This window comes from Pinus tabuliformis, chromosome 6 (genome assembly GCF_031772625.1).
Source record: "Pinus tabuliformis cultivar Carrire ecotype Pingquan chromosome 6, CPIR1, whole genome shotgun sequence".
Taxonomy (NCBI): Eukaryota; Viridiplantae; Streptophyta; class Pinopsida; order Pinales; family Pinaceae; genus Pinus; species Pinus tabuliformis.
This window is the reverse complement of record NC_142292.1, coordinates 1,909,364,285-1,909,508,463: the sequence shown is the minus strand read 5'-3', so window position 1 is coordinate 1,909,508,463 and position 144,179 is coordinate 1,909,364,285.

Below are 144,179 nucleotides of genomic sequence, written 5' to 3'. Positions count from 1 at the left end.
ATATATGGACAAAGCTATTACAGTGATTTGGGTTATCATAGTTGATTTATTATGTAGGTAAGGTCTGCAAAGATCGCTCAAAACCCTTGTTTGATTTTTACATTTTTTACGGAAACCTCCTTGCTAAACTCTGCTCCTTTCCTCACTTTCTAGGTGTGTTGGAAACTATATTTTTTATGCCTTGGTTCTGTGAACCAATTTCTGTGACAGAGGGTTTCGTGATTTATAATACATTGTATTTGAGGCTATGGCCACAATGGTTTTGTTGATTAGAAAATGTTGTAATTTTGATGTTTTGGATATTGTCAGCCTATATAAGCCATCTAAAGTTTTACACCACTTAGGTATTTTCGTATATTTTCTCTTTGGATACTTCGTAGAACTCTTTATGAATTTTGTAAGATGTTTCATATCTGGACTATTTTTAACAAGATACAGCTGTATTTCAACTCTTAATGAATTTTGGGCTTATATATTTGAGTTCGCTTTGGAAATCAGTTAAATAGTTTGAAATGGTTTGAATGTAATTATCCTAAGCGTATTTATTTTTATGATTCTCTCACATGATTTGATGAACTATGCCATAGTAACATACCTCTTTGGCCTATCCTAGAATAATACCGTATTAGGCTCCCAATTTAAAAAATTTATTGTTTTTGCAGCTAAGATCTAACTATTATCTTACGTAACATATTTGTCGTGATAGGAGCCAATAATATTCCTGTTACTATACTCATTTCTTAATAGTCTAAACGACCTCATAAGATAGCATTATTATTTTATGATTTATCAGGTCCATAATGGGAACCCTCAGATTCATATAAACAACTTATATATAGCAGAATCTTCATTGAGTATCAAGGAAAATGCATGCCATGAAACCTATATAATCTTCCGTTTAATACACATCGGCATTAATGGAGTATTATCTTACGTTTACTATCGCCTACATTGATCATTCATTACTAATATAATTAAGCATAATCAAGGTAATTTGATCAACCCTTGATTGAACATGCATAACTAAATAGTTAAACTATGCTTATCTGAAGCCAGCCCTCTACTTATGCAATTAGAAGCATGATCCTTAAAGTGTCCCACATGCACGAGAGTTACCACTTGATGTTAAGTGTAACAACTATCTTAACACTATCTATGAACATTTCAGAATGATATCTTTAAGGATAGATTACAAAAATTATTAACATCTCACACTATAGTTATGATTTTTTGATTCCTTAAGTATGGTCAAAGGATTACTCATATGCACCTCGAGACCATAATATCTATAGTTATTACATAAGAATCATTACCATAGGTAATTTAGTTATGTGCAATATTCTACCCTACATGGGTATTCAAATTGTCAATTCATTTAATGTACTTCTACTAATAACTTCACACTAGGAAGCTACATGCAAGTCGATCGTGAGAAATCTAAAAAAGGTGACACCAGAATCAACAACTAATTTCCTTGATACCACCATTTCTCATACACCTTAAAGGTCACATATCTGAGCTAATACTTTAACTTCATAATAAGTAAGGATTAATATATAACCCATACCATGCAAATGAATCTCATGAGAGTAGAGGAAAACACCATTAAGTCTATTAATACATAAATGTATTTAATTCACACGACCTTCTCATGGTAAGGAAACTTTGGCAATCATCTCGTAGAAAAACTAGAACAATAAAAGAAACTTATGAAAATATTCTCATAAACAAACTCAAAACTATAAACGAGAGGGAGAGTAAGATTCAACATACAAGCATTTCATGCAAATGACAACAACTAAATATCACTTGGAGGGAGGAGCACCACCACCAAGCCATTAGTCACCTCTCATTCCCCCTAAGCCGAAAATCTTGCCAAGGATCAACTACCTCAATTGATCGATGCATTGGGTATTTAATACCCTGTTTCATGATTTAGTTACCATTAGCAGGATCCTCCTTTATGGATTTTTCCATTTTCTTAGGTCTTATCTAGAAAATATCATCTTTATCTCCCACGACGCTTTTCCAAATAAAATCTTGCCTTTATCTCGCACAAATATTTTATTTCTGATGCATTTTTATCTCCCATCCATCGAGTGGATATCCAATCCATCCAATCTTATCTAGAATCACATCTATAAGCTTATCATGAAATATTCATCTCTATCCCATTCCTCATGGGATTTGGAAAGAATCTCCTCTCTCTTGGTGCTCCACCCTTCAAGTGATTTATTTTATTAATTTATTTAATAATACATTTTCTTTTCATATTATATATCACCTAGATTTCCTCACCTTAAGTGTAGAATAGTTTAACGCACAAAGGAGGGTATTGAACCTAGCTTTCTTGAGATTAGGTTTACAAAATTTAACACATAATGGAGGATATCGCATGTAGCTGTAACTTAGCTTAGGTTTACAATAATGTAGTACACACGGGAGGGTTGTTACATACTACCGACCTTAAATTTTACATCATCCTCGATGTACCACTGCATCATGTTCTTGCTCACAAGTAGCTGGTTTTTGAATCAGCAGCTCTCTTGGCTCTACCACGTGATGCAATATTCTACCTCCGATGTACCTCAGTCACAAGGAGTGCTCCTCACATCTCTCCTTCCATAGCGACATCGGTCTCAAGGCGTGCTCCAAGCATCTCTCCTTCCATAGCTACCTCTTACACATTTTTCAAACCATTTGTGAGAATTTCTTGATGCAAAGTTTAACTATGGTAAATATCATAATATATTAATTAATATTATTAAATAAACTTATTGGCTAATTATTTTATCTAAAGAATGCATGTTCTCTCCTTGCATTCTTTCAAGGCTTTGTGTTGTTATCAAACAGTTGGCTCTTGAAGTCTCTCTGCATACAATATATCAATTAGAATATTTTCCACATTAATATGCCAGAAAGGTCATAACAGATTATTTATCATCAAAATATATATTCATATGCATATATTCATTGGAATCAAACTACGATTAACCATAGTTACTTATACCAGCTTACAATCCTTCTTCTGGGTAACCTCCAGGTTTGTTTACCTGGCTAGAAATCCATTAAATGACTACTACATACATACACACAAGGTATGTTATACACACCAATACACATTCCATTTTTCAACCTTGTGGCATATGTAGTCATGTGGTCCCATATGTATTGTTGTACATAGTCTACCTATGGTAAAACCTATAATACCGTCCTCATGGTATCACCTGCATGACATAAACTTTATCCACATATTTTTCCACTAAGTTAGTATCATACCAACATTCATTTTTCATTGGTCATCTATGTAATTAAGAGAGTTTTTATGTCATGTGTAAATCAATTCCATGTTTCATGTGGTTACAATTTCAATCGCATATTATTGGATTCATGCATACCTTCTGCTTAGTGTTCTATTTCAATCGAATATTTTGGATTCATGCATACCTTTAATATTTATGAGATCATTAATTCACCTTGTATGTTTTGTTGTTTCCCTGTTTATGCTTCAACAACCTGTTGACCACTCATAATTTTGTGTAGTTATATATGAACTTTTTTACTACTTACAATCCTACACTCCTACTTTTCGTAAGTGTTTATGATCTCATGGTATTTACATGTTAGCTCATTATTAACATTAAATCAAACTTCACCAAAATCTAAGTTATTTGTTTATGAATTCTTGTTTGAATCACACAACATTTCTTTATGTTGTTCGGACTCCTCATCAATGCAATCTGACAAGAAATCCTCTCGAATTTTCTTGGTGCAAATTATGATATCAGTCTATTTTCAATAGATTGTTAAATATCATTTAATTGACTCACAGGTCCATACATTTGTGCTACTTCACTAATTACTATGGTTTGCACTCAAGGATAATTCTATGTTCTATTATGCATATCCTTCAAAAGATGCATGTGCCCTAGAAATCAGTTTAAGTTAAATGTCCCCTTTAACCATAATGTCTTCCAACCGAAGAACGAGTCACATTATAAGTAGATGCATTAATCAAAGGTTTAATTTGACCACAATTTGTACAGTTATATAGTCCTTATACTATAGCATGCTCTCACCATCCTTTACTTTGGTGTTATACTTTTATAGCAATTATACCATTTATATGTTGTTTTTATAGTTCAACCTCACTTTTAACATAGCCATGCACACTTTTCCTTTTCACTATTGGCATATAACATCATATCCATATACAGCTTGATTTAGACTCAGGAATCTTTCTTATATGGATGCATATCATCAAGACCATACCACCATATACGTTCAAAATATGAGTATTTATGCTTACACATCATCATCCATGAAGATGTTATCATAAGTAGGATAGCCGTAATGAGTCTAATAACAATTACCCACTATGCCACTTACCACTAACTCTACTATTTGATGCATTTGAGGCACATGCTCTTTATATTCTTAACATTGTTCATGAAAACCTCTTTCATTGCTTAACACCTTACTAGGGTTTGACACTTCTTCTTTTATACAATTATCTTTCTAGTTAATTCACTTTATAGCACTTGTAGAGGTATCAATTTGCTTGCATCATAGTTTTGAATTCATCCATGCTATTAACCACTTAGAATAATTTATCTCATACCCAGATTTAATTCTCCGCAAGGAAAACCATATTTGAGTTGACTTCAATGAAATTATCATGGATTTGCACGTAGTCCCAACCGTTTTTGTGAATATTAATAAAGATAAACATGCACATAACCACAACCATATCCTTAATGAATATTTAACAAGTAAGAGCATTTCCCAATGAGGAATTGAACAGTTGCTCATGTCCACATTGCCTTTTACTTTCCATATTATCTTACTTTTAATGGATGATGTAATATTATATTCTTATCCATTCTGGAGGCAAATAGCATACTAGCTCCAAGGCTTCTTAAATATTAATATTTCTTTGTGGTTATGACAAGAATGTAAGTACAATGACTCTTTACTTGAGCACAAACTCCCGTCTTGGAGAAAGGCATGCATCATTGTATGTGCCCCATAAATTTCTTCGAGGTCCCTTCTTTTAAGCATCATTCATGATTACTTAACTAGTATCTGTTGGGTCCCTATAATACTAGTGATTACCCCATTACTATTGTAGTTATACCCCCTATTTATATTGTTGTGCCCCTATTACCCCCATATTTTTATTTCTGTGCCCCATAGAATCCCTCTATTGTTATTTTTGTGGCTTTATATTATTATTGTTAGGTCGGCTGGATTATATTGTGACTCCTTAGACTCCTATATATAGAAAGGAGGTTTTGTCATTTGTATCATCCAATTGTTCATTTATGTAATCTAAAGGAGGTTTCCCCCTCGAAGAGGCTGAATTCTAAGGCGTGGATCTCTCTTTTCTATCTTTTTGTGAGCTGGTTTCATAACATTTGGTATCAGAGCTTTGGATTCTAGGGTTTTGCTGCTCCAAACAGGTCATCGTGGAATTTTCGCTATAACTTTTTTCTGTGACGTTTCAGAAGTCGCAAAAAAAACCCATTTGAGAATAATTGGCGCTAAACCTTGGGTCCAAATTTCAGAGCTTTTCGCGTGATATTGTCGGAGAAATGATCTGAGGAAGTTGGCCTTTTTGCAGACTCTTGAATTACATTTAAAACAGGTGACCTGGGGAAAATCGTCATAACTCTCTATCTGAGGATCGGATTGAAATTTCATAAAAAGGTACAGAAAGAGGACGGACTGTAGTTTCTTGTGTGTGTGTTTCAGATTCAAAGGTTGAAACAGTGACTCGTGGCACGTCATACAAGTTCGCTCTACTGAACCGGTTTGAAAGCAAGTCACCGTGGGAGATTTCACATAACTCTTCCTTGGAGAATCAAATTTGGCTCAGACTTGTGGCATTGGAAAGAGGACACGGAAGGCTACTACAGGTAGCAATTTCGGAACTGGATGATTTGAAATTACAGAGATACATCAGATTCAATATCAGGCTTCTATAAAGTGAAAAAAGGTGTGTAGTTTTTTTAAATTTTTGTGTAAGCTTGGTTTAACGGAATTCAAAGGGCATAGTAAAGCATTATTATCGGTAACTGATGCCCCGAGGAAAGAAAATGAAAACACCTGGTAAGGAACCTGAAAGCTTTAGCATGACTCATGAAGAAGAAGAAGAAATGCTACATGATATATCAAAATTACATGAACAAGTGCAACAAATGTCACGCTCACAAAAGATAACAGAAGCTAAAGTAAATGGTGTGGAATCTAAGATAAAGGGCATGGAAGCTAAGATGGAGGATTCGATGGCAAATTTGAAGATAGATTTGAAGACAGACATGGAAGAATTGAAGAAGTTGCTACAAGAAAGGGTCACTAATGGTGAAAAGGTAGTAAAGGAAACTCATGATGAGAACAAAAGAAATGTTAATCATGATCCCATAGACTCTAATGTTGGATCGAAGACTCACCATGTTCCAAAAATCGATATGAGGAAGTTTTATGGCAAGGATCCCGCCACATGGATATTACAGATGGAGCAATTCTTCGATCTCAATAATGTGCAAAACACACAAAAGGTACGTATGGCAACTTTATATTTGGAACCAAATCAGTTTGTATGGTATCAATGGCTTTGTTCTCGTAAACAATTTATCACTTGGGCAATTTTTAAGGAAGAATTGATAGCACATTATGAGGATACAAAAAGCAACACTTTTTTTAGCCAATTGATAAGTCTCAAACAAAAGGGTTCAATAATGGAGCACATTGAGGATTTCCAAAAATTGAACATAAGGGTAAAAGATATTCCAGAAGAGCATAGGATTGATGTGTTCATAGGGTCTCTAAAGGATAATATCCAACATGATGTGCACCTTTGGGAACTTGATTCATTAGAGAAGGCATTCAGGTTAGCAAGAAAAATGGAAAGCAAAATTATGGCAACTAGGAAGCATACCATTCACAACTATAAAGACGGAAGTGTTGTTGCCCATAGTCTTCCACAACCTACAAGGTTGACACCACAACAATTGGAAGAAAAAAGAGCAAAAGGGCTTTGTTACAATTGTGATAGCAAATACACGAAAGGTCATAAGTGTGTTGAGAAGAAATTATTCTACATAGATTGTGAAGAGGAAGAAGAAAAGGAGCAAGAAAGGTCAAAATAAGAGGATATATTCCATGAACAAAGCCTAAATGAAGAACAAATAAATCCGACCATATCTTGTAATCCATTGGCGGGAATTACCACTCCTCAAACCATCAAGATAGAAGGACAAATCAAGAAGAAAAAGGTAATAGTGTTGATTGATTCAGGAAGCACCCACAATTTTATTCATTGTAGGGTAGCAAAAGAATTGAATTGCTTCCTATATCCAGCACTAGAGTGTCAAGTGATGATTGCAAATGGAGGAACAATAAATTGTTCTGGAAAGTGCCATAATATCAAGCTATCCATGGGAGAATATGTATTGACTAGCCCAATGCTTTCCACTCCAATGGGAGGTGTTGATGTTGTACTAGGAGTCCAATGGCTACAATCCTTGGGTACAATAGCTTTTAATTTTCAAGAACTTTTCATGAAATTTTCTGTGGAAGGAAAGGAAGTTGAATTAAGGGGTATTGCAGGGAAACCAGGAAAGATAATCAGCTCTAATGGCATGACAAAGCTTCTAAAAAAGGAGCAAAGAGGTGTAATTGCACAATTATGTTCGCTAGATGTTTCCACATTGGAATCATCTATTTCTCCAGATCTCCAAAAAGTCCTGGACAATCATTCCAAGGTATTTGAGACTCCCAAAGGTCTCCCACCTATGCGTGATCATGATCATGCTATTCATCTGATTCCAGGAAGTGTTCCTCCAAACATCAGGCCGTACAGATATCCATATGTCCAAAAAAGTGAAATTGAACATATGGTTGCAGAAATGCTAGAGGCTGGTATAATTCAACCGAGTCAAAGTTCTTTCTCAGCTCCAGTTGTATTGGTGCACAAGAAGGATGGATCATGGCGCATGTGTCCAGATTATAGGGAGCTCAACAAGATCACTATTAAAGATAAGTTCCCCATTCCTGTTATTGATGAATTACTAGATGAATTGTATGGATCAATTTACTTCACCAAGTTGGATCTTCGTTCGGGATATCATCAAATTAGAATGAAGATTGAAGACATTCCGAAAACGGCATTTAGAACTCATGAGGGTCATTATGAATTTTTGGTCATGCCTTTTGGCCTTACCAATGCACCTTCAACATTTCAAGGTTTGATGAATTCAATTTTCAAACCATTCCTTAGAAAATTTGTGTTAGTATTTTTTGATGATATACTAATCTACAACAAGTCTTGGAAGGATCATGTTGAACATGTTGACAGGGTGTTACAACTATTGGAGGAGAAACAATTATAAGCAAAAATATCCAAATGTTTCTTTGGAGTCCAGGAGGTGGAATATTTGGGTCATATTGTATCTCATGAAGGAGTTAAGGTAGACCCTAGCAAAATTAAAGCCATTAAGGAATGGAAAATCCCCACATCCATAAAGCATCTGTGAGGATTTCTTGGGTTGACAGGGTATTATCGCAAGTTTGTTAAGAATTATGGGAGAATAACAGCACCTCTAACAACATTATTGAAGAAAGATTCATTTTCATGGACTTCGGAAGCAACAAAGGCCTTTGAACATCTTAAAGAGGAAATGTGCCAAGCACCGGTCTTAGCTACGCCGGACTTCACAAAAACCTTTATTGTGGAATGTGATGCTTCAGGAAATGGAATTGGTGTTGTTCTAATGCAAGATGAAAGACCCATTGCTTTTGAAAGTCGTCCAATCAAGGGAAAGTTTTTAAGCAAAGCTATTTATGAGAAGGAAATGTTGGCAATACTCCATGCACTTAAGAAATGGCGACCCTACCTAATGGGAAGACACTTCAAGGTAAAAATGGATCATGATAGCCTTAAATACTTTTTAGAACAAAGATTATCCTCTGAAGAGCAACAAAAGTGGGTCACAAAGATGTTGGGTTATGACTTTGAAATCATCTACAAAAAAGGGAAGCAAAATGTGGTGGCAGATGCACTCTCAAGAAAGGATGAGGATGTGGAAGCATTGTTGTGTGCCATTTCTATTATCCAACCAGATTGGATAAACGAAGCAAGGGAGGAATGGAAGAACGACGAAGAAGTGTGGGAACTTATTCAAAAGCTACAACAAGATTCCAGTACTTCTGATACATTTAGCTGGAAAAATGATTCGTTATGGTACAAAGATCGCTTATATCTCTGTAAGAATTCCCAGCTAAAACAAAAGATTCTTATGGAATTGCACACTTCTCCCTTAGGAGGGCACTCAGGATTTTTAAAAACTTACCACAGGGTTAAGAAGGAATTTTTTTGGGATGGCCTTAAATCAGATATTCAAAAGTTTGTGGCAGAATGTTTGGTTTGCCAGCAAAATAAAGTTGAAACAATTAAGACACCAGGTCTATTACAACCTTTATCCATTCCAAGCCAACGTTGGGAGGAGGTTTCAATGGATTTTATCACAGGTTTACCCAAGTCTGAGGGAAAGAGTGTGATCATGGTGGTAGTTGATAGACTTACCAAATATGCACACTTGTGTGCATTATCACATCCATTTAAAGCCAGTACAGTTTCTACTGCATTTATGGAAACAGTTCAAAAGCTACATGGAAACCCAAAGATTATTGTAAGTGATAGAGATCCCATTTTCACTGGAAATTTTTGGACAGAATTATTTTCTTGTCTTAGTACTCAGTTAGCTCATAGCTCATCTTATCATCCTCAATCTGATGGGCAAACTGAGATAGTAAACAAATGTTTGGAAGGATATCTTCACTGCTTCGTATCTGATAAACAGACACAATGGGTCAAATGGTTGCCTCTGGCTGAATGGTGGTATAACACTTCCTTCCATACATTGACAAAAATGACCCCATTTATGGCACTTTATGGGTATCAACCACCATCCATCACATCATATTTAAGAGAAAATTCTAAGGTTCAGGCAGTGGAACATCACATCGAACATCAGCAACAAGTCCTCCAACTCTTAAAGGATAACCTCATGTTGGCACAAAATAGAATGAAACAACAGGCAAATCAACATCGCAGTGAAAGAAGTTTTGATGTAGGTGATTGGGTATTCCTACGGCTACAACCATATAAGAAAATGTCCCTAAAGCAAGCTAAGAAGGATAATAAATTATCACCAAAGTATTATGGTCCGTACAAGGTGTTGGAAAAGATTGGTACTATGGCATACAAATTGGAGCTTCCTGCAGCTTCTCGATTGCACCCAGTTTTCCATGTTTCATGTTTAAAGAAGGTTATAGGTGACAAGCTCCCAATTCAAACAATATTGCTAGAAGTTGATGAGGAAGGAAAAATTATATTGGAACCGGAAGCAATCACAGAAACAAGAACTCGACAGCTACGAAATCGATCAATTTCAGAGTATCTTATCAAGTGGAAGAACTTATCCGCTGAGGATTCCACATGGGAGGATGAGAATTTTATGCAAAAGTATCCAGAACTGCTCAAGCGTTGAGGACAAGACTTTTTTGAAGGAGAGGGGCATGTTGGGTCCCTATAATACTAGTGATTACCCCATTACTATTGTAGTTATACCCCCTATTTATATTGTTGTGCCCCTATTACCCCCATATTGTTATTTCTGTGCCCCATAGAATCCCTATATTGTTATTTTTGTGGCTTTATATTATTATTGTTAGGTCGGCTGGATTATATTGTGACTCCTTAGACTCCTGTATATAGAAAGGAGGTTTTGTCATTTGTATCATTCAATTGTTCATTTATGTAATGTAAAGGAGGTTGCCCCCTCGAAGAGGCTGAATTCTAAGGCGTGGATCTCTCTTTTCTATCTTTTTGTGAGCTGGTTTCATAACAGTATCAATGTATAGCATATATAGCTTAAACTGTAGATTATACCATACTGATTTCTCATGTACCCTGTTTTTAGCATGAATGTTTTTCCAGTTAACCATAGGCATCATTTGTTTTGTAATGATGATTACATTTAGATTTACTAGATGTCTCATATAGCAATATATGTACATCCCACAACAAAGTTATTTTAAGTTGTTCCACTTGAGTATATTGGTCCCATGGAGTTTTCATAATAAGTAAGATGGATCCATAGCCCCAGACCACATCAACTACCTACTATGCAACTATCCTTTAAGTAATGAGAGTTAGAAGCATCAGAATGAAATCATTCATCATACATATTGCTACTGCCTCAATTTATAACTATAAATAAAACATAAACATGTATGCAAAAATAATAAATTTTTGTGGTTAGAAAGTTTCCCCATAAATCATTATCCATATTGATTTAGAACTTATTCACAATTCGAAATGAGCAGTTATTAATCCATGGAAACTACATTTTCCATGCAGAATCTCCAAGTTTTTCCAAAAGAGTTTTCAACTCTATGTTGCACTTATCTCAACAATTTGCAATATTCATTTATCATGCGTTAGGCATAATTTTTCCCTACCCGCAAACAAACATTTTCTCATTTTTATTTACTAAAAATAACAAAGAGAATGAGGAATACTTTTTCTTTTCATGTATAACTGAATCTTATTAAAATCGGCATAATATCATGTTAAGTATCATCTTGATTAAAAAGTCGCTTTTATAACTCATGGTAAGTAGTTATACGTCTAATGTGTACATGATAATCTATGTGTTCGTGATATTCTTATTCAAAATGCACGCATCTATTTTGCTAATAATACATTAACAATGAGACGAGTTGCGTAGTGAGGCATGAAATATGTTGACCCTCTCTACTCTCTATTTCACATATTCATTAACACACAGAAAAGTGCAGTTGAAGGCATTGATAGCCTTTTTTTGCATAGGAGGCATCGATGGATTGTGCACTGCGATATCACTCTCCCACTAGAATTTTCTTCCTAATTAAATAGAAATTTTCTTCTTAATAAAATAACAAACGCTTAAGATAGACATGCCAAAGAATTGGCTTGACAATTATGTGGTCACAGTGCAATGTGTATGGGTTTGTTTTATCATGTGGTGCTACAGTGCTGTTAGAAAATTTTATATTACACAATAATGCAAGACATAAAATATTGCAGAAATATAAACATAAAAAACGCATAAAATAAGAGAGACATAGATATACGTGGTTCACCTAGTTTGGGTTACGTCCACGAAGAAACAACCAGTCCTTCCTTTTATATTATCCAAAAAACTAAAGAGATACAATCTACAATAGATCTACTATAATTCACTCTTCGCTCTCAATCTCCTCTCTCTTCCTCACTAAAAATACATATCTACTATAATTCACTCTTCACTCTCAATCTCCTCTCTCTTCCTCACTAAAAATATAGATCTACATAGACACAATACAATCTACTCATATATAGCAATGGGTTGCCTTCTAGGGCCGCCCCCCTAGACACCCCATGCAATGCAAATATTATGGGTGGCGTTGCTGCCCCATTATGAACTCAGGTCAAATGCGGTGATACCTTTGAATACAAAACATAATTAGGCTCCCCAACCAAAAATCTCCCACTTGGAGAGTGATTATGGAAACTCCATCATTGCTTCATTTGTTGGATAATTACTCCAGTTTGGACATGATTGTTTCTCATCTTCTTCATCATACTTGAAGACCAATTGAAATTGAGCAGATTCTTAGTTTCCCCTAGGTTACAACTTTTGTTAACATATTTGTACGACTCTTGCTAGTGTGTATCTTTTCCAGCTTCAACTTTCCATCTTCCAATGTTGACCGTATGAAATGGTACTTGAGTTGTATATGTTTAGACTTGGAATGAAATGCAAAGTTCTTTGCAAGATGTACGGCACTGTGGCTGTCACTGTATAACCTGCCCAACTCCTGCTTCTTACACAATTCATCCAGAAACCTTTGTAACCAAATCATTTCTTTACTAGCCTCTGTAGCAGCAACATACTCTGCTTTTGTTGTTGAGAGTGCAACAACAATTTGCAGTCTTGAGACCTGTTGAGGGCCCTGAAATCGGGTCAACAACAAGGGGGATACCCACCCGGTCCGGAACCTGGTTGGCGGCTCCTTTCCCGTTTGGAGTAGCGGGTCCGACTGGGGATAACGGGACCAGTTTCCCAATGCAAGGGGTGTGTGTGTGTGTAGGGTTTGATTATGTTGTTTCTAGAGAACATTTGAGAGCTAATTTAAATCTAATTCATAATTTGACTATAAACTGCTGGAATCTAATGAAAACAACATATAAAATCTATGCTAACCCAGGGTATATCTTTTCCATCATGCGATCTAAAAAGATTTCATATAATAACTGGTAATGAAGATTATTCAGCTACTATAAGAATATAAACCATTTAAGATGAACCATTCTGCATAAGAAGTTAAACAGAATAGTTGTGAACTGCATATCACATAATAAATCATTCATATGTCAAGCATGAATAAATGACTCCACCGTACAAAAGTGCCAAATGGTAACCACACATTTATACATTAACATATAAATAACATCAGCTGTATATCACTCTAAGCAAATAAGTAGAAATTCATCGAGAGATAAAAGTACCATTTATGACTAATTTTTACTCACGAACTTCAAGCAATAATGATTTACTTCTGCTCACTTCTAACGCCAACTAAGAGTACAGAAATGCAACATCAGTAGCAGACATTAAGATGCAAACATAAATAAATCCGATCCTTCCATTCATCAAAACCTCCTCTGAGGTGCAGAAATGCATGTTCTGAGGACAAGTTTTTGACAAATTTCTGGACCCTTCTCCAATGCAATGAGAAGGGTTAAAATATTGTCCTAATTCTAATAATAGTATTATTACAAAATTAAGGATTCGGTTTTCAAACGACCGTCCTTTTTCTAATCTAACTAAAACAAAAAAAACAACATTCTAAATGAAACTACTTGTGGACTTGGTCTTTGAAGTTGCAAGTGTCCAACATAGGCTTGAGAAGAGTCGGCTGGCTAATTTCTGTTCTGAGCTGGGCTGCGAAAACGGCATCTATGAGAGCTAGCGCTACCTTCTCGGTTGCGTTCATGATACACTTTACTGTCATCCATTGGCTGTGTGGTTTAACCAGGTACATCCAATAACTTTACCAATTCAGCCTAGCCAGTGCTTGAATAGCTTTCCATTTTTCTTGTGCCTTCTGCCTCCATTCCATCTCCAGTTGCAACTTGTTTGGTAGGTATCCCGGGGTGGTCTCTGAGATCAAATTGGCCCTGTGTAAATTTTCATTTACACAGTCGATGAGAATACTTGCCTATGTCGCCGCTGTCTCTACTGCTTGCTCTGCCTGCGTGATTTGCTCGTCCCATTTATTAAAGAGCAGTTCTTTATGAATCTCATTAATTCTGGGTGCTCCTGCTCTTTTTCCCTCCTCATTGTCTTGCCATGTCAGATATCCTGTCACCCTCTTGTCGTTCTGATCATATTCGCTTCATAATTCCACCACCTGACTGGTGATTTTGTCGCTTAGCTCACAGAAATGCCTCCACTGTGATATTTTACGCCCCAACTCCTCCTGTTGCTGCAGTAGTTGCTCGTTCAAGCCGATGGACTCTGAAATAAACTCTTCCAGATTAGGTTCATCTTTGTGCATTTCTTGCTCCGTCTGCAGTTGTTTTTCTTTTTCTTCAAGACTCTTTTGGTAGCCTATTTGCATCTGTTGAAAGTCTTCTTGAAGCTTTTCGAGCTATCTGGAAACTTCATTGTTTGCGTTGGCTTGCTGCAATTGTTGTTGTAGCAGTTGTATGTGATTCTCTTGTTCCTTTAAGAGTTGCTGAACTTCAGAGGCCTTGTCGATAGTTGCAGAAGCATACGCTCCTGCAATTTGAGACAGCTTCGTAAGATTTTCTGTCAGATTATTATTTGGGTCTTTCCACAAGACGTCCAAATGTTCAGCGTCTTGAGACAGGGCATTTTCGAGCTTTCTTTTCTTTCTCTGTCTTCTCACAACTGCTTTGTGCTGGGGACTGTAGAACACATCTAGTGGGGGAATTTCTTCCACGTTAAGTAGAAGTTCTGAGGATGGAGCGATGGAGAGGTTTTCTGCTTCTGTGGCAACGTTGACTATGGTCGAAGAAACTTCTTGCACCACCTGTGTATTGCTCACAGGCGTCTTTGGGACTTGCCCTTCGAGGTTGATTAATTCGTTGAAGGACTCCCAGTCTTTATCTAGCTCTGTTGTGACAAGAGGGGCTTCGATAACCGGAGAGGGAACATCTCTTGGTGGTGAGGTGATAACTTGCTGCTGAGACATTACACTTGACTGAGCTGTATCTTTGACTGTTTCTTCGTTATTTCCTTTGTCATGCACAAACTCTTCAGGATGTTTGGGTACTTCTTGCGCGGCGTTGGACTTATCTGGAAGTTCTGGAGTTCTCACTGAGGCTGATGCTCGGAGTTGGATCTCTAGTAGGTATTCGCAGCCTTTCTAGTGGAATGCTATCCAGCCTTCTATCTCTGTATGACGTGAATTTCTGGAGGTCACCTGGAGATAACCACAACTGAGCTTCTCGCAAAATTTCTCTGAGTGAGCTCTTACTCTGAAAGAGATCATCAAACAAATCTTTGTGTCCAAAGAACACTCTTATCTTGATGTTCGTAGTGAACTCTTGGGCAACATTATTTGGGTCGAATGGCCTCGCCGGGAAATTATATAATTGAAGGCACGTCACGTTTTCCACTTCACCAAAACCGTGTCCTACATCGAACAAAGAGAAGGCCCCACAATTGACGGGAAATTGAGGCCAAATGGCCTTTTTCTTATCTTTTAAGTTCTTGGTTACACCGCCATCAGAACATGTTTGATAAGCGATTTCTCGAGCCAAAAGCTTATCAGAGACATACAAGGGTAGGACATGTGGAGGTATAGTGCTTCCAAAAACTCGAATGTAAGTAAACCATTCTTCCCCAAACCATCTTGCGATGGTGATGATGTCCAATTGGACCTCAGGAGAGCACCTTGGGGGGTCCTTATCATGTATCATTCTATATATGGGCAATATAAGCACATGGCAAATCTAGTAAAAATGAGGGGCAAATTGGGAATCCCACAAGACTTTGTGATAGACGTGAATGGGCAACGGGTCTTGGGTAGTCCATTTCCATCCCATAGTGGGGAAATTAGATACAAGGCAAACAGAATCCATAACATAGGCAGCCAAATAGAAAGGAGGATAGACCCTTTGAGAAAAGGATCTTTTGGACCTCTAACTAACCACAACCATGTATAGAGTATCGGAAAGAATTTTGGCCCAATCTACTATATCGGCGTTTGTGGCAGTGTCAATTAATGGCAGCCATTCATATGAAAACTTGTTGATATCGGGCATACCAAACAACCTACATAGCATGGCTGCAGCAAAACAATATGGAGAAGTAAGGGAACCAGTGTTGTACATACCGTTCTTATCCTTTTTTAATGGCTCATCTCTTCTAGACCATTCTTTAGTGGTGTCCGATAGATCTGGATTCTCCACTGCGAACTTCTTGACAAATTGTGCATTATAGGTCGCTTGCGGTTCGGGAAGATGGTACATCAGCTTCAGATCTTAGGCGACGAAAGATCCCACGAGCCCATGTCCCTGAATCTTGAATTGTCTGTTGTTTAATTCCGCATCATTCATAATCCACTTGATCATATCTGTGTATGGTAGAATCTTAGGCCTTGCCGCTATTCTGTAAAGGAATGAACATGCTAGGTCCTATAGGGATGCCTCCAAGGAGCGTGGTGCACCCGCAACAGCAGTCCCCTTCATTATTCTCGGCTTCTCCTCTTCTAATAGCTTGTACATGCCTTCCCATGTTGAGATTCCTGCATCTCGGTTGCAGGCTGTATCAGTGTATAGGGGCGCCATCTCCTTGGTCTTCTCTCTTGCTTCGGAGCTTTGAGCTTTGTTCTTCTTTCCCATTTTTTCTTTGCGTTTCATTCTGAGTCGTCTTGGCACTTTATGTCTGTAGATTACAAGAAAAATAGAAATGACTGATCAGAAAGGTGATGGGAGAGTTTTAAATGCAAGAGATACATCAAATATGCCACCTTACGTGAAGCAAATATCCAGCAAGGCACGCGTCTTTAATCCATTTAATAACTGACAACTAATTCATTAACTATCATTAAAAAAGCATGATTTTAGGTCAGGTTATAGTAAGTGGCTTTTCCCTTTGAATGGCGTGCCCGAAGGATTCGTACTAAGGTGATTCGTGATTTGCTGACGTACCCTTGCATGTCGCATAATCGCAAAATCGCAAATCCTATGAATGCAAAATCGCAAAGATGTGGCATCACAACGATCGCAATATCGCAGATCGCAAAACTTAGTGTTTGTCAAACCTTGCTTGGCTTGCTTCTGCGGTATGCGATCTAGCGATCGAAATATCGGAGATCGGCGAATTTATTAGCTTTTCGCTATGGACATTAGTATGGTGCGATGCGATGCCATTATTAATCATGAGGGTGGCACGCATATTGATTTTTAGAAGGGTAATGGAGATGTTTCCTATCTTTTTTGCAAACGCGACCTTAAAGACTTATCCTCTACCATAGACTTAGGCTTTTTAAAATATCTAAGACGCCTTTTCTAAATTATGATTTGTAACTTCAAAAAAGAAAGTCTAGCTTTTCCTAAAAATTTATCTAAGGGTCCCCATTCATTCAGTATCACGGCTTGATACTAAATCAAAAAATGGGGGGGGGGGGTTGTTGCTGGCCACAACAATTGGCGATTCACTTGGGAGAACCAGTTATCTCTGTATTTCTATTGACGCTTTTAAAAACTCTTGAAAAAATAAAAAAAAATTGAACTTTATTATAAAAAGATAAGACAAATGAGACTTCAAACTGCCTATGATGTTTCGTTTCAACCTCTTTCCGTTTTAATTACTTGCACACCCAGTTCGTCTTTGCATCTAAATCAGCTATTACTTGGTCTTTGTAAAACATAAAATAAAGTCTTCTCTGTTTATCAGTCCTTTTTTTTTTTTTTTTTAAATATGCTCCTTAGTCGCAGGTAGAGCCTCTGCTGCCAGCAGGCGTCCATAGCCTCGACAGGGTTACCTATTAACCAGAAATGATCCTTTATCCTGCTTAAGGCTGTTAACAAATTTGTCAGAGGAAATCCCTTTTTCGACACTTTTTTCTTTTTATTCTCTTAAAGAACAATGTCCTGGTTTTGTGGCCAAATTATGACACAGTCGTTCACTTAATTTACATTTTGTTGAACAAGCTGGCTCGTGGTGAGACCCCTTGTCTTTTGATTGCAACAGTCTCGAGTCATTGCCCTGTTTTGGTAGACAGTTTTGGCAAAGTCAGCAATCTATAATATCTGTGATCATGATAAGTCGGCTCGTGATGAGACCTCTTATTCTTTGAGATAAAGTGTCTTTTTAGGTTATTCCTCTGAATGCTGCGTTTTACTTTAGCAGGGAGGAAGTCAAAATTTCTTTCCTTAAGAAAGTTCTGGACGACAATGATGGGGCCCTTTTTTGATAAAGGCTGTTTTGACAGAGAATATTTATCTTAAAATTGATACTTTTCATTGTACTGATTTAAAACAAATCCTATACTGAGATAGCTTTCTTTCAATTTTTTGGAGTTTGAAACTATCATCATATCTGCGTTAAAGTTCTAATGATAATAAACATCAAAATTTTTAAAAGATTCGCTGTTCATAGTAGCAGAAGTTCAAAATTTTGAACAGAGACAACGTATCTTTAGTAAATGTCAAATGTCATTGAACCAGAAGAAACATTATTATGGAGGAAATTAAAAGGAATGATAGGCAAATATTTTCTGAGGTTATGAAGAGAATATGTATAGCTTCGCCTATCAGTTATTAAAAACAAAAACCTAACTAAATTACTCCTACTCCTACTCCTACTCGAACTATATACAGGAAATAACTATGTGAAATGATATTTCCAATGGAACCATCTATTCATTTTTATTCCTAGCCGTATGAATCTTCCAAGCATTAATAAAAAGAATCGAATTTTTCTTGGATCGTAATTGTTGGCTAAGAAATAAAAATACATAACCTCAATTGGAATTCTGTATGATTTTCCTTTCTTATGCAAAGTTGTTTCCAACTGGGTACCTATTGGATCATAAAAATCAGAATGAATTTCAGTTGTGAATTGATGATATCGCAATAGGAAGGATAACAAGTCAAATTGTGGACAAGATATTTTGATTTCAATGACTTGTAAACTTTTATTTGTTAAATTCGAGTTTTTTGTGATTTTGTTTGAAAAGAAAATTCTCATATGTAAATCGCTAAAACATAATCTATCAAAAGTTTGAAAATTTGAAAAGAAATCCGATTTTGTACATAATGAGTGTAAGTGAGAAAGGAATGATTTGGAATCTATACAAATAGTGTTACAACACGACTGGGATCTACTTACATAACATCTTGCTCCTCACAAGAACTGGCTAGGTTTTGTGAATCGGGAACTAGGTCATGATTACAAACAGGGATGGAGCTTTCCTCATGATACAAATTATAGATCGGGGTATTACCTGGGATAGTAAAATCATTTAAGTGATCTTCTACTTCGAGATGAGGGTGGACTGACATGATTTCTGATTTAAGATGTCCTTTATCTTCTGACCCTAGTTGAGTTATTTGAGAAAACTCAACAACATCATCATTGTCAAAGTAACTATCACAAAAGACTCTACAGATTTCCCTAGGTTCCTCCCTCTCATTATATGTTTTCTGACAAGGGAGGTCAGGCAATTCTTTTTTGTCATTGATCGAAAGTTGTGTTAATGCCATCTCTTTAACTTGAAAACCTAATGATGAGTCATTTAAATAACCCTCTGTAGTTTTTGAGATATCTTGAATATTAAGAGGGGAAAGATTGTCATCACTAAAAACATCAGGATAAAGAGAAAAATGTGAATCTGGAACAATGCATTTAAAAACATCATAAAAAAAACTTTGTTCATCAGATCCGTCATAAATGTCGGGCCTTAGATCATACCTTTGTGCGCTGATACTTTTTGAAAGAGAAACGGTTGATTGATCTAACCTTGGCATCTGCATGGGTTGACTTGAAATGATATTGTCTGGATTTGTGTCAGAGTGATCTTTTGGTTCCAAGGTAATTTTCCTTTTAGCATCTTCATCTCTATTTTCAGGTATTAGAGCATGCATGACTCCCAGGCTTTGTCAATTTTCTTCATTATGGATGCCTTGTGTATTTGATTTGAAATAGTCATTCGTATTAGAAGAAAACGAAGCAAAGGTCGAACTAATTTCTGCTTGGTCAGATATAGGAGGTAGGAAATACTCATCGTAATCTGAAGATTCTTCGTCTGTGAGCTCATTCTCAAGATCATATTGTAGACATTTAAGATGAAATCGCATATTGAAATCCCTTACGAGTTCATATTGTTTTCTTATATAATCAATTTCATCATATACCTGGTCGTAGTAATAACAATCAAATTCCAAGATGAAAATCTTGACAAACTGGTCCCAGTTGTGAATTGATGCAACTGGGAGGGTTCTGCACCATTTTCTAGCTTCTGCTGTGAAGGTAAGAGTAAAAATCCTGCACAAAACACCTTCGTCAATTCTCTGAATATCAGAACTTGAAACTTTTTGTATGAACTGAAGGGCGTGATTGAATGCGGAAGAGTTATTCTTACCGTTGAACTTTACCTGAGACAAGAGCCTTACCACATCTGGTGGAATGTTGGAAGAGGTATGAACATAGATGCAACTCCAAATAGGAATTTCATGAGTACCCATCCTGTTTCAAGATTTATAATTCGAAAAACATTCCAACAGACACTATGCTCAGGCCCTCCTTCTAGCGCCAAATATGTTGAGGGCCCTGAAATCGAGTCAACAACAAGGGGGATACCCACCCGGTCCAGAACCTGGTTGGCGGCTCCTTGCCCGTTTGGAGTAGCGGGTCCGACTGGGGATAACGGGACCAGTTTCCCAATGCAAGGGGTGTGTGTGTGTGTAGGGTTTGATTATGTTGTTTCTAGAGAACATTTGAGAGCTAATTTAAATCTAATTCATAATTTGACTATAAACTGCTAGAATCTAATGAAAACAACATATACAATCTATGCTAACCCGGGGTATATCTTTTCCATCATGCGATCTAAAATATTTCATATAATAACTGGTAATGAAGATTATTCAGCTACTATAAGAATATAAACCATTTAAGATGAACCATTCTGCATAAGAAGTTAAACAGAACAGTTGTGAACTGCATATCGCATAATAAATCATTCATATGTCAAGCGTGAATAAATGACTCCACCGTACAAAAGTGCCAAATGGTAACCACACATTTATACATTAACATATAAATAACATCAACTGTATATCACTCTAAGCAAATAAGTAGAAATTCATCAAGAGATAAAAATACCATTTATGACTAATTTTTACTCACGAACTTCAAGCAATAATAGTTTACTTCTACTAACCTCTAACGCCTACTAAGAGTACAGAAATGCAACATCGGTAGCAGACATTAAGATGAAAACATAAATAAATCCGATCCTTCCATTCATCAAAACCTCCTCTGAGGTGCAGAAATGCATGTTCTGAGGACAAGTTTTTGACAAATTTCTGGACCCTTCTCCAATGCAATGAGAAGGGTTAAAATACTATGTCCTAATTCTAATAATAGTATTATTACAAAATTAAGGATTCGGTTTTCAAACGACTATCCTTTTTCTAATCTAACTAAAACAAAAAAAAACAACATTCTAAATGAAACTACTTGTGGACTTGGTCTTTGAAGTTGCAAGTGTCCAACATAGGCTTGAGAAGAGTCGGCTGGCTAATTTCTGTTCTGAGCTGGGCTGCGAAAACGGCATCTATGAGAGCTGGCGCTACCATCTCGGCTGCGCTCATGATACACTTTACTGTGATCCATTGGCTGTGTGGTTTAACCAGGTACATCCAGTAACTTTCCCAATTCAGCCTAGCCAGTGCTTGAATAGCTTTCCCTTTTGCTTGCGCCTTCTGCCTCCATTCTGTCTCCAGTTGCAACTTGTTTGGTAGGTATCCTGGGGTGGTCTCTGAGATCAAATTGGCCCTGTGTAAATTTTCATTTACACAGTCGATGAGAATACTTGCCTGTGTCGTAGCTGTCTCTGCTGCTTGCTCTGCCTGCGTGATTTGCTCGTCCCATTTATTAAAGAGTAGTTCTTTATGAATTTCATTAATTCTGGGTGCTCCTGCTCTTTTTCCCTCCTCATTGTCTAGCCAAGTCAGATATCCTGTCACGCTCTTGTCGTTCTGATCATATTCGCTTCGCAATTCCACCACCTGACTGGTGATTTTGTCGCTTAGTTCACAGAAGTGCCTCCACTGTGATATTTTACGCCCCAACTCTTCCTGTTGCGGCAGTAGTTTCTCGTTCAAGCCGATGGACTCTGAAATAAACTCTGCCAGCTTAGGTTCATCTTTGTGCATTTCTTTCTCCATCTGTAGTTGTTTTTCTTTTTCTTCAAGACTCTTTTGGTAGCCTATTTGCATCTGTTGAAAGTCTTCCTGAACCTTTTCGAGCTGTCTGGAAGCTTCATTGTTTGTGTTGGCTTGCTGCAACTGTTGTTGTAGCAGTTTTATGTGATTCTCTTGTTCCTTTAAGAGTTGCTGAACTTCAGAGGCCTTGTCGATAGTTGTAGAAGCATACGCTCCTGCAATTTGAGACAACTTCGTAAGATTTTCTCTCGGATTATTATTTGGGTCTTTCCACAAGACGTCCAAATGTTCAACGTCTTGAGACATGGCATTTTCGAGGTTTCTTTTCTTTCTCTATCTTATCACAACTGCTTTGTGCTGGGGACTGTAGAACACATCTAGTGGGGGAATTTATTCCACGTTAAGTAGAAGTTCTGAGGATGGAGAAATGGAGAGGTTTTCTGCTTCTGTGGCAACGTTGACTATGGTCGAAGCAACTTCTTGCACCACCTGTGTATTGCTCACAGGCGTCTTTGGGACTTTCCCTTCGAGGTTGATTAATTCGTTGAAGGACTCCCACTCTTTCTCTAGCTCTGTTGTGACAAGAGGGGCTTCGATAACCGGAGAGGGATCATCTCTTGGTGGTGAGGTGATAACTTGCTGCTGAGACATTACACTTGACTGAGCTGTATCTTTGACTGTTTCTTCGTTATTTCCTTTGTCATGCACAAACTCTTCAGGATGTTCAGGTACTTCTTGCACGGTGTTGGACTTATATTTGGAAGTGCTGGAGTTCTCACTGAGGCTGATGCTCGGAGTTGGCTCTCTAGTAGGTATTCACAGCCTTTCTAGTGGAATGCTGGCCAGCCTTCTATCTCTGTATGACGTGAATTTCTGGAGGTCACCTGGAGATAACCTCGACTGAGCTTCTCGCAAAATTTCTTTGAGTGAGCTCTTACTCTGAAAGAGATCATCAAACAAATCTTTCTGTCCAAAGAACACTCTTATCTTGACGTTCGTAGTGAACTCTTGGGCAACTTTATTTGGGTCGAATGGCCTCGCTGGGAACTTATATAATTGAAGGCACGTCACGTTTTCCACCTCACCAAAAGCGTGTCCTACATCGAACAAAGAGAAGGCCCCACAATTGACGGGAAATTGAGGCCAAATGGCCTTTTTCTTATCTTTTAAGTCCTTGGTTAAGCCGCCTTCAGAACAGGTTTGATAAGCGATTTCTCGAGCCAAAAGCTTATCAGGGACATACAAGGGTAGGACATGTGGAGGTACAGTGCTTCCAAAAACTCGAATGTAAGTAAACCATTCTTCCCCAAACCATCTTGCGATGGGGATGATGTCCAATTGGGCCTCAGGAGAGCACCTTGGGGGGTCCTTATCATATATCATTCTATATATGGGCAATATAAGCCCATGGAAAATCTGGTAAAAATGAGGGGCAAATTGGGAATCCCACAAGACTTTGTGATAGACGTGAATGGGCAACGGGTCTTGGGTAGTCCATTTCCATCCCATAGTGGGGAAATTAGATACAAGGCAAACAGAATCCATAACATAGGCAGCCAAATAAAAAGGAGGATAGACCCTTTGAGAAAAGGATCTTTTGGACCTGTAACTAACCACAGCCGTGTATAGAGTATCGGAAAGAATTTTGGCCCAATCTACTATATCGGCGTTTGTGGCAGCGTCAATTAATGGCAGCCATTCAGATGAAAACTTGTTGATATCGGGCATACCAAACAACCTACATAGCATGGCTGCAGCAAAACAATATGGAGAAGTAAGGGAACCAGTGCTGTACATACCGTTCTTATCCTTTTTTAACGGCTCATCTCTTCTAGACCATTCTTTAGTGGTGTCCGATAGATCTGGATTCTCCACTGCGAACTTCTTAACAAATTGTGCATTATAGGTCGCTTGCGGTTCGGGAAGATGGTACATCAGCTTCAGATCTTGGGCGGCGAAAGATCCCACGAGCCCATGTCCCTGAATCTTGAATTGTTTGTTGTTTAATTCTGCATCATCCAGAATCCACTTGATCATATCTGTGTATGGTGGAATCTTAGGCCTTGCTGCTATTCTGTGAAGGAATTAACATGCTAGGTCCTCTTGGGATGCCTCCGAGGAGTGTGGTGCACCCGCAACAGCAGTCACCTTCATTATTCTCGGCTTCTCCTCTTCTAATAGCCTGTACATGCCTTCCCATGTTGAGATTCATGCATCTCGGTTGCAGGCTGTATCAGTGTATAGGGGCGCCATCTCCTTGGTCTTCTCTCTTGCTTCGGAGCTTTGAGCTTTTTTCTTCTTTCCCATTTTTGCTTAGCGTTTCTTTCTGAGTTGTCTTGGCACTTTATGTCTGTATATTACGAGCAAAATAGAAATGACTGATCAGAAAGGTGATGGGAGAGTTTTAAATGCAAGAGATACATCAAATATGCCACCTTACGTGAAGCAAATATCCAGCAAGGCACGCGTCTTTAATCCATTTAATAACTGACAACTAATTCATTAACTATCATTAAAAGCGCATGATTTCAGGTCAGGTTATAGTAAGTGGCTTTTTCCTTTGAATGGCGTGCCCGAAGGATTCGTACTAAGGTGATTCATGATTTGCTGACGTACCCTCGCATGTCGCATAATCGCAAAATCGCAAATCCTATGAATGCAAAATTGCAAAGATGTGGCATCGCAACGATCGCAATATCGCAGATCGCAAAACTTAGTGTTTGTCAAACCTTGTTTGGCTTGCTTCTGCGGTATGCAATCTAGCGATCGAAATATCGCAGATCGGTGAATTTATTAGATTTTCGCTATGGACATTAGTATGGTGCGATGCGATGCCATTATTAATCATGAGGGTGGCGCGCATATTGATTTTTAGAAGGGTAATGGAGATGTTTCCTATCTTTTTTGCAAACGCGGCCTTAAAGACTTATCGTCTATCATAGACTTAGGCTTTTTAACATATCTAAGACGCCTTTTCTAAATTATGATTTGTAACTTCAAAAAAGAAAGTCTAGTTTTTCCTAAAAATTTATGTAAGGGTCCCCATTCATTCAGTATCATGGCTTGATACTAAATCAAAAAGGGGGGGGGGGGGGGGGGGGGGTTGTTGCTGGCCACAACAATTGGTGATTCACTTGGGAGAACCAGTTATCTCTGTATTTGTATTGACGCTTTTAAAAACTCCTGAAAAAATTAAAAAAATTTGAACTTTATTATAAAAAGATAAGACAAATGAGACTTCAAACTGCCTATGATGTTTCGTTTCAACCTCTTTCCATTTTAATTACTTGCACACCCAGTTCGTCTTTGCATCTAAATCAGCTATTACTTGGTCTTTGTAAAACATAAAATAAAGTCTTCTCTGTTTATCAGTCCTTTTTTTTTTTTTTTTTTTTAAATATGCTCCATAGTCGCAGGTAGAGCCTCTGCTACCAGCAGGCGTCCATAGCCTCGACAGGGTTACCTATTAACCAGCAATGATCCTTTATCCTGCTTAAGGCTGTTAACAACTTTGTCAGAGGAAATCCCTTTTCCGACACTTTTTCCTTTTTATTCTCTTAAAGAACAATGTCCTGGTTTGGTGGCCAAATTATGACACAGTCATTCACTTGATTTACATTTTGCTGAGCAAGCTGGCTCGTGGTGAGACCCCTTGTCTTTTGATTGCAACAATCTCGAGTCATTTCCCTATTTTGGTAGACAGTTTTGGCAAAGTCAGCAATCTATAATATCTGTGATCATGATAAGTCGGCTCATGATGAGACCTCTTATTCTTTGAGATAAACTGTCTTTTTAGGTTATTCCTTTGAATGCTGTGTTTTACTTTAGCAGGGAGGAAGTCAAAATTTCTTTCCTTAAGAAAGTTCTGGACGACAATGATGGGGCCGTTTTTTGATAAAGGTTGTTTTGACAGAGAATATTTATGTTAAAATTGATACTTTTCATTATACTGATTTAAAACAAATCCTATACTGAGATAGCTTTCTTTCAATTTTTTGGAGTTTGAAACTATCGTCATATCTAAGTTAAAGTTCTAATGATAATAAAGATCAAAATTTTTAAAAGATTCGTTGTTCATAGTAGCAGAAGTTCAAAATTTTCAACAGAGACAAGGTATCTTTAGTAAATGTCAAATGCCGTTGAACCAGAAGAAACATTATTATGGAGGAAATTAAAAGGAATGATAGGCAAATATTTTCTGAGGTTATGAAGAGAATATGTATAGCTTTGCCTATCAGTTATTAAAAACAAAAACCTAACTAAATTACTCCTACTCCTACTCCTACTCTAACTATATACAGGAAATAACTATGTGAAATGATATTTCCAATGGAACCATCTATTCATTTTTATCCCTAGCCGTATGAATCTTCCAAGCATTAATAAAAAGAATCGAATTTTTCTTGGATCGTAATTGTTGGCTAAGAAATAAAAATATATAACCTCAATTGGAATTCTGTCTGATTTTCCTTTCTTATGCAAAGTTGTTTCCAACTGGGTACCTATTGGATCATAAAAATCAGAATGAATTTCAGTTGTGAATTGATGATCTCGCAATAGGAAGGATAACAAGTCAAATTGTGGACAAGATTTTTTGATTTCAATGGCTTGTAACCTTTTATTTGTTAAATTCGAGTTTTTTGTGATTTTGTTTGAAAAGAAAATTCTCATATGTAAATCGCTAAAACATAATCTATCAAAAGTTTGAAAATTTGAAAAGAAATCCGATTTTGTACATAATGAGTGTAAGTGAGAAAGGAATGATTGGGAATCTATACAAATAGTGTTACAGCACGACTGGGATTTACTTGTAACATCTTGCTCCTCACAAGAACTGGCCAGGTTTTGTGAATCGGGAACTAGGTCATGATTACAAACAGGGATGGAGCTTTCCTCATGATACGAATCATAGATCGGGGTATTACCTGGGATAGTAAAATCATTTAAGTGATCTTCTACTTCGAGATGAGGGTGGACTGACATGATTTCTGATTTAAGATGTCCTTTATCTTCTGACCCTAGTTGAGTTATTTGAGAAAACTCAACAACATCATCATTGTCAAAGTAACTATCACAAAAGACTCTACAGATTTCCCTAGGTTCCTCCTTTTCATTGTATGTTTTCTGACAAGGGAGGTCAGGCAATTCTTTTTTGTCATTGATCGAAAGTTGTGTTAATGCGATCTCTTTAACTTGAAAACCTAATGATGAGTCATTTAAATAACCCTCTGTAGTTTTTGAGATATCTTGAATATTAAGAGGGGAAAGATTGTCATCACTAAAAACATCAGGATAAAGAGAAACATGTGAATATGGAACAATGCATTTAAAAACATCATAAAACAAAACTTTGTTCATCAGATCCATCATAAATGTCGGGCTTTAGATCATACCTTTGTGCGCTGATACTTTTTGAAAGAGAAACGATTGATTGATCTAACCTTGGCATCTGCATGGGTTGACTTGAAATGATATTGTCTGGATTTGTGTCAGAGTGATCTTTTGGTTCCAAGGTAATTTTCCTTTTAGCATCTTCATCTCTATTTTCTGGTATTAGAGCATGCATGACTCCCAGGCTTTGTAGATTTTCTTCATTACGGATGCTTTGTGTATTTGATTTGAAATAGTCATTCGTATTAGAAGAAAACGAAGCAAAGGTCGAACTAATTTCTGCTTGGTCAGATATAGGAGGTAGGAAATACTCATCGTAATCTGAAGATTCTTCGTCTGTGAGCTCATTCTCGACATCATATTGTAGAAATTTAAGATGAAATCGCATATTGAAATGCCTTACGAGTTCATCTTGTTTTCTTATATACTCAATTTCATCATATACCTGGTCCTAGTCATAACAATCAAATTCCAAGATGAAAATCTTGACGAACTGGTCCCAGTTGTGAATTGATGCAACTGGGAGGGTTCTGCACCATTTTCTAGCTTCTGCTGTGAAGGTAAGAGTAAAAATCCTGCACAAAACACCTTCGTCAATTCTTTGAATATCAAAACTTGAAACTTTTTGTATGAACTGAAGGGCGTGATTGAATGCGGAAGAGTTATTCTTACCGTTGAATTTTACCTGAGACAAGAGCCTTACCACATCCGGTGGAATGTTGGAAGAGGTATGAACATAGACGCAACTCCAAATAGGAATTTCATGAGTAGCCATCCTGTTTCAAGATTTATAATTCGAAAAACATTCCAACAGACACTATGCTCAGGCCCTCCTTCTAGCGCCAAATATGTTGAGGGCCCTGAAATCGGGTCAACAACAAGGAGGATACCCACCCGGTCCGGAACCTGGTTGGCGGCTCCTTGCCCATTTGGAGTAGCGCGTCCGACTGGGGATAACGGGACCAGTTTCCCAATGCAAGGGGTGTGTGTGTGTGTGTAGGGTTTGATTATGCTGTTTCTAGAGAACATTTGGGAGCTAATTTAAATCTAATTCATAATTTGACTATAAACTGCTGGAATCTAATGAAAACAACATATACAATCTACGCTAACCCGGGGTATATCTTTTCCATCATGCGATCTAAAAAGATTTCATATAATAACTGGTAATGAAGATTATTTAGCTACTATAAGAATATAAACCATTTAAGATGAACCATTCTGCATAAGATGTTAAACAGAACAGTTGTGAACTGCATATCGCATAATAAATCATTCATATGTCAAGCATGAATAAATGACTCCACCGTACAAAAGTGCCAAATGGTAACCACACATTTATACATTAACATATAAATAACATCAGCTGTATATCACTCTAAGCAAATAAGTAGAAATTCATCAAGAGATAAAAGTACCATTTATGACTAATTTTTACTCACGAACTTCAAGCAATAATGATTTACTTCTACTCACCTCTAACGCCTACTAAGAGTACAGAAATGCAACATCAGTAGCAGACATTAAGATGCAAACATAAATAAATCCGATCCTTCCATTCATCAAAACCTCCTCTGAGGTGCAGAAATGCATGTTCTGAGGACAAGTTTTTGACAAATTTCTGGACCCTTCTCCAATGCAATGAGAAGGGTTAAAATACTATGTCCTAATTCTAATAATAGTATTATTACAAAATTAAGGATTCGGTTTTCAAACGACCGTCCTTTTTCTAATCTAAATAAAGCAAAAAAAAGCAACAATCTAAATGAAACTACTTGTGGACTTGGTCTTTGAAGTTGCAAGTGTCCAACATAGGCTTGAGAAGAGTCGGCTGGCTAATTTCTGTTCTGAGCTGGGCTGCGAAAGCAGCATCTATGAGAGCTGGCGCTACCTTCTCGGCTGCGTTCATGATACACTTTACTGTCATCCATTGGCTGTGTGGTTTAACCAGGTACATCCAGTAACTTTCCCAATTCAACCTAGCCAGTGCTTGGATAGCTTTCCCTTTTGCCTGCGCCTTCTGCCTCCATTCTGTCTCCAGTTGCAACTTGTTTGGTAGGTATCCCGGGGTGGTCTCTGAGATCAAATTGGCCCTGTGTAAATTTTCATTTACACAGTCGATGAGAATACTTGCCTGTGTCGCCGCTGTCTCTGCTGCTTGCTCTGCCTGCGTGATTTGCTCGTCCCATTTATTAAAGAGCAGCTCTTTATGACTTTCATTAATTGTGGGTGCTCCTGCTCTTTTTCCCTCCTCATTGTCTTGCCAAGTCAGATATCCTCTCACCCTCTTGTTGTTCTGATCATATTCGCTTCGCAATTCCACCACCTGACTGGTGATTTTGTCGCTTAGTTCACAGAAGTGCCTCCACTGTGGATATTTTATGCCCCAACTCTTCCTGTTGCTGCAGTAGTTGCTCATTCAAGCCGATGGACTCTGAAATAAACTCTGCCAGCTTAGGTTCATCTTTGTGCATTTCTTGCTCCATCTGCAGTTGTTTTTATTTTTCTTCGAGACTCTTTTGGTAGCCTATTTGCATCTGTTGAAAGTCTTCCTGAAGCTTTTCGAGCTGTCTGGAAGCTTCATTGTTTGCGTTGGCTTGCTGCAACTGTTGTTGTAGCAGTTGTATGTGATTCTCTTGTTCCTTTAAGAGTTGCTGAACTTCAAAGGCCTTGTCGATAGTTGCAGAAGCATACGCTCCTGCAATTTGAGACAGCTTCGTAAGATTTTCTCTGAGATTATTATTTGGGTCTTTCCACAAGACGTCCAAATGTTCATCGTCTTGAGACATGGCATTTTCGACCTTTCTTTTCTTTCTCTGTCTTCTCACAACTGCTTTGTCCTGGGGACTGTAGAACACATCTAGTGGGGGAATTTCTTCCACGTTAAGTAGAAGTTCTGAGGATGGAGCGATGGAGAGGTTTTCTGCTTCTGTGGCAACGCTGACTATGGTCGAAGCAACTTCTTGCACCACCTGTGTATTGGTCATAGGCGTCTTTGGGACTTTCCCTTCGAGGTTGATTAATTCGTTGAAGGACTCCCACTCTTTATCTAGCTCTGTTGCTACCAGAGGGGCTTCGATAACCGGAGAGGGAACAGCTCTTGGTGGTCAGGTGATAACTTGCTACTGAGACATTACACTTGACTGAGCTGTATCTTTGACTGTTTCTTTGTTATTTCCTTTGTCATGCACAGACTCTTCAGGATGTTCGGGTACTTGTTGCGCGGCGTTGGACTTAGATTTGGAAGTGTTGGTGTTCTCATTGAGGCTGATGCTCGGAGTTAGCTCTCTAGTAGGTATTCGCAGCCTTTCTAGTGGAATGCTGGCCAACCTTCTATCTCTGTATGACTTGAATTTCTGGAGGTCACCTGGAGATAACCTCGACTGAGCTTCTCGCAAAATTTCTTTGAGTGAGCTCTTACTCTGAAAGAGATCATCAAACAAATCTTTGTGTCCAAAGAACACTCTTATCTTGACGTTCGTAGTGAACTCTTGGGCAACTTTATTTGGGTCGAATGGCCTCGCTGGGAACTTATATAATTGAAGGCACGTCATGTTTTCCACCTCACCAAAAGCGTGTCCTACATTGAACAAAGAGAAGGCCCCACAATTGACGGGAAATTGAGGCCAAATGGCCTTTCTCTTATCTTTTAAGTCCTTGGTTAAGCCGGCTTCAGAACAGGTTTGATAAGCGATTTCTCGAGCCAAAAGCTTATCAGGGACATACAAGGGTAGGACATTTGGAGGTACAGTGCTTCCAAAAATGCGAATGTAAGTAAACCATTCTTCCCCAAACCATCTTGCGATGGGGATGATGTCCAATTGGGCCTCAGGAGAGCACCTTGGGGGGTCCTTATCATATATCATTCTATATATTGGCAATATAAGCCCATGGAAAATTTGGTAAAAATGAGGGGCAAATTGGGAATCCCACAAGACTTTGTGATAGACGTGAATGGGCAACGGGTCTAGGGTAGTCCATTTCCATCCCATAGTGGAGAAATTAGATACAAGGCAAACAGAATCCATAACATAGGCAGCCAAATAGAAAGGAGGATAGACCCTTTGAGAAAAGGATCTTTTGGACATGTAACTAACCACAACCGTGTATAGAGTATCGGAAATAATTTTGGCCCAATCTACTATATCGGTGTTTGTGGCAGCGTCAATTAATGGCAGCCATTCAGATGAAAACTTGTTGATATCGGGCATACCAAACAACGTACATAGCATGGCTGCAGCAAAACAATATGGAGAAGTAAGGGAAGCAGTGTTGTACATACCGTTCTTATCCTTTTTTAACGGCTCATCTCTTCTAGACCATTCTTTAGTGGTGTCCGATAGATCTGGATTCTCCACTGCGAACTTCTTAACAAATTGTGCATTATAGGTCGCTTGCGGTTCGGGAAGATGGTACATCAGCTTCAGATCTTGGGCGGCGAAAGATCCCACGAGCCCATGTCCCTGAATCTTGAATTGTCTGTTGTTTAATTCCGCATCATCCAGAATCCACTTGATCATATCTGTGTATGGTAGAATCTTAGGCCTTGCCGCTATTCTGTGAAGGAATGAACATGCTAGGTCCTCTAGGGATGCCTCCGAGGAGCGTGGTGCACCCGCAACAGCAGTCACCTTCATTATTCTCGGCTTCTCCTCTTCTAATAGCCTGTACATGCGTTCCAATGTTGAGATTCCTGCATCTCGGTTGCAGGCTATATTAGTGTATAAGGGCGCCATCTCCTTGGTCTTCTCTCTTGCTTCAGAGCTTTGAGCTTTGTTCTTCTTTCCCATTTTTGCTTTGTGTTTCTTTCTGAGTCGTCTTGGCACTTTACATCTGTAGATTACGAGAAAAATATAAATGACTGATCAGAAAGGTGATGGGAGAGTTTTAAATGCAAGAGATACATCAAATATGCCACCTTACGTGAAGCAAATATCCAGCAAGGCATGCGTCTTTAATCCATTTAATAACTGACAACTAATTCATTAACTATCATTAAAAGCGCATGATTTTAGGTCAGGTTATAGTAAGTGGCTTTTTCCTTTGAATGGCGTTCCCGAAGGATTCGTACTAAGGTGATTCGTGATTTGCTGACGTACCCTCGCATGTTGCATAATCGCAAAATCACAAATCCTATGAATGCAAAATCGCAAATATGTGGCATCGCAGTGATCGCAATATTGCAGATCGCAAAACTTAGTGTTTGTCAAACCTTGCTTGGCTTGCTTCTGCGGTATGTGATCTAGCAATCGCAATATCGCAGATCGGCGAATTTCTTAGCTTTTCGCTATGGACATTAGTATGGTGCGATGCGATGCCATTATTAATCATGACGGTGGCGCGCATATTGATTTTTAGAAGGGTAATGGAGATGTTTCCTATCTTTTTTGCAAACGCGACCTTAAAGACTTATCGTCTATCATAGACTTAGGCTTTTTAAAATATCTAAGACGCCTTTTCTAAATTATGATTTTTAACTTCAAAAATGAAAGTCTAGCTTTTCCTAAAAATTTATCTAAGGGTCCCCATTCATTCAGTATCACGGCTTGATACTAAATCAAAAAATGGGGGGTTGTTGCTGGCCACAAAAACACCCAACTGGTAGTTTTTCCACCTACAGTAAACACATACCATGTTGTGTTCCTCCTGTTATCTCTATCACATGCAATATCTGCATCAACATATCCCTGTAGAGCAATGTTTGAACCACCAAAGCGTAATGCTTGATTTGTGGTACCTGTCAAATACCTGAGAATCCACTTCACCACCATCCAATGTTCTATTCCTAGATTGTTCATGCACCTGCTTACAATTCCCATTGCATGTGCAATATCAGGCCTTGTGCAAACCATTTCATACATTAAGCTTCCAACTACTGATGCATATGGAACTTTAGACATATGAGCCATTTCTTCCTGAGTCTTGGGACACTCCTCTTTTCTTAATTTGAAATGGCTAGCCAAAGGTATAGTAACTAGTTTTGCATTCTGCATATTAAACCTTTTCAACACCTTTTCTATGTACTCACTTTGATACAATGTTAATTTTCAATTCTTCATGTCTCTAGTTATTCTCATACCAAGGATTTGTTTTGCAACACCAAAATCCTTCATTAAAAATGAGTTCGCCAATTTTCTTTTGCACACATTTATTTCCTGCATGTTAGAACCTACAACAAGCATGTCATCTACATGCAATAACAATATAATATAGTTGTCATCATTTTGCCTTTTGAGATAACACAATGCTTAGAGTGACATTTAGTATAACCTTGTTCATACATAAACCTATCACATTTTAGATACCACTACCTTGGAGCTTGTTTTAATCGATACAAGATCTTATTGAACCTGCACACTAGCATCTCCTCCCCTTTTACCTCATATCCTTGTGGTTGCTGCATATATATCTCTTCCTGCAAATCTCCATGGAGAAAGGTTGTCTTTACATCTAACTACTCAAGATGCAAAGCTTCAGCTACTACTAGACTTAAAACAGTTCTCATTGAAGTCATTTTAACAACACGAGAAAATATCTCATCAATGTCTATACCCTTTTTCTATGCAAACCCTTTCACCACAAGTCTAGCTTTATACCTTTTTCTACCTTCATCTTTTTCCTTCAACTTGTAAACCCATTTATTCTGCAATGTTGTTTTACCTTCACACAACCCGACTATGTCCCATGTCGTGTTATGTACTAAGGAGTCCATATCTTCTTTCATGGCTTGCTCCCACTTCTTCCACGTGTCTACCTGTACTGCTTCTTCGTAACATTCTGGTTCAGTAGAATCCATCAACAAGACAATATAATGAAGGAGAGTATCGTTCAGGGGTCTACTTATCCTGGTAGATATTCTAAAACCACTTTTAGGTGTTTGAGTTGCTTCTTGCAGTTGCGGTTGTTGTTGTGGATGTTGATTATTATGATTTTTAGGCACCATCACTTTTCTTTTGATCTCGTCAAGCACTGTGTATTCTCTGTTTTGTTTCTCCTGTTTCTTTTCTAGCAGCTGATCCTTATATAAAACCTTTTCATTGAATATGACATCTCTACTCCTAATGAATTTGTGTTTTTCATAATCATTTAAGAAATAACCAAAATAATTAACACCATATCCAATAAAGGTATATTTCTTTGATGTTCCCCAAGATTTGTTCTATTTTCTTTATTAATGTGGACAAAGGCTTCATAGCCAAAAGTCATTAAAAACCTTTACCTTTTTACGTGTCCATGCCTCCTTTGGAATGCCACCATCAAAGGAACTTGAAGGCCTTTTGTTTATTAGACAAACAATAGTATATGTAGCATCTCCCCAAAATTGTAAAGGCAATCATGCATGCAATCTCACGTGCCTTGCACACTCCATGATTTTCATGTTCATCCTTTCTCACACACCATTTTCTTGTGATGTTCCTCGAACTATCTTCTCCCTGTGAATTCCATTCTTTGAACAATAGCTATCAAACTCTTTCGTACAATATTCACCTCCATTGTATGATTTGAGACACTTCAACCTTTTTCCTGTCTTATTTTTGTGGTTAGGTAAAATAGTTTACCATTTCTACTTGGAACATAGACAAGGAAATAGACTATTAACTCTTACAAAAATGACGAATAGCTACTGAAAACATGTCATTCTCATAATATGTTTAAATGATAAATAAGTTAACACTATATAAATAATTGTAAATCACTTGAATATCATTACAAATTTCTCTAATCTATATCTGTGAAAGGTAGCTAAATGAGTAATGCCCGAGTATTGAACCACGAAAACATACAAAGATACATTTTCCCCTTTTAAGGTTGGCTTTGGAAATAAATGCAGCTACTTAAAATTAATAAATTAACAGTGGTCTACCAAACCCCCTTGCAAATATGAAAAATTCCTATCACCCTTTAAGGGTCGGAAATGTTCAAAATAATTACATTTAAGTACATTAACATCATAATAGTGCACAAGCTAAGCCTCCTTCTCGAGCCAAAACCTTCAACCAAGAAAGAACGTTAACACAAAAATGTTTGGCAAACACATATACCCAGTAGCAATTTTATCATGCTGAGAGGGTCAGGCAAGAGATTCCTCTAGCGAGTTGCACAAGACGTTAACACATGGAAAACCCTCCATCCCAACTGGGAAGAGTACACAGGATTAAAAGTTGAAACACAAAAATAATAACTGTGAAAATGATTGAGATCTAAGAAAATAAACAAAAGAACTTTGACATTACGTGACTTAAGATATTGGTGCAAACCCTCCTCGCTGTAGAGTGCCAAGAGAGAGGCCACTATGCCTGCAAGGGAAGCCAGAGATGATTACGATACATAGTATGGCAACGATGAACCAACTTATAGTAAAAACAACACCCAAAAATGAGTGATAGACCTGTGAGCACCTGAATATGGAGAAAACCGCTCTGAGCATGTTCTTTCCATCTCCAGGAAAGGAAAGAAAGCATGAAAGATGACATTACTTGTGACACATAGAACATTGTGGTTCTCCTCCATCGTTCGATCTGAGCAACAGCCAAAGGTCATTTATATGGATTCAGTCCTAAGGTCAATGATGAATGTGTACAATAAGGAAGACTCTAGGGAGGATACGCCTCCACCTAGGCTAATAGAATAGCCACAAAATTAATGTAGCATTGGAGGCTGAGTGATGAAAATTAATGTTCGTTTAGAAAATGAGATAGCAATAAAGTCCATGCTTAAATATGTGGAGTGATGGTATAGTTAGTCATGTGTCGAAGGGACAAATGGCTAAGTTATAAAGCCCACCTTAATTTTAACCTTGTAAACTATAGTCACAGAAATCATGCAAGGGTCATGCTATTTCATGTGGTAAAATTATAAAGTAACAAATATATTTCGTAATAACCTGAATTACTTTGGTAAATACTTTACAGCTCTTCGAAATCATAAATTCTTAAATAGAAATAGTTACATGTTTAAATTACAATAATTTTATTATGAATTTTCTTTATGCATATTTTAACTTGTGGATGTGTGACAACGAAACTTAAGAAAGGTTTGCACTTCTAGAAATTTGATCCCTCTCAAAGCTTCTCTAAATCTCTAAGGGGAAAGCCTATTTTCTAAGTAAAACACTTAGAAAGGTTTGCACCTCTAGAAATTGATCCCTCTCAGAGCTTCATAGATCCAATGTTATGTATCTAGACTAGTTTAATTATTAATTTTATTTTTTTGTTTAATTTTTATTTTTATATAATTTTAATGAGTTAAAATGTTTTAATTAATATTTTATTTTTCATTTTTATTTAACTTGAGTGGGTCAAAATGTGGAGATATCATAATATAACTAGAGATTACAACTCTTTCATACTAGTATGGAGACAATCTCACCATTGTCCGAAGGATGAACCACATTTTCTCATTCCAAACATTGACCGAATCTTCGTGATGTGATTGATCCAGAGGCAATCTCATTAAAAAAAATTTTAAATGAATTTTTATTTTGAAATGAGAGATGGATTTTCTCCATGTGGCATTGATGAGCCATGGTGTTGGCCCATGGTATACTGGGATGGAGACAATATCAACCCTTTCCGAAGGAGGAACCACATTAGATGGTCCTAAACTTTGACAAAATCTTCATGATGTGATTAATATCAAAGACAATCTCATTAAAAAATATTTATAAAATATTTTTATTTTGAAATGAAATAAACTTATAGTATAACAATTTGTTTAACCATGAATATTCAGGTCCACTTTTTCATAGATATTATATAACTTGTAAAAATAAATTGTTACAATACCATGGGTCATCAATATAGCATCCCAAAAAATCATCTCTCATTTCACATTTAAAATATCTTATAAATATTTTATTTGAATTTAATTTTATAACACTTTTCTATTAAATTTAAAAGAAAAAATATTATAATTAATTTTGAGATATATCTTCACCTCTATGAGATAAAAATGTATAAGATAAAAATCTTCATGATGTGATTAATCCCAAAGACAATCTCATTAAAAAATATCTATAAATTATTTTTATTTTGAAAGGAGAGATGGGTTTTGGCCATGGGGTATTGATGAGGCATGGTATTGGCCCATGGTATGGTATGGTTAAAAATATCCATGGTAAAGTGGGGTGAGTATCCATCGTTAAAAGTCTTATTAATTGTAAGTGTTATTTTGATTCTAAAATGACAGATAGTTTTTGGGCATGTGGTATTGATGGGCCATCATACCGGCCCATGGTATGGTATGGTTAATAATATAAATGGTAAATTAATGGTGAATATACATGGTAAATTAATGGTGAATATCCATGGTTAAGAATATTTTTATATTGTAAATATTAAGTTTTTTGTGTTTATTAATGAAATTTAAATATGGTTACAAAATTATTATTTTAATTTTTATGGTGAAATAGATCTTAATTTTTAGCTAATATTTTTATCTTGTACATTTTTATCTCATAGAGGTGCAGATATATCTCAAAATTAATTATAATATTTTTTCTTTTAAATTTAATAGAAAAATGTTATAAAACTAAATTCAAATAAAATATTTATAAGATATTTTAAATGTGAATTGAGAGATGATTTTTTCGGATGCTATATTGATGAGCCATGGTATTGTAACAATTTATTTTTACAAGTTATATAATATCTATGAAAAAGTGGACCTGAATATTCATGGTTAAACAAATTGTTATACTATAAGTTTATTTGCTTATTAATTAAATTTAGAAATGATTACATAATCATTTTTTTATTTTATGAGGTAAGAGGGATCTTAACTTATTGTTTATACTTATATATTTTAATTTAATATGTATGTTATGATTTTTTAAAAATTTTATATTTTAATTTAAAATATTTTCAAATTTATTGATTAAACTCTCTTATATTTTATTTTGAATAGTTTATTTTATTATAAGTTATTTAATAGTACTTTTTGGTTTCTAACATTCAAAATCAACTCTACAAATCAACCCTACAAATAAAGATAAATTCATCATAATTAGACTTAGATATTTAAGAAGTCTAACTTCTAAAATTATATCCTCATTCATATCTCACCTTTTTCCATTAATATTTTTATTTTTAAATTTAACAATATTCATGAATAAATAACATTAACTCTTTTGATCTTAATAATGATTAATACTTTTATGGATATGTGGTTGGAGATTTCCATATTTATTCATCTTCCTAATAATTCTCGAACAAAAAATTGTAGAAAATTAAGTCCATCCAACATTTAAGGTAGACACTTCACACACTCAACCCATCACTATCGAATAAAAAAATATCTGCTTCATTCACACCACCATCTTTTTAACTTTACAAAAATTTTTAGGATGGATGCAATCTCCAACCAAAAGTTATACTCACTTAATCTTTTAGGCAATTCTCTTTCAAAAATTCTTAACTACTTTCATAATTTTTAATCGCAAAAAATATTATTATAAAATTCCATAGTGAATTACATTAACACGTTGAACCGTTTTAAAAAAACATTAATTTAAATATTTATTATTTAAAAAATCGATGTACAATGGATTACATTAATGTGGCCCAACTTCTTTTGGGACACCTCACTATTTTTTAATTTCCAAAAGGGTGGGAGTGAACATTGAACCTAATTTGCAGAAAAGGAAGGTGCACACGATGAAGTCAATCCGCCATTTCAAGTGAAAGCTTCAGACACTCTACCCATTAGTAGTGGCCATAATGTTTTCTCAATCACTCACTCCACGTATCCACCAAAACATTGAATGGACTTACTACCTACCCAATTCTCTTAAATATTGTTACCGAGTTTTATAAATTTATAATCTCAATAGATATTATTACAAAATTCTATAGTGGATTACACTAACAGCTTGAACCATTTTAATAAAAAATTAATTTAAAAATTTATGAGACAACCTTCTTTTTCTTCGAGTAGCTATCTGAACTAGACAAGACTTCTTATATTTAGTGCTTTGAGTTAACATCTTTCTACCACATTAAGACTAATGTAACTTAGGCTAGCACCTTGATCAAATAAAAATCAGCAATATAAACTTTGCATTCGATCATGGTGGGTTGATATTACCTCTGATGATCGTCCAAGGTAACATTAATTCTAGGCATCCTCCTTGTGATATCCCCTACGGTAGAGGCTTCTTGCATGTTAAAAAGTTGCTCAATTCGAGCTTTGTGCAGACAATTTTTGTAATAATGCTCTTCTCTGTATCCCCAACATTGCACTCGTGGTTTTTGTGGTTGTTCAGTAGTAGTTCTGCTAACTCCTTCAGGTTATCAATTCTTGTTGAATGTCTGAGTTCTCGGCTGATTTATTGCAAATTTTCCGAAGGTCCTTTTCTTCTACCATTTATGGCTTTCTGATCCCTGTATGGTGGTAAGTTCCTCATTTTTTGCCAGTAACTCCTTTAGATCCCTCATTTTTCTTCTTCAGCTACTAATAAAACATGTGGGCTTTTCGTAATACATCGTCTATGTTTCTTGGATAATCTAATTCTAGTTTTTCCTTCATGATGTTGGGCAAACTACTAATAAATGGTTGAATCTTAGCTTTCTCCTCTTGCATATATGGAACGTATCACAACATGGAAATAAAGCATGATACATATTCATCCATGGTCAGGGTTGCGAGTCTTAACTCATGGAACTCTTTTTCCTTTTTGTCATAATAACATTCTCTTAAATATTTTTCTTTAAAGCATTTCTTGAATTATTGCCATGTTACTTGTTCCTCATCAATCCTTCTTACAATTTTAATTTCTTCACGCTAAAGGATGTCCTTTCCTCGTAATTGGTAAACTACCAACCTTGCTTTAATTTTGTTTGTATATTCATAATTCTGGAAGTATTTACCCATGTCTGTTAGCCAAGCTTCTGCTACCTCTTCCGACATTGAGGGTTTGATTTTCTTGAACTCGCCATGTAACTCCGTCTTCTGCCTTTTTGGCTTCCTTTGATAAAAAACATTGTTTGAACGCCCATCATCTTCCTCTTTGTAACCTTCTGTGGATTCTACATTATCTTCCACTTTATGACCTTCTGCGGATTCTACATTATCTCCTTCATTATGAGCAGTTGGTGTCTTTTCTCTTTTCTTTTGTATTGGGGTCTTGTCCCCTCTGATTTTTCTGATTGGACAAACTTTTAAAGATTTTCTCTTGTTCTTGTCTTAACAGTTCATTGTCCTTCATGAGGTTCATCACGTCTACTCGAAGTTGTTGTAATGTTTTGAGCAGGGCAGTGTTATCCTGTCTCAATTCTTCTCCCAATTGCACCCATAATTCTAGATTCACCTGTACATAAGGCACCTTTAGCTACCTCAACAATTTGGGGCTCCTCTGCATTTTACCCTTGGTGCTGATAACAATTCCCACTTTCACTTTATGTGTTCATATTCAACCAAAACTTAATTTATTTTATGTCATATATATATATATATATATATATATATATATATATATATCATAACTTAATCGACTATTAAAATAACCCATAAGTCTTAGTATGCAAGTATCGCCTCTCATATCATTTGTAACATTCTAACTATTAAAAAAAATATCTTTTACCTATCAAATATAAAGTGTTACGTAAATAGTTATATGCATTCATCCCGTCCATTACTTCGTGGACCCATATGATTGAATAGTGTTAACATATTTGATTGTATTATTGTCTAAGGTTAGAGGATATGTTCTAGGGTTTGTACACGGTCTCTGCGCTCGCAGTCTACATGGATCACTCCACAGCTAGTTACATTTACTCCGAGTGCTCTGATCGAACTCAAGCAAGCTCCACTCCATTAAGGTGGGAGAGCCACGAGGTCTCCTCCTGCCATGTTCGTTCATCCATGTACTCGCCACCTGTGTTGGCGTTAATGACATTACTTACCATTCCATGATACGATTTATAGTCTTCATGTTTGAGGTTTGGTTGGATGGTTTATTGACTGTTTTGGTGGAAAGGTCTGTTCATTTTTCCATGCTATGTCTTGGTGTTTTGCTTTGTCACGGCAACCCTGTGAATAGCTTTGACCAGCTCATCTCTTATGCTTTAGGTGTATTTCTTTGTCCCGCTTGTTGCTGACATTACTTTGTTAAGCCTTTTTTTGTTGCTGCTTCGGTGTGTTGTGATGGTTCATGAGTTATTTGATGGGTTTCTTGGTCATTCTAGAATAGCTATGAAGGGTATGACTTGTTCTTTAGCAGTCTTGAGGAAAGAGTCTTTAATGATTATATCTTGTTTCCTTTTTTTACTTCAGCTAAGGTTGTGTGGTTCTTATTGGGCCGTGCAATAGGTATAAATTTACTCTCAATTACACTATCTTTTTCCTCCTTTTTATGCATTTGTGCCATGATGTAATAAAGTTTTGATAGAATTTCAATAAATAGTGAAGGAAACTGCTTTTGATGTGATTTAGTTGTCAAAACTAACTTTCATTGCTTTTTATGCAGAAATTAGCGAATGGAACGACTCTTGTTCAAACTATTGAATAGCAAAGGCTAAAGAGAGAAAACAATGCATGTCTTGTGTGTTCAAATCGATAAGTGAATCACGAGGATCATCGCAAGATGAAATATTGTTTGATAATAGTATTTTCTTGCGAATTCCTCACGATCTCTTGATCTTGAGGAATCACATTTATCTCTTTTTATCTTTGATTATAAAGGGGGAAAATGAATAGAATAGAGAGAATTAACTTTTCTCCTTTTACCTCAATTGTAATTTTAATACACAGAATATTATTCTAAAGGAGACATATTGCTATAATGACATTTGGATTTGTTGAATAATATATAATTCATGTTGTCGTTCATTCAGAATAGTCTGAAGTAATCAAGCAGTAATCCCTCACGACTTAGGCCCGGTCGCTAGTGGATTCCACTATTGTTCCTTGTGCTGTATTTTCACATTTCTTTTACTGCAAATTTAATTACTCTATTTTATAACTTTACGATTGATTTACTTTCATCAGTGTTGAGTTTGCGTAATCATTACATTAATTCTTATTTCTGTTGATTGGTTTCATTTATTTTTGTTGTCAATTGATTTTATTATTAGGTAAGAATCATTTCTTGTTAATTAAAAGCTAGAGTGTTATTGGTTAAATCAGGTTTATCGCTCATATACAGAAGTTTAGATTCAGCTGAAAGTGCATTCGGTTGATGTAATTGCAATTAGAACCTCTTAATTCAGATTGATTTTTTGTTTGGATCAAGATTGATTTTGGTATTTGAATAGGCTAACTTCCTTGGAGTTACAAGCTTGATGTTTACGACTTCATCAGTTTACTGTTGTATTGAAATTAATAAGATATCTTAAATCATTACTCTCTATAGATATAACGATTTCCATCACTTGCACATATTTTGTACACTTTTGAAACAAAAAGACTTGCCCATGTTGATAATTAATGTGAGGCATTTTGGAGTTCTAAAAGACACCTTATTTGCACCCAACGGTTCTTGTGTAGGCTTGGCCACTGCTTCGATGGCTACCTAGCTACCGCTATTCCAGTCATTTATGGACAAAGCTATTATAGTGATTTGGTTTCTCATAGTTGATTTATTGTGCAGGTGAGGTCTCCGAAGCTCGTTCAAAACCCTTGTTTGATCTGTACATTTTCGAGGGCAACTCCTTGCTAAACTCTTCTCCTTTCCTCACTTTCAAGGTGTGTTGGAAACTATATTTGTTGTGCCTCGGTTCTGCGAACCAATTTCTGTGACAGAGGATTTCATGAGTTATAATAGCTGGTATTTGAGTCTATAGCCATGATGGTGATGTTGATTAGAAAATGTAGTAATTTTGATGTTTTGGATATTGTCGGCTTATATAAGCCATTCCACGATTTATACTGCTTAGGTATTTTCGTATATTTTTCGTGAGATACTTCACAAAACTCTTTATGAATTTTGTAAGATGTTTCATATCTGGACTATTTTTAACAAGATACATATATATTTCAACTCTTAATGAATTTTTGGTTATGTATTCCAGTTTGTTGTGGAAATCAGTTAATGAGTTTGAAATTGTTTCAATGTAATTATGCGAAGGGTATTTATTTTTATGATTCTCTCAGATGCCTTAGTGAACTACGCCATTGTAACATACCTCTTTGGCCTATCCTGGAATAATAGCATATTAGGCTTCCAATTCAAAAAATTTATTGTTTTTACAACTAAGATATAACTATTGTCTTACGTAACATATTTATTGTGAGAGGAACCAATATTATTCCTATTACTATACTCATTTCTTAATAGTCTAAAAAACCTCATAATATTGCATTATTCTATTATGCTTTATCAGATCCATAATGGGAACCCTTACATTCATATAAACAACTTATATATAGTAGAATCGTCATTGAGTATGAAGGAAAATGCATGGCATGAAACCTATATAATCTTTTGTTTAATACACACCCGCACTAATGGAGTATTATCTGACTTTTACTGTGGCCGACATTGACCGTGCATTAATAATATAATTAAGCGTCATCAAGGTAATTTGACCAACCACTGGTTCAACATACATAACTAGCTAATTAAACTATTCTTATCTGAAGTCCTCCCTCTACTTATGCAATTAGAAGCATGACCCTTAAAGTGTCCCACATGCTTCAGATTTACCACTTGGTGTTAAGTGTCCCAACTCTCTTAACACTACCTATGAACATTTTAGAATCACAACTTCAAGGAGAGATTATGAAAATTATTAACATCTCACACTCTAGTTCTAATTTTTTTATTCCTTAAGTATGATTAAAGGATTACTCACATGCACCTCAAGCCCATAATATCTACAACTATTACATAAGAAACATTATCATAGGTAATTTAGTTATGTGTAATACCCTACCCTCCATGGGTATTAAAATTGTCAATTCTTTTAATGTACTTCTACTCATAACTTCACACTAGGAAGCCACATGTAAGTCGATCATGAGAAATCTAAAACGGTGACACCAGTATCAGCAACTAATTACCTTAATATCATTGTTTCTCATACACCTTAAAGGTCACATACATAAGACACAAATAATTCCTTATCTATACTGCTGATCTACATGGGTTAACCATAAATATAGAGATAAGAATCAACGATCAACATATCTGAGCTAGATGTTTTAAATTCATAATAAATAAGGATTAGCATATAACCCATACCATGTAAGTGAATCTCACTATAGTAGAGGAAAAATTGATTAAGTCTATTAATACATAAACGTATGTAACTCAACTGACCTTCTCATGGCGAGGAAACTTTGGAAATCATCTCATAGAAAAACTAGAACAATAACTGAAACTTATGAAAATGTGCTCATAAACAGACTCGAAACTATAAGAAAGAGAGAGCGAGAGTAAGAGTCAACATAAAACAATTCCATGCAAACTACACCAACTAAATCTCACTTGGAGGGAGGAGCAACACCACCAATTCATGAATCACCTCTAATTCCACTTGAGCCGAACATCATTCCAAGGATCAACTCACTCAATTGATCGATGCATTGCGTATTTAATACCCTTTTTTATGAGTTAGTTACCATTAGCGTTGTCTCGCTTTAAGGATTTTTCCATTTTCCTAGGTCTTATCCACGAAAGCTCATCTTTATCTCCCACAACACTTTTCCACTTTAAATATTTCCTTTATCTCCCACAAAGATTTTATGTCTGATGGATCTTTATCTCCCATCCATATGATGGATATCCAATCCATCCAATCTTATCTACAATCACATCTAGAAACTTATCATGAAAGATTCGTCTCTATCCCATTCACATGGGATTTGGCAAGCATCTCCTCTCTCTTGGTTCTCCACCCTCCAATTGATTTATTTTATTAATTTAATTAATAATACATTTTCTTTTCATTTCATATATCACCTAGATTTCCTCATCTTAGGCGTAGAATAGTTTAATGCACAAAGGGGGGTATCAAACCTAGCTTTCCTCAGCTTAGGTTTACAAAATTTACCACACAAGGGAAGATATCACACCTAGCTTTAACTTAGATTAGGTTTACAACAATGTAGTACTCAGGGGGGGCATGTTACATACCCCCTCCCTTAAATTTACATCATCCTCGGTGTATCATTGCATCATGTTCTCGGTCACAAGTAGTTGGTTTCTGAATCAACAACTCTCATGGCTCTGGCATGTGATGGAATTTTTTCCTCCGATGTACCTCAGTCACAAGGAGTGCTCCCAACATCTCTCCTTCCATAGCTACATCACTCTCAACGAGTACTTCGAGCATCTCTCCTTCCATAGCTACTTGTCGCACATTTTTCAAACCATTTGTGAGAATTTCTCGATGGAAAGTTTAACTATGATAAATATCATAATCTATTACTTCATAGTATTAAAGCAACTTATTCCTTATTTATTTTATCTGAAGAATGCATGCCCTTTTCTTTCATTCTTTTAAGCCTTTGTGTTCTTTTCGAGCACTTGCTTCTTGGAGTCTCTGTGCATACAATACATCAGTTAGCATATTTTCCAAATTAATATGCTCGCAAGGTCATAACAGATTATTTCTCATCACAATATATATTCATATACATATATTCATTGTAATCAAACTATGATTAACCATAGTTACTTATACCAACTTACTTTCCTTCTTCTGGGTAACGTCAAGATTTGTTTACCCAGCCAGAGATCCATTCAATGAATACAACATACCTACACACAAGGTATGTTATACACACCAATAAATATTTCATTTTTCAACCTTGTAGCATATGTAGTCATATGGTCCCATATGTACTGTTGTACATAGTCCAGTTGTGGTACAACCTATAATGCCATATCCTCATGGTATCACCTGCATGACATAAACTTTATCCACATGCTTTTCCACTATGTTAGTATCATACCAACATTCATTTTTCATTGTTCATCTATGTAATTAAGAAAGATTTTATATCATGTGAAAAACAGTTCCATATTTCATGTTGTTACAATTTCAACTGCATATTATTGGATTCATGCATACCTTCTACTTAATGTTATAATATAGATTATTAACTCATAGTTATTGAAGTTTAATATTTATGAGATCATTAATTCACCTCGTATGTTTTACTGTTGCTCTATTCATGCTTCAAAAACCTGTTGACCATGCATAATTTCATACATGAAAGTCTTTACTACTTACAATCCTATATTACTTGTTTTTGTAAGTGTTTATGATCTGAGGGTATTTGCATGCTAGCTCATTCTTAACATTAAGTCAACCTTTACCAAAAGCTGAGTTATTTGTTTATGAATTCTTGTTTCAATTACACAACATTTCCTTATGTTGTTTGGACACCTCAACAATGCAATCAGATAAGAGATCCTCTCAAATTTTCTTTATACAAATTATGATATCAATCTATTTTCAATAGATTGTTAAATATCATTTAATTGTCTCATGGATCCATACCATTTGTGTTACTTCACCAATTACTATGATTTTCACTCAAGGATACTTATAGGTTTTATTATACATATCCTTCAAAAGATTCATGTGTCCTGGAAATCAGTTTCAGTTAAATTTCCCCTTTAACCATACTGTCTTCCAACCAAAGAACGAGTCACATTGTAAGTAGATACATAAATCAAAGATTTAATTTGACCACAATTTGTACAGTTATATAGTCCTTATAATATAACATGCTCTCACCATCCTTTACTTTGGTGTTATACTTTTATAGCAATTATACCATTTATAGGTTGTTTTTATAGTCCGACCTCACTTTAACATAGTCATGTATACTTTTCCTATTTACTATTGGACCATAAAAACATATGCATATAGAGCTTGATTTAGACTCGAGACTCTTCCTTATATGGATGCATATCATCAAGACCATCCCACCATATATGTTCAAAATATAAGTATTTCTGCTTACACATCATTGTCCATGCAGATGCTATCATAAGGAGGATATCTCTAATGAGTGTGATAACAATTACCCGTTATCCCACTTACCACTAACTCTACTATTTGATGCATTAGAGACACATTCTCTTTATATTCTTAACATTGTTCATGAAAACCTCTTTCATTGCATAATGCCTTGCTAGGGTTTGACAGTTCTTCTTTTATACAATTATCTTTTTAGTTAATTCCCTTTATAGCACTTGTAGAAGTATTCATCCATGCTATCCACCTCTTAGAATAATTTATCTCATACTCAACTTTAATTCTCCACAAGGACAAGATTATTTCAGTTTACTTCAATGAGATTATAAAGGGTTTGCATGTAGTCCTAACCATTATTGTCAATATTGATAAAGATAAACATGCACATAAGCACAATCATATCCTTAATGAAAATTTAACAAGAGCGAGCATTTCCTAATGAGGAATTGAATAGTTCCTTACACCCACATTTCTTTTTAATTTCCATATTATCTCACCTTTAATGGATGATATAATATTATATTCTTATCCATTCCGGAGGCAACTAGCATACTAGCTTGAAGGCTTCTTAAATATTAAGATTTCTTTGCGGTTATGAAAAGCATGTAAGTACAATGAATCTTTACTTGAACACAAACTCCCAACTTGGAGAAAGGCATGCATCATGGTATGCACCCTACAAATTTCTTTGAGGTCCCTTCTTTTAAGCAACATGTAGGATTAGTTAACTAGTATCAATGTATAGCATAGATAACTAGAACCGTAGATTATACCATAATGATTTCTCATGTACCCTAGTCTTTTGCATGAATGTTTTTCCAATTAACCATAAGAATCATTTGTTTCGTAGTCATGATTACATTTATATTTACTAGATGCCTCATACACCCATATATGTACATCCAATAACAAGGTTATTGTAATCTATTCCACTTCAGTATATTGGTCCCATTGATTTTTCATAATAATAAGATGGATCCATAGCCCCAGGCCACAACAACTACCTGCTATGTAGATACCCTTCAAGTAATGAGATTCACAAGAATAACAATGCAATCTTTCATGATATATATTGCTACTCCCTCGATTTCATAACTATAAATAAAACGTAAACATGTATAGAAAAATAGTCAATTTTTGTGAGTAGAAAAGTTGCCTAGAAATCATTATCCATACTGATTTAGCACTTCTTCATAAATCCAAATGAGAAGTTATTAACCCATGAAAACTACCTTTCCACGTATAATTCCAAGTTTTTCCAAAATAGTTTTCAACTCTATGTTGCACTTATCTCAACAATTTGCAATATTCATTCATCACGCCTTAGGCATAATTTTCTCCTATCCGCAAGAAAACATTTTATCATTTTTATTTAATAAAAATAAAAAAATGATGAGGAATACTTTTCTTTTTCATATATAATCGAAAATTATTAAAATCGACATAATATCACGATAAGCATCATCCTTTTCTTATAAAGTGGATTTTATAACTCATGGTAAGTCGTTATACGTCCAATGTGCATGTGATAATCTATGTGGTCATGATATTCTTATTCAAATTGCAGGCTTCCAGTTTGCTAATAACACATTTTCAACAAGACCAGTTGCGTAGTGAGGAATGAAAAATATGGTGAGCCTCCCTACTCTCCATTTCCCATATTCATTAATAGACATAAAAGTGAAAGTGAAGGCATTGATAGCTTTTCTCTCACAGGGGGCACCAATGGATTGTACACCGCGATATCACTCTCCCATTGTAATTTTATTCTGAATAGAACAGAAATTTGCTTCTTAATAAAATAACAAACACTTGATATAGACACACCAAAGGATTGGCCGGAAAATTATGTGGTTGTAGTGCAATGCATAGGGATTTGTTTTAGCATGCAGTGCTATGGTGTTGTTAGTAAATTATATATTTCAAAGAAATGGAACACATAAAATATTGTAGAAATATAAACACAGAAAATGTATGAAACAAGAGAGACACAGATATATGTGGTTCACCCAGTTTGGGCTACATCCATAGAGAAACAAGCAGTCCCTCCTTTTATATTATCTAACAAACTAAAGAGATACAACCTAAAACAGATCCGCTGTAATTCCCTCTTCGCTCTCAATCTACTCTCTCTTCCTCACTCAGAATACAGATCCACATAGACAGAATACAATTTCCTCATATATAGCAAGGGGTTTCCTTGTAGGGCCACCCCCCTGGACCCCCCCTGCAGTGCAAATATTACAGGCCGCATTTCCACCCCATTATGAACTAGACCCAATGCGGTGATACCTTTGAATATAGAACATAATCACGCTCCACACCCAACAATCTCCCACTTGGAGACTCATTATAGCAATTCCACCATTGCTTCATTTGTTGGACAATGAATCCAGTTAGGAATTACTTTTTTCTCATATTCCTCATCATACTTAAAGACCAATTCAAACTGAGCAGATTCTTAGTTTCTCCCTGGTTACAAATTTTGTTAACATATCTACACGATTCTGGCTAGTGCGTATCTTTTCTAGCTTCAAGTGTCCATCTTCTAATGCTAAATGTATCAAATGGTACTTGAGTCGTATATGTTTAGTCTTGGAATGAAATGCAAAGTTCTTTTCAAGATATATGGTAGTCTGGCTATCACTATATAACCTGCCCAACTCCTACTTCTTACCAAATTCATCCATAAACCTTTGTAACAAAATCATTTCTTTACTAGCCTTTGTAGCAGCAGCATAATGTGCTTCTGTTGTTGACAATGAAACAACACTTTGCGGTTTTGAGACCCAACTAACAGTTGTTCCACCTACAGTAAACACATACCCTCTTCTACTCCTCGTGTTATCTCTATCACCCACCATATCTTGATTGACATATCCCTATAGAGCAATGTTTGAACCACAAAAGCATAATGCTTGATTTGTGGTCTCCCTCAAATACCTAAGAATCCACTTCACCTCCATCCAATTTTCATTTCCTAGATTGTTCATGTACCTACTTAAAACTACCACTACATGTGCAATATCAGGTGTTGTGCAGACCACTGCATAAATTAAGCTTCCAACTATTGATGCATATGGAACTTTAGACATATGAGCCATTTCTTCCTAACTCTTGGGACACCACTTGTTACTTAATTTGAAATGGCTAGCCAAAGGTATACTAACTGGTTTTGCATTTTGCATATTAAAGCTTTTCAGCACATTTTATATGTACTCACTTTGAGCACATTTATTTCCTCCATTTTAGAACCTACAACAAGCATGCCATCTATATATAGTAACAACATAATATAGCTACCATCATTTTGCCTTTTACAATAAACATAATGATCAGAGTGACATCTAGTATAACCTTGTTCAGACATAAACCTGTCAAATTTCAGATACCACTACGTTCGAGTGTGTTTTCATCCATAGAAGCTCTTCTTCAACCTGCACACTAGTTTCTCCTTCCCTTTTACCTCATATCCTTGTAGCTGCTGCATATATATATCTTCCTCCAAATCCCCATGGAGAAAGGTTGTCTTTACATCTAATTGCTCAAGATGCAAATCTTTAGCTGCTACTAGACTTAAAATGGTTCTAATTGAAGTCATTTTAACAACAAGAGAAAATATCTCATCAATCTACACCCTTTTTCTGTGCAAACCCTTTCAACACAAGTCTAGCTTTATACCTTTTTCTACCTCCATATTTTTCCTTCAACTTGTAAACACATTTGTACTGCAATGTTATTTTACATGCAGGCAACCTGACTAAGTCCCAAGTCTATTATGTGTTAAGCAATCCATCTCTTCTTTCATGGCTTGCTCCCACTTCTTCCTGGTTTCTATCTGGACTCCTTGATAAGATTCTTGTTCATGAGAATGAGTCAATAATACATAATATAATGAATAAGAGTATCATTCAGGGGGTCTACATATCCTCGTAGATCTTTGAAAGCCAATTTCAAGTCTTTGAGGTGCTTGTTGTTGTTCTCGTTGTTGTTCTAGATGTTGATCATTATGATTTTCAGGCACCATCACTTTTTTTGTGATTTCATCAAGGACTATGTATTCTCTGTTTTCCTTTTCCTATTTATTTTCCTCCAGTTGTTCCTTATACAAAATATTTTCTTTGAATATGGCATCTTTTCTCCTAATGATTTTGAGTTTTTCATCATCATAAAAGTGATAAATAAAATCATTAACACCATATCAAATAAAGGTACATTTCTTTGATTTTTCCTCAAGCTCTGTTCTATTTTATTTATTAATGTGGACAAAGGCTTCACAACCAAAAGGCTTTCAAAAAGAGTAGTTTACCCTTCTACCTATCCATGCCTCCTGTGGAATACGATCATCCAAGGAACTTAAAGGCCCTCTATTTAATGCATAGACTATAGTATCTATAGCATCTGCCCAAAGCTGTAAAGGAAATCCTGCATGCAATCTCACGAACCTTGCACGCTCCATGATTGTCCTTTTCATCCTTTCTCACATAACATTTTCTTATGGTGTTCCTAGAACTGTCTTCTCTCTGTGAATTCCATTCTCTGAACAGTAGCTATCAATATCTTTCCTGCAATATTCACCTCCATTGTCTCATCTCAGACACTTCAACATTTTTCCTGTCTCATTTTCACCCAAAGCTTTCCATTTCTTGAAAGTATCAAATACATCAAATTTATTTTGAATACAATAAATCGAGGTTTTTATGGTTACATCATCAATAAAAGTAACATATTAATAAGAGCCACCAAGAGATGATACCTCAGCAGGTCTCCATACATCTATATGCACAAGCTCTAATTTTTCACTCTTCTTTTCCTTCCCAACTCTGAGGAATTTGACTCTCTTATGTTTTCCATAAACACAATTCTCACAAAATTTTAAATCAACAGGCTTTAAACCTGGCAACAAATTTCTTATGTGAAAAATCTGCATCCCCTTGTTACTCATGTGCCCGAACCTATAATGCCACAATGTTGTATCTTCTCCTGTATGGTTTAAATCATTAACATAATAAGAAATATCGTTGCATAAATACAATGTACCAACCTCTTCTCATTTTTCTATTACCAAGGATCCTTTAGTGACCTTTCAGGTTTTATATGTAAAATTAGTCACATAACCTTCACCTCCCAATTAACGTGTTGAAATAAGACTTTTCCTCAGATCTGGAACATGCCTTACCTCCTTTAATAGCCATTGATTTCCATTCTGTTGTTTTATGGAGATTGTACCCATTGCAATGATTTTATAGGCTTTATCATCACCAAATTGAACATGTCCAAAATCTGCTTGAACATAATCATTAAAATGTTTCCTATCAGTTGTCACATGGAAAGAGGCCTATGAATCTACCACCCAAGCATCAATAATATTTTCTAAAGAAATAATCAAAGCACCTTGCAACACATCACCTATTACATTTTATTCATGATTATTTTCTTGTTATGCATCTCCTTCTTTTCCCTTCTGAGACTAGCAGTCTTTCTTCAGATGTCCTTCCTTCCCTCATTTCTGGCACACTATCCTCGATCTAGACTTTGATCTTCCTTTTCTTGACTTACTGTGATATCCAGGGCTCCTTCCTCTTTCCATTTTTCCTCCCCTAGTCTCTGCAGTCAAAGAATTACGTGATGACTCACCGGATCTTTTTTGTCACATTTCCTCACTAAGGATTGCACTGACACCATCATCAATCTTTAAGGTACTAGATCTAGAGACAGAGTTACTAATGGCCATAACTAAACCATTCCAAATTTCTGGAGATGAGCACAGAAATAACAAAGCCCTAACTTCCTCATGAAAAGTTACCCCTACAGAACTTAACTCACTCGTAACTGTATTAAATTCATTTTAATGATGAGCAACAGATCCACCTGCTCACATTTTCAAATTAAATAAACACTTCATAATAAATACCTTATTTGAGGCCAAGATTTTTTCATATAGTTGGGCCAATGTTGACATTAAACCCTATGTTGTCGTTTCCTTTGAAATATTAAATGCTACCGATGCCACTAGGCATAGCCGTATTTTTCCAAGTGCCTTTCTGTCGATAATATCCCATTCTGTGTCTATCATACTTGTTGGCTTATTTTTCTTTCCGCTCAATGGTTGGTACAAATATCTCTGATACAAATAATATTCCATCTGCATCTTCCACAACTCATAGTTTTGGGTGTTCATTTTTTCGACCCTAAACCTACCATCTTTCGCCACTGCTCCCACTCGAACGAGGAACCCTTCTCACCTGCGAGTTTATCAGCCAAATAGACCTTTCACTCTGATACCAATTGTTACAAAAGTATATATGACAAAGCAATGGAACACATAAAATATTGCAGAAATATAAACATAGAAAATACATAAAACAAGAGAGACAGATATATGTGGCTCACCCAATTTTGGCTACCTCCACGGAGAAAGAGTGAGTCCTTCCTTTTATATTATCCAACAAACTAAAGAGATGGAACGTACAGTAGATGTGGCTCTCAATCTCCTCTCTCTTCCTCACTAAGAATACAGATGTACATAGACACAATACAATTTATTCGTATATAGCGAGGGGTTGCCTTCTATGGAAAAAAATCCTAAATTAAACATAATTTCTACCGTTAGATCTTAGCCTAATGAACTAGTGTCCAATGCAGCGATACCATTGAATACATAACATAATCAGGCTCCACACCCAACAAGTTCTGCTTACCTGTGGAGACCCATGTAGAATCTCCGGTGGATATCATTAATTAAGAACACTAACGAACATATATAAACACCTCTAATTATTACTTAGAGAAATGTGTTCAATTGTTCTACATTCAATCTTAAACCTAATAATCCATATGTAATGGATGGTTCTAGTTTTCCTATATAATTATTAGCTCAGAAAAGATACTTATCGAGTTTTCCATTCACATTGATAAATATCCAAAGCGGAATTGAGGAGGCTAACCTACAAAGACAAATTTCCTTGAAAGCTAAAACAATGAAGGACTAATAAACACAATATTTCATAGATCTGCACATCGATCTGCAATCAATGTGATCGGATAAAATTGATCCATTGAGAACATGCCACTTTGATTTTTCCATCACTTTGAAGCCCTCCAAGCATACTTACTATGACAATTTCTTTTCCGATAGTTGCATAATTTAATACACATTAGTCATTCATTCTTTCTATTGTAGAAAAACATAAATCTATACCTAAAGCTTGAGAACGCAGACCGTTGGTGCGTCTCCTCCATTGCATGCATCAATGAATTCTTTGAATTTATTTTTTATATACATCATCTTCCTATACTTTCTAAGAACATATAGACAATTTAACAACTTACCATGCCGGCTATTGTAAACATCATGAAATGGAATTATTTAGAATAACAGACCTAACATTTAGTGTCGGGATCACTATTATTTCATGTATTGTAAAGGTCATCACCTTCATGTGAGATCAAAAGTAGGATAGAGGAAAAAGTGAACTCGTAAGACGCCAACCCTCATGTAGATAATTGTGATATCCGAAGGAGCTCTGTATTTATTCAAAAAGCCTTCTATTTTCTTCTAATTTCCTATGGACATGGGAAGAGTTTCCTTACATTACCTAAGACTTGGTTCGATTTTTTTTTCACCCATATTGGCTATTCTTTTTTACCAATAGTTCACTATGAAAGGCGAGATCTTAGGAGGATTTTTCTTCCTTTCTTAATTTATATATTATAGTAACATTGTTTCTTTTATAAAAGAAACTTGCTCTACTTTGGCAAGGCTAATCTTGTATATCCTTGTCTTATCCTTATCTTCCACCTAGTGGAACGTTGCTACTTTTACCAGCGTGTGAGTAAATAACATCCTTAGATCTCTAACACAGAAAGTCAGCTTTTTGAATCTAACCTCTCCAAGTCATTGGATGAGTTAGAACTTTCCTCAATGTTTCCCATGATGTGGACGTGCCCAAACCTATCCTGAATTCTTATCAGAAGTTAGTGGATGGCCATCATCTGAAAATAATTATGGTGTGACGAGGCCATACGTAATCTTGTTGGCCGCATTTTTGTTGGGTGAGGTCACGATGTCGATTCCTTTGCAATTCCATTCAAGTTGGATCGTGGAAGAAACCATCGGCATGCAACTAAAGTTTGCATTCATGAACTGGGTCGGTCACCTGTGGCCCATGCTACCAGAGGGGTTGAGCACCCGCCTCTGCCACACATTGCCAACACTATCACCTCTCTGGGATTCAATTGTGTTCATATTATGTGGGTTATTTGCATGGTCACAAATTGAGCTCCTTCCAATCTTGTCGTTGCTCATACATTCGCCTCTCTCAACCATGGCCACGCAGCATCTAGAGTGGCCAAGAACAATCTCAGGATCCTTGGGCTCTCTCTCATCAGAGCTTATCACCATGTGGTCAAGTCCTTGGACAAATCCGACATCATGGTCATACTAGACAACCACATGAGCAAAGGGCAGTGGATAGGAGATTTCGATGATCCTTCTACGAGCAAATTATCAACAAAAAGTCTTGGTTCACTTTGTGTAAGGAAAAACTCACGCTCTCACAATTCCTCACATAGGCATGCCATAACAGAGATGCCCATCACCTATTCTGTTTTCCCTGTTTTGTCTTTGGTGTTTTCTTAGTGAGACCCTTTTTATACCGTCAGCAATAACGAAGCTTTCACTACTTGATTTTTATCTCCGCGCATATATATATGTCAAACATGAACCAATTGAAATGCTTATTTATAAGGATTGTATACTTAAAAATTCCCACTATGTTTACTAAAATGATATTATGTGGTGAATGTATATATTACGGATCCCTCAATAGGCATTTTAATATTGGAATCACAACTTCTGTTGATGACAAGAATTCAATACACATGTTGTATTTTATTTCCCCTTATGGATTTTATTTCCCCTTACTACAGTGGCGGATGAGTCCATAGGCCTCAATGTTTGAAAATTGGCTCTGATACCATTTGTAACGTACCTTTTTCGCATATACCAGAATAATAGCGTATTAGGTTCATAATTCATTTTTTTTTAGTTTTTACAGCTAAGATCTAACTATTGTGTTACGTAACATATTTATCATGAGAGGAACCAATATTATTCTTGTTACTATACTCATTTCTTAATAGTCTAAACAACCTCATAATATTGCATTATTCTTTTATGCTTTATCGGATCCGTAATGGGAACCCTTAGATTCATATAAACAACTTATAGATAGCAAAATCGTCATTGAGTATGAAGGAAAATGCATGGAATCCAACCTATATAATCTCTATTTAATACACACCAGTATTACTGGAGTATTATCTTACATTTACTATGTCCGACATTGACCATGCATTACTAATATAAGTAAGCATCATCAATGTAATCTAACCAACCCTTGGTTCAACATGCATAAGTAACTAATTAAGCTATTCTTATATGAAGTCATCCCTATACTTATCCAATTAGAAGCATCATCCTTAAGTGTCCCACATGCACGAGAGTTACCCCTTGATGTTAAGTGTAACGACTATCTTAACACTCTCTATGAACATTGGAGAATGATAACTTCAAGGAGATATTACGAAAATTATTAGCATCTCACATTATAGTTATCATTTTCCGATTCCTTAAGTATCGTCAAAGTATTACTCACATGCACCTCAAGAACATAATATCTACACTCATTAAATAAGAAACATTATCATAGGTAATTTAGTTATGTGCAATATGCTACCGTGCATGGGCATTAAAAAAGTCAATTCAGTTAGTGTACTTCTACTAGTAACTTCGCACTAGGAAGCCACATGCAAGTCGATCATGAGAAATCTAAAATGGTGACACCACTATCAACCACTAATTACTATGATAGCACCATTTCTCATACACCTTAAAGGTCACATACATAAGACACAGATAATAACTTATCTATACAACTCAACTACATGGGTTAACCATAAATATAGAGATAAGAATCAACTATGACCATACGTGAGCTAAATGTTTTAACTTGATAATAAGTAAGGATTAATATGTAAGCCATACCATGCAAGTGAATCTCATGGGAGTAGATGAAAACACCATTAATTCTATTAATATATAAACCTATGTAATTCACATGACCTTCTCATGGTGGGGAAACTTATGAAAATATTCTCATAAACAAAATCGAAACCATATCGAGAGAGAGAGTAAGAGTCAACAGAAAACCATTCCATGCAAATGACACCAACTAAATATCACTTGGAGGAAGGAGCACCGCCACCCACCCATGATTCACCTCTCATTCTCCCCAGGCCACAGATCCTGTGAAGGATCAACTAACTCAATTGGTCGATGCATTGGTTATTTAATAACCTCTTTCATGATTTAGTTACCATTAGTAGCATCCTGCTTTATGTATTTGTCTATTTGCCTAGGCCTTATCCGCAAAACCTTGTCTTTATCTCCCACGACGCCCTTCCACATAAAATCTTGCCTTTATCTCCCACAAAGATCTTATGTCCAATGGATCTTTATCTCCCATCCATCTGATGGATATCCAAGCCATCGAAGCTTATCTAGAATCACATCTAGAAGCTTGCCATGAAAACTTCATCTCTATCCCATTCATCATGGGATTTCGCAAGCACTTCCTCTCCCTTGGTGCTCGACCCTCCAAGTGATTTATTTTATTAATTTATTTAATAATACATTTTCTTTTCATATCATATATTACCTAGCTTTCCTAAGCTTAGGTGTAGAATACTTTAACCCATAAAGGATGGTATCAAACCTAGCTTTCCTTAGCTTAGGTTTACAACATTTAACACAAAAGGGAGGGTATGACACCTAGCTTTAACTTAGCTTATGGTTACAGTAATGTAGTACACATTAGCTTATGGTTACAGTAATGTAGTACACAAGGGAGGGATGTTACAACCATTCATTTTTTAATCAATTTAGGAGATAAGCTTAATTGTAAATGTAACACGCATGATTATAAATTATGAGATTCGGTTACACGAACCGAGGTAAGGAGCTCCTGTAACTAGTTTGAGGGCTACAAACCCCACACAGAATGAGTTTGAAAAGGTTCTCATTGTTGACTTTATTCTACACTTGAAGAAAGATTTCCTAAGTGCATTTGACGAACTGATATTTAGATACATGCCAATATGAATGTTTTTACAATGTGTACAAATTAATATCTCTCTCTCTCTCTCTCTCTCTCTCTATATATATATATATATATATATATATAGATATATATATATATATATATATATATATATATATATATATATATATATATATATATATATATATATATATATATATATATATATATATCTAGATATAGATATGAAGGAGACACCATTACTGCTTTATTGTTTTTCACTTATGTGTTCTTGGACTAAATCAACAAGTTGTCTTTAACATTATCTTTCCTAGTAAGCCAACCTTCTTACTAATTTGCAATTTACATTTATATATTAGTAACCATTAGTAATGCATGCTATCATCAAATTTTACTATTCTACTTAGGAATCAATAGATATTATTTACTAATGCTAAATAATTCCTATACTTTCTACTTAATAGTAAACATTTTATCTTTAATGGTGATAATGATTAACATGATAGTATCATTTATCTCTCTTTGATTATGCACACAATAATTATTTGGAAGATCTATCCACCTAGAGCCTCAAAACTCGCAAATACTTTGATTCCCCCTCGAAGCCCTTCCACTATCAATGAGGAACAACTCGGTACCTTGGGCATCACTACTCTGTCGAGCCTCGTACCCCAAAACTCTTACCACAAATTTCTTTCCAACTTATTAGGTTTTCGAGCTCTAGGAGGAATTCATCTTCTTCAACCCCCCTAGGGTTGTGCCCTTTCTCCTCTTAAGGAAAAGGGTGAAGAAACACTTGTAAGTCTTAACTGTTTCATTGATCTTTTAACAAAGTGGTACAAAGTCTTTTAATTAATATTTAAGCCCAATAGTTTTAATAATTTAAGATAAAAACAGAAATGAAATTAAACTTGGTAAAACAATTTATTATGTCTTGCTATATGTTACATCCACCCACTCCACCCATTACTAGTGATAAAAAAAACCATCTCCATCACTCACTCAACCATTTTTTTTAACTTTCCAATTCTTGATAATGGATAGAGTCTCCAACCAAAAATTACACTAAATTAATCCTTCAAGCAATTCTCTTACAAAAATTCTTAACTACTTTTATAAATTTCTACTCTCAAAAAATATTATTATAAAATTTCATAGTAAATTACAGGCTAACCATTTTAAGAAAAAATTAGTTTAAATTTTTATTATTAAAAAAATGAAAGTACAATAGACTACATTGATATTCAACAACTACATTTGGGACACCTCACCATCTTTTAATTTCTAAAAGGATAAGAGTGAACACTAAACCTAATTCCCCGAAAAGGAATACCCATTACCACTCGCAGGAATGTTTTCTCAATCACTCACTCCACTTATCCACCAAAACATTGAATGCACTTAATGGTCTACCCAATTTTCTAAAATATTCTGAACCATTTTTATAATTTTTTAATCTCAACAAATATTATTATAAATTCTTAAAAGAGGATTACATTAATGTGCACCAACTACTCTATGGACACCTTATTATTTTTAGTTTCGAAAAGTATAGGAGTGGACATTGAACAAGGTCAAATTTAACCTCCAACATCCTATCCCCAATGTTTTATTAGGTTCCCGTTAGTTTATTAGGTTATACAATGGAATAATGGTGGTCTGTATGCAAGACCGCTTGCATTTAACGATATTTTAATATTTTATTGCTTATTATAATTCATCTAACGGTCGCATTTTACAATGTCGGCCTTGGGTCTTAAACCCAGGAATCCCCGTGTAGTTTAAAAGAAATCTCACGAACCATTCTGAAGACGTTCATAACTTACAAGTGCAGCTTACGTGGTGGCTGTGCTTCACAATTGTGTTTACGAGGATTACAGTGAGTTCGAATTAATGGCATCCGAGGGCAACCCAATCCAAGCTAAAGTTCTCCAACAAGGGGGAAGAACGACTTTGGTTCTTACGCAACAATCTGGCTCTATATCTAACCCTAAAAGAAAGGTCGTTGCCATTTCTGTGGCTTCAGGCGATGCGGTTTCCATCAATATCATTGATCCAGACGTCCCCGTGGCTAAGAAGGCTAAGGCGGTTAAGTCTCCCGCAATGAAACAGACTGCTGCAGTCTCCAAAATTCCTGTAAGCTTCAAAATATTCTAGTTTCTTTTTGTTTCTTGATATATCTAACTTTGGAATTTAAATTTTAGACTCTATACATTAGTAGGTGAAACCTATTAATCGAAACCCTAGAATTTATTGAGTCATTTCATGAGTGGAGTATGGCGAATAATTGGGTTGAGTTATTCTCATATAAAATATTTCTCACATACAGGAACTGAAGCCAGCTGAGGGCGAGTCCAGCGAAGCTACTGTAACTACTGAAAATTTCAAAGTAACTGTCGACGCGCCAGCTGAGAGCGAGCCCAACGAAGCTGCTGTAGCTCCTGAAATGTTCAAAGTAACTGTGGCCGCTAAGGTCCAAGTAACTCTGGAATCTATGCACGGTATGAGCATAACTGAGAATCCAATGGAAGTAGAAGGATATGGAGCTAAGCTGGAGAAGGAGGATTCAAAGCATAAAGACTAGTAGGTTTTTCTTCGTCGTTATTGGAAACCGCAGTGATAATAATAGTTTAGTACTTTTAGTGCATTCGAAGTCATAAGAATACAGTTTTGACTGTTGATCTTTCAGCAGCAATTTTCCTCTGCAAATATATTTGTGGTGTCTTTTTGTGACAACATGATACTATTGTTATAATTAAAACTGAAATATTACTTTTGACCGTTGATCTTTCAGCAGCAGTTTTGCTCTACATGTTTAATTCTTGTGTCTTTCTCTCACCGACATGTTATTAGTGTTCTAATCGAAACAGAAATGTTCTCATAGTATCTTCATTAAAGCATATCTTGTGTAATAGTTTGTTAAAGTTCTAAGGAAATGGAAAACTGATCGATCTAATGACTATTTCTTATCATCGTTAGATTACTAACTGCTTGATTGAATACTCGAAACCGAATAGACGGATGGTTTCTTATTATCTTTAGACTCTCTTGTTTTATTACGGTGAGGATTTCATTTTGGATGTCAAATTTGTATTTAACAACGGCTGCACGCAATTGGTTGTCCCTGCCTGTAATGTTTATTTGTTTTTTTTAATGAAATTAGTCATGGAGCAAGACTATATGTTTTCTTGACAATGCTAGAAACGTCTACAAGCAGAACCTAAGGAGAGTGAACATCTAATTATCAAAATGGAAATACACGACAATTTTATTTGAGTACATAAATTTCATGTCACAAACACAACACTCACGTATGGGCTTCCACAAAAAAAAATGAGAATCACAGTAAATTGAACAGAAACAAAAACATTTGGGTAATTGCGACATGTTGTAAACAATAGCTATATGAATAAAAGAAGGGATAAAAGCATGGTAGAGACTAAAGTCTAATCTGAAATACTATTTGATAGATTAGAATACTATTTGATATTGGAATAGAAACATTTGTGTAATTACAACATGGCGTAAATAATAATTATAATAATAAAATAATTAGAAACGAATCCCACAGACTAAACTCTAATCTGGAATACATTTGTAGCACTTTATATATGAAGATATATCAAAACTGCACACAACACAAAGCAAAACAGAAAAACAAAGAGAGGCAGAGTCGCAGAGCCATCTTTTAAGCAATCTTGATGGCATGAAAGTACAATGTTGTGGCGCCTAATACCTCCTCAAAACCGGGTTAATTCTCTCCTTTGCCATTTAAGTGATGGTGCCCAACAACGCCATTCCTATGTGGACACCTTATGCTCCCCCTCCCCACTATTCCATCATTTGAGCTCTGCTTTCTTCAACACCAGAAACAAAATGATTTCATTACGTAACGTGCAGCTTTTCTAAATCATGATATAGCAAGGAAACAAAATGATTTTATTAGTTAGCGTGCAGCTTTTCTACATCATGATATAGCGAAAAGTGTGTGAGCAAGGAGTGCCAAGGCTTATGATAATGATATATAAAGGGCAGTGAATAATTGTATACAGGGAAATAGCTTGTTATAGTAAACATGATGAGACAATATTTGAGTCTGCTTGGTTATGGATTAAAACCATGTACACAACTGTCCATGGGAGCAAGCTTGTTGAGTAGTTGGTTATATGTTAACCGCTTTAACAAGTTCAGTTGGGAATTTCTGATAATTCCCAACAAAATGAAACTGAACAGAACAGAGAATAGTGCTCTGTTTTTTTGAACACACGGGAAAAAAAAAAAAAATTGTTTCGAGAGGACAGAGTTTTACACATACAAAAGACTTCTATTCATTTATAAGACTCGTCTGTTACAAAAGATTCTTCCTCTATCAGAGGGATTACAACATGCCTACTTCAGAGGTAGTTCCATTCGCTCTATCTCTACCTGAAAATTACTCTGTCTGAGCAAAAAAAAAATCTTACATATGATCGCGCTGCTCCGTCTCACATATTACATTGCATTACCAAACAAAATTCTACCACTGCTGTATATATTGACACTGATGTGTAAAAATTTTGTTCATTTGTGCTCTTGCATATGTTCCCTTTCACTTTTTTCAAAAAAAAAAAACATAAAACAGAACATAACCCTTTTTTTTTACTTGTGCCATAACAAAACTACACCCGTGAATTAGAAAAATAATAAAATTAAAAATGTTTACCTACATTTTACGACCATAGTAAATTTCATTAATTGTTTCACTGACAAAACTGGCAGTCAATGAAAATTCCAATTCACAACACGTAATAGATAGATCTATGGTGCAGGCCTCTACATCAAACCTTGATTCAATCGGACGATTGTCAGACGATATCGCACTCTCATCTTACCGCACTTTATGCATCGGGGAAAGGTTGTTTTGGAAAATTGTTGTGGCCACATGTCAGCCGGTGTACATGCTCGTTGCCCTCGGAGGAATACGAGCATTCAGCAGAAAGCGGTGCGGGGAACTTTGGCGGTTTGACGTAGCAGTTGACAATACCATTTCAACACTCCCCTTTAATTTCAATTGCTGGGTTATCAGTAATACCCTGAAATTTCCTCAAAAACTCAAAAATTTTCTGCCCCAATGGTTTGGTCAGAATGCCTGCAACTTGCTCCTGACATCTGTAGTGTACTAAAACAATTTCTCCATTGTTTACCAATTCCCTGATGTAATGAAACTTTGTGTCAATGTGTTTCGTTCTCTTATGAAACACAACATTCTTGGATAATGCAATAGCTGAGCTCCTTGTCACAAAAAATAATAGTTCCTTTTTCTTGCTCTTGGCATAAGCTCCTTAACATCCTTATCATCAAAATTGCTTGACATGCTGATGCTGTAGCTGCCACATATTCTACTTCTGCTATAGACAACGCTATAATAGGCTATATTATAGAAGCCCATGAAATGGCTCCTGAACCCATGTGAAAAACATAACCGGATGTGCTTTTCCAATCATCTACACTTCCAACCCAATCACTATCAGTGTATCCAATTAAATCTGAACATTCTGAAGTAGTATATTGTTGTAGATCTAATACCAAAAATATATGATAACAGAAATAAACCCAAGAAATAACAAGATAGAAATAGATAGAAATTCTTCTTTATTATCAAACCCTTATGGTAGGGCAACACCATACATTCACTCCTTAAGGAAGGAGAGCACTCCACAAGCCATATGCTTGTTCATACAAGAATACTTCTCTTCATCTTCATATTCCTCTTCATATCTCTCCATGTGGAGTCTCTAGCCTCTATATAGGCCTCATACATACAATACCATGGGTCATTACCATGGTTCCCTCATACCATCAACTAATACCATGGGCCCATTACATTATTATTAACTACTTGGGGTCCCTTACATGACATGGGTTAACCACCTTATTTATTACTATGGCCCATCCCATTATTACATTATTACCTTGGGTACATCCCTTGGTACCCCATATTACCCCCCCTAGGTATATAACATTCCACCCCCCTAAGCATGTTTCGTCCCCGAAACATGGGAAGAACACAAATAATAAGATCTACTCAAAAGAGTAGTCCACTGATACCATGCACGTGCATCTAGCCATCCAAGAGAAAGGTGAACCCTCTATCTCGCTGGTGCCTCGCTCGCTTGAGATGGAAGTTGACTGTGGTAGATCTTTTGTGTGGATGTGTAGTAGGTGGATCTTGGCTCCTCTCGATCTGTCATGCGGGGGTTGTTGTTCATGTGGCTAATTGGTTGCCATCTTGATGGTTGTCTTGCGGGGTGATGTGGGTGATGATATGTTGAAGTTTTAACCCATGATGGCTTTTTATTTACTTCACCCTGTTGTGGTGCCCGTTGTGGTGTCTTTTTTTCCAATATGACTTCAACCACTGAGCCCTCGTCTGATGTATCATCACCTGTAACCTTTTCTTCTGCAACCTCTATTTGTGTTTGATTATCGATCATCAAAGGCTCATCATCTGATATGTCAGTCCCTTGAACATCTTTTGCTTCAGCCTCTATGTGCTCTACATGTTTATGGATGGAAATATCCTGTAACGTAATTTTCTTCTTTTTATACCATAGCTTCAAGAATTTCTTCTGCACATTAATATTGATAGTACCCACAGATTCCATCCAAGGGAATCCCAAAACAACATCCATGTTATCCATATCTGAAGCATAAAAATCACCATGAAACACATACTTATCCATAGAAAGCTTCAAATCCTTATAGATTTGAACATCCTTATCATCAACCTGTGTATGTTCAATTTGTTTTGTTGGGACTTGCAATTTCTTTGCCAAGTTGATATTTATAAGATTTTGTTTGCAACTCGGATTGATAGACACAATGATTTTCTCCTTCTTAATCAATCCATGAACCTGCAATACAGAGATACCAGCCAAAAATAACCCTTTTTGTTCCTTGGTTTCCTTATTTCCTATAAAATCTTTGCTAGGCAATGTGACCTGACGAGCTAACTGGCAAGCCTCCTTCCACGTGGGAGGGTGGTGAAGTAGAACTTGAGCTTTGATGGCTTCTTTAAGACCGTTGATAAAACATTCCTTGAAGAATGCATCTGTGAGACCCCTAGTGCGGAAGGCTAAGGCTTTAAAACCGGTAATATATTCCTCCACTGTACCAGTCTATTGGAGCTTAACGAGACGACCCAAAAAAGATTCTTCCTGTTCAAAGCGATCTAGGCCCGCCATCACAAAAATATTGGTGAAAAATTGAAATTGTCACAGTTTCGTCAATATTGCTCAGAATCCTTATTATGACCTGTTTTTAGAAATGGAACCATCATTCTGCATCTGCCCATGTGATAGAAATTTTGATCCAGGCACTAGAATTCCAGATCTGCGCTGCAACTTTCCCGCCGTCACCCAAAATTTCTGAAAAAAGAGCTGATTTTAAATTAACGATATCTTCCTTATCCGGACTCCAATTCGCCTGATTTTTTTTTGAAATCAGGTGTTTTGTCACAAGGATTCCAGGTCTACAATTAGATCTTACAGATCTAGCACCAGGACGTCCAGATCAGCGCCGCAAATTCGTTGGCCCTAAAAATTCTCTGCAACCCCACTGATTTTTTAGATCAGCGATATCTCCTTCATTCGGACTCCGATTCAACCGATTTTTTTTTTTTAAATCGGATATTTTTTCACAAGGAATACAGATCTGCAATTAGATTCTACAGATCTTGCACCAAAACATACAGATCTGATCTGCAAATTCGCCACCCGAGAAACCCTGCAAAAATGAAAAAAAAAAATTCTCCACGGTTTGCCCAAGAAAGAGCTCTGATACCAATTGTTGTAGATCTAATACTAAAAATATATGATAACAGAAATAAACCCAAGAAGTAACAAGATAGAAATAGATATAAATTCTTCTTTATTATCAAACCCTTATGGTAGGGCAACACCATACATTCACTCCTTAAGGAAGGAGAGCACTCCACAAGCCATATTCTGGTTCATACAAGAATACTTCTCTTCATATTCATCTTCCTCTTCATATCTCTCCATGTGGAGTCTCTAGCCTCTATATAGGCCTCATACATATAATACCATGGGTCATTACCATGGTTCCCTCATACAATCAACTAATACCATGGGCCCATTACATTATTATTAACTACTTGTGGTTCCTTACATGACATGGGTTAACCACCTTATTTATTACTATGGCCCATCCCATTATTACATTATTACCTTGGGTACCTCCCTTGGTACCCCATATTACCTCCCCAGGTATATAACATATATAAAATGCCAAACCTTTTAGTACCTTTACCATACCTCAGAATCCTTTTTGCTGCTTGCCAATGTGTTTCTTTTGGCCTATCCATGAATCTGAAAATCAAACTAACAGCATACATTATATCCGGCCTAGTTGCAGTCAAATACATGAGGCTACCAACTATGCTCTTGTACAAACTAGGATTGAAATCCTTGCTACTGTCCTCTTTGCTCACTTTTAATCCCATCACTGTGGGAGTGATCGATGCTTTGCTCTCCTGCATATTAAATCTTTCCAACACTTCATTAACATATTTCTCTTGTGAGATGAAAATCCCATTTCCATTTTGTTCTACTTCTATTCATAAGAAGTATCTCAGCAAACCCATGTCAGTCATTTCAAATTCTTCTTTCATTACTATTTTGAAATTTTCAATAAGGTAATCATCATTACCTGTGAAAATAAGATCATCAACGTATAACACAACAATTAGTAATTTACCATATTTTTCTTTGATGTAGAGGGTGGGTTCTCCCTCACATTTTTCAAATCCATTTTCCAGTAGATAACAATCTATCCTACTGTACCATGCTCTTGGTGCTTGCTTCAGCGCATAAAGGGATTTCTTCAACTTGCACACTTTGTGTTCTTGGCCTTTCTTTTCATAGCCTAGAGGTTGTTCAATGTAAACCTCTTCCATTAACACTCCATTTAAGAATGTTGACTTCGCGTCCATTTGGTAAACTTTCCACACATTTTGTGCTAGTATGGAAAACACTGCTCTCACGATTTCCATTGTAGAAACCGGTGCAAAAGTTTCCTCATAGTCTCTCCCATGTTGCTGCTTATATCCTTTGACAACAAGTATTTCCTTGTGTCTTTTTGTTTTGCCTTCATCATTACTCTTGGTCTTGTAGACCCATTTAACTCCAATGACTTTCTTTCCTTTTGGTAGTTCAACTAAATACCATGTTTTGTTTCTTTCTATGGCTTTCATCTCCAGATCCATAACTTCTATCCATTTCCTATCCTTAATTGCTTCTTTGAAATGAACAGGGTCATCAACATAACAATATAAAGCAAACAAAGAGTTCATACCTTCATTTGCTGCCTCTTGTTCATAAATGTCATTTAAATTTCTGAACTTCTTACCTTTTTCATTTGGTGTATGAGTGCTTGAAGAAGCACTTGAATTTCCTCCTTGTGGTGTTCTTGGAGAAGCACTTTCATTTCTCCTCAAGGGTGTCTCTTGCTGCCTTGCATTGGTGCTACTGTTTGGAGATGTATTTCAGCCATCTCCTCATCATCTTCATCATGTGACAAAGAGTTTTTAACATTCATTGTTTTCTCTATGCTTCCATCCCAAGCTTCCTCCTCAATGAACTAAACATCTCTACTCACAATAAGCTTCTTGGGGATGGGTTATACAACCTATAAGCTTTGGATTCCTCACTGTATCCAATGAAAATACATTTCTCCCATTTGTTGTCCAACTTCTTCCTTATTTGATCTGGAATGTGTGCATAGGCCACACATCCAAAAACTTTCATGTGAGTGACTCCTTGCTTTGTCCCACTCCATGGTTCTTCTGAAACTTTGTTCATGACTGCTTTTGTAGGGCATCTATTCAAAATGTATGCTGCATAGTGTATAGCTTCAGCCCAATAATCATTTGGCAAATGCCTTGCCTTTAACATACTCCTCGCCATATCCATGATTGTCCTATTCTTCCTTTTGGCAAATCCATTTTTCTGTCGAGTGTACCTAGTGGTAAACTGCTTATGAATTCCATTTTCTCTACAAAAATGTAGAATTTTTTTGGAGATATACTCACCTCCTCTATCAATTCTTTCAACTTTGATATGCAGCCCACTTTGGTTTTCTACAAGTTCTTCGAAATTGCAAAATATTTCAAACACTTCACTTTTGTTCTTAAGGGAATAAACCCAAGTTTTTCTAGTAAAATCATCAATGAAAGTTAGTATATAGTGGCTGCCTACAAGTGATCGAGTTTACATCGGTCCACATAAATCTGAGTGGACAATCTCTAAGGGTGATTTTTCCCTTATGCTTTTCCCAGATGGAAAACTTTCTCTATGTTGTTTCCCCAAGATACAACCTTCACAAAGGCTGTCTAGTTTCTCTATCAATGGTAATCCTCTTACCATTCCTTTTCTATTCAACAAGTTAAGACCTCCAAAGTTGAGATGTCCAAATCTCAAATGCCACAACCAATTTTCATCTGTTGGTTCGCTTTGGTAAGCCTCTTGTGTCACTGCTGCTATTTCTTCTCCATTTTTTAAATCTAATTTCATTCTGAGAGGGAACATATTGTTCCTTGTCATCTTCACTTCAGCAATACATTGTTTGCTGCGTTTTTTATTCATGATGGTGCATACTTCATCCACAAAGAAAACATTGTACCCCTTTTGAACAAGCTGTCCAATACTTAAGAGATTACATTTCATTACACGAACATAATAAACATCTGATATGGTTTTCTCTCCTTTTCCCATAACAGAAACTTTATTATCAGTCCCTAGTGTGACTTGTGACTTCACACTCTTATCTAACCTAGAAAATAGGGCGATGTTTCCTGTCATATGGTTACTGCAACCGGAGTCTAGAAACCATACATCTTCACTCTTTTCTTCATCCATATTACAGGATAAAAACAAATTATCTTGGCTGATATTTTCTCTAGCGAAATTTGCACTAGTTCTATTATTCATATCATGTTGCTTCTTCCTACATTCATTTGCATAATACCCATACTTTTTACAATAGTCACATTGGACATTGGATTTATCATACCTTTGTCCTTGAGCATGATGTTGTCCTCTTTGTTGGCTGCTGCCTCGGCCTTGGTTATGATTTGGATTGTCGCCTCTTGCTTGAGCATTTACTGGACTGTTTCTTCCACGTCTGTTTTGGCTTCTGCCTCTTCCTCTCTTGTTTGCTCTGCCTTGACTTCTTCCTCTTCCAAAGAACATCTGGGTCTTAAAGGCATGTTCTAGAGATGAGTTTTCATTTCTACTCAATCTCTGATCATGTGTTATTAGTGATGCATGTAGTTCATCAACTAAAAAGTTTGTGAGATCCTTTGTCTCTTCTATGGTGGTGACAATCACATCAAACCTTGAGGGTATGATCCTCAATAGTTTCTCCACAATCCTCCTTTCTTCAAGAAGCTCTCCATGAGACCTTATCTGTGTGACCAGACCAATCACATATGTGAAAAATGAGTCAATATTATCTGACTCCTTCATCCAGAGAGTCTCAAAATCTCTCCTCAGCAACTGTAGTTTTGTTCTCTTCACTTTCTTCGTGCCTTGATAGGCTATCTTGAGAGTTTGCCATGCTTCTTTCGATCTCTTAGCTGCTGTTATACATGGAAACACACTCTCATGCACTGCTTGATACAAAAAGTAGAGGGCTTTAGAATCCTTCTTCTTATTGCTCTTTAATAGATCTTTCTTTGCCTGAGTTAAATTATTAAACTCATTTTCATCTGCTGGTTCTTCAAAACCATCCTCAACAAATTCCAATAAGTCTTGGGAAGCAAGCAACGCTTTCATAGTTATTGCCCAATATTCATATTTTTTTCCATTAAATTGTGGGAGCTGAGTATTACAGATACCCATACTAGTGCTGGCTCCAGACGTTCTCGCACTCTTAACTATGCTTCAAAATACTTGACTGTATATTTAAAATCACTGACTGTCGTCAACAGTAACACAAAAACTAACTTACGAAATACCTTGACTAAGTCTTCACTCTGCTGGAGAAGCTACTGCAACAAGAAATTCTTCCTTCACGTTCTTTGACACCTTCAAAGAGCTTGTACAAGCTCTGATACCAAGTTGGGAATTTCTGATAATTCCAAACAAAATGAAACTGAACAGAACAGAGAATAGTGCTTCGTTATTTTTTAACACAAAGGAACAAAAAAATTGTTTCCAGAGGATAGAGTTTTACACACACAAAAGACTTCTATTCATTTATAAGACCGACGTGTTACAAAAGATTCTTCCTCTATCAGAGGGATTACAACATGCCTACTTTAGAGGCAGTCCCAAAAAAAATTTCACTCTGTCTCTTCCTGAAAATTACTCTGTCTCAGCTTACAAATTTTCACATTGTTGTCTGTAAAAGAAAATTTTTTACATATGCTCATGCTGCTACGTCTCATGTATTACATTGCATTACCAAACAAAACTCTATCTCTGTTGTATATAGTTATACTGCTGTGTAAAAATTTTCTTCATTTGCGCTGCTGCGTATGTTCCCTTTTGTTTTTTTCATGAAAAACAAAACACAAAACAGAACATAACCCTTTCTTTTCTACTTGTGCCATAACAAAACTACACCCATGAATTAGAAAAATAATAAAATTAAAAATGTTTATCTACATTTACAACCATAGTAAATTTCATTAATTTTTTCACTGACAAAACTGGTGGTCAATGAAAATTCCACTTCACATCACGTAATAGATAGATCTATGGTGCAGGCCTGTACATCAAACCTTGATTCAATCGGACGGCTATCAGACGATATCACACGACTAATCTTACCTCACTTTATGTATCAGGGAAAGGTTGTTTTGGAAAACTGTTGTGGCCACATGTTAGCTGGTGTACATGCTCGTTGCCCTTGGAGGAATACGAGCATTCAACAGAAAGCAGTGCGGGGAACTTTGGCGGTTTGATGCAGCAGTTGACAGTACCATTTCAACACTTCCCTTTAATTTCAATTGTCGGGTTATCAGTCATACCTAGACATTTCCTCAAAAACTCAAAACTTTTTTGCCCCAATGGTTTGGTCAGAATGTCTGTAACCTGCTCCTGAGATCTATAGTGTACTAAAACAATTTCTCCATTGTTTACCAATTCCCTGATGTAATGAAACTTTGTGTCAATGTGTTTTGTTCTCTTATGAAACACAACATTCTTGGATAATGCAATAGCTGATCTCCTTGTCACAAAAAATCATAGTTCCTTTTTCTTGCTCTTGCCATAAGCTCCTTAACATCCTTATCATCAAAATTGCTTGACACGCTGATGTTGTAGCCGCCACATATTCTTCTTCTGATATAGACAACGCTACAATAGGCTATTTTTTAGAAGCCCATGAAATGGCTCCTGAACCCATGTGAAAAACATAACCAGATGTGCTTTTCTGATCATCTACACTTCCAGCCCAATCACTATCATTGTATCCAATTAAATCTGAACATTCTAAAGTAGTATGTAAAATGCTAAACCTTTTAGTACCTTTACCATACCTCAGAATCCTTTTTGCTGCTTACCAATGTGCTTCTTTTGGCCTATCCATGAGTCTGGAAATCAAACTAACATCATACATTATATCCGGCCTAATTGCAGTCAAATACATGAGGCTACCAACTATGCTCTTGTACAAACTAGGATTGAAATCCTTGCTACTGCCCTCTTTGCTCACTTTTAATCCCATCACTATGGGAGTGATCGTTGCTTTGCTCTCCTGCATATTAAATCTTTCCAATACTTCATTAACATATTTCGCTTGTGAGATGAAAATCCCTTTTCCATTTTTTTCTACTTCTATTTCTAAGAAGTATCTCAGCAAACCCATGTCAGTCATTTCAAACTCTTCTTTCATGACTATTTTGAAATTTTCAATAAGGTAATCATCATTACCTGTGAAAATAACATCATCAACATATAACACAACAATTAGTAATTTACCATCTTTTTCTTTGATGTAGAGGGTGGGTTCTCCCTCACATTTTTCAAATCCATTTTCCAGTAGATAGGAATCTATCCTATTGTACCATGCTCTTGGTGCTTGCTTCAGCGCATAAAGAGCTTTCTTCAATCTGCGCACTTTGTGCTCTTGGCCTTTCTTTTCATAGCCTAGAGGTTGTTCAATGTAAACCTCTTCCATTAACACTCCATTTAGGAATGTTTACTTTGCGTCCATTTGGTAAACTTTCCACTTGTTTTGTGCTACTATGGAAAACACTGCTCTCACGGTTTCCATTCTAGCAACCGGTGCAAAATTTTCCTCATAGTCTCTCCCATGCTGCTGCTTATATCCTTTGACAACAAGTATTGCCTTATGTCTTTCTATTTTGCCTTCAGCATTACTCTTGGCCTTGTAGACCCATTTAACTCCAATGACTTCCTTTCCTTTTGGTAGTTCAACTAAATCCCGTGTTTTGTTTCTTTCTATGGCTTTGATCTCCTGATCCATAACTTCTATCCATTTCCTATCCTTAATTGCTTCTTCGAAATGAACAGGGTCATCAACTTAACAATATAAAGAAAACAAACAGTTCATACTTTCATTTGCTGTCTCTTGTTCATAAACGTCACTTAAATTTCTGAACTTCTTACCTCTTTCATTTGGTGTATGAGTGCTTGAAGAAGCACTTGAATTTCCTCCTTGTGGTGTGCTTGGAGAAGCACTTTCATTTCTCCTCAAGCGTGTCTCTTGTTGCCCTTGTGTTGGTGCTGCTGTTTGGAGATGTATTTCAGCCATCTCCTCATCATCTTCATCATGTGACAAAGAGTTTTTAACATTCACCGTTTTCTCTATGCTTCCATCCCAAGCTTCCTCCTCAATGAACTGAACATATCTACTCACAATAAGCTTCTTTGTGGATGGGTTATACAACCTATAAGCTTTGGATTCCTCACTGTATCCAATGAAAATACATTTCTCCCCTTGTTGTCCAACTTGTTCCTTATTTAATCTGGAATGTGTGGATAGGCCACACATCCAAAAACTTTCATGTTAGTGACTCCTTGCTTTGTCCCACTCCATGCTTCTTCCGAAACTCTGTTCATGACTAATTTTGTATGACATCTATTCAAAATGTATGCTACATAGTGTACAGCTTCAGCCCAATAATCATTTGGAAAACGCCTTGCCTTTAACATACTCCTCGCCATATCCATGATTGTCCTATTCTTCCTTTCGGAAACTCCATTTTTCTGTGGAGTGTACCTAGTGGTAAACTGCTTATGAATTCCATTTTCTCTACAAAAATGTAGAATTTTTTTATAGATATACTCACCTCCGCTATCAGTTCTTTGAACTTTGATATGTAGCCCGCTTTGGTTTTCTACAAGTGCTTTGAAATTGCAAAATCATTCAAAAACTTCACGTTTGTTCTTAAGGAAATAAACCCAAGTTTTTCTAGTAAAATCATCAATGAAAGTTAGTATATAGTGGCTGCCTGCAAGTGATGGAGTTTGCATCGGTCTACATAAATCTGAGTGGAAAATCTCTAAGGGTGATTTTTCCCTTATGCTTTTCCCAGATGGAAAACTTTCTCTGTGTTTTTCCCCAAGATACAACCTTCACAAAGGCTGTCTAGTTTCTCTGGCAATCCTCTTACCATTCCTTTTCTATTCAACAAGTTAAGATCTCCAAAGTTGAGATGTCCAAATCTAAAATGCTACAACCAATTTTCATGTGTTGGTTCGCTTTGGTAAGTCTCTTGTGTCGCTACTGCTATTTCTTCTCCATTTTTTAAATCTACTTTCATTATGAGAGGGAACATCTTGTTCCTTGTCATCTTCACTTCAGCAATACATTGTTTGCTGGGTGTTTTATCCATGATGGTGCATACTTCATCCACAAAGAAAACATTGTACCCCTTTTGAACGAGCTATCCAATACTTAAGGGATTACATTTCATTCCAGGAACATAATAAACATCTGATATGGTTTTTTTTTCACCCTTCATTGTTAAGACTTTTACTTCTCCTTTTCCCATAACAGAAACTTTATTATCAGTCCCTAGTGTGACTTGTGACTTCACACTCTGATCTAACATAGAAAACAGGGCTATGTTTCCTGTCATATGGTTACTGCAACGAGAGTCTAGAAACCATACATCTTCACTCTTTTCTTCATCCATATTACAGGCTAAAAACAAATTATCTTGGCTGATATTTTCTCTAGTGAAATTTGCACTAGTTCTATTATTCATATCATGCTGCCTTTTCCTACATTAATTTGCATAATGCCTATATTTTTTACAATAGTGACATTAGACATTGGATTTATCATACCTTTGTCCTTGAGCATGATGTTGTACTCTTTGTTTACTGCTTCCTTGGCCTTGGTTCTGATTTGGATTGTCGCCTCTTGCTTGAGCATTTGCTGGACTGTTTCTTCCACGTCTCTTTTGGCTTCTGCCTCTTCCTCTCTTGTTTCCTCTGCCTTGACTTCTTCCTCTTCCAAAGAACATCTGGGTCTTAAAGGCATGTTCTAGAGATGAGTTTTCATTTCTACTCAATCTCTGCTCATGTGTTATTAGTGATGCATGTAGTTCATCAACTAAAAAGTTTGTGAGATCCTTTGTCTCTTCAATGGTGGCGACAATCACATCAAACCTTGAGGGTGGGATCGTCAATAGTTTCTCCACAATCCTCCTTTCTTCAAGAAGCTCTCTGTTATCACCTAGAACTACAGTCACATGTATATAATCTTTTGTCCAAATTCACTGTCAAAAATTGGTGTCAAATAGTTTTTTGTCCTATGTTTCTTACTTAGGGGTCATGTTTCAAAAGGGTTTTGATGTGAATCATTCTCTAATCCTATTGGTCATCCTCCATCATGAGTGCAACAGCCATGTCTTGTCTTGTACATGTCACTGGTCCTTTCCGTATTTTCACAGTGCAGTCTTATTGGTTAATTTTGGAGCGCAATTATGGTTTAGCCATTTCGCAGCACGTCAGCATCCAGCCGTTTCGCAGCGCATTTTGCCAATTTATAACTAACTACGCTACGAAATCGCAGATTCGGGCGTTTTGCAGTGCAGATTCCAAAAATGGTCATGTCTGTGGATGAGTCATTGTTTCCGTCTGGTCATGTCAGTGGGCGTACCTCCCAAACACTCATGAACGATCACTCCACCAATAGTTTTTTAGGCATGCACATAAAAATCATTCAAATGGTTTTACCGTGCATAGATTCTTTATGATGTTTGTAAATGATGCATAAGTGTCCAGCCTGTCCGATGAGGTATTTGAATTTGCAAGCAAGTTCGAGTTTGTTTCAAGTGAGCCTGATTACAAGCGAGCCTGCGTTTTAAAAAATTGAATTTGCCATTTGAGCTGAAGCTGGTGGTCATTCTCTGTGCAAAAATTTCGAAAGCGGAATGGAGAGGAAGGAGCATAGGTCTGGAAGATGTCAGAGAACAGAGCCTGAAGGTTTGGACCTTGCATTAAGAGATGAAGGCGTGAAGAAGGCCTTCAAGGATGCTGGCTGTTGGAATTTCTGTAAGAAGCTGCAGGGTGGCCATGCTCAGGTAACAAAAGAGTTTGCCTTAAACTTTACAGGTTTAAATTCTAAGATATCTATGTTAGAAGTTCAAGTATCTCCAGAGGCAATTGCTAATGTAACTGAGATTCCAAGAGGGGGGCAAGAATGGTTCAAGAACTTCAAATTTGATATGAACCCCTGCAAAGAGTTCTTAAAAGAGGCATATGTGAATGAAGATCTAACAAAGGCTGTGCCTAGAAACTATGTTAAGGAGCACTATGCCCTTCTTCTTACCTGTATTCAAAAGTATTTAACCTGTGAGGGGAGATATAATAAGGTCTACTCCTATCATTTTAAGTTGCTGTTGCATTTTACGGGTAAAGCATCTATAGATATTCCATTTTACTTGTTTCGTAGTCTCAGCAAGATGTGTGACAAAGTACAATTAAGGAAGGATGATTGTGAGACATCATTATTTCACCATGGTTTAGTTAAACTGTTAGTGCTGGATGGTCTTCAGAAAATTGGTATGGATTGAAACTTTTTCTTCTTTATGGCTGGTTTCCAGAGTAAAACAGGCCTTACTCCACAGCCGGTTAGAGAAAGAGAAGAATCAGTTGAGGAACCCACAATAGCTGAGCTTAGAAAGGAGGCAAGGGATAAAAAGAAGACCAAGTCTCAGTTGAAAAAATCAGTGAAGCCCTTGGTTATTAAAGAGCAACCTCAGCCATCATCAAAAGAAGAGGTTAAGCACAAGAAAGATGTACCTGGATCAAGTGGGTCTGAAAAAGTATCAAGAGTTAGGACAAGGAGTCAAATAAGCAAAGAAAAGGGAAAAGCATTAGCTGTTGAGGAAAGTCCAATATCTAAGGCCAGCTTGAGTGATTTGCTTGAGGCCATTGAGTTTGAGCAGGTTGAACCGGTGCATATTGAACCAATGCACATTGATTTAACTCAATCATCACCAGAAAGCACTAAAAAATCTAAAGCTTCAAAGAGACTAAGGTTTGATGAACCAGGTGAGGAGTTTATCTTCAAACCACGAAGGCCGGTTACAAGGAAACAAGTAAGGGAAGCTGAGAAACTGCATAAAGGAGAGGAAGTTGAAAAAATGCCCAGAACAGAGGTAGTTGAAGAATTGTCTAGAACAGAGGAGGCAGAGCAAATCAAGCAAAAAGACAAGAACAGAACAGTCATTATTTCCCAAGGAGGTAATATCATAGCCATAAAGAACGAGTTGGAGGCAGCAAAATATGAAATTGCTAAGGTAAAAAATGTCACTAAGGAGCTTGCAGTCAGGTATGCAAACTATCGAAGAGCTGTGTTAAAAGGAAGTAAAAACCTAGTAGGTCAGGTGGATTCAGTGGCTGATGTGTATACATGGACAGTTCCAGCTCTCGAACAAGCTAAACTCATCAGAAAAATGAACATGCGTCTAAGAGCTGAAAACAAAGCTTTAAGGAGAGAGGTTGCAGACTTAAAAGCACAGCTAGGTTAATTAGCTGCTCATTGATGGTGAGAAAGGTCATATTCTAAATTTTGTCAAATTTTGTTTAGTTCCATTATTTTGAAGACATATAGGTCTCTTCCACATGTAAAGGAGGTTTAAAGAGTCAAAGGTTCAAGCAAAGAATTCCTCAAGGCAAATACACTCTATTTTAGCAAATTCAGCTGGGTGTTGTTTTTGAACAAAGACAAACAGTTTGATGGGAGGATCAAGAATTTGCCAAAGGAAACACCTAAGGAACATTAAGGAGACCACATAAGGCTAACATAAGCCACGCAAATGATGACAGGTGTGCCTCTTTTGTAAAGTGAAGTGTTTTTGTATCAAGTTAAAGTTTTCATCATAAAGGCACTTTATTTTCGGTTATTAGGGTTTGGAAGGAGGTGCATACGAGGAATATTGTTTTGGCTTGTACACCTACCCATCAACGAAGCCTCCAATGCATCTGAAATATGGTGATGCTCATCAGTTTTGGGGTATTAAAGAGTTGGGGACATGCGGCTACATTTTCGAAGAGTGGTGGAAGACAAGGACCGGAAAAACAGGGGTTTTATCCTAATGATTAATGAACCATCAACGCATTCAGTATCCAAAGCTAGCTTGTTCATTGCATCCTCTTCTCAGCTATCTCGGCCAAACTGAAAGGAGACAGGTGTCAAAGAGCAAATAAGGATCATGATACGAGGAAGATAGAATTAGAGATGTAGTTTAATTAGGACTCTTTATAATTCCAGTTCACTACTTAATGTATTTAATGAGTTAGTTAAATAGTAGATAGGGGTAATTAGTAGCAGTCATCGAGCTCCCCTCATGCTGGAGGAGGAAGCTCTAAGTGGTTAAGGATATGTTTCTATATATAGATCAAACTTGGATGTAATGGGGGTTGGATATTTTAAAGACTGTTTTGGCTTATGTATAAATAGAGTTCAGTAATACAGATGACTGCTTTTCTTCTCAGGATTCACAATGGATCTTCTTGTTCAAATGTGTGATGGTATATTTTCTTTAATGTTATTTTACAGTTTTGTTAATGCATAATCACTCAGAACTCATTGGTCATGCTTTGACTTCCTGTATGCCTTTGCAAACTGTGGTTTCATGTAAGTTATGTTTGAACATTTAGATGTTAAGTGCCCTGATTTCTATGAAAAGATAGTGCTATTGTTTACTGAGGTATGAGTGACTCCATAAGCCCAATGGGAATCAATTTAATGTTTGTCCAGCCAGCATACTTGTTCATGTGTCTCATAAGAGTTAGCCATCTTGTCATTAGTCAACATTAATAACCTTTGAGAGAGCCCTCTCAGACTAAGGAGGCTAAGCCTTAGTCAAAAGCCTGGTTTGAAATAGTTACACAGAGTCTTACTGATTGGCAGCCTTCAGTGCTTGATTTTGTGATAACATTTTGGTGCGTCTCCCGGGAGCCTGAAGATTACACATTCCCGTAGTTATAAGACTGAATTTCTTAAGGTAGCAGGAGTTCAAAAAAGGTTTTCGAGGCTGCATTCTACCTTGGTGACTCCATGAATTCTTAAAGTTTAAAAGGTGGCTTCGAGAGGAAGGTATACAAGGAGTAATCCTTACCCAAACCCACCTAGTCTTGTGGAAAATCCTAATATCATCTCAAGGAGTAAACAAAGATTTTCTGATATACCAGGTACTTCAGATATTTCAAAGTCTTTGTTTCCTGAGTTTTCTAGAAGTCTTGAAGATAAAGTTGTTGATGATAAAATCCAAGAAGTGTTGTTGAGGTCTGAAAACGAAGAAGAACTTATTGGTATCATTTTGGATTTACAAAAGAAAGGCATTGATACTTCATCTTTAGTGTCACAAAAAGATAAAGAAGAGTTTTGGGAAATTTTTACTTCTGAATTGTTATTAGAGGAGGAGGATTTGAAACAGCTCAAGGAGCTTGATCCTTTTGAAGTTTTGCTTAAATCTAAAACTGGTTTACCTCTCCCAAATTGGAGTTCTTTTGTCAGTGGCTTACAAAGTCCCAATAGTCCTTTCCGTACTCATACTTTATCTTTTGCCTCTGCTAGTCCAAATAGTCCTCAGACAGCATCTCATACTAGTTCTGGTCCCCCTAGTCACACAGTACTTGTTATCCCTGCTCCTCCTTTCATTATGGCTGTACCTGCTAGGTATGCTCCTCTAGCTCTTCCTATTGTTTTACATGATCTCCCTAGTAAATATGCTGCTAGGATTCCAACATGGGGAGGAGATGATGAAATTTCAGCTGAGGAACATGTGGATAGATTCAATGACTTTGTTGATAGGGAAGAAGCGGATGATGAAGATGTAAAGTTAAGATTGTTTGCTCAAACCTTTATTGGGGAAGTCCGAAAATGGTTTAAAGCCCTTGGAGCTGGTAGCATTCATAGTTGGCTTGAGTTTGAAGATAGTTTTCTGAGAAAATGGGGAAATAGGACCAATCCTGTTCAAGCCCTCACTGAATATAATAGTTTAAGAAGAGCTCCAGATGAAACTGTCCAAAATTTTTCTAAGAGGTTTAATAAAGTATATAATTCCATTCCAGCACATTTGAAACCTCCTGGAGCTTTGGCACAGTTAAGATATGCTGAGTCATTTGATTCAGATTTCTCTCTTTTACTCAGAGAAAGAGAGTCTGCTACTCTTGCTGACATGCAGAATGATGCAGTTAAGGTAGAGGTGAATATGCTAGCTGCTAAGAAGTCAAAGATGGCAAAGACTAAGATAAAGGAAGAGGAGAAACCTTCTACCTCTGCTCAGGAAGATAAGTTTGAAACCATGATGAAAACCATGGAGAAATTGATGGATCAATTAGCACTTGGGAATACTGCTGCTCCCCAAGCACAACAAGAACCTCGGTTTAGGAACCCTCAATTTAGAAGGCCTCAAAATCAGCAAAGGCCAAGAGACAATAGAAATCAGCAAGCAGATCCTCCAGTGAGACCTCCTTTCCAACAAAACATGGTGGATGAAGAAGAAGAACCTGAGGTACGTGAGGAGTCTATTCATTGCTTTGGGGAAGAAGACTCAGAAATTTTCTTAACAAAAGAGGAACATGATGAGTCTAGTTTGGTAAAGGCAGAAGAGGAGCCTTCAGATTTCTTAAAAGGTTATCAACATACCATATTTGAAATTCAGAAGCAGTACAATCTCAGAAACCGAGATGTCCCTATTACAGCAAATAAAGCACAGCCCAAGAAAAATGTTTCAAAGGCAGTTGAAGATAAAAAGGAAAAGTCAAAGCAGATTGATGGTAAAGGTGATTCCTCTGTTGATAAAAGGGATATTCAAAACCCTGCCGCTCCTAAGGAACTTGAAAGGTCTAGTTCTGTTTTTAATATAGAAAATGAGATTGCAAAAATTAAAATATCAGTTCCATTTAATGAAATTCTGAAAGTAGACAAATATAGAAGCAAGATTGTGGAAATGCTTAATTCTCCACCAGGAGGGGCTGATATTCTAAATGTGCAAGAGGATAATCCTATTATCTGTTTAGGACCAAGACTTGAGGATGAACAAAATGATGAGTTTCCTCCTTTTTATATAAGCATTAATATCCATGATATGACTCTACATAATGCTATGCTGGACTCAGGGGCATCACATAATCTCATGCCTAGGGTAATCATGGAAAGACTGGGATTAGAAGTAACTAGACCTTACAAAGATTTATTTTCTTTTGATTCAAAGATATTTCATTGCATTGGGTTGATAAAAGATGTTGTTGTGGAACTCACACAAATCCCAGCAAAAACAACTGTCATGGACATTGTTGTTGCAGACATTCCACCTAAGTTTGGGATGCTCCTTTCAAGGTCATGGGCAGCAAAAATCAAGGGTACTATGCAAATGGATTTGACATATGCTACTATTCCAGTGTTTGGCGAACAAAGGAGGTTGTATCGTGAAACAAGGATGGCATATATGGTAAGTAGCAAGGACAAGCCTCAGAATTTTCATATTTACTCTTGTGATACAGGGCTTGGATCAGCTATTCTTTTCAATGAATCAGTTGGAAAAGAATCACAAGATGAACATGCAGAAAATCAGTGTCTGGAGGTACAACAAAGAAATGAAAGAGATATCAATGGTTGTTGGTCCCTATACTTTGATGGAGCAGCAGGAAAAGAAGGTGCAGGAGCTGGAATTTGGATCACTAGTCCAACAGAAGAAAGTAAGTTTCTATCATACAAACTTAACTTTGATTGTACCAATAATATGGCTGAGTACGAGTCTCTGGTGTTAGGCTTAGAAACCTTGATAGAGTTGAAGGCAAAGAACATTGTTGTTTGTGGAGATTCTGAATTGATTATTAAGCAAGTACAAGGTGCATATCAAACAAAGGATGCAAGAATGAGAGCCTACAGAAATTTAGTGTTGGAACTGTTGGAAAAGTTTCAATCCTATTCCTTCACCATTAAAACCAGAGATCAAAATTCTATTGCAGATTCTCTTGCTGTTGCAGCCAGTCTTTTTATTATTCCCAAACATTCTTCTGATAGCTATGAAGTGAAAGTTCGCCATAGACCAGTCATCCCAGATAATATCATAAACTGGCAAGTATTTGAAGATGATCAGCAGGTAAGAAATTTTCTTGAATTGAAAGAGGAGTTTGAGCATAATCAAATAGATCAGCAGAATATGTTAGCAGAGACAAGGGAAAATTCTGAAGTGTTGCAGCTGCAAAACAACCTAATCCCCAAAGGCCTCATTCCTCTTGAAAAGTTATTTGATCAAAATGATGTGTTTAAAGCACCAATATTGCAAGCTAATGAAGAGGAAATAGAAAGCTGTAATTTAGGTGATTCAGTTGTGCCCAAATTAGTCAAGATTTCAAAGTTCTTATCAGCTGATATGAAGGTCAAATACGTTGAAATGATGAAGAAATTTATTGATGTTTTTGCATGGAGCTATGCTGATTTGAAGCAGTATGATTCTTCAATCATACAACACACCATCCCAATTAAGAAAAATGAGAAGCCTTTTAAGCAGAAATTAAGGAGAATTAATCCCCTTCTGATGCCACTAATTGAAAAGGAGGTGAAAAAGCTTTTTGATGCAAAAATTATTGTTCCAATCAGATTCTCAAATTGGCTTGCTAATTTGGTACCAGTCAGGAAAAAGAATGGGGAGATTATAATTTGCATAGATTTCAGGAACTTAAACAAGGCTTCACTAAAAGATAATTACCCTCTTCCTAAAATGGATCTTATTTTGCAAAATATTGTTGGTTCCCAAAGAATGTCTATGCTGGATGGCTTCTCAGGGTATAATCAGATCCTTGTTCATCCAGATGAGAAGGAGAAGACAACTTTCACTACACCGTGGGGCACATTTATGTATGCGAAGATGCCCTTTGGTCTCATGAATGCAGGGGCGACCTTCCAGAGGGCTATGGACATTGCTTTTGCTGAAGAAAAAGATAAATCAGTGGTGGTATATCTTGATGATATCACAGTTTTTTCAAAAAGGGAAGAAGACCACTTAAAGCACCTTGAAAGGATCTTACTAAAGTGTAGGAGGTTTGGTATTTCGTTAAACCCAACCAAAAGTATCTTTGCTTTAACTTGTGGAAAATTGCTTGGACATATTATTTCTGAAGAGGGAATTAGGATTGATCCTAATAGAGTCAGTGCTATTCAAAGGCTAGATTTTCCAAGGAGCAAGAAAGAGGTTCAATCCTTTCTTGGAAAGGTTAATTTTGTTAGAAGATTCATTCCTAACTTTGCTGAAGTGGTCAAACATATAACAAAGATGTTAAGGAAAGGAGCAGATTTCAAGTGGACAGCTGAAGCAAAGTAATCATTTGAAGAAATTAAAAAAGCCCTCACTCAAGCACCAGTCCTCATCAGCCCGAATTTTACCAAGGAGTTCCTGACCTTCACATTTGCTTCTGAAGATACAATTGCTGGAGTTTTACTGCAGAAAGGAAGTCAAGGTACTGAACAGCCCATTTCTTTCTTTAGCAAGACATTGGCTAATGCTGAGTTAAAATATAATATCTTAGAGAAGCAAGCATATGCATTGGTAAAGGCAATTAAGGATTTCAGAATTTATGTGTTGCACTCTCATATTGTTGCATACGTGCCAAGTGCTGTTATAAAAGATATTCTTACACAAGCTGACCCAGATGGAAAAAGAGGGAAATGGATAGCAAAGCTCTTGGAGTATGACATTGAGATCAGGCCCACCAAGTTGGTGAAGGGTCAAGGCTTAGCAAAATTGCTGACTCAGTCAAATCTGGACTGCATTGGTATCAATTTTAGCACAGAAATATCAGAAATTTCTGAGAATGAAGAAGAATTGATCCAAATCAATGAAAAGTTTTTGACATCAGAATGGTATAAGGATGTGGCATTTGTCTTGCAGTACAATAGAGCCCCTAATAGCCTTTCCAAATCTAAAGCTCGGTTCACCAAGTTGAAGTCCCTCAGATATTTTGTATGTGAGCAAAATTTATTTTGGAAGGATGCAGGAGGAATTTTACTAAATTGTCTCATTGAAGAAGAAGCTGATAAGGTAATTGATGAATTTCATAAGGGGGATTGTGGAGGCCATCACTATTGGAAAGCCACTGCAAACAAAGTTTCGAGAGCTGGATATTTTTGGCCAACTATGTTCAGAGACATTTATAAAAAGATAGCATCATGCCATGAATGTCAAGTATTTGAAGGAAAGAGAAAGCTCATGCCTATGCCATTGGTTCCTATTTATGTTGAAGCACCCTTCCAGCAGTGGGGATTAGATTTTATAGGGGAAATCCATCCTCCTTCCTCAGGACAGCATCGCTGGATTCTCACAACTACTGATTATTTTACAAAGTGGATAGAGGCAATACCTACCAGGCAAGCCAATGATTCAGTGATAATTTCCTTTTTAGAAAATAACATTTTATCAAGGTTTGGTTGTCCAATCAAGATTATCACAGACAATGCCCAGGCTTTTAAGTCCAAAAGAACGATAAATTTTTGTCATCAATACCACATTTCTCTTGGTCATTCCACTGCTTACTATCCACAGGGAAATGGCTTGGCTGAGAGTTCAAACAAGAGTCTTGTGAGAATTATTAAGAAGTTACTGCAGGAAAATAAAAAGGCTTGGCATTTGAAACTGAAGTATGCCTTGTGGGCTGATCGAATTTTCACAAAGAGTTCCATTGGAACATCACCATATGAACTTGTGTACGGAGTAGAGGCTATATTCCCAAAATCTCTTGGGGTACCAGTTATGAAGCTAATTCAGGGATTAGAAGAGGAACCAAATGCCATACAACGAAGGATTAATCAGTTGATAGCTTTGCAGGAGAAAAGAAATGAAGTGTTTGAAGGCCATCAACAAAACCAGAATCGGGTTAAGAGAGCATTTGACAAGAAGATCAAAGAGGTTACATTTCGGATTCATGATAAAGTCCTGAAATGGGAAACTAGAATTGAAGAGAAAGGTAAACATGGTAAATTTGAAAATTTGTGGAAAGGGCCATATCAGATTTCTGCTTTCCATGGAAATAACACCTACATTCTGCAGGAAGTTGATGGAACACCATATGCTGGAGGACCTGTTAATGGCAGGTTCTTAAAGCATTACAATCAGTGAAAGTCTGCCAAGTATCTCATGAGCATTGTATATAACCGTTTTATGAATTTTTCCTGTTGAAAATAAATGACAAGCTGAACAGAAAAGCTTTAGCCCGAGGAGAAGGCCCACAAAGCTAGAAAGGAATGCTTGTCAGCTGTGTGTATGTTTTTATGAAATGGACAAAGCACTGGTTCTACGAGTTCTTAGTGTACTACAGGAGCACACTATCCCAAGTGGAGCCACTGTTATCACCTAGAACTACAGTCACATGTATATAATCTTTTGTCCAAATTCACTGTCAAAAATTGGTGTCAAATAGTTTTTTGTCCTATGTTTCTTACTTAGGGGTCATGTTTCAAAAGGGTTTTGATGTGAATCATTCTCTAATCCTATTGGTCATCCTCCATCATGAGTGCAACAGCCATGTCTTGTCTTGTACATGTCACTGGTCCTTTCCGTATTTTCGCAGCGCAGTCTTATTGGTTAATTTTGCAGCGTAATTATTGTTTAGCCATTTCGCAGCGCGTCAGCATCCAGCCGTTTCGCAGCGCATTTTGCCAATTTATAACTAACTGCGCTACGAAATCGCGGATTCGGGCGTTTTGCAGCGCAGATTCCTAAAAGGGTCACGTCTGTGGATGAGTCATTGTTTCCGTCCGGTCATGTCAGTGGGCGTACCTCCCAAACACTCATGAACGATCACTCCACCAATAGTTTTGTAGGCATGCACATAAAAATCATTCAAACGGTTTTACCGTGCATAGATTCTTTATGATGTTTGTAAATGATGCATAAGTGTCCAGCCTGTCCGATGAGGTATTTGAATTTGCAAGCAAGTTCGAGTTTTTTCAAGTGAGCCTGATTACAAGCGAGCCTGCGTTTTAAAAAATTGAATTTTCCATTTGAGCTGAAGCTGGTGGTCATTCTCCGTGCAAAAATTTAGAAAGCGGAATGGAGAGGAAGGAGCATAGGTATGGAAGATGTCAGAGAACAGAGCCTGAAGGTTTGGACCTTGCATTAAGAGATGAAGGCATGAAGAAGGCCTTCAAGGATGCTGGCTGTTGCAATTTCTGTAGGAAGCTGCAGGGTGGCCATGCTCAGGTAACAAAAGAGTTTGCCTTAAACTTTACAGGTTTAAATTCTAAGATATCTATGTTAGAAGCTCAAGTATCTCCAGAGGCAATTGCTAATGTAACTGAGATTCCAAGAGGGGGGCAAGAATGGTTCAAGAACTTCAAATTTGATATGAACCCCTGCAAAGAGTTCTCGAAAGAGGCATATGTGAATCAAGATTTAACAAAGGTTGTGCCTAGAAACTATGTTAAGGAGCACTATGCCCTTCTTCTTACCTGTATTCAAAAGTATTTAACCTGTGAGGGGAGATATAATAAGGTCTACTCCTATCATTTTAAGCTGTTGTTGCATTTTACGGGTAAAGCATCTATAGATATTCCATTTTACTTGTTTCGTAGTCTCAGCAAGATGTGTGACAAAGTACAATTAAGGAAGGATGATTGTGAGACATCATTATTTCACCATGGTTTAGTTAAACTGTTAGTGCTGGATGGTCTTCAGAAAATTGGTAGGGATTGGAACTTTTTCATCTTTATGGCTGGTTTCCAGAGTAAAACAGGCCTTACTCCACAGCCGGTTAGAGAAAGAGAAGAATCAGTTGAGGAACCCACAATAGCTGAGCTTAGAAAGGAGGCAAGGGATAAAAAGAAGACCAAGTCTCAGTTGAAAAAATCAGTGAAGCCCTTGGTTATTAAAGAGCAACCTCAGCCATCATCAAAAGAAGAGGTTAAGGACAAGAAAGATGTACCTAGATCAAGTGGGTCTGAAGAAGTATCAAGAGTTAGGACAAGGAGTCAAATAAGCAAAGAAAAGGGCAAAGCATTAGCTGTTGAGGAAAGTCCAATATCTAAGGCCAGCTTGAGTGATTTGCTTGAGGCCATTGAGTTTGAGCAGGTTGAACCGGTGCATATTGAACCAATGCACATTGATTTAACTCAATCATCACCAGAAAGCACTAAAAAATCTAAAGCTTCAAAGAGACTAAGGTTTGATGAACCAGGTGAGGAATTTATCTTCAAACCACGAAGGCCGGTTACAAGGAAACAAGTAAGGGAAGCTGAGAAACTGCATAAAGGAGAGGAAGTTGAAAAAATGCCCAGAACAGAGGTAGTTGAAGAATTGTCTAGAACAGAGGAGGCAGAGCAAATCAAGCAAAAAGACAAGAACAGAACAGTCATTATTTCCCAAGGAGGTAATATCATAGCCATAAAGAACCAGTAGGAGGCAGCAAAAGATGAAATTGCTAAGGCAAAAAATGTCACTAAGGAGCTTGCAGTCAGGTATGCAAACTATCGAAGAGCTATGTTAAAAGGAAGTAAAAACCTAGTAGGTCAGGTGGATTCAGTGGCCGATGTGTATACATGGACAGTTCCAGCTCTCAAACAAGCTAAACTCATCAGAAAAATGAACATGCATCTAAGAGCTGAAAACAAAGCTTTAAGGAGAGAGGTTGCAGACTTAAAAGCACAGCTAGGTTAATTAGCTGCTCATTGATGGTGAGAAAGGTCATATTCTAAATTTTGTCAAATGTTGTTTAGTTCAATTATTTTGAAGACATATAGGTCTCTGCCACATGTAAAGGAGGTTTAAAGAGTCAAAGGTTCAAGCAAAAAATTCCTCAAGGCAAATACACTCTGTTTTAGCAAATTCAGCAGTTTCGTAGCGCGCTACGAAACTGCTGTAGGTGTTGTTTTTGAACGAAGACAAACAGTTTGATGGGAGGATCAAGAATTTGCCAAAGGAAACACCTAAGGAACATTAAGGAGACCACATGAAGCTAACATAAGCCATTCAAATGATGACAGGTGTGCCTCTTTTGTAAAGTGAAGTGTTTTTGTCTCAAGTTAAAGTTTTCATCATAAAGGCACTTTATTTTCGGTTATTAGGGTTTGGAAGGAGGTGCATACGAGGAATATTGTTTTGGCTTGTACACCTGCCCATCAACGAAGCCTCCAACACATCTGAAATATGGTGATGCTCATCAGTTTTGGGGTATTAAAGAGCTGGGGACATGCTGCTACATTTTCGAAGAGTGGTGGAAGACAAGGACCGGAAAAACAGGGGTTTTATCCTAATGATTAATGAACCATCAACGCATTCAGTATCCAAAGCTAGCTTGTTCATTGCATCCTCTTCTCAGCTATCTCGGCCAAACTAAAAGGAGACAGGTGTCAAAGAGCAAAGAAGGATCATGATACGAGGAAGATAGAATTAGAGATGTAGTTTAATTAGGACTCTTTATAATTCCAGTTCACTACTTAATGTATTTAATAAGTTAGTTAAATAGTAGATAGGGGTAATTAGTAGCAGTCATCGAGCTCCCCTCATGCTGGAGGAGGAAGCTCTAAGTGGTTAAGGATATGTTTCTATATATAGATCAAACTTGGATGTAATGGGGGTTGGATATTTTAAAGACTGTTTTGGCTTATGTATAAATAGAGTTCAGTAATACAGATGACTGCTTTTCTTCTCAGGATTCACAATGGATCTTGTTGTTCAAATGTGTGATGGTATATTTTCTTTAATGTTCTTTTACAGTTTTGTTAATGCATAATCACTCAGAACTCATTGGTCATGCTCTGACTTCCTGTATGCCTTTGCAAACTGTGGTTTCATGTAAGTTATGTTTGAACATTTAGATGTTAAGTGCCCTAATTTCTATGAAAAGATAGTGCTATTGTTTACTGAGGTATGAGTGACTCCATAAGCCCAATGGGAATCAATTTAATGTTTGTCCAGCCAGCATACTTTTTCATGTGTCTCATAAGAGTTAGCCATCTTGTCATTAGTCAACATTAATAACCTTTGAGAGAGCCCTCTCAGACTAAGGAGGCTAAGCCTTAGTCAAAAGCCTGGTTTGAAATAGTTACACAGAGTCTTACTGATTGGCAGCCTTCAGTGCTTGATTTTGTGATAACACTCTCCATGAGACCTTACCTGTGTGACCAGACCAATCACATGTGTGAAGAATGAGTCAATATTATCTCACTCCTTCATGCAGAGAGTCTCAAAATCTCTTCTCAGCAACTATAGTTTTGATGTCTTCACTTTCTCCATGCCTTGATAGGTTATCTTGAGAGTTTTCCATGCTTCTTTGGATGTCTTAGTTGCTGCTATACTTGGAAACACACTCTCATGCACTGCTTGATACAAAAAGTAGATGGCTTTAGAATCCTTCTTCTTATTGCTCTTCAATAGATCTTTCTTTGGCTGAGTTAAATTAACAAATTCCAATAAGTCTTGGGAAGCAAGCAACGCTTTCATAGTTATTGCCCAATATTCATATTTTTTTCCATTAAATTGTGGGAGCTGAGTATTACAGATACCCATTCTAGTGCTAGCTCCAGACATTCTTGCACTCTTAACTATGCTTCAAAATAGTTGACTGTATATTTAAAATAACTGACTGTCCTCAACAGTAACACAAAAACTAACTTGAGAAATACCATGACTATGTCTTAACTTTGCTGGAGAAGCTGCTACAACAAGAAATTCTTCCTTCACCTTCTTTGACACCTTCAAAGAGCCTGGACAATCTCTGATACCAAGTTGGGAATATCTGATAATTCCAAACAAAATGAAACTGAACAGAACACGGAATAGTGCTTTGTTATTTTTTAACACAGAGGAACAAAAAAATTGTTTCCAGAGGGTAGAGTTTTACACACACAAAAGACTTCTATTCATTTATAAGAATGACGTGTTACAAAAGATTCTTCCTCTATCAAAGGGATTACAACATGCCTACATCAGAGGCAGTGCCAAAAAAAAATGTCAGTCTGTCTCTTCCTAAAAATTACTCTGTCTCAGCTTACAAATTTTCACATCGTTCTGTGTAAGAAAAAAAAAATCTTACATATGCTCGCGTTGCTACGTCTCACGTATTACATTGCATTACCAGACAAAACTCTGCCTCTGTTGTATATATTTACACTGTTGTGTAAAATTTTTCTTCATTCGCGTTGCTGTGTATGTTCCCTTTCGTTTTTTCAAAAAAAAACAAAACATAAAATAGAACATTACCTTCTTTTTCTACTTGTGCCATAACAAAACTACACCCGTGAATTAGAAAAACAATAAAATAAAAAATGTTTACCTACATTTTACGACCATAGTAAATTTCATTATTTTTTTCACTGACAAAACTGGTGGTCACTGAAAATTCCACTTCACGTCACGTAATAGATAGATCTATGGTGCAGGCCTGTACATCAAACCTTGATTCAATCAGATGGCTGTCAGACGATATCACATGGCTCACCTTACCGCACTCTATGCACCGAGGAAAGGTTATTTTGGAAAACTTTTGTGGCCACGTGTCAGCTGGTGTACATGCTCGCTGCCCTCGGAGTAATACCAGCATTCGGCAAAAAGCGGTGCGGGAAACTTTCGCGGTTTGATGCACCAGTTGAAAGTACCATTTTAACAAGTTCAATCTGACATGAGGTGAACGTAAACAATAGCACGAATATTTTTAATTTCCACGGAAATCAAGTAAAATCATGAAAGTATTTATAAAGCAAGAAAATAATCGTATAGACATTGAAGATTCAGAGCATTTGATAAGATCTATATTGGCCATGTGAATGACTCCTTGCTTTGTCCCACTCCATGCTTCTTCCAACACTCTATTCATGACTACTTTTTTAGGGAATCTATTCAAAATGTATGTTGCATAGTGTATAGCTTCAGCCCAATAATCATTTGCCAAATTCTTTTCCTTTAACATACTCCTCGCCATATCCATGATTGTCCTATTCTTCCTTTCGACAACTCCATTTTGTTGTGGAGTGTACCTAGTGGTAAACTGCTTATGAATTCCATTTTCTCTACAAAAATGTAGAAATTCTTTGGAGATATACTCATCTCCTCTATCAGTTCTTATAACTTTGATATGCAGCCCGCTTTGGTTTTCTACAAGTGCTTTGAAATTGCAAAATCTTTCAAACACTTCACTTTTGTTCTTAAGAAAATAAACCCAAGTTTTTGTAGTAAAATCATCAATGAAAGTTAGTATATAGTGGCTGCCTGCAAGTGATGGAGTTTGCATCGGTCCACATAAATCTGAGTGGACAATCTCTAAGGGTGATTTTTCCCTTCTGCTTTTCCCAGATGGAAAACTTTCTATATGTTGTTTCCCCAAGATACAACCTTCACAAAGGCTGTCTAGTTTCTCTATCAATGGTAATCCTCTTACCATTCCTTTTCTATTCAACAAGTTAAGACCTCCAAAGTTGAGATGTCCAAATCTCAAATGCCACAACCAATTTTCATCTATTGGTTCGCTTTGGTAAGCCTCTTGTGTCACTGCTACTATTTCTTCTCCATTTTTTAAATCTACTTTCATTTTGAGAGGGAACATCTTGTTCCTTGTCATCTTCACCTCAGCAATACATTGTTTGTTGGGTTTTTTATCCATGATGGTTCATACATCATCCACAAAGAAAACATTGTACCCCTTTTGAACAAGCTATCCAATACATAAGAGATTACATTTCATTCCAGGAGCATAATAAACATCTGATATGGTTTTCTTTTCACCCTTCTTTGTTAAGACTTTTACTTCTCCTTTTCCCATAACAGAAACTTTATTATGAGTCCGTAGTGTGACTTGTGACTTCACACTCTGATCTAACATAGAAAATAGGCTATGTTTCCTGTCATATGGTTACTGCAACCGGAGTCTAGAAACCATACATCTTCACTCTTTTCTTCAGCCATATTACAGGCTAAAAATAAATTATCTTGGCTGATATTTTCTCTAGTGAAATTTGCACTAGTTCTATTATTCATATCATGCTACTTCTTCCTACATTCATTTGCATAATGCCCATGTTTTTTACAATAGTGACATTGGACATTGGATTTATCATACCTTTGTCCTTGAGCATGATGTTGTCCTCTTTCTTGGTTGTTGCCTTGGCCTTGGTTCTGATTTGGATTGTTGCCTCTTCCTTGAGAATTTGTTGGACTATTTCTTCCACCTCTGTTTTGGCTTCTACGTCTTCCTCTCTTGTTTCCTCTGCCTTGACTTCTTCCTCTTCCAAGGAACATCTGGGTCTTAAAGGCATGATCTAGAGATGAGTTTTCATTTCTACTCAATCTCTTCTCATGTGTTATCAGTGATGCATGTAGTTCATCAACTGAAAAGTCTGTGAGATCCTTTGTCTCTTCAATGGTGGTGACAATCACATCAAACCTTGAGGGTAGGATCTTCAATAGTTTCTCCACAATCCTCCTTTCTTCAAGAAGCTCTCCGTGAGACCTTATCTGTTGACTAGACTAATCACATGTGTGAAGAATGAGTCAATATTATCTGACTCCTTCATACGGAGAGTCTCAAAATCTCTGCTCAGCAACTGTAGTTTTGCTGTCTTCACTTTCTCCATGCCTTGATAGGCTATCTTGAGAGTTTTCCATGCTTCTTTGGATCTCTTAGCTGTTGTTATCCTTGGAAATACACTCTCATGCACTGCTTGATACAAAAAGTAGAGGGCTTTAGATCCTTCTTCTTATTGCTCTTCAATATTTCTTTCTCTGCCTAAGTTAAATTATTAAACTGATTTTCATCTGCTGGTTCTTCAAAACCATCCTCAACAAATTCCCATAAATCATGGGAAGCAATCAACGCTTTCATAGTTATTGCCCAATATTCATAGTTTTTTCCATTAAATTGTGGGAGCTGAGTATTACAGATACCCATGCTAGTGTTGGCTCCAGACATTCTTGCACTCTTAACTATGCTTCAAAATACTTGACTGTGTATTTAAAATAACTGATTGTCCTCAACAGTAACACAAAACCTAACTTGAGAAATACCTTGACTGAGTCTTCCCTCTGCTAGAGAAGCTGCTGCAACAAGAAATTCTTCCTTCACCTTCTTTGACACCTTCAAAGAGCCTGGACAAGCTATGATACCAAGTTGGGAATTTTTGATAATTCCAAACAAAATGAAACTGAACAGAATAGAGAAAAGTGCTCTGTTCTTTTTTAACACAGAGGAACAAAAGAATTGTTTCCAGAGGATAGAGTTTTACACACACAAAAGAATTATATTCATTTATAAGACTGACGTGTTACAAAATATTCTTCTTCTATCAGAGGGATTACAACATGCCTACTTCAGAGGCAGTCCCAAAAAAAAATTTCACTCTGTCTCTTCCTGAAAATTACTCTGTCTCAACTTACAAATTTTCACATTGTTGTGTGTAAAAAAAAAATTCTTACATATGCTCGCGCTGCTACGTCTCACGTATTACATTGCATTAGCAAACAAAACTATGTCTCTGTTGTATATATTTACACTGCTGTGTAAAAATTTTCTTCATTCGCGCTTATGCATCTGTTCCCCTTTGTTTTTTTCAAAAAAAAAAACATAAAACATAACATAAACCTTTTTTTTTACTTGTGCCATAACAAAACTACACCCGTGAATTAGAAAAATAATAAAATTAAAAAAATTTACCTACATTTTACGACCATAGTAAATTTCATTAATTGTTTCACTGACAAAACTGGCGGTCAATGAAAATTCCACTTCACGTCACGTAATAGATAGATCTATGGTGCAGGCCTGTACATCAAACCTTGATTCAATCATATGGCTGTCAGACGATATCGCACGACTCATCTTACCGCACTTTATGCACCGGGGAAAGGTTGTTTTGGAAAACTTTTGTGGCCACGTGTTAGCCGGTGTACATGCTCGCTGCCCTCGGAGGAATACCAGCATTCGGCAAAAAGCGGTGCATGGAACTTTGGCGGTTTGATGGAGCAGTTGAAAGTACCATTTCAACAAGTTCAATCTCACATGAGGTGAATGTAAAAAATAGCACGGATATTTTTAATTTCCACGGAAATCAAGTAAAATCATGAAAAAGTATTTATAAAGCAAGAAAATAGTCGTGTAGACATTGAAGATTCAGAGCATTTGATAAGATTTGTATTGGCCATTTTCAAACCTGAAAAAAATGATATTTTAATAATTTAATATCCACTCAAGTTCTGAAAATTACGAAATGCATTCACCATGAATGATTCATTTCACATAAACCTTTCACCATGAAAATTACCAAATGCATTCACCATGAATGCATTAGAGATGTAACCTCAAAAAGAACAAAGGCATTGACCATGAATGTGTTCGAGTTGTAACCTTAAAAAAAGCCAGCGATCAAACACTAAACACGGAATAAAGAGCCATTCGTTATAATCAGAGTTGTAACCTTAAAAAGAACAAACGCTTTCACCATGAATGCGTTGGAGTTGTAACCTTAAAACAAGCAAAAGCACGATCAAACACTAAACAGAGAATAAAGATTCGTTCGTTATAATTATGGAAGTGCTAGATAGCACAATGATGGCTTGAGTTATGAGGTGGACACGTAAAGCTAGCATGCAGCTCACGTGACCTTCTAGAATCCCATGCTAAACCTGGGTATCCATTCTTATATTCTATGGCATAGCTTGAGGCTAGAGCTTCTCTCTGGGTCATCCATTTCTGTTGTGTTCAGCTCAAAGAATCTCTGAGTCATCCATTTCTATTGTCTTCAACCCAAAGAATGTAGCAACTAGAGCTTCTCTCAAAGTCATCCATTTCTGATGTGTTTAGCCCAAAGAATGCAACAACAGTAATAACATGATAAAGAATTGATTTTGTAAATTGAAGATTGCAATCAGAGCATGGTGTAGACAGAGTCATCCAGAGAGCAATGATTCATGGGTTCTAGTTCTAGTAGTGTCAAGAGCAGTTTTAGTGGGAATGTAAGTGATGGAATTAGTGGAGATACAATGATTAATAAATGCAAAACTGTTGAAAATGTAAAAAAACAGAGACTTAGTGTGTTGAAAGTGGGAGGAGTACTTGGGGGTGGCCAGCTACAGAAGTAGCGTTAGTTACAACAATGAAAGTAACTGCAATAGTTTGAGTAGTGCTGTAAACAAACCACACAAAGGCAATCATCCCATATGTGGCACCATTTAGGTTGTAAAAGTCAGAGATTTCTTTCCGGTTTGGAGTCATTTTAGGCTTCTGAAGCCTTTGGGAAGTGGGGATATTGGGAGTGTTTTCTTAGAAGAGTTGAATAAATTATTATTTTTTAATTAAAGTGGGGATAAAGGGTTGCCGGAAAACAGGAATATGTCTCTCATAGCCCACAGGCCTAGAGAGAGATTTTTATTTTTTCTTTCTTAGATCATCCATTCTTACAAACATTGTATTCTCATTTCAAGACAAATAAGTTCTCCTGCGTAGTCATGGAGTTTTGCAATGGAGGGGATCTACATATCGTTAGGCAAGGAAAACCTAGGAAAAGCATGGAGTTTTTGAGTGGAGGGGATCAACATACTGTTAGGTATCCACAACCTAGGAAGAGACAAATAAGTTCTCCTACCTGGTCATGGAGTTTTGCAATGGAGGGGATCTACATATCGTTAGGCAAGGACAACCTAGGAAAACCATGTTGTTTTGGAGTGAGGGGGATAATGTTTTGGAGATGAGGTTGTTAGCCTTTCTGCATATGAAGATTACCTTTAATTGTTTTGGTAATTCTGGGGTTTACATAGATAACGTCTATATTTGTTTTTATTTATTGTTCTCGTCTTGTTGCCTATTGTCAGTTGAAATGTCTGTGGTTGGGATTTCTTGACTGTATTACAGTAAATAAAACTCCATGTTCTAGTAACCTCTTCTAATTAAATTACATTTATCTATTTGTATGTTTGAATTGAGTTTTTAATTTGTTTTTTCTCCTTTATTGCAAGTTTTATAAATAAGAAATTCTTGCTTCATTCATTTATGTAGAGATTTTATTGATCATAATATAGAAATTGATTGTACAAAATAATTTCTATTACAGTGCATTTTCTATAAATTTTTTTACAAACTAAAAAGTAATGGGTGAGAAAGAAAATGCATAGGAACTAAAACTCGGTAGCAGTAATAGCTGAGAAAGAAAATGCATAGGAACTAAAACTAAAACTGGATGGTAAATTATTATAGAGTGCATTTTATATTTTTTTTTTTACAAACTAAACTAAACAGTAAATAGGTGAGAGCGAAAAAACTAACTAAATAGAAAATAGGTGAGAGGGAAAAAACTAAACATTAAGTAGGTGAGAGAGAAAATGCATATGGACTAAAATTTATGTCTAAACATAAAAGCAAAAATTTATGGTGAAAAAACTTGCATAAGAACTGAAATTGAAACTATACCAACTTGCATAAAAATTGAAACTGAAACTATTGCATTGGTTTGTTTTTTTGGCACATCAATACCATTACCTTCCTTCCTTTTGTAGGTGAGGAGCCATACACGATATACCAATTTCTACAAATATTTGCAAAAATAAAATAAATCAGTTCGAGTAGATGGTTGATGAGTTGCACAATGAGTTGTAGTGGAAGCATGAGTTGCATGATGAGTTGCACTGGAAGGTACATTGATATAAATCATATCATCTTGCCTCCTCACCTTTTGAGGAACTCCATGACTAAGGTGATGGCTCAAGCCCAAGCCTATTTCCAACACATGGCAACATGCAGCTTGGTGGCTTGCCACGAACCTGTGCTTTGCAAACTAAAATAAGTTATGTATCCATCTACTAATCCAAATCTACTTTGGATAAAACAGAGACTATTTGCTACTTTGACTTTGGATGACTTTGGATAAAATAGAGACCATTTATCCGTCAACCAAACTTTGGATAAAATGAATTTGACATATTTTTTTAAAATAAAACTTTGGATGAAATACCTTAGCCTGGCTAAAATGACATCGGGTAACCTGAGGCTTACAATAAGATGGCAAACTCCAAACATTGGTTAAAAATTTCAAGAAAGGAAATTGCCAATCTTAAAGTTTGGTTAAGAGAATATTTGAGCAAATTTTTTTTAGTCAAACCATGAATTAATATCTAGTCAACCATCCCTATAGTCCCTGCATTGCCGTAGGCAGGCACTAATAACTCTTTTAAGGAGGATATTGTCCTTAGAAAGAGAGAAAACATATAATAAAATAACAAATTAAATGATATTTTCTCTTTTATTTTTTAATTAGGTTTTTTTAAGATAAAAGTTACTGAGGATTTCAAATTCTATAAAGAGTATTAATACTATTTGTATCCATGTATTTATGGAATAAAGAGATCAATACCAAAATATACAAGTATTAGTGGAAGAAAGAGCTCATTACCAAAAGATATGGAAAAAAATATGTTCTTTAAAACTATGTTCCAATTCATTTACACTATTATTTTTATATCAAAAATGAGGTAAGAGAACAAGTTATAATTTCTCAACTAAATGAGAAGAATTTCCGAGAGAACCTCTTAGCATCGAATTACCATAGGAAATGATGCAAAGAGGGAAATAGCATGATTTAAAGAGGCTTAGTTTTTTGGAAATCTAAACCTCAAACATCTCTAAGCAAATATTAGAAAGTATTTTCCTGCGATTTCTTTACAGCCATCTTATATTTTTAATTTATGTTATGATATTTTTGTGTTATTTGATATTTGATTTTAGTTATACAAAGATGTGGATTTGTGTAAGGATATTAATGATAGTTATGAAAATTTATTAATCTTTTGGTGGGTTAGTTTCCTCTTCCATAAACACCAAAAAAAATCTTAATTTAAATTTAGCTATTTAAGTATAAAATAAATTCACTTTTAATTATGGCATATAAATGTAAAAAATATTAATCCTAAAAATAAATGAATTTCAACAATAGAATCTTCATTTTAGGGTTTGATAAATTTAATTATTTTTTAATTATAATTATAAAAGATACACATAAAAAAATATTAAAAAAATAATTGTATTATAAAAGGTACTTATTCAAAAAATTATATTTAAAAAAATAACAAATTGTCTCATGGTGGTATGTTATCTCTTCTACCTTGTTCCAAATGCTACGGGCACATATTTGGATGATCATAGTGGAATCTTGTCCCCTCTACCTAGTTTTACCTTGAACTACCCCACCCCAATGAAGTCTAGTCAGTGGGCAGTTGGATTTACCCTTGGTGTTATAGTGGAAGCCGTTAGATTCGAACTTGAACCTCACCCAAATTGATCCAACTAACTTGGAATTCACCATGATAAAAATAAATAAATAAATGAAATTTCATAATAAATTTGTTACTTGATTTGAGAGTCACATTGAAATGAGATTAACACTATCTTATTATTATTGTAAAAAAATTACTTTTAATAAAAATTATATATATATATCTATATATATATATATATATATATATATATATATATATATATATATATATATATATATAAGTTTAGTTGGATGTATATATATGTGTGTGTGTGTGTGTGTGTGTGTTTAGATGGTGAGGGTACATCATGGTTATTTCTAAGACTAACACCCAAATAGGGCAGGGAATTGAACCCATGAGATAACACTAAGTAGTTCCTTAACAACACACCCTATAAACATATATCCAAGACTAATATATATATATATATATATATATATATATATATATATATATATATATATATACATATATTAAAAACATTATTGTGAAATGTTACCAATATAATCTTTAAGCTAATAGATGATAAAAAAGAAATCTAATGTGATTTTTAATGTTGATTCTCTCATTATGGTTTCTTAAATATAATAAGAATAAAGGTTTTCAAATTCACCTAAGAATATTAATTTATTATTATCATTACCATAAAAGTATTTGAAAAATAAATAGTTGAAAAATAAGAGGTCTACTACTAAAATATGGTGAGAAACTTCATTCTTTAAAAATATATTTGAGGTTATCTACATACAAAATTAAAATTGTTCAAAGGAATGGGAAGAAACTTTAAATTCTCAATGGAACATCTTATCATACAATTATTATTGGAGATGATGGAGAGTGGGACATCAACAAGAAATCCTACTTAAAAATCCTCCAAGCTTAGATTGGAATGTCTATAAATACTACCCAAATAGGGCAAGGAATTGAACCCATTACATAGCATTAAGGAGTTTCTTAACAAAAAACCCTATAACCATCTATCTAAGCCTAGTAGAATATATATATTTTTCGTTTAAAGATTATATTGTTGAAATTTCACATAATTGACAATATATCTATATATATATATATATATATATATATATATATATATAGTCAATTATGTGAAATTTCAACAATATAATCTTTAAGCGAAAAAATGATGATAAAAAAACAAAATAGAATGTGATTTTTAATGTTGATTCTCTCATTATGGTTTCCTAAATATAAGATGCATAAAGGTTTTCAAATTCACCCAATAGTATTAATTTATTATGATCATTACTATAAAAGTATTTGCGAAAAAAGAGTAGAAAAATAAGAAATTTAACACTAAAATATGGTGAAAAACTTCATTCTTTACAAATATGTTTAGGTAATCTACATACTTGTTTTTGATATGAAAAATTGAGGTAGGAGACAAAATTAAAATTGTTCTAAAGAATGAGAAGAAAATATAGATTCTCAAGGGACGATTTTATCATACAATTATTATTTGAGATGATGGAGAGAGGGACATCAACAAGGCAACTTAGATTTTTATGGCAACTTAGATTTTTCGGAATCCTACATAAAAGTCTTTTAGACTTAGATTGGAATGTCTTTTGTTTTATTGCCTTTGCAACCATCTTATATATTACTTTAGGTTATCATTTTTTTTTTGGTGTCCGTAGTTTCAGAATTATTTTGTATCACAAAATACTATAAGAAAATTAATTATGGTTATATCTAAAAGAATATTTACTAAATAAGTTAATTTAGTTATTTTTTTTACCATTTTAATATAAAAATAACTAGTTTGTATAAAAAAATCAATAGACTATATGATTTTAAACCTACCTTGTAAATAAATGTAATTATATAATAACTTTGTTTTATAATATAAATTTAATTTTTTTATTTTATTTATAAGAAATATATATATAAAATAATAATATTTAAAAAAAATAAAAATAAAATATTAAAATTTCAAGATCTGGGATTTTCATTGACGTTAAACTTAGATTTTTGTCACTTTTATATATATACAAGTTATTTAAATTAACTATGTAGATATCATCAACTAAAAAAATTAGCTTATTCAAATATAAAATATTTTATAAATATTTAATAAACTTTCTACTTATGACACAATATTACATCATATCAATTTCCATGCTTTGAATGTTTTGGGCTACCATTTGAGTACTGATGCATGCTTTGAATGTTTTGAGTTACCATTTCAGTACTGATGTAGTATATTCAGAAATTGGACTTAAAATTAAATATGCAAGTAACACCTAATACACATTTTCACGATGAAAAATGTAGTCTTTCTCAAGGCTAGTATATGGTATAGCAGAGATTGGGATAGAGATGTTCGAAACACTATGGATTTTGCCTATGCTATATTACAGGGATTTGTTACCGTGAAGATGGGTAACGTGACTCGATTAACATATGTAGCTTTCGATTAACACATGTAGCACTAGGTTCATAAGATTTAGTAATTATGGGTATTTTTCCTTTTTATTGCTATATTTAAGTTAGAAGAATAACTAAGAATTCATCGTAATATTGAAGATCTAGGTTATTAGGTCCATTTTAGGAAGGGCATTGCTGGGTTTTGACCTTCCCTTGCCACCCTCTTAATGCTATGCTCTTTCTATTCTTAATGATATGTTTTTCCCATTCTTCTTTTTTAACTTGAGGACAATGCAAGGAAATAAGTACACTCTAAGATTATTTTCTTTTTTCGGACATTAAAAATAACAGGTATGAAATTATGAGAAGTATTTTTTTTTTTTTGTAGAATTTCTAGTTTTGCATTAAGCTATGTGAACTATGTTTGGGATTATATGAAATAGAAATAAAATAATGCTTAGAGGGGTTGTAGTTAATGACTTCAAAGTGATAAAGAAATAATAATATGGTGGAGGTGGGAGGATATAATGAAAATAATATTTACTTTGAAGGTGAGATTGGAGTGAGAAAAAATATTGGAAGAACAATATTTATAATGATTATTATTTTCTTAATATTTATGGAACATGCCTTAATAAGTAATATACTTCTGAAAAAATCAAGGTTGAAAGACTCAAGGATTTAAGTGTGTCATTCATCCTCTACCATGCATTAAATAGTTTCTTCTGGAAATCAAAAGTGAGCGTAGTTGGTCATAGTCTACTATGAAATGGCATATTTACTAGTTTGTGCTATCCAAATAACACATGTAATAATTTCATCTACCACATTTATGTGAACTCTATAGATGAATAATTTTAATAAATGTTATGATTTGGTGAATTCTAATTCATAAGTAGTAAAAGATAGTGGATTCAATAAAAATAAAATATCTATTATACTGCCTATAAATAATTCATGATGATTGGGCAAGGTTACACAATGGATGCTCCACGATAGCCACAAGTAGTAGGGCTCTAGAAAAGTTACAAAATGGATTCTCCAGGATGGCCACAGGTAGTAGGGCTCTAGAGAAAGAAAACAGAGGTAAATGTAGTAAAGTCTAGTAGAATATTATAGTAGAAAACACAATGAAGCAAAAACGTTAAGATGCCAAAGTAAAATCAATATGGTTTGGAAGGTGGATAAAATGATGGTTTCATGCATATTATGTAAAATATCATAATTTTTTCTAATAATGATAGACATGGTCGGATGAATATGAAGTGACCAAAGAGTATGCAAAGGGCCTAGAAAGACCTCACATACAATAAACATAATAATTTTTTATATGTGATTTTGAAGAGATATTTAATACACTATCAAAAAGTCTTTTATAGGGAAAGGGGACCTACCTCAATAACAAAATAAAAAAGAATATTGAGTTAAAAAATTCATAAAAATGGTGCAATCCTACTTTTATTAAGATTTATAGACATGATATTTTCAATTAATTATAATTATCTTAATGAGAAATAGATCATCTATGCATTGAAATTGTTAATCTGAGATTTGTTTAGAACTTGCAACTGAAGTGCACAATCTATGTTAGTACATGTAAACTTCCAAGAAGTTGTAGTAATATAATGCTTATCACAATTCAGGATATAAATGCTTTCACAAGTCATTGGTCTAGCAAAACACACCACCCTGGCACCAAATGTAAATCAACTAATTACTAAGAGTTACTTGTGCTAATATAATGGTATTCTTTTTTTAGCAAATATGCATGGAAAGTTCCAAGGATGCAATGTAGAGTAAGGAAACAACTAATAAATAAGATTCAATCATGACACAATTTCCTATCCTATGTTATTCCAAAAAACATAGTAAAAGTGAGTTACAACTTAGTTTCAATAACATAAGTTGCATCAATAGACATATTGTCCAAAGAAACACACAAATTCATCATCTAATTTTTAACCCCGGGATTAGGTCCTAGAAATAAATAATCTAGAGTTGCAATAGCAAGTAATTATTGTGATTACAAAATTGAAAAATATCAAAATTGTAGCTGAAAGGAAATTATTCTTATTTTTTTTGCAGCAAATTGAAACTACTAGTTGTAAAAAACTCAAATTCATGGAATTTCTACATAACATAAATGAAAGGAGTAACATAAATCAAATGAATAATATCAATGTGAGCTACTTGTAATGACTAAGATAAGTTCTAACACTACTTGGTAATAAGAAGCTAAGGACAGGGTCCTACCTAGTTAGAGTAGGTACCATAAAACCTTTAATTACATTATAAAAATATAGACATCTAGAGAATGCAACTGAATAGAGGAAGATTTCTATTACAATACACAACAATTCATACAATAGTCAACAATAATTTCTTCCTTTCTTCTCCTTCCTCGGGGTATTGAAACAAGTTGGGTATGTATATAAAAGTTTCAATGTCTAGAGTGAGTGATAAGTTCCATGACTAGCTTGATAGAATTAGGTGGCTCATCATGTTACACTAGTACATTTAGAATTTTGCACTATGTGAAGAAAGGTCGATTTAGATTAGTTGGTTGTTAGCAATGGAGTTTTACTTTTCAATTGGTCACCCACTTGCCTTAGTTCCTTTCCATCATGGGAAACACATGTTGGTAATACAAATAAATAATTTGGTTTGAAGTTGTCATAATGAGTTATAATTATAGCAACACAAGTTGCAACAACTAGTTTCAATAATAGTAGTTGCAACAATGAAAATTCAAGGCAATTATGAGTTGCAACAGTTTTATCGATCCCAAGGAAAGTTGCAATGTTCCTTTTAGCCATAATATCAAAGTTATACTACATCTAAATTTATAAATTTATGAAGGCAACAAAATTAAATACATATTTTTAACCGAAACACATAGATACAATGAAATCTTACTTAGATTAATGAATGGAAAATCTTGAAACTATACACATGCAGAATGAAAGCAAACTAGCTAGAATGACTGTAACTTATTTTTGAGAAGAGATATAAGGGCTATGCATATTATATAACTATGTTAGAATCAGACTTGGAGACCTTTTTATCATCAAAAAATAAATGGGAAATCATAAAAATCTAAAAAAATAAACCTCCAAGATGAAGCTCCAAAGGCCTCGGAGTTGGAATGTGAACTTTGCCAATCCAAGGAATACAATTTCCAATTGTCAACAAAAGTATTACTATGTTCAACTAGTTTTCCAAATAAATTTTGTTTATTAACTTTATATTGCTCTTAACTTTCAAGACCTAAAAACTGTCAAAAATAGAAAACTGCCAAAACAGGAAAATCATGTAGTGAGCTAGTGGAATAGGAGGGTAGCTACAAATATCCATCTCCACCAATACTTTTGTAGATAATTTACAGTGTTAGAATTGAAGAGAGTTGAAACACTCTACCTACTGTGTCTTGTGAAGTTTCAATAGATATTATGGAGTTACAGCTAGAGTTGTCGCAACATGGAGGAGTTGTAGGAAGATGGAGGAGTTGCAACAACTTCCGTTTTGCTTCTTTCTAAAATATTAGTATGAATAATGAAAATTTCACAACATAGTCATAAGGGTAAGTATAAAAAATAGCAAAAAAGAGATTATTCATACCTAAATCAACAATGACATAATAGTATATGAAAAGCTAATAAACAAGTGATGAAAAATGCAAGAATGATATCAAACATTTTACATAAAAGTGTTAAAAATATTCCAATTTGGATGCCCCTCATGTCAACCCAACCGTATTTCATCCCAGTTAAAGCTATTGCACGACCCTTATGAAACTAATGTTCATTTAAAGTTAGAGAGAATATGGCTCCCATGTATGTGTCTAAGGCTAAAATCTAGTTAAGCTAATTCATCTAGAAGGGGGTAACAACCCTTTTCCATATGTTCTTCTAGTAAACAACATTTATTTTCATAGACAAATTAAATTCCCTCTTGTAAGGCCTATTAGGAAATAATATCATAGGATATTGGAACTTCAATCTAATCCAATTATCTCCACACTCACACATGCACCTTACATCGTTCTATACTCTCTTAAAGGAAATCTACAGGATCGTAGCATTGACTGGGTATTTTTTCTTTATGTCTCTTTTAGCCTATTTCCATTTCACTTTACACCTTTAATTAGTAGGTTTCTTAACTAAATTCATTTGATTTAGGAATTGTGTAGTAGCCACTTGCTCATTTTTTAATGAAAATCTTTCATGAAGGGCAGAACATATCAAATATTATGATTTTTTTATGACCTATAAAGGCATGAAGCTTTCTCCCCTTGTGGACAAACTACTATCAAAATATTTTTTTGTAGCTTTGTGATTGCATTCTAGATAATTTCCTTGGCTAAAAATAAAAGAAAATATATAAATTGAATATCCACCAAAGAAAGATTTGGGTTGAAGATTTGGTCATGAAATAATAAAAAATCATGTTAATTGAGCTCACAAATCAGATTCCACTCCTTGTGGTCCATCATGAGTGAGCTCCAAAGGAGGTGAGAGGACTAGTTATTTCAAAAGGCTTACTAGTTATTAATGCATTTTTATGAAACATTAGATGTTTGTATTGAAAGAACATTCTATATTGAGGAGAGGCATGTGATAAAATAAGGTATTCCTCCATTAGCATACCCAACTAGAACTTTTGGATCTCTAATTAGTTGATTTTGCACTCCAATCGATCCACTTTTCTCTTCCTCTACTTCATGTTTAGTCTTATAATGTTGCAAATTAGATTACAAATTAATTGACTATATAATCATGATAATTACTTGTGACTATGCATATATATGTTCTTCCATTAATATTTACTTCATTCATTACGTCGTCAAAAAATTATACAAATACAATGCAGAAAAATAAAAATAACACCAAAAATTAGGCCATATGTCAAGGAAAAGCCCACAACTAACTAGTAATTCAAGTACTTAATCATCCCTCCAAAATATGCATTTATCCACAAGATATTCAACTAATTTTCTTATATATTCCTTCCACATCTTAGAGATATAAGTGCCATTGAGAGCTTGTTTCATTGCACGAGTAGTGCAAGACGAAATCACATTACTATCTAGAGAAATATGCCACTCATTTTCACCATCATAAGGAGACATGTCAGAAAAAAATCACATCACTATGGAGAGATATATCACATAAACTCTTATCACCAAGTAGAGATACATCACAGAAACTCACATCATCATGTAGAGGTATATCATAGGAACTTTCCTCGTTATGAGTCCTTAGATTCGTATATCATAGATGATATGAGGCTCATAACCTTTTATTATGTGGTCATAAGATCTACTATTGGAGGAGGATGAGTAGGATTAATTTATAGTCACTTCATGTGGTTGAATGGGTATGTAAATTGGCTAATCCAACTTGCTCCGTGAAGGGCCCACACTAATAATATTTTTTTTTTAATTGGGTGATGTAGAACATGCTTTTCGAATTTTTCTTTTAACCAAAATAAAGCATGAATAATATGCTTAAAAATAAGTATAATTTTCGTTCTATTTTTTTACATAAAATATATACACATACATTGATCTTTATGAAGAGAAAACTTGGTTATAATCTCCAATGATTTATTTTTACTAGGGAGGTATTCATAATGTCTCATTTAGATATTCTCAAGTTGAAGACATATAAGAAATTATAAGGATTAATAAGTATCAATGATGATAATATCATAATAACCAACATTGTCAATTTATCAAGGCATTGAAAAGTAGGGTGTCTTTCCACTATATCATGGCAGAATGTTGGGAGGAATTCAATAGGATACCACACTCCCTCTCAAAGGCACATAATCCATCTAGGAATACTCAAATATTTCCTCACAAGACCATTTACTAATCCCAAGGAAATTTCAATCCACTAGACCATTCTTTACCTAAGTTCTTGTACTTGTCTTTAGTTGTTAATCCTAATTAGTCATAGTAAATGACTCAATAAATTCTATCCAAAATGATTATTGATTTCACCATTATCCTTATTTGTGTCCATGTACTTGACTTATGGAGGTTAGTCTAGGTCACTACATGAGAAAAGGATAAAGATGTGTCCATCCCTCACTCCATCTCAAACATAGAAGAGTATCCATCTGCACTCCCTCTCAAATAGGAATGAGATAACTACAAGCCAAAGCCTATGTCAAAAGTACTCATACTCTCCCTACATCAACGACCTATTATTTCTTGTAGATATTGTTGTAGCTTCTTAGCTCCTATGAGGACCACGCATTGAATGAGAAAGTGCTTAGACCTTCCATAAAAAAATGTTTCTTTGATAGTCTTCAAATAATTTTGATCATTATAAGGTATCAAGGTCAAATGTAACACGTCATCAAAGAGTATATCAAGCATATTATGAAGCCCAAACTGCTTCATAGCTAACTGCAGAATTAGGGAGCCTCTAAATGGATTTCTGGTCTAGTAGTTGGGTAATTCTCAAGCATGTGGAGAGCGTGAAAGTCACCGAATTCCAACCAAACTCGTAACCTGCCGAGAAGATATTATTTCCTGATCAACACAATTATCCTAGACTGTAGTACCTCCATGCCAAATCCTACGACGGAGGATAATATTTCACTACCAAGTAGCTAGATGTTTATTCACCCCATTGCCAACCTGGACCCACAAACAAAATCCTACTTTATTCTCTTTCAATAAATCATACTAAATCCAAAGAAGAAATAAGCACCATTAGTATCCTTTCTCATAATTAGCATTCTCATTCCACTTAATGAAACCTTGAATCAAATGCATCAAGGAACAAATCAATTACTAGTATAATGACATATCAAGAAGATAGTAAATTATTCCTTTCTTCAAACTTCTCAAGCATCTTGATCACATGTTTCTTTTGATAAATAAAAGTTCCATTAGTTTCCTACCAATACTTATGTTTTCGAGTGGTAGTGTATCAAGCCAATATTCTTTATGTCAAATTCCATCTTGCCAATTGCTTGAATTTTTTTCGCTGAAGCAAGAGTCATGCCTTCTATTTAATTAATTCATAAAACATGTTACATAATATACAACATTCCCAAAGGAATTGAGGGCCACAGAACAATCATGCGCTAATAGCCTATGGCCTCGAGAAAAAGGCTTAACCAACAAAGTTCTCACAACCACTAAGTCCGCAGAAAGAAAACAAATCAAACCATAAAATTTGGAGTCGGACCCCGTGATGAATTAGGGAGCCCCTAAACGGATTTCGGGTCTAGTAGGGGGGTAACTCTCAAGCATGTGGAGAGCGCGAAAGTCACCGAATTCCAACCAGACTCGTAACCTGCCTAGAAGTTATTATTTCCTGATCCACGCAATTATCCTAGACCATAGTACCTCCATGCCAGATCATACGGCAAAGGATAATATCGCACTACCATGTAACCCAATGTTTACTCACTCGATAGCCAACCTGGACCCACAAACAAGCTCGTTTGTTCATGACTGTAGATCTATCCTACATGATCTCAAGGCTGAGGATCATATCACATGGGTCTAACCCACCGAAGAATAGTGCGTGATGAGGGTTGTATTCCATCCACGTACTATGCCACGTGTTGCATGGTGAGTGGAATCGCTTCGAGCTCCACAAAACCACTTCCTACGTGAAGGGTGTGCGATGGATGTCAAACCACATCCCAAGCTTTATTGAAGCTGCCAAAAGGCTACCAGAAATTTGGACCCACAAACAAGCACACTTGTTCTCGACTGTAGATCTGTACTGCAAGATCCGATGGTCAAGGATCATATCACACGGGCCTTACTCTCTTAAGAATAGCACGCGATTAGGGTAGTATTCCATCTCGTATTATGCCACATGTTGCAAGGTGAGTGGAACCGCTCCCAACTCCCTAATAACACTTCCAGCATGAAGGGTGCGCGATTGACATCAAACCACCTCACAAGCTATATTGCAGCCACTGAAAGGATACCAGAAAAGATGGAAATCCAGCCCCTATCAACAATTCTTCTACGTGGTTGAATAAACCCATGCATAATGAATACCAATGTGGTCGGCCTACCATCCGCAGAACTGCATCTGCCCAGGAACACCGATTTGAAATTTCTGTGAAAGTGTTGTCAAGTGTTGGAGACACCAACTGTAACCCGCATCCCCGTAATGATCCTAACGCGTAGAAAATATTGCATAAAGAAACCAAATCAATTAGACACCACCTGTGTGTCTATGTTTCGAAACACCATTTTATCCTTGTCCGCCTGGTCGTGACATTGCATCTTCAATCTATTCAGAGGCATCACAATCCATCGCAGTGCAACCTTACTTTTAGTCCGAAGTACTCCTTGATTTGCCAATATGTCTGCCAATTTGTTAGCGGTTCTCTTTACATGAGCCAGGGAAGGTACCATGTGAGAAGAACCTTCCCTTGGTTTTATAGGTACCTTGTGACCTTCCGGGTTTTATATGTAAAATTAGTCACACAACCTTCACCTCCCAATTGACGTGTTGAAATAAGACTTTTCTTTAGATCTGGAACATGCCTTACCTCCTTCAATAGCCATTGATTTCCATTCTGTTGTTTTATGAAGATTTTACCCATTCCAATGATTTTACAGGCTTTATCATCACTGAATCGAACATGTCCAAAATCTTGATGAACATAATAATGAAAATGTTTCCTATCAGTTGTCACATGGAGAGAGACCTGTGAATCTACCACCAAGCATCAATAATATCTTCTAAATAAATAATCAAACCATCTTGCAACACATCACTTATTGCATTTGATTCATGATTATTTTCTTGTTGTGCATCTCCTTCTTTTCCTTTTTGAGACTTGCAGTATTTCTTCAGATGTCCTTTCTTCGCACATTTCCAGCACACTATCCCTGATCTAGACTTGGATCTTCCTTTTCATGACTTACTACGATATCCAGGGCTCTTTCCTCTTTCCATTTTTCTTCCCCTAGTATCTACAGTCAAAGCATTACCTCATGTCTCATCAGAGATTTTTCATCACATTTCCTCACTAAGGATTACACCGACAACATCACCAATCTTTAAAGTACTAGATCCAGAGACAAAATTACTAATGCCAATAACTAAACCATTCCAACATTCTGGCAATGAGCGCAAAAATAACAGAGCCCTAACTTCATCATGAAAAGTTATCCCTAGAGAACTTAGCTCACTCGTAACTATATTAAATTCATTTTAAAGATGAGCAACAAATCCACCTTCTCACATTATCATATTAAATAAACACTTCATAAGAAATACCTTATTTGAGGCTGAGATTTTTTCATATAGTTTCGCTAATGTCGACATTAAACCCTATGTTCTCATTTCCTTTGAAATATTAAATGCTACCAATGCCACTAGGCATAGCCGTATTGTTACATGTGACTTTCTGTCTAGAATATCCCATTCCGTGTCTATCATACTTGTCGACTTCTTTTTCTTTCTGCTCAATGGTTGGTACAAATATCTCTGATACAAATAATATTGCATCTGCATCTTCCACATCTCGTAGTTTTGGGTGTTCATTTTTTCGACCCTAAACCTACCATCTTCCGCCACTGCTCCCACTCAAATGAGGAACCCTTCTCACCTGCGAGTTTATCAGCCAAATAGACCTTTGGCTTTGATACCAGTTGTTACAAAAGTATATATGACAGAGCAATGGAACACATAAAATATTGCAGAAATATAAACATAGAAAATGCATAAAACAAGAGAGACACAGATATACGTGGTTCACCCAGTTCAGGCTACGTCCATGGAGAAAGAGTGAGTCCTTCGTTTTATATTATCCAGCAAACTAAAGAGATACAACATACAGTAGATCCGATGTAATTCCTTCTTCGCTCTCAAGCTCCTCTCTCTTCCTCACTAAGAATACATATGTACATAGACACAATACAATTTAATTATATATAGCGAGGGGTTGCCTTCTACGGCAAAAAAAAACCTAAATTAAACATAATTTCTACCGTTCGATCTCAGCCTAATGAACTGGTGTCCAATGTAGTGATACATTTGAATACATAACATAATCAGGCTCCACACCCAACAGGTTCTACTGACCTGTGGAGACCCATGCAGAATCTCACGTGGATATCATTAATAAGGAACACTAACAAACATATATAAACACCTCTAATTGTTACTTCGAGCAATGTGTTCCATTGTTCTACATTGAGTCCTAAATCTAATAATCCATATGTAATGGATGGTTCTAGTTTTTCTCTATAACTATTAGCTCAGAAAAGATACTTACCGAGTTTTCCATTCACATTGATAAATATCGAAAGCGGAATTGAAGAGGGTAACCTACAAAGACAAAGTTCCTTGAAAGCTAAAACAATGAAGGACTAATAAACACAATATTTCATAGATCTACACGTCGATCTACAATCAATGCCATTGGCTAAAATGATCCATTGAGAACGTGCCATTTTGATTTTTCCATCACTTTGAAGCCCTGCGAGCATACCTACTATGACGATTTCAATTCCAATAGTTGCATAATTTAATACACATTAGTCATTCATTCTTTCTATGGTAGGAGAAAATAAATCTATACCTAAAACTTGAGAACACAGACCCTTGGTGTGTCTCCTCCATTGCATGCATCAATGAATTTTTTGTATTTATTTTTCTTATATACATCATCTTCCTATACTTTCTAAGAATGTATAGACACTTTAAAAACTTACCATCCCAGCTATTGTAAACATCATGAAATGGCATTATTCAGAATAACAAAACTAACATTTAGTGCCAAGATCACTATTTTTTCATGTAGGGTAAAGGTCATCACCTTCATGTGAGATCGAACGCAACATAGACGTAAAGTTAAACTCGTAAGACCCCAACCCTCATTTAGATAACTGCAATATTCGAAGGAGCTCCGTATTTATTCAAAAATCCTTCTATTTTCTTCTAATTTCCTATGGACTTGGGAAGAGTTTCCTTACATTACCTAAGACTTGGTTCGATTTTTTTTCCACCCATATTGGCTATTCTTTTCTACCAATAGTTCACTACGAAAGGCGAGATCTTAGGAGGACTTTTGTTCCTTTTTTAATTTATATATTATAGTAACATTGTTTCTTTTATAGTAGCCTTTTCTTGTTGGCAGGACTAGAAAAGCTACGAATTTTGTCATTGCGTCCTCATAAAGCAATCAAAATAGAAGGAACCTGCACTACTTAGGCAAGGCTAATCTTGTAGATCCTTGTCTTATCCTTATCTTCCACCTAGTGGAACGTTGCTACTTTTACCAGTGTGTGAGTAAATAACATCCTTATCTCCGTAACACAAAAAGTTTGCTTTTGGAATCTAACCTCTCCAAGTCATTGGATGAGTTCGAACTTTCCTCAATATTTCCCATGATGCGGACGTGCTCGAACCTATCCTGATTTTTTATCGGAGGTAAGCAGATGGCCATCATCTGAACCTAATTATGGTGCGACGAGGCCATACGTAATCTTGCTGGCCATATTTTTTATGGCTGAGGTCACGGTGTTGATTCCTCTGCAATTCCATTCAAGATGGATCGTGGACGAAACCACCAACATGCAAGTGAAGTTTGCATACGTGAACTCGTTCGGTCATCTTCAACCCATGCTAATAGAGGGGTTGTGTACCCGCCTCTGCCACACATTGCAAACACTATCACCTCTCTAGGATTCAATTGTGTTCACCTTATGTGGGATATTTTCATGGTCACAAATCGAGCTCTTTCCAATCTTGTCGTTGCTCATACACTCGCCTCTCTCAACCTTGGCCACACAGCATCTAGAGTAGCCAAAAACAATCTGGGGATCCTTGGGCTCTCTCTAATCAAAGCCTATCACCATGTGGTCAAGGCTCTGGATAGATCCGGCATCATGGTCATACTGGACAACCACGTGAGAAAAGCGGAGTGGATAGGAGATTTCGATGATCCTTCTACGAGCGGATTATCAACAAAAAGTCTTGGTTCACTTTGTTTTAAGGAAAAACTCGCGCTCTCACAATTCTTCGCATAGGCATGCCATAACAGAGATGCCCATTACCTACCCTATTTTCCCTGTTTTGTCTTCGGTCTTCTCTTAGTGAGACCCTTTTTTATACCATCAGCAATAATGAAGCTTTCACTGCTTGATTTTTATCTCCGCGCATATATATGTCAAACATGAATCAATTGAAACGCTTATTTATAGTGATTGTATACTTAAAAGTGCCCACTATGTTTACTAAAATGATATTATGTGGTCAATGTATATATTATGGATCCCTCAATAGGTATTTTAATATTGGAATCACAATTTCTGTTGATGAGAAGAAGTCAATACACATGTTGTATTTTATTTCCCCTTATGGATCCTCGGTTATTTTCTTTCCTTGCAATTTTTTATAATAAAAAACTGTCAACGAATTACTACAGTGGCGGATCAGTCCATAGGCCTCAATGTTTGAAAATTGGCTCCGATACCATTTGTAACGTACCTTTTTAGCATATACTAGAATAATAGCGTATTAGGCTCCTAATTCATTTTTTTTTAGTTTTTACAGCGAAGATCTAACTATTGTCTTACGTAACATATTTATCATGAGAGGAACCAATATTATTCTTGTTACTATTCTCATTTCTTAATAGTCTAGACAACATCATAATATTGCATTATTCTTTTATGCTTTATCGGATCCGTAATGGGAACCCTTAGATTCATATAAACAAATTATAGATAGCAGAATCATCATTGAGTATGAAGGAAAATGCATGGCATGCAACCTATATAATCTCTATTTAATACACACCAGTATTGATGGAGTATTATCTTATGTTTACTATGGCCGACATTGACCATGCATTACTAATATAAGTAAGCATCATCAATGTAATCTAACCAACCCTGGGAATCATAAGTAACTAATTAATCTATTCTTATCTGAAGTCGTCCCTCTACTTATCCAATTAGAAGCATCATCCTTAAAGTGTCCCACATGCACGAGATTTACCACTTGATGTTAAGTGTAACAACTATCTTAACACTATCTATGTACATTTGAGAATGATAACTTCAAGGAGATATTACGAAAATTATTAACATCTCACACTATAGTTATCATTTTCCGATTCCTTAAGTATGGTCAAAGTATTACTCAGATGCACCTCAAGACCATAATATCTACACTCATTAAATAAGAAACATTATCATAGGTAATTTAGTTATGTGCAATATGCTACCGTGCATGGGCATTAAAACTGTTAACTGAGTTAGTGTACTTCTACTCGTAAATTCACACTAGGAAGCCGCATGCAAGTTGATCATGAGAAATCTAAAATGGTGACACCACTATCAACCACTAATTACTGTGATAGCACCATTTCTCATACACCTTAAAGGTCATATACATAAGACACAGATAATAACTTATTTATACAACTCAACTACATGGGTTAACCATAAATATAGAGATAAGAATCAACTGTGACCATATGTGAGCTAAATGTTTTAACTTGATAATAAGTAAGGATTAACATGTAAGCCATACCATGCAAGTGAATCTCATGGTAGTAGAGAAAAACAACATTAAGTCTATTAATACATAAACCTATGTAATTCACGTGACCTTCTCATGGTGGGGAAACTTATGAAAATATTCTCATAAACAAAATCGAAAATATATTGAGAGAGAGAGTAAGAGTGTGTTAGGTAAACTTGACTCATGATAGAGCCAAAGTTGACCAGGTTAAACAATGATGGTTTTGGGGCACATGGTATTGTGCACCTATAGTATTCTTCCTGTGGTATTATATGTAATGGAGATTATAAAAGGCTTAAAGGACTTCATTGTAATGCAAGACCTGGAGGTGAGCGGTGAAGGCTCACTTAGTTGGATTGGCCACGGTTTTGGCCAATACTAATAAGATCTTATTAGGTTGGGCTTTTCCCTAGATTTTGGGTTTTCCGGGATAAACATTTTTGTTTATGTGTTTATGGTTGTTGCTGGTTATTTTTATATTTATTCCTCTTAGTAATATTTATGTTTTGTAGTAAATTTCTTAACAACTGGTAATAAGCCAGAGATTGGCTTCAAAGGGATTCTTTGATTCAGGGGTTTAGAGTGCTTGATGAGATCAATGCAGCCTCTTTACAGATGTGGGTTTGGAAAATAATGGTGGAGAGAAGAAAATTATTCATGCGGCTTCAAAAATTGTTCGTTTTCTGCTACCTAAGGCCACTGGTGCTAGAATATATGAGGTTCTCGTCGGGCTTGCAGTTGGAGGGGCTTCATAGAACTTTTTGAGCAATTCAAATTGAGAGAGGATGGATCAGAATTACAACAGCAATAAACAAAACAAAATTAATGAAGTCAAATTATTGGATGTAAATGGGCTTACTACTGTAAGACCTGGTAAGGCATGTGTACCCCTCAGTGATCACCGGTAAAGTCTAGGTTAGACCTAGGTGATAGGGGGGATGTCGTGTTAACAATACCTCGGGTAAAAACTCTGAGGGGGGTAAGAGCTAGAGTGAGTGGGATTGTCTCACTTAGAAGGTTTGGTTGGAGTTAGTCAAGGAAACCCAAGTCAAGCTTAAGGGGGGAATTGTTAGGTAAACTTGAGTCACGATAGAGTCAAAGTTGACCAGATTAAATAGTGATGGTTTTGGGGCACATGGTATTGTGCACCCATAGTATTCTCTCCGTGGTATTATATGTAATGGAGCTTATAAAAGGCTGAAAGGACTTCATGGTAATGCAAGACCTGGAGGTGAGCGGTGAAGGCTCACTTAGTCAGATTGGACAGGGTTTTGGCCAATACTAATAAGATCTTATTAGGTTGGGTTTTTCCCCAGATTTGGGGTTTTCCCAAATAAACGTTGGTGTTTATGTGTTTATGTTTGTTGCTGGTTATTTTTATATTTATTCCTCTCAGTAATTATTTATGTTATGCAGTAAATTTCTTAACAGAATCAACATAAAACCATTCCATCCAAATTACACCAACTAAATCTCACATGGAGGAAGGAGCACCACCACCCACCCATGCTTCACCTCTCATTCCCCCCAAGCCAAAGATCCTGTGAAGGATCAACTAACTCAACTGATCAATGCATTGGTTATTTAATAACCTCTTTCATGATTTACTTACCATTAGCAGCATCCAAGCTTATGGATTTGTCTATTTGCCTAGGCCTTATCCAAAAAACCTTGTCTTTATCTCCCACGATGCCTTTCCACATAAAATCTTGCCTTTATCTCCCACCAAGCTTTTATGTCCAATGGATCTTTATCTCCCATCCATGTGATGGATATCCAAGCCATCGAAGCTTATCTAGAATCACATCTAGAATCTTATCATGAAATCTTCATCTCTATCTCATTCATCATGGGATTTCACAAGCATCTCCTCTCTCTTCGTGCTCGACCCTCCAAGTGATTTATTTTATTAATTTATTTAATAATACATTTTCTTTTCATATCATATATCACCTAGATTTCTTGAGCTTAGGTGTATAATAGTTTAACCCATAAAGGAGGGTATCAAACCTAGCTTTCCTTAGCTTAGGTTTACAACATTTAACACAAAAGGGAGGATATGACAACTAGCATTAACTTAGCTTATGGTTACAATAATGTAGTACACAAGGGAGGGATGTTACAACCTTTCATTTTTTAGTCAAATTAGGAGATAAGCTAAATTGTAAATGTAACACGCATGATTATAAATTATGAGATTTAGTTACACAAACCGAGGTAAGGAGCTACCGTAACTAGTTTGAGGGCTACAAACCCCACGCGGAATGAGTTTGAAAAGGTTCTCATCGTTGAATTTATTCTACACTTGAAGAAATATTTCCTAGAGCATTTGGCAAACTCATATTTAGAAACATGCCAATATGAATGTTTTTACAATGTGTACAAATATATATATATATATATATATATATATATATATATATATATATATATATATATATATATATATATATATATATATAGATATATATATATATATATATATATATATATATATATATATATATATATATATATATATATATATATATATAATAAGACACCATTACTGCTTTATTGTTTTCCACTTATCTGTTCTTGGACTAAATCAAATAAACACAAATGTTTATTTCATCCCAGCTAAAACTATTGGATGACCCTGATGAAACTAATGTTCATTTAAAGTTAGAAATAATATAGCTCCCATGTATGTTTCTAAGGCTGAAATCTAGTTAAGCTAATTCATCTAGAAGGGGTTAACCACCCTTTTCCATATGTTCTTCTAGTAGACAACATTTATTTTCATAGAGAAATTAAATTCCTTCTTGTAAGGCCTATTAGGAAATAATATCATAGGATATTGGAAGTTCAATCTAATCCAATTATCTCCACACTCACCCATGCACCTTACATAGTTCCATACTCTCTTAAAGGAAATCTACAGGTTCCTAGGATTGAATGGGTATTTTTTTTTATGTCTATCTTAACCTATTTCCATCTCACTTTACACCTTTAATTAGTTGGTTTCTTAACTAAATTCATTTGATTTAGGAATTGTGTAATAGCCACCTGCTCATTTTTTAATGAAAATATTTCGTGAAGGGTAGAACATATCAAATATTATGATCTTTTTTATGACCTATATGATTTTTTATGACCTATACAGGCATGAAGATTTCTCCCCTTGTGGAAAAACTACTATCAAAAATATTTTTTTGTAGCTTTGTGAGTTGCATCCTAGTTAACTTTCTTGGCTAAAAATAAAAGAAAATATCTAAATTGAATATCCACCAAAGAAAGGTTTGGGTTCCAGATTTGGTCATCAAATAATAAAAAATCATGTTAATTGAGCTCACAAATCAGATTCCACTCCTTGTGGTCCATCATGAGTGAGCTCCAGAGGAGGTGAGAGGACTAGTTATTTCAAAACGCTTACTAGTTATTAATGCATTTTTATGAAACCTTAGATGTTTGTATTGAAATAACATTCTATATTGAGGAGAGACATGTGACAAAATAAGGTATCCCTCCATTAGCATACCCAACTAGAACTTTTAGATCTCTAATTAGTTGATTTTGCACTCCAATTGATCCACTCTTCTCTTCCTCTACTTCATGTTCAGTCTTATAATGTTGCAAATTAGATTGCAAATTAATTGAATATATAATCATGATAATTACTTGTGACTATGCATATATATGTTGTTCCATTAACATTTACTTCATTCATTAGGTCATCAAAAAATTATACAAATACAATGCAAAAAAATACAAAGAACACAAAAAATTAGGCCATTTGTCGAGGAAAAACCCACAGCTAACTAGTAATTCAAGTACTTAATCATCCCTCCAAAATATGCCATAAGTTATCCACAAGATAATCAACCAATTTTCTTATATATTCCTTCCACATCTTAGAGATATAAGTGCCACCGAGAGCTTGTTTCATTGCACGAATAGTGCAAGACGAAATCACATTAGTATAGACAAATATGCCACTCATTTTCACCATCACAAGGAGACATGTCACAAAAAAATCACATCACTATGGAGAGATATATCACATAAACTCTTATCACCAACTAGAGATACATCACGGGAACTCACATCATCATGTAGAGGTGTATCATAGGAACTTTCCTCGTTATGATTCCTTAGATTCGTATATCATAGATAATATGAGGCTCATATCCTTTTATTATGTGGTCATAAGATCTACTATTGGAGGAGGATGAGTAGAATTAATTTATAGTCACTTCATGTGGTCGAATGGGTATGTAAATTGGCTAAGCCTACTTGCTCAGTGAAGGGCCCACACTAATAATTTTTATTTTTATTTTTTAATTGGGTCATGTAGAACATGCTTTTTGAATTTTTCTTTTAACCAAAATAAAGAATGAATAATATGCTTAAAAATAAGTATAATTTTCTTGCTCTTTTTTTACATAAAATATATACACATACATTGATCTTTATGAAGAGAAAACGTGGTTATAATCTCCAATGCTTTATTTTAACTAGGGAGGTATTCGTAATGTCTCATTTAGATATTCTCAAGTAGGAGACATATAAGGAATTATAAAGATTAATAATTCTCAAGGATGATAATATCATAATAACCAACATTGTCAAATTACCAAGGAATTGAAAAGTAGGGTGTCTTTCCACTAGATCATGGCACAATGTTGGGAGGAATTCAATAGGATACAACACTCCCTCTCCAAGGCATATAATCCATCTAGGAATACTCAAATATTTCCTCACAAGACCATTTACTAATCCCAAGGAAATTTCAATCCATTAGACCATTCTTTACCTAAGTTCTTGTACTTGTCTTTAGTTGTTAATCCTAATTAGTCATAGTAAATGACTGAATAATTTTACTATTCTTCTTAGGAATCAATTGATATTATTTACTAATGCTAAATAATTCCTATACTTTCTACTTAATAGTAAACATTCTATCTTTAATGGTGATAATGATTAACATGATAGTATCACTTATCTCTTTTTGATTATGCACTCAACAATTATTTAGAAGATCTATCCACCTAGAGCCTCGAAACCCGCAAATACTTGGATTCCTCCTCAGAGCCCTTCCACTATCAATGAGGAACAACTCGGTACCTTGGGTGTTACTACTCTGTCCAACCTCAAGTCTCTTACCCCATAACTCTTACCACAAATTTCTTTCCAACTTATTAGGTTTTCCAGCTCTAGGAGGAATTCATCTTCTTCAACCCCCGTAGGGTTGTGCCATTTCTCCTCTTAAGGAAAAGGGTGAAGAAACACTTGTATGTCTTAACTGTTTCTTTTATCTTTTAACAAAGTGCTACAAAGTCTTTTAATTAATATTTAAGCCCAATAGTTTTAATAATTTAAGATAAAAACAAAAATGAAATTAAACTTGGTAAAACAATTTATGATGTCTCACTATATGTTACATCCACCCACTCCACCCATTACTAGTGATAAAAAAAAACCATCTCCATCACTCTCTCAACCATTTTTTTAACTTTCCAATTCTTGATAATGGATAGAGTGTCCAACCAAAAATTACACTAAATTAATCCTTCAAGCAATTCTCTTACAAAAATTCTTAACTACTTCTATAAATTTCTACTCTCAAAAAATATTATTATAAAATTTCATAGTAAATTAGAGGCTAACCATTTTAAGAAAAAATTAGTTTAAATTTTTATTATTAAAAAAATGAAAGTACAATACACTGCATTAATATTCAGCAAGTACTTTTGGGACACCTCACCATCTTTTAATTTCTAAAAAGATAAGAGTGAACATTAAACCTAATTTCCAGAATTGGAATATCCATTACCACTAACCATAATGTTTTCTCAATCACTCACTCCACTTATCCACCAAAACATTGAATGCACTTAATCGTCTCCGCAAATTTTTTAATCTCAACAAATATTAGAATTATATTATTATAAAATTCTATAGTGGATTACATTAACAACTTGAACCATTTTAATAAAACTTTAATTTAAAAATTTATTATGAGAAAAATTAAAAGAGGATTACATTAATGTGCACCAACTACTCTATGGACACCTTATTATTTTTTAGTTTCAAAAAGTATAGGAGTGGACATTGAACAAGGTCAAATTTAACCTCCAACATCGTATCCCTGTTGTTTTATTAGGTTCCCGTTATTTTATCAGGGTATACAATGGAATAATGGTTGACTTTATCTAGGACCGCTCGCATTTAGCAATATTTTAATATTTTATTGCTTATTATTGTTCCTCTAACCCTAGGTTGCATTTTACAACGTCGGCCTTGGCTCTTAAACCTTAGAATCCCCGTGTAGTTTAAAAGAAATCTCACGAAGCATGCTGAAGACATTCACAACTTACAAGTGCAGCTTACGTGGTGGCTGTGCTTGACAATTGTGTTTACGGGGATTACAATTCGAGTTCGAATTAATGGCGTCCGAGGGCAACCCAGTCCAAGCTAAAGTTCTCCAACAAGGGGGAAGAACCACTGTGGTTCTTACGCAACAATAGGGCTCTATCTCTAACCCTAAAAGAAAGGTCGTTGCCATTTCTGTGGCTTCAGGCGATGCGGTTTCCGTCAATATCGTTGATCCAAACGTCCCCGTGGTTGAGAAGGCTAAGGCGGTTAACTCTTCCGCGATGAAACAGACTGCTGCAGTCTCCAAAATTTCTGTAAGCTTCAAAATATTCTAGTTTCTTTTTGTTTCTTGAAATATTTAACTTTGGAATTCAAATTTCAGACTCTATGCATTGGTAGGTGAAGCCTATTAATCGAAACCCTGGAATTTATTGAGTCATTTCATGAGCGCAGTATGGCGAATAATTGGGTTGAGTTATTCTCATATAAAATATTTCTCACATACAGGAACTGAAGCCAGCTGAGAGCGAGTCCAGCGAAGCTGATGTAACTCCTGAAAAGTTCAAAGTAACTATGGACGCGCCAGCTGAGAGCGAGCCCAACGAAGCTGTTGTAGCTCCTGAAATGGTCAAAGTAACTGTGGTCGCTAAGGTCCAAGTAACTCTAGAATCTATGCACAGTATGAGCATAACTGCAAATCCAATGGAAGTAGAAGGATATGGAGCTAAGCTGGAGAATGAGGATTCAAAGCATAAAGACTAGTAGGTTTTTCTTCATCGTTATTGGAAACCGCAGTAATAATAATAGTTTAGTGCTTTTAGTGCGTTGGAAGTCATAAGAATACAGTTTTGACTGTTGATCTTTAAGCAGCAATTTTGCTCTGCAAATGTATTTGTGGTGTCTTTCTGTGACAACATGACACTACTGTTATACTTAAAACTGAAATATTACTTTTGACCGTTGATCTTTCAGCAGCAATTTTGCTCTACAAGTTTATTTGTTGTGTCTTTCTCTGACCGACACGTTATTAGTGTTCTAATCGAAACATAAATTTTCTCACAGTATCTTCATTAAAGCATATCTTGTGTAATGTTTGAATGATAATTTAAAACTGCCGGGAGCTGACAGTTGAACAGCGACCCAGCTTATTTAGAAAACAAAGATTGGACTTTCCCTGCGATGCGATCTGATCGCATATCGCACTTTCCCTTGTCACCCTTCGCTGCATGCCTGTATTGTCTGCGATGCGATATTTGCGATGCGATCGCAGATCGTAGATCGCATGATTTAAAGGTTATAGAGGCGGTGGCACATCCTTTCTCTTCTTGCGATGTGATGGAGCGATAAGCCATGCATTAAATTCCAGCAAGATATTTTGAGGCGTGTAATTAATGATATTTACTAGGGTTGGTAAATGTAGGTGAAATCTTAAATTTTATTATTTTTTATTTCACGGAAGTAGGGAAAACCAACACGTATTGTAAAAGATATTTTTTGTGTTGTTCAATATAAAAAGAATGCAAGAGCAGAGACGCGTAGAGAGTATTAAAAATGAAGAGTTCTTTCTTCTCTGCAACACACAGCAGTGCTGAAGATATAATTTTCTGAGATAGTGAAATTATGTTTTGGAACTGAAGTTCCTGTTGTAAATCCCTCTGAGTCGAGGAAGACAATTCTGTAACAGTTTTTTATTATTTTTTATAATAAGGATCCTGTAGTAGAATGAGAGCGTTGTTCTCTGTGTTTTTTTTTGTGTGCTTGAAATGAACAGAAATTTCCATCATGGTATCAGAGCTGGTCTAGGCACTCAGTGAGTCAAAAATAGAGGTTGTTTTTCACTGTAGGAGCTGTAAGAAGTTTGTTGAGCAGATTTTTCCAGCAGAAAAGTTTTTTGCCTGTTTTTATTTTTACAGTCAGTATCTCTTCTTTATTTTTCACAAGTTAAGATGGCAGATGCTGGAACTGGTTTGACAAATCCCCAACTGCCACAGTTTAATGGGAAAAACTACAGTTATTGGTCCATAACAATGAAAGCGTTGTTTGCTTCTCAAGGAATATGGGAGCTGGTTGAAACTGGCTATGCTGAACCGACAGATGCAACAGGGTTGGCTGCTTTGATAGCAGCAGAAAGAGACCAGTTGAAGAGTGACAAGAAGAAGGATGCCAAAGCCCTCTTTTTCCTCTTCCAATCAGTACATGAAAGAGTTTTTCCACGGATTGCAGCAGCAACAAAATCTAAGGAAGCCTGTGATATTCTCAAAACTGCCTATCAAGGGATGGAGAAGGTGAAGACTGCAAAGTTGCAGATGTTGAGGAAAGACTTTGAAAATCTCAACATGAAGGAATCTGAAACAATAGATTCATTCTTCACTCAGGTTATTGGCTTGATAACCCAGATAAGGTCTCATGGTGAGATTCTTGAAGATAGAAGGATTGTAGAGAAAATCTTGAGAATTTTACCGTCAAGGTTTGAATCTATTGTGGTGGCAATAGAAGAAACAAAATATCTCTCACAGTTCATGGTAGATGAACTGAGTGCTTCTCTTTTGTCTCATGAACACAGACTGAGTAGAGGAATACATTCCGCTTTTGAGCAAGCATTCAAGACTCAGATGTCCCTTGGCCAAAGAAGAGGTCGAGGCAGAGCAAATTACAGAGGTCGTGGAAAAAGCCAAAACAGAGGCAAAAATTATCCTGCAAGCACAAGTGGAAGGAGTTGCAATCAGAACCAAGATGAAGGTTCAAGCAAACAGCAAGCTCATGGACAAAGGTATGACAAATCCCAAGTCCAATGTCATTATTGTAAGAAATATGGGCACTATGCCAATGAATGCAGGAAAAAGCAAAGTGACATGAATAATAGGCAAAATGCAAATTTTGCAAATGAAGAAGACAAGAACCCAAAGAGTGTGATGTTAACATGTAACATAGCACAAGACAAACAAGAAGATTTTTGGTTCTTAGACTCACGTTGCAGTAATCACATGACTGGAAATATTGAAATGTTTTCCAATCTGGATGAAAATGTGAAATCTGAGGTAACAACAGGGACTGATGATACGATATCTGTCAAGGGTAAGGGCAGAGTCAGTATCCGAGCAAAAAATGGAGAACAGATGATTGTGCCAGATGTATTCTATGTACCTGGTCTGAAATGTAATCTTTTGAGCATTGGACAGCTCATAAAAAAAGGTTACAACATGTTCTTCAAAGATGATTTGTGTACTATCAGAGACATACCTCGAAGTAAGAAGATCATTGCACAGGTGCAGATGACCAACAATAGAATGTTTCCTCTCAAACTCAGGGCACATTTGAAGGAAGGAAGAACTATTGCGGCTGTAACACAAGAAGTCTTTCAAGAACAAGTGAAAGATGTGAATTGGTTGTGGCATTTGAGATTTGGACATCTCAATTTTGGAGGCCTGAATCTTTTGCACAGAAAGGGAATGGTGAAGGGATTACCATTGATTGAGAAACCAGACAGCCTTTGTGAAGGCTGCATCTTGGGCAAGCAACACAAAGAAAGCTTTCCAGCAGGAAAGAGTATAAGGGCAAAAGCACCATTGGAAATTGTTCATTCTGATGTGTGTGGACCGATGTAAACACCATCATTTTCCGGAAATAAATATGTTTTAACTTTCATTGATGATTACACCAGAAAGACATGGGTGTAGATGCTAAAACAGAAGAGTGAAGTGTTTGAGAAATTTCGCCACTTCAAAACTCTTGTTGAGAAGCAGTGTGGGCATTATATCAAAGTGCTAAGAACAGATAGAGGAGGAGAGTACATCTCCCAAGACTTTCTGCGTTTTTGCAGAGAGAATGGCATACGAAAGGAGTTCACTGCAAGGTATACACCTCAGCAGAACGGTGTTGCCGAAAGAAACAATAGGACCATTCTTGACATGGTCAGAAGTATGCTGAAGGCAAAACACTTGCCGCATGAGTATTGGACAGAAGCTGTGACTTGCGTAGTTTACATCTTGAATAGATGCCCAACTAAAGCTGTCATGAACAAAATACCAGAAGAGGCATGGAGTCGTCAAAAACAAACTGTCACTCACATGCGAGTATTCAGTTGTGTGGCATATGCACATGTACCGGATCAACTAAGAAAGAAGCTTGATAGTAAGGGGGAGAAGTGTGTCTTTATTGGCTATTGTGATGAGTCAAAAGCATACAAACTCTATAATCCATCGACCAAGAAATTGATAGTAAGCAGAGATGTGCAGTTCATTGAAGATGAAGCTTGGGATGGAAGCTTAGAGAAGGCAGTGAATGTGAAGACAATTGTGTCTCACGAAGAAGAAGACGAAGGGACAACAGAAAATAATCCTTCCTTAATGGCTCCTCCTACACCACAGCAAGTACAACAAACCACACCACAATCTGGAATTCGAACAGCCTTAAGAAGTCAAGGAAGTGCTTTTCCAAGCACACCACGGGGATGAGAAATACCCTCAAGTTCGGATGAAACTCCAAGCACACCAAGAAGAGAAAGATTCAGAAATCTGAATGAGATTTATGAACAAGGAGAGGTAAGTAACAATATCGGTCTGAATTCATTATTCGCTTTATATTGTCATGTTGATGACCCAGTCCATTTTGAAGATGTTATAAATGAAGATAAATGGATTGAAGCAATGAATGTAGAAATTGGTGCAATTGAGAAGAGTAAAACATGGGAGTTAGTGGACCTCCCTGAAGGCAAATATGCCATTGGAGTTAAGTGGGTCTATAAGACCAAAAGCAATGCTGAAGGCAAGATTGACAAGCACAAAGCAAGACTTGTTGTGAAAGGCTACAAGCAGCAACAAGGCAAAGACTATGATGAAACCTTTGCACCAGTAGCAAGGATGGAAACAGTTAGAACAGTGTTGTCTATTGTAGCACAACACAAATGGAAGATTTATCAGATGGATGTTAAATCTGCATTCCTAAATGGAGTATTAAAAGAAGAGGTTTATGTTGAACAACCTCCGAGCTATGAAGTTGAAGGCCAAGAGCATAAAGTCTGCAAATTGAAGAAGGCTCTTTATGGGCTGAAGCAAGCTCCAAGAGCATGGTACCGCATAATAGATGCTTACCTGATTGAGAATGGGTTTGATAAGTGTGATGGTGAACCCACACGCTACGTAAAGGAGAATGATGGTAAGATTCTTATCGTTGTTCTATATGTAGATGATTTGATTTTTACAAGCAATGATGCTTCTCTCATTGATGATTTTAAAGCAGTGATGAAAAGTGAATTAGAAATGACTGACTTGGGCTTCTTAAGATATTTTCTTGGAATTGAAGTAGACCAAAGTGAAAATGGTGTTTTCATTTCTCAAGATAAGTATGTAGAAGCTGTGTTGAAGAGATTCAACATGCAGAACAGCAAAGCAGCTGTGACTCCAACTGTAATGGGGTTGAAATTGACCAAAGAAGACAACAGCAAGGATTTTGATTCAAAATTATACAAGAGCATAGTTGGGAGCCTTATGTACTTGACTGCAACTAGGCCGAACATTATGCACGCTGTGAGTTTAATCTCCATATTTATGGAAAGACCGAAAGGGACTCATTGGCAGGCAGCCAAGAGGATTCTAAGGTATGTGAATGGAACGAAGGGGTTTGGTATTTTATACTCCTCTTCTGAAAGTTTCATGTTGACAGGTTACACTGACAGTGATTGGGCTCGAAGTGTTGATGATAGGAAAAGCACATCGGGATATGTGTTTCATATGGGATCGGGAGCCATCTCATGGGCTTCCAAGAAGCAACCAGTTGTGGCTTTGTCAACAGCAGAGGCAGAGTATGTGGCAGCAACAGCAGCAGCATGGCAAGTAGTGTCGCTGAGAAGAGTGCTCAGAGACTTGTGTCATGAACAAGAAAATGGCACAACCATTTACTGTGACAATAGCTCAGCAATAGCATTGTCTAAAAATTATGTTTTTCATAAAAGGACAAATCACATAGACACCAAATTTCACTTCATACGTGAATTGGTTAACAATGGTGAGATTGTTTTGAAGCACTGCAGAACAGAGGAATAGTTAGCTGACATCTTGACAAAACCATTGGCAAAGAAAAGCTTTGATCATTTCAGGAAATGCCTGGGTATGCAGAAAAACCCAGCAGTTAAAATTAAAGGGGAGTGTTGGAATGATAATTTCAAACTGCCGGGAGCTGACAGTTGAATAGCGACCCAGCTTATTTAGAAAACAACGATTGGACTTTCCCTGCGATGCGATCTGATCGCATATCGCACTTTCCCTTGTCACCCTTCGCTGCATGCCTGTATTGTCTGCGATGCGATATTTGCGATGCGATTGCAGATCGCAGATCGCATGATTTAAAGGTTATAGAGGCGGTGGCACATCCTTTCTCTTCTTGCGATGCGATGGAGTGATAAGCCATGCATTAAATTCCACCAAGATATTTTGAGGCATGTAATTAATAATATTTACTAGGGTTGGTAAATGTAGGTGAAATCTTAAATTTTATTATTTTTTATTTCACGGAAGTAGGGAAAAGCAACACGTATTGTAAAAGATATTTTTTGTGTTGTTCAATATAAAAAGAATGCAATAGCAGAGACGCGTAGAGAGTATTAAAAATGAAGAGTTCTTTCTTCTCTGCAACGCACAGGAGTGCTGAAGATATAATTTTCTGAGATAGTGAAATCAGATTTTGGAACTGAAGTTCCTGTTGTAAATCCCTCTGAGTCGAGGAAGACAATTCTGTAACAGTTTTTTATTATTTTTTATAATAAAGATCCTGTAGTAGAATGAGAGCGTTGTTCTCTGTGTTTCTTTTTGTGTGTTTGAAATGAACAAAAATTTCCATCATGTAATAGTTTGTTAAAGTTCTAAGGAAATGGAAAACTGATGGATGTAATGACTGTTTCTTATCATCGTTAGATTACTAGCTGCTTGATTGAATACTCAAACCAGCTAGATGGACGGTCTCTTATTATCTTTACTCTCTTGTTTTATTACGGTGGGGAATTCATTTTGGATGTGAAATTTATATTTAACAAGGGCTGCACGGAGTTGGTTGTCCCTGCCTGTAATGATTATTTTGTTTTTTAGGAATGAAATTAGTCATGGAGCAAAACTATATGTTTTTTCCCCAAAAAAAAGTGAGAATCACAATAAATTGAATTGAAACACAAACAATCGGGTAATTGTGACATGTGGTAAACAATAACTAGATGAATAAAAGAAGGGATAAAAGCATGGTAGAGTCTAAAGTCTAATCTCAAATACTATTTGATAGATTAGAATACTATTTCATATTCGAATATAAACATTTGTGTAATTATAGCATGGTGTAAATAATAATTATATGAATAAAATAATAAGAAACACATGGCAGAGACTAAACTCTAATCTGGAATACATTTGTAGCACTTTATATATGAAGATATATCAAAATTGCACACAACACAAAGCAAAACAGAAAAACAAAGAGAGGCAGAGTCGCAGAGCCATCTTTTAAGCAATCTTGATGGCATGAAAGTACATTGTTGTGGCCCCTAATACCTCCTCAAAACCGGGTTAATTCTCTCCTTCGCCATTTAAGTGTTGGTGCCCAATAGCGCCATTCCTATGTGGATACCTTATGCTCCCCCTCCCCACTGTTTCATCATTTGAGCTCTGCGTTCTTCAACACCAGAAACAAAATGATTTCATTAGATAGCGTGCAGCTTTTCTAAATCATGATATAGCAAAGAAACAAAATGATTTTATTAGTTAGCGTGTAGCTTTTTTACATCATGATATAGCGAAAAGTGTGTGAGCAAGGAGTGCCAAGGCTTATGATAATGATATATAAAGCGCAAAGAATAATTGTATACAGGTAAATAACTATGGATTAAAACTATGTACACAACTCTCCATGGGAGCAAGCTTGTTTAGTAGTTGGTTATATGTTAACCGCTTTAACAAGTTCAATCTCACACCAGGTGAACGTAAACAATAGCACGAATATTTTTAATTTCCACGGAAATCAAGTAAAATCATGAAAAATATTTATAAAGCAAGAAAATAATCGTATAGACATTGAAGATTCAGAGCATTTGATAGATCTATATTAGCCATTTTGAAACTTGAAAACAATGATATTTTAATAATTTAATATCCACTCAAGTTCTGAAAATTACCAAATGCATTCACCATGAATGCGTTGGTTTTGTAACCTTAAAAAAAAACAACGATCAAACACTAAACACGGAGAAAAGAGCCATTCTTTATAATTAGAGTTGTAACCTTAAAAAGAACAAACACTTTCACCATGAATGCGTTGGAGTTGTAACCTTAAAACAAACAAAAGCACCATCAAACACTAAACACAGAATAAAGAGTCATTGGTTATAATTATGGAAGTGCTAAACATCACAATGACGGCTTGAGTTATGAGATCGACATGTAAAGCTGGCATGCAGCTCACGTGACCTTCTATAATCCTATGCTAAACCTGGGTATATTCTATGGCATAGCTTGAGGCTAGAGCTTCTCTCTGAGTCATCCATTTCTGTTGTGTTCAGCCCAAAGAATCTCTGAGTCATCCATTTCTGTTGCGTTCAACCCAAAGAAAGTAGCAACTAGAGCTTCTCTCAGAGTCATCCATTTCTTATGCGTTCAGCCCAAAGAATGCAACGACAATAATAACATGATAAAGAATTGATTTTGTAAGTTGAAAATTGCAATCAGAGCATGGCATAGACAGGGTCATCTAGAGAGCAATGATTCATGGGTTCCAGTTCCAGTAGTGTCAAGAGCCGTTTTAGTGGGAATGTAAGTGATGGCATTACTGCAGATATAACAATTAATGAATGCAAAATTGTTGACAATGTAAAAAAACAGAGGTTTTTAGAGGCTTAGTGTGTTGAAAGTGGGAGGAGTACTTGGAAGTGGCCAGCTACAGAAGCAGTGTTAGTTACAGCAATGAAAGTTAGTTTGAGAAGTGCTCTAAGCAAACCACACAAAGGCAATCATCCTATATGCGACACCATTCAGGTTGTAAAAGTCAGAGATTTCTTTTTGGTTTGGATTCATTTTAGGCTTCTGAATCCCTTGGGAAGTGGGGATATTGGGAGTGTTTTCTTACCAGAGTTGAATCGATTATTATTTTTTAATTAAAGTGGTGATAAAGCATTGCTGGAAAACAGGGATAAGTCTATGAGAGCACACAGGCCCAGAGAGAGATTTTTATTCTTTCTTGTTTAGATCATCCATTCTTACAAACATTGTATTCTCATTTCAAGACTCCTGCCTGGCCATGGAGTTTTGCAATGGATGGGATCAACATATTGTTAGGCAAGGACAACCTAGGAAAGGCATGGAGTTTTGGAGTGGAGGGGATCAACATACCTTTAGGTATCCACAGCCTGGGAAGAGACAAATAAGTTCTCCTGCCTCGTCATGGAGTTTTGAAATGGAGGGGATCTACATATCGTTAGGCAAGGACAACTTAGGAAAACCATGGAGTTTTGGAGTGGGGGGGATCAACATACCGTTAGGTATCCATAGCTTGGGAAACCTTTTTCTAAAGCTGCTTTAGTGTAAGTGAGGTTGTTAGCCTTTATGGATATGAAGATTACCTTTAATTGTTTTGGTAATTCTGGGGTTTACATTGATCAGGGCTAGATTTGTTTTTATTTATTGTTCTAGTTTTGTTGCCTATTGTTAGTTGAAATGTCTGTGGGTGGGATTTCTGGACTGTATTGCAGTAAATAAAACTCCATGTTCTAGTAAGCTCTTCTAATTAAATTGCATTTATTTATTTGTAGGTTTGAATTGAGTTTTTAATTTGTTTTTTTCTCCTTTATTGCAAGTTTTATAAAGAAGAAATTCTTGATTTATTCATTTATGCAGAGATTTTATTGATCATCTTATAGAAATTGATTGCAGAAAATAATTTCTATTATAGTGCATTTTCTATTATTTTTTTAACAAACTAAAAAGTAATGGGTGAGAAAGAAAATGCATAAGAACTAAAACTGGGTAGCAGTAATAGGTGAGAGAGAAAATGCATAGGAACTAAAACTAAAACTGAGTGGTAGACTATTATAGAGTGCATTTTATATTTCTTTTTTACAAACTAAACTAAACAGTAAATAGGTGAGAGAGAAAAAACTAACTAAATAGAAAATAGGTGAGAGGGAAAAAACTAAATAGAGAAAAAACTAGACATTAAATAGGTGAGAGAAAAAATGCATAGGGACTGAAATTTATGTCTAAACATAAAAACAAAAAATTATGGTGAAATACCTTGCATAAGAACTAAAAATTGAAACTATACCAACTTGCATAAGAACTGAAACTGAAACTATACCATTGGTTTGTCTTTTTGGCAAGTCAATATCATTACCTTCCTTCCTTTTGTGGGTTAGGAGCTATACACGTTATACCAATATTTCTACAAATATTTTCAAAAATAAAATAAATCAATTCTAGTGGATGGTCCATGAGTTGCAGTGGAAGCATGAGTTGCATGATGAGTTGCAGTAGATGTGGATGGTTGATGAGTTGCACGATGAGTTGTAGTAGATGTGGATGGTCCAAGAGTTGCAGGATGAGTTGCACTGGAAGGTAGATTGATATAAATCATATCATTTTGCCTCCTCACCTTTTGAGAAACTCCATGAATAAAGTAATGGCTCAAGCCTAAGCCTATTTCCAACACATGGCAGCATGCAACTTGGTGGCTTGCCACTAACCTGTGCTTTGCCAACTAAAATAAGTTATGTATCCATCTACTAATCCAAATCTACTTTGGATAAAATAGAGACTATTTGCTACTTTGAATTTGGAAGACTTTGGATAAAATAGAGACCATTTATCCGCGAACCAAACTTTGGATAAAATGAATTTTCTATATTTTTTTAAAATAAAACTTTGGATAAAGTACTTTAGCCTGGCTAAAATGACATCGGGTCACCTGAGGTTTACAATAAGAGGGCAAACTCAAAACATTCCTTAAAAATTTCAGGGAATGAAATTGCCAATATTAAAGTTTGGTTAAGAGGAGAATTGAGCAAATTTTTTTTAGTCAAACCATGAATTAATATCTAGCCAACCATCCCTATAGTTCCTCCATTGCTGTAGGAAGGGACTAAGAACTTTTTTAAGGAGGATATTGTCCTTAGAAAGAGAGAAAACACGTAATAAAATAACAAATTAAATGATATTTTATTTTTCTTTTTTAATTAGGTTTTTGTAAGATAAAAGGTATTGAGGATTTCAAATTCTATAAAGAATATTAATACTATTTGTATCCAAGTATTCATGGAATAAAGAGCTCAATACCAAAATATCCAAGTATTAGTGGAACAAAGAGCTCAATACCAAAAGATATGGAAAAAAAAAATATGTTCTTTAAAACTATGTTCCAATTCATTTACACTATTATTTTTATATCAAAATTGAGGTAAGAGATCAAGTTATAATTGCTCAACTAAATAAGAAGAATTTCCCAGAGAACCTCTTAGCATCCAATTACCATAGCAAATGATGCAAAGAGGAAATTAGCATGATTTAAAGAGGCTTAGTTATTTGGAAATCAAAACCTCAAACATCTCTAAGGAAATATTAGAAAGTATTTTGCTGCCATTTCTTTATAGCCATCTTATATTTTTAATTTATGTTATTATATTTTTGTGTTATTTAATATTTGATTTTAGTTATACAAAGATGTGGATTTGTGTAAGGATATTAATCATAGTTATGAAAATTTATCAATCTTTTGGTGGGTTAGTTTCCTCTTCCATTAACACCGAAATAAAAAAAAAATCAATCTTAATTTATATTCAGCTATTTAAGTATAAAATAAATTCAGTTTTAATTATTGCATATAAATGTAAAAAATATTAATCCTAAAAATAAGTGAATTTCAACAATAGAATCTTCATTTTAGGGTTTGATAAATTTAATTAATTTTTAATTATAATTATAAAAGATACACATAAAAAATATAAAAAAGTAATTGTATTATAAAAGATACTTATTCAAAAAATTATATTTAAAAAAATAACAAATTGTCTCATAGTGATATGTTATCTCTTCTACCTTGTTCCAAATGCTAGGGGAACATATTTGGTTGATCATAGTGAAATCTTGTCCCCTCTACCTAGTTTGACCTTACCCTTGGTGTTATAGTGGAAGCACTTAGATTTGAACTTGAGCCTCACCCATATTGATCCAACTAACTAGGAATTCACCATGATAAAAATAAATAAATAAATGAAATTTTATAATAAATTTGTTACTTGATTTGAGAGTCACATTGAAATGAGATTAACACTATCTTATTATTATTGTAAAAAAATTACTTTTAATAAAAATATATATATATATATATATATATATATATATATATATATATATATATATATAGTTTAGATAGTGACTGTACATCATGGTTATTTCTAAGACTAACACCCAAACAGGGCATGGAATTGAACCCATAAGATAACACTAAGTAGTGCCTTAACAACACACCCTATAAAAATATATCAAGGCTAATGGAATATATATATATATATATATATATATATATATATAACATTATTGTGAAATGTTACCAATATAATATTTAAGCCAACAATAGATGATAAAAAATAAATCTAATGTGATTTTTAATGTTGAATCTCTCATTATGGTTTCCTAAATATAATATGAATAAAGGTTTTCAAATTCACCTAAGAATATTAATTTATTAAGGTCATTACCATAAAAGTATTTGAAAAATAAAGGGTTGAAAAATAAGAGGTCTAATACTAAAATATGGTGAGAAACTTCATTCTTTAAAAATATATTTGAGGTTATCTACATACAAAATTAAAATTGTTCAAAGGAATGGGAAGAAACTATAAATTCGCAATGGAACATCTTATCATACAATTATTATTGGAGATGATGGAGAGTGGGACATCAACAAGAAATCCTATTCTTAAAAATCCTCTAGCCTTAGATTGAAATGTCTAAAAGTAATACCCAAATAGGGCAAGGAATTGAACCCATTACATAGCATTAAGGAGTTCCTTAACAAAAAACCTCTCTCTCTCTCTCTCTCTCTCTCTCTCTATATATATATATATATATATATATATATATATATATATATATATATATATATATATATATATATATATATATATATATATATATATAATTATTTTCAATTATGTGAAATTTCAACAATATAATATTTAAATGAAAAAATGATGTTAAAAAAATGAAATAGAATGTGATTTTAAATGTTGATTCTCTCATTATGGTTTCCTAAATATAAGATGCATAAAGGTTTTCAAATTCACCCAACAATATCAATTTATTATGATCATTACTATAAAAGTATTTAAGGAAAAAAGAGTGGAAAGAAAAAGAAATTTAATACTAAAATATGGTGAAAAACTTCATTCTTTACAAATATGTTTAGGTTATCTACATACTTGTTTTTGAAATGAAAAATTGAGGAAGGAGACAAAATTAAAATTGTTCTAAAGAGTGAGAAGAAAATATAAATTCTCAAGGGACCATTTTATCATACAATTATTATTTGAGATGATGGAGAGAGGGACATCAGAAAGGCAACTTAGATTTTTAAGGCAACTTAGATTTTTTGGAATCCTACATAAAAGTCTTTTAGACTTAGACTGAAATGTCTTTTGTTTTCTTGCCTTTGCAAACATCTTATATATTACTTTTAAGTTATCATTTTTTTTTGTGTTGTTCCTACTTTCTGAATTGTTTTGTATCACAAAAGGCTATAAGAAAATTCATTATGGTTATGGCTAAAAGAATATTTACTAAATCAGTTAATTTAGTTATTTTTTTTTACCATTTTAATATGAAAATAACTAGTTTGTATAAAAAAATCAATAGACTATATGATTTTAAACTTACCATGTAAATAAATATAATTATATAATAACATTGTTTTATAATATGAATTTATTTTTTTTAATTTTATTTAAAATATATATATATATATATATATATATATATATATATATATATATATAATATTTAAAAAAAATAAAATATTAAAATTTCAGGATCTGGGATTATTTGATATTGACTTTAAACTTTGATTTTTATCACTTTTATATATATATAAGTTCTTTAAATTAACCATGTAGATATGATCAACTAAAAAGATTAGCTTATTCAAATATAAAATATCCTATAAATATTTAATAAACTTTCTACTTATGACACAATACTTACCGAATATTACATCATATCAATTTCCATGCTGTGAATGTTTTGGCCTACCATTTGAGTACTAATGCATGCTTTGAATGTTTTCGGCTACCATTTGAGTACTCATGCAGTATATTCACAAATTGGACGTAAAATTTAATATGCAAGTAACACATAATACACATTTTCAGGATGAAAAATGTAGTCTTGCGCAAGGCTGCTATATGGTATAGCAGAGATTGGGATAGAGATGTTCGAAACAGGGATTTGTTACCGTGGAGATGGGTAACGTGACTCAATTAACCGATTAACACATGTAGCACTAGATTCATAAGATTTAGTAATTAGGGTTATTTTCCCTTTTTATTGTTATATTTAAATTAGAAGAATAACTAAGAATTCATCGTAATATTGAAGATTTAGGTCATTAGGTTCATTTTAGGAAGGGCGTTGCTGGGTTTTGACTTTCCCTTGCCACCCTCTTAATGCTATGTTCCTTATATTCTTAAAGATATGTTTTTCCCATTCTTCTTCATTAACACGAGGACAATGCAATGAAATAAGTACACTTTAAGATTATTTTCTTTTCCAGACATTAAAAATAACAAGTTTTATGAAATTATGAGAAGAAATTATATGTAGAATTTATAGTTTTCCATTAAGCTATGTGAACTATGTTTGGGATTATATGGAATAAAAATAAAAGAATATTTACACGGTGGTAGTTAATGACTTCAAAGTGATAAAGAAATAATAATATGGTGGAGGTGGGAGGATATAATGAAAATAATATTTACTTTGCAGGTGAGAATGGAGTGAGAAAAAATATTGGAAGAAGAATATTTATAATGATTATTATTTTCTTAATATTTATGGAACATGCATTCATAAGTAATATACTTTTGAAAAAATTAAGGTTGAAAGACTCAAGGATTTAAGTGTGCTACTCATCCTCTAACATGCATTAAATAGTCTACTATGAAATGGCATATTTACTAGTTTGTGCTCTCCAAATAACACATGTAATAATTTCATCTACCACATTTATGTGAACTCTATAGACCAATAATTTTAATAAATGAAATGATTAGGTGAATTCTAATTCATAAGTAGTAACAAATAGTGGATTCATTAGAAATAAAATATCTAGTATACTGCCTATAAACAATTCATGATGATTGGGCAAGGTTACACAATGGATGCTCCACGATAGCCACAAGTAGTAGGGCTCTAGAAAAGTTACAAAATGGATTCTCCATGGCCACAGGTAGTAGGGCTCTAGAAAAAGAAAACAGAGGTAAATGTAGTAAAGTCTAGTAGAATATTATAGCAGAAACACAATGAAACTAAAATGTTAAGATGCCAAAGTAAAATCGATATGGTTTGGAAGGTGGAGAAAATGATGGTTTCATGCATATTATGTAAAAGATCATAATTTTTGCTAATAATGATAGACATGATCCAATGAATATGAAGTGACCAAAGAGTATGCAAAGGGTCTAGAAAGACCTCAAATACAATAAACATAATAAAAATTTTATATGTGATTTTGAAGAGATATTTAATACACTATCAAAAAGTCATTTATAGGAAAAGGGGACCTACCTTAATAACAAAACAAAAAAGAATATTGAATTTAAAAATTCATAAAACTGGTGCAATCCTACTTTTATTAAGATTTATAGACAAGATATTTTCAATTAATTATAATTATCTTAATGAGAAATAGATCATCTATGCATTGAAATTTCTAATCTGAGATTTGTTTAGGACCTACAACTAAAGTGCACAATCTATGTTAGTACCTGTAAACTTCCAAGAATTTGTATTAATATAATGCTTATCACAATTCAGGATATAAATTCTTTCACAAGTCATTGGTCTAGCAAAACACACCACCCTGGCACCAAATGTAAATCAACTAATTACTAAGTGTTACTTGTGCTAATATAATGGTATTCTTTTTTTAGCAAATATGCATGGAATGTTCGAAGGATTCAATGTAGATTAAGAAAAAAACCAATAAACAAAATTCAATCATGACACAATTTCAACTGAATTCATACAATAGTCAACGATAATTTCTTCCTTTCTTCTCCTTCCTCGGGGTATTGAAAGAAGTTGGGTATGTATATAAAAGTTTCTATGTCTAGAGTGAGTGATAAGTTCCATGACTAGCTTGATAGAATTAGGTGGCTCATCATGTTACACTAGTACATTTAGGATTTTGTACTATGTGAAGAAAGGTTGACTTACATTAGTTGGTTTTTAGCAATTGAGTTTTACTTTTCAATTGGTCACCCACTTGCCTTAGTTCCTTTCCATCATGGGAAACACATGTTGGTAATACAACTAAGGCAAGTTTCAATGTTCCTTTTAGCCATAATATCAAATTTGTACTACATATAAATTTATAAATTTATGAAGGGAACAAAATGAAATACATATTTTTAACCAAAACACATAGATACAATGAAATCTTACTTAGATTAATGAATGGAAAATCTTGAAACTATACACATGCAGAATGAAAGCAAACTAGCTAGAATGACTGTAACTTATCTTTCAGAACAGATATAAGGGCTATGCATATTCTATAACTATGTTAGAATGAGGTTTGGAGACCTTTTTATCATCAAAAAATAAATGGGAAATCAGAAAAATCTAAAAAACTAAACCTCCAAGACGAAGCTCCAAAGGCTTGGGAGTTGGAATGTGAACTTTTCCAATCCAAGGAGTACAATTTCCAATTATAAAAAAAAATATAACTATGGTCAACCAGTTTCCCAAAGAAATGTTTTTTATGAACTTTATATAGCTCTTAACATTCAAGATCTAAAAGCTGTCAAAAATTGAAAACTGTCAAAACAAGAAAATCATGTAGTGAGCTAGTGGAATAGGTGGGTAGCTACAAATATCCATCTCCACCAATAATTTTGTAGATAATTTATAGTGTTAGAACTGAAGAGAGTTGAAACACTCTACCTATTGTGTCTTGTGAAGTTTCAATAGATAATGTGGAGTTACAGCTAGAGTTGTAGCAACATGGAGGAGTTGTACGAAGATGGAGGAGTTGCAACAACTTCCCTTTTGCTTCTTTCTAAAAATATTAGTATGAATAATGAAAATTTCACAACATAGTGCATAAGGGTAAGTATAAAAAATAGAAAAAAAGAGATTATTCATACCTAAATCAACACTAACATAATAGTATATGAAAAGCTAATAAACAAGTGATGAAAAATGCAAGAATGATATCAAACATTTTACATAAAAGTGTTAAAAATATGCCAATTTGGATGCCCCTCATGTCAACCCAACCTTATTTCATCCCAACTAAAAATATTGCATGACCCTTATAAAAATAACGTTCATTTAAAGTTAGAGAGAATATGGCTCCCATGTATGTTTCTAAGGCTAAAATATGGTTAAGCTAATTGATCTAGAAGGGGGTAATTACCCTTTTCCATATGTTCTTCTAGTAGCCAACATTTATTTTGATAGGAAAATTAAATTCCCTCCTGTAAGGCCTATTAGGAAATAATATCAGGATATTGAAAGTTCAACCTTATCCAATTATCTCCACACTCACCCATGCACCTTACATAGTTCTATACTCTCTTAAAGGAAATCTACAGGTTCCTAGGATTGAATGGGTATTTTTTCTTTATGTCTCTCTTAACCTATTTCCATCTAACTTTATACCTTTAATTAGTAGGTTTCTTAACTAAATTCATTTGATTTAGGAATTGTGTAATAGCCACTTGCTAATTTTTTAATGAAAATCTTTCATGAAGGGCACGACATATCAAATATTATGATGTCTTTTTATGACCTATAAAGGCATGAAGCTTTCTCCCCTTGTGGACAAACTACTATCAAAAATATTTTTTTGTAGCTTTGTGAGTTGCATCCTAGTTAACTTTCTTGGCTAAAAATAAAAGAAAATATCTGATTGAATATCCACCAAAGAAAGATTTGGGTTCAAGATTTGGTCATGAAATAATAAAAAATCATGTTAATTAAGCTCACAAATCAGATTCCACTCCTTGTGGTCCATCATGAGTGAGCTCCAAACGAGGTGAGAGGACTAGTTATTTCAAAAGGCTTACTAGTTATTAATGCATTTTTATGAAACATTAGATGTCTGTATTGAAAGAACATTCTATATTGAGGAGAGGCATGCTATAAAATAAGGTATTCCTCCATTAGCATACCAAACTAGAACTTTTGGATCAAAAATTAGTTGATTTTGCACTCCAATTGATCCACTTTTCTCTTCCTCTACTTCATGTTTAGTCTTATAATGTTGCAAATTAGATTGCAAATTAATTGAATCTATAATCAGGATAATTACTTGTGACTATGCATATATATGTTCTTCCATTAATATTTACTTCATTCATTAGGTCATCAAATAGTTATACAAATACAATGCAAAAAAATACAAAGAACACCAAAAATTAGGGCATATGTCAAGAAAAAACCCACAACTAACTAGTAATTCAAGTACTTAATCATCCCTCCAAAATATGCCATAAGTTATCCACAAGATAATAAACCAATTTTCTTATATATTCCTTCCACATATTAGGGATATAAGTGCCATCGAGAGCTTGTTTCATTGCACAAATAGTGCAAGAAAAAATCACATTAGTATAGAGAAATATGCCACTCATTTTCACCATCATAAGGAGATATGTCACAAGAAAATCACATCACTATGGAGAGATATATCACATAAACTCTTATCACCAAGTAGAGATACATCACGGAAACTCACATCATCATGTAGAGGTATATCATAGGAACTTTCCTCGTTATGAGTCCTTAGATTCGTATATCATAGATAATATGAGGCTCATAACCTTTTATTATGTGGTCATAAGATCTACTATTGGAGGAGGATGAGTAGGATTAATTTATAGTCACTTCATGTGGTCTAATGGGTATGTAAATTCGCTAAGCCCACTTGCTCTGTGAAGGGCCCACACTAATAAAAAAAAAAATTAATTGGGTCATGTAGAACATGCTTTTTGAATTTTTATTTTAACCAAAATAAAGCATGAATAATATGCTTAAAAATAAGTATAATTTCTTTCTCTTTTTTTACATAAAATATATACATAGACATTGATCTTTATGAAGAGAAAACGTGGTTATAATCTCCAATGCTTTATTTTAACTCGGGAGGTATTCATAATGTCTCATTTAGATATTCTCAAGTTGAAGACATATAAGAAATTATAAAGATTAATAAGTATCAAGGATGATAATATCATAATAACCAACATTGTCAAATTACCAAGGCATTGAAAAGTAGGGTGTCTTTCCACTAGATCATGGCAGAATGTTGGGAGGAATTCAATAGGATACCACACTCCCTCTCGAAGGCACATAATCCATCTAGGAATACTCAAATATTTCCTCACAAGACCATTTACTAATCCCAAGGAAATTTCAATCCACTAGACCATTCTTTACCTAAGTTCTTGTACTTGTCTTTAATTGTTAATCCTAATTAGTCATAGTAAATGACTCAATAAAGTCTATCCAAAATGATTATTGATTTCACCATTATCCTTATTTGTGTCTATGTACTTGACTTATGGAGGTTAGTCTAGGTCACTACCTGAGAAAAGGATAAAGATGTGTCCATCCCTCACTCCATTGATCTAGGTGGATATTGGTGGCCACCTACCAAGTCCACGTGGACCCCCACCATTATCTTTCTCAGCATTTTCAGTTTCCTTAATTGTAGCACAACTTACTATTTTTAGCAGTTTTTTGGGTCCTGAACTTCCGGAGCCGTTTTGAGGCCCTAAACGACGTTTTTTGGGGAATCCAGGGGCAACATGGGTCCATGGAATGGACTGATGTTGCCCGCTCCAAGAATGATAGTGCTCGGATAGATCTTTCTAACGAGCTATTGTACGCATCAAACAGAGATCATATGCCAAAGTTACGACCCTGGGAAGTTGATGTACCAATTTACCCCAAACGGGGCCCACATTTTGGCGTTTCATCTCCTAGGGTTAGGTTTTGGAATGTGAAGGGTTTTTCCATTGTTTCTCAACAATAAATAGGCCTTCGAGCCTCATTGTAACACAGTTCAGAGGCATGTAGCCATCACATCTCTTCTCAGAGATAAGCTACCATCGCCCTAGCTGATTTATTTCCATTTCTGATTGTAAGCATATTTCAGTATTTTTCCATTAATGAAATGAAGTATTATTTCCGCTGCATCTTTGTGTATATGGTTATCTCTGTAATTTGTTGCGTTCCTGTTTAAATCCGGATCAGTGGTATCAGAGTGGTATGCTTTTTCTCGGTTTTTCTTTGCATCTCCCCAACAAGGTCGGGATATAAGGAGTTAGGGCTTGAACTGGTTGAACCTTTGCAAGACCAGCCTCGCAAATCCTGACGGCCTCCCATGGAGGACGAGAAGAAAGATGAGGGGGCAGGAGATCCCATCAAAATCTTGCTCGAAGAAGCCCTCGAGCGAAAATGGAACGCGATGATGGACAGCTTTGCCCAGATCCTTCAGTGGCTACACAGAAGCGGTGCATCGGCTTCTAGCAGCTACTCTGGAAACGCCACACCCTTTAAGGTACAAGTTAATTTTGAAATCCCCATATTCGAGGGTCAGATAGATGCAGATGCCGTAGATAAATGGTTAAATCTGCTAGAGGGTTATTTTTCTCTTCATGAATTTTCGAGTCGGGAAAAGATTGTTTTTTCTCTTCTCAAAGCAGCCCGCCACGTCAAGGACTGGTGGGAAACCTACTGCGAACAAAAGGATGAAAGTACTGGCTCACTATTTTCAGCCGCACCCACGTGGGATTCGTTCCGGGATGCCATCAAGGAGCAATACTACCCTGTCGGAAGCTATGAGGATGAATACATAAAGTGGACCACGCTGCGGTAGGGAAGGGACCAAGACGTGCCGGAGTTCACAAATCTTTTCCATACCCTTCGCACAAAGTTGGGTATCAAGGATTCGGAGCAACATTTGATACTCAAATACCGTGGCTGCCTGCACAACTACATCCAGGAAGAAATACAATTCCTAAACATCCCCTCGCTCGGCGCAGCATACCGATATGCCGTCAAGGTCGAGCAGAAGTTTAAACAAAAGAAGCGAGACTTTGGATCTGCGAATCCAAAGCAGGGGAAAGGTGCCCCTAAACCACAGAACAAAGGACAAAGCCAAGGCGGGACAGCCAAAGACAACCAGCCGAAGCTGCAAGCAAAGAACAGCGCCGCGAAGCCGAGAAAGGACACTGGAAAATGGTGCGAGTTCCATAAGAGCTCCACTCACAACACAAGTGAGTGTCGGGCCAAGCAGTCACTGGTGGCTGAGCTAAAGGTTTCAGAATCAGATGCATGTTCCGACTCTGAGTCAGAACCCAATAAGGGGTCTGAAAAAGGGAAGCAGATCATTGATGCGGATCCCAGCGCCACTGTTGCTTCCGCAAAGATCCAGAAAAATGAACCCGAAGATCTAGAGGAGGAGGAGCGTCTCTTCCACTCCCATATGTGGGTAAAGGGCTCTCCGATACAGTTCATTGTTGATAGCGGGAGTCAAAAGAACCTCATTTCGGCAGAGGTCGTGAAGCGGTTGGGCTTACCGACCACCGCACATCCACAACCATACACCATTGGGTGGCTTCACCAAGGACGAGATCTTCATGTGAGCCAGCAGTGTCGCCTTCCATACAACATCAAGCCCTTCACGGATGAGGTATTGTGTGACATTGCTCCCCTTGAAGTTTGTGATGTATTACTAGGACAACCATACTTGTGGAAGTGACATGATGTGTATGAATCAAGGCCCCGTGCTGTTATTATTACATTGGGAAATAAGTTTTTCAGGATACCAGAGGTAGCACCACCTGCCGCCCTCTCTCTGATTACTGTGAAACAATGCAGTAAGATCATTTCCAAAACCAGGAAATTTGTTTTCCTGATGATACGCCCTCAAGGAAAAAAGAAGACAGTGGCCACGGCCTCCAAACGGGGTCCCTCTGCACGACAACTACAGATGGACAAGGTTGTGGAGGAGTACGAGGACATCTTCACCTCCCCGGCAGGGGTTCCTCTGCACTGTCAAGTCAAGCACTCCATCGATGTGACCCCAGGTGCGCCGCTACCCAATGGACTAATTTATCGGCGCTCCGTTCTGGAGAACGATGAAATCAAGAGGCAGATTCAGGAGCTCCTGCAGAAAGGTCACATCCGTACGAGTTCATCGCCCTGTGGGAGCCCGATCGTGTTGGTACAGAAGAAGGATGGGACGTGGAGACTCTGTATTGACTATCGGGCGCTGAACAAGATCACTGTCCGTAATAGGTACCCGATCCCGCGGATTGACGACCTCCTAGACCAACTAAAGGGGGCAAAATATTTCAGCAAGATCGATCTGAAGTCAGGATATCACCAGGTACCAATCAAACCCTCCGATGTGTGGAAGACTGCCTTCAAATCCAAGGAGGGCCTCTTCGAATGGTTGGTCATGCCATTCGGATTGACGAATGCTCCTGCAACCTTTATGAGGCTAATGGATGACATCTTGCGGCCATTCACCAACTCCTTTGTAGTAGTATACTTGGATGACATTCTGATCTTCAGCCAGAGTTGGGAAGAGCACCTCCACCACATCCGACACGTTCTCCAAACACTGCGGCAACACAAGCTATGTGCCAATTTGGAGAAATGCACTTTTGGCATGACCCAGGTTCAATATCTGGGATACATCATTGATGAACAGGGGGTGCATGTCGATCCAGCCAAGATCCAAGTCATTCGGGATTGGCCCTCTCCAACGACTCTAACAAAGCTCCGCAGCTTTCTAGGTCTTGCCAACTTCTACCGCAGGTTTGTGTTGGGGTTTTCTCATATTTCTTGGCCCTTGAGTCAAGTCACCAAGGGCGGGGCGAAAGCAAAATTCTTTTGGTCTGAATCTCAACAGAAGGCATTCAGGGAGTTGAAGGATCGCCTCTGCACGGCACTAGTGCTCGTGTTACTAGATTTACAA